Source organism: Gymnodraco acuticeps, unplaced genomic scaffold, assembly GCF_902827175.1.
Source record: "Gymnodraco acuticeps unplaced genomic scaffold, fGymAcu1.1, whole genome shotgun sequence".
Lineage (NCBI taxonomy): Eukaryota > Metazoa > Chordata > Actinopteri > Perciformes > Bathydraconidae > Gymnodraco > Gymnodraco acuticeps.
Window position 1 is genome coordinate 5703846 of NW_022990023.1, and position 140926 is coordinate 5844771.

The window sequence follows — 140926 nt, forward strand, 5'->3', positions numbered from 1 at the left end:
TACTCTCCAGGGAAGGCATTGGTAGTGTAGCTGATGAGCAGGCATGTTTTCCCCACAGCCCTGAGATTAGAAAAGATCAAAAGAGAAAACACAAAGATGAGAACTAAAACATGTAGAGTATATTCTTAAATGGACTTTAGGCAAACGCAAGGCAGTTTCTTAGTATGTGTATTGTATGTTTAACCTGTCTTGCCTGACAGGTTAAACAGTCAGGGAGGTCTAACCTGTGTTGCCCCACTTGAGTGCAGTTTCTCCCCATGGGATGATAGTTTCATATCATCCATTTTTTGTATTCATGTGCAATATCAATATTTGTGCAAACCTATCCTCATACGTGGAAAGTTTCATTTGTTGTAATTGTAGTTCTTCCTCCTGTTGTTGCACTGTCCATTCGCTGCACAAATCACCCTGGTACTTCCCTGGTTGTGGGACTCATAAAAGGTCATCTTGTTTTATGCCTACACTTCAGATTACATCATCAGGTTATACATCAAAGGCTGCTTTAAAGCTTTATTGTAGTTGGGTTTTCCAAAACAATATAATGAGTTGGAAAAATAAGTTAAGGCCTTAAGTGACTTTGGTTAAGGACAAACGTACAAAGTGTGTGAAATGTCTCAATAGTGAAAAATGCAATTAGTTGTATACAATGTTGAAAAGTAACTTAGTACAATACTTAAGAACAATTTTGAGATTCTTGTAGGTGGATATTTTTATTTCATGCTACCTCATTATACTACTCAAATACTGTACATTTTACATTTATGAAACAGCTTCAGTTGAGAGTGGCAGGTTCATTGTATTAATGTGACAACTAATGATTTATGATGTACTATTATGGACTTACTGTAAGTATAACAAGTCATTAAAGGGTAGCTCCACCTTTGCTACCAGCAGCTAATTAGAAATGAAGTAATGGATTACTGATTACCATCCAGTGATATCATTATATAATATTGCGAAAGCGGCCATTCTGCAAAGGGATAGTAAAGTGCATTTACTCAAGTACTATAACAGTACATTTGAGAGACTAGTACTTTACTTGATCATTTACTTCACTAGATTTATTTAATAGTAATACCTTTAGTTACTTTTGCAGACTTTAGTTACACCTTGATTAACATTCACAAGCTGCAGTATACAACTTAATTAAAGTTAGCTGTACCTTTAACATCTATAAATCAAAACCCATAATACATATTCATCTAAATTACAGCCAATCAGCATGATGAGTACTTTTGGCGCTTTAAGTCTATTTTGATGCTAATACTTTTGTACTTTAACTTGAGTAACATTTGCAATGCAGGACTTTTACTTGTAAAAGAGTGTTCTTACACTCTGGTAGCCTACTTCTACTTTTACTTATGTACACGATCTGAGTGCTTCTTCCACCACTGCTTCTTCATGGGTCGGGTTATAAAGCAGCTCGGTTAGCTGTCGACATGGCGGCCTGCGTCATGTCTAATAAATGACATGCTGTGACCCATCTAGTCACACCTAACCGGAGCATGTAGATAAATCTGTCTGACCCAGCTGGGCTGCAGAGCAGGCACAACAACAGCTGTCGCTCAACTTAGCATGTTATCTGGAGCTTCATAGCGGGTAGACAACTGTGTGAAAAGGGGGTCAAAGACCTATGTTATAAACATGAGTCCATTTTGGGCGTTTTGTGGGTGGTTAAAATAAGGTTGAAAGGGTGGTTTTACGTCACGTTTCCTACTGCCTTAGCATGTTATCTGGAGCTTCATAGCAGTTAGACAAGTGTATGAAAAGGGGGTCATCGACAACAAACAATGTTAGCTGTTGAACCGCTTTCATATAAGCCAGTTTTGGGCGTTTTATGGGTTAAAATAAGGTTGCAAATATGTTTTTTACGTGACCGTCCTCCACTATCTTTGTTTTCTAGAGCATGTTAGCCGTTAGACAACTTTTGGTAACCGGGTCAGCAAAAACTAACTATTTTAGCTTTTAACTGCTTTAATATGAGTTTAATTAGGATAGTTTAACTGTTTAAGGTTACAAATATAGTTAGACTTACCCGTCCCCCACCACCACACACTTAATGGCCTGCATTGGTCTCCTCTCTCGCTAGCAACCCAGCCAACGGTAGGTTGTTTCAGTTAGCTTAGCAGAGGCTAACGGCGGCTAAAATAAAACCAGCCGGTGTCGCTTGGCAACGTAACCAAAGTGCCTTCGACTGCGCTCCAAAAGTTAATATAATGTCGTCGTTTAAGAAATGTATCCAGATTGTGTGTCCTTCTCAGCAACACCCGGTGAAACTCCAAAGTTGTAATCCGAACAGGCAACACCCAAAAAAGAAAAAACTCAGGAGGCAAGATAGGGGAAAAAAACGCCCACAGATGAGAGCTGGAGCTCGGAGATCCCTGACGGTCACATCCGGTGAAAGCAGGTCGGAGAAACACTGCCATCTACCGGTGACTACAGGAAACACACCAGGTGACAAGGCAACTCAGGTAGATCTATTTTGGTAAATAGAGTGATGGGAGAAATATGAACATACTTTTCCCAAATGAAAAATATGGAAGCCCATTTACGCCATTAAAAAAATAACATGAAAAGCTAGGCTTGTGAGGAAGAATTTGAAAATCAAGTAAGTCATTTTTTATACCAAGTTATTTTTTCGATATCATGTCATTATTGTGCAAACTAAGTCAATATTTAGAGATACTAAGTCATTTTTCTGTGATACTAAGGGTACATACAAATACTAAATGTGTTGAATAAATTAAAGTTGGCATTTGAACATGGGGTCAATATTTAAAAGCAGGACTTACTTTACTGTACATGCAGTATTGCAAAATCATTCACTGCAGTTTCACATGTGACCACAAGAGAGCAGCGTTTTACTGTCTAACTAGTTTATGATAGTATCCAAATGTTACACACCTCTCCGTATCCATAACAGTTTGTTGAATGTAGAAAGTCTCAGGCATAATCTTTGTAATGGTTTTATTTCTCCATCAAATACTCACGAGTCCATGGCAATCAGTGTAGCAAATAGTGGAGACAGACAGACAGACAGACAGACAGACAGACAGACAGACAGACAGAACAGACAGACAGACAGACAGACAGACAGACAGACAGACAGACAGACAGACAGACAGACAGACACACACACACACACACACACACACACACACACACACACACACACACACACACACACACACACACACACACATACACACACACTCTCACATACATTAGTAACCTTGACTCTGGACAATGTTATTGGGGGATTTTCCAGCAAACAACACATTAATAGGATAAACATCAGCATTAAGTTGGTGGTAAAAGCAGAGGAGAGAGATTAATGAAGGATAAACCGGCCTGTCGTCGGCACATCAGGGAGTCTGTAAAACACTGTGGGACCTCAGGATGTCAAACTGAGAAAATACATTAAAGAGGGTATCTGCTCCGAGGCAGTGTTCACGCATCTTCAGAAAGAAATAACATATTATAAAATTGTAATATGTATTGAATGAGTTTCATAGACACATTTCTGAGTTGTTAGTATTACATTAAGTGCCTCCTTTCAGTGCAATACATCTTTGTTTGGCATTTATCGTCATTATTTTCCAGGCTGAAATATTAATTTATTTAGCAATTTCATTTTTGCTTTTTGGACTGGAGCTCTGTTGATTGTGTTTGGAAAGGTTTTTCTGCTAGTCCACTATTAAAGTTAAGTTTGGGTTATTAAAGAGACACAAATAAACAAATACTTTCTTTCTTCTTATCTATGTATCAAGATTGGTTTAATGTAAATGGCCGAGTATAAGAGATGTCTGCCTTTTCTCTCATGTAAGGAAACTAGACAGCACTCTGCTTGTAGTGCTCTGAGCACCAAAAAGATTAATTTAAAACTCAACAGTAATGTATCTGTCAAGATTGAGAAATCATGACCTATATACACAAAACCCTTCAGAGACCTTGTTGAAAGCATTTCATGTAGGAACTATTTTCTTTCTACTGAATTACACCCACCAATCATATCATCATAAAGAATGAAGCATCTACGTTGGTTTAGCATCAAGAAAATAAGGTTAATTCTAGCCTGTCCTTGGAAGGATTGGTACAAGAACTTCCTATAAGGTGATTCAGAAAGCGTTGCTATTGTTAAAGTGAACTTTGTTGGCGAGGCTTTTATTATGCACTGTCACGCTCAGCTCTCCACCTGCCTCCCCGCCGCCCTCACCTCCCTCTCACACTGCCTTTCTGAGAGTCATTGTATCGCATCATTATGTTTAACCGTTAGCTCTCTAAATAATCACAGAGGTTTAATGACCCCTGTCATGGTGCTCTCATTTGCATAGGAGTCCGATTGACTGTCTGCAGGCAATCAACACTTAAATGGCAGAATGTGCTCTGTAATGGTATAGCACTCACAACAGAGGCCACGGGAGGCCTGCCATCACACAATGTGGAGTAAATAACATTTTAATGAAGTGAAAGCTAAAGGATGAGAGTATCCTCAAGTTATCGTCATCATTTCAGCTGAACATAAAGCAGATGTTGAAGCAGAGGTTGTGTGTTACTGCTACTTCTAGTTCTCTCATGTGATCAATGTAAGCCCCATATATCCTGCAGTAATAAGATCCTATAGATATCTAGCACTGCTATGAATCATTCAGCAGCTCGAGCCGTGACATCTGATAGATTTTTTAGAGAATTCATCTCTGGAGGCAAGTCTGATTAAATAAGCATATCTGATAAAGATAGAACATTGATAGATAATGTGTCACAGCTGCATCAAAGAACCACTTTGTACCTCATGTATCCCTTCTCACTACGCATATACGGTCATAAATGCATAAAATGCACCATACTCTTCTGCTAAATGTAGCTGCAGATGGATTACTGAACCATGCACCGGCCGAGGGATGCATAATGCCTGGTTTTCTCCTGCAAAATGTCCCTTCAAGAGACACAAATTGACCAAAAAATAAATAAAATTACCTGAATGAGGCACAAAACAAGTGCAAAAAGATGCAAAACAATCCTAAATGAAAACAAAGAGACCATAACAGTTTCATAATATGACCAAAAAAGATTTTAAATGACTATGAAGAGGCACAACATGACCAAAATAAACACAATAAACACAATGAGGCACAAAACAAGTGCAAAACAGGGCAAATAACCACAAAGATACACGAAACAACCACAAAGAGATGCAAAAAAACAACAAGGAACACAACAAATGGCATAAAAGTACTAAAGGGAACAAAATGTCCCCGATGTAACACAATATTGCCAAAAGATGCATATAAATAAGATAGAGATAGGAAAAAAGCCACAATACAGTCTGTAAATCTTGCTTTTGTGGACTTTAACATGTCTGTGCCCAGTGGCCTATTGTCTCATGATCCCCCAATGGCTGCACAATACAACAAATCCCATTTAAAAATGTCTCAGCGAAGGAAATTGATTATTTGTTATTGTGTGGAAGCTGTAAAATTAAACGTGATGCTCCCCGCAAGCCTCTAACGTTCGACTGCGTGTTGATCTGTAGCGAAGGATGTTCAGATTGCAGCTTTAAAGACTGGCAGCAGACGTTAAATGTCGCTAAAAATACACTTTTGAAGCAGTCCTCCTCACTCTTCATGGGAAATGACACGCAGCAATTGCAGAGCTTTAGTCATCAGGTGGAAGTGGAGCTTCTGAGTGATCACTTATGTCCAGTCCCATCTGTTTGAAACGCTATTTCTTTCTGATGACAACCACTTATGAGTCATTTCTGCATTCACATTCGATCAGATCTGTTCATGCTGTGAGGAGAGTCACATGCTGCTGCAGTGGATGTGATGGGAAGTTTCCCTTTGCTCCCAGCTGGAAAGATGTCCCACGCGTTTCCCTTTGTCCTCCCTCTCCTTTTCTGTGTGTGTGTGTATGTGTGTGTGTGTTTCTTCAATTTATTTTCCGTTCTTTACCAGTATGGCCAGCTTCACTCTCTCAGCCATTGTGAGAAAGGAAGTGTGACACGTTTCTGTGTGTTTGTGTTAGCAGGAATGTGTGTGAGACTGTTGCAGATGGTTTTCAGAGGATTCAAGAATTCCTCAGAAACACACCAGACTTTTTAAGGTCCGGCTTTGAGTATTTATTTACACAACACACTATATTTTCATAGGAACCCACAAAGTGACCCTTTACTGGTAGTAGACTGTCCTCAGTGACATTACAGATACATAGAGCATGTTTTTCTATAGTTTAAACACCAATATTTCTGTGCATAAAAGAGCTTGGTAGACATTACATTATCAGCATGTCTCAATAAAAACGAATCAGACTCAAATACAGAGGACTGAAGCTGCATGGCTCAACATCTCATTATTATGGTATGGGTCATGAGGCAGGTTATACGTGCTGCACTGCCAACAACATGAGCCAAGAGATTCTCTGGATGAATCCGGTCCCACGCAGCACAGGGTCACTTCCCCATGAGTGTGACAAAAGTTCACGGCATTGCATTTTGGATGAGCCTGTTGCATATTATATATAGCAGCTCTTTTCTTCAAGATTCCAGTTTGGATAACTTGTCTTCATTTTATTTTTCTCTATCAAGGTTTTTGTTTCCCCATATTTCCCAGAAAACCTCTACAATCTTAGAGAGTAGAACTTATTATGTGATATTGATTTGGGCTTTAAAGGGGCCCATTTATGCTGATTTTTCTGTTCATATTTCTATTTTTTACCTTGATGTTCGTCTTTATTTTCCTCATACTGCCTGTGCTGCAGCTCCTCTTTTCACCCTCTGTCTGAAACCAGAGCCCAGTCTGCTCTGATTGGTTAGCTGGCCGGCTCTGTTGTGATTGGTCAACCGCTTAGATGTACCGCCCCGTAGCCTATCACGTACAATGTGTTGGAGCACTAGCCAATAGAAGCGCGAGTGTTACGTATACAGTGATGTCACTTTGTTACAGAAGTAAACAAAGAAGTCCAATGGAGGCGTTTCAGAAACTCCCTCTGGAGTTTACGTCAGGGATCACCAACTACATTTGACCAAGGGCCAAAATGATTCCTAGAGACACTTTCGGGGGCCAGCGATTATTTGTTATAGCCCTGAATTTTGAAGTTGTTGACCCGGGGGGTGCTAGTGGAGCACGCTCATGTAGGCTACTGTCAAGTCGCCGGAGCCTCGTAGAGGCGGCTACTGCGGAGCGCATACAGCAGACTCTTCACGCTAACGAAGGATCACTTCTTCTTTAGGGCAAGGAAGGCTACGCAGTACGCAGGCTACTGTCCCGCAGCTGCTGCCTCTCTGTTGGACTCCGGTACTGCACATTACTCACGAGACGTTGTAAAAATAAATTGAGTGGGGGGCGAACACACTAACCCAGTGGTTCTCAAACTTTTTCTGTCAGGCCCCCCCTTTGGAGAAAAAAAAAAGTCGGGCCCCCCCAACACAAATAGTCAGGCTCAGTGGCGGCGCCAGAGATTTCTTTTGGGACTGTTACAATGAAGGCTCGATATCAGCTCACGGCATATAGGTGTAAGCAGGGGTAAAATGCTATTTTTATGGGGTGTGGACCTCAAGCTCCCCCGGGAAGATTTCTAAATATTGAAGTTAAAAGCATCAATCTGGTGCACTTTGAGAGCAAAATATCAATCAAACAGACTCTTACAACTGCGTCATTTCCAAATCCTGATAAACACTGAGCATTGCAGATGAATTCACTCCAGACTTTTATTGATTAAACTAATTTGATTGTAGCACAGAGAAAGCTCTTGCTGGTCTCCACCCTTTTTTTAGTTTACTCTGGATACGGAGCCACTTCCTGTGTTGCTCCGGACATCGGCACTGATCGGCACTCAACGCGGGATTTTTCCCAAAAGTGACAGCCTTCACTTCCCTCACATTTCTCTCTTTGCGAGCGTTTCAGGGAACCACAGCAGCAGAAATATTACAGAGAAAGAGAGAGGGTTATGAAGATGAAATCATCAAGTTTCTCTGTAAAGATGAAACCCACTGCAGGCGGGCCTCTCAGGAGGAGGAATTTATGGGGGAATGCCGCAAATTAATTGTAAGCTATGGAGTCAGTATTTGTTTATGCCTGGAGCTTTTGAGGGAAAAAACATGTGAGACCATTTATTTTCTATTTTAGGAAAGAGAAACTTTTGTATATAGAGAATTAGGATGAGTAACATGTGATCAAATCGTAAGACTGATGCTCTTTTTTCGAGCTAAAAAGACTGTAGACCAGATACAAGTCAACATGTTGTGGCATTAGGCTGCCCTTAAATGGATATTCTGGTCACATGGTTAAGGTTTAGACAAAGATTTGAACAATTAGTTTTTTAACAAGGCAATAAACTACCCTGACTGAACCACACCCAACCCGTGGCACAAAGGCCCCCAGACCAAGGATTTTTTGTCCTGGTTGCCTTAATCGTGGCCCAAAAATTGCACTTTTTAGGTTCTCAGTGTAGTAAAAAGTAGTAGGCTAGTTCCTCTGATTTGCGGTGGGAAAAGTATCATTAATCTGGAAATACTCAAATAAAGTACAGGTAAATCACAATAGACGTGAGTGAAACTCAACCATTGGTAGTACAGTGACACAGGTCAGATCAGATTTTTTTAAATGAGGGTGGAGGGCAGGGCCTACACATCACTTCCTTTTCCAAAACTTTCTTCCATTGTCCGCCTGCAGAGCGCTGCACAGTTCGTCTCAGCACAACTCCCTTCCTGCACTCTGGACCACACTCTGGCTCCGGCTCACATCCGTCCCCACAGAACATCCCTGCTGCCGGGATCTTCCCTGGAAAAGCGGGATGAGCTCACATGGGCCGGGACCAGGGGAAATGTTTGATCTGTTTTATTTTTTGAGGTGTCTACATGCCTGCGTCATCATTTAGCAAAGTAGGGTGGAGGTATGAGGTCAGAATCAATGAGTTGACGTGCATTTATGGAAGGCTTCTTGAATAGGTTTACCAAAACTGTGGATGAGAAATGAAGCAAATCATAACATTTGAAATACTCAAGTGTAAATGTATAATATTAAACAAAGTAATACAATTTAAAGTGATCATTTGCATTAGGGACTGTGGCAATTTCAATTCTTACGACAAGATTATCATGGCCAAAGGAATTCAAGATAACAATATTATCACACTATCTATACAAATAAATCAAACTCAAAAAGAGAGTGGATGGTGATAATCATATGTTGGTAAAAATGTAAAAAAAGCATATCAAAATGAATGAAAAATTAAAAGTCAACCAGATAAACTATAGCATAACAACAACATATCCACAAAGCAACATCTGCCATTAATAGAATGACGTAAAAATCACTTTTGGGGAGCAGTGCATGGACAGAGTTTGTGTGTGAGACCATCTCATATAATTAACATGAGATCAATATTTATTTTATTAAATATCAAAGTTTCATTTTATACTGTTGCAATATTATTAAGATAGATTAGAACAGTGGTTCTCAAACTTTTTCTGTCAGGCCCCCCCTTTGGAAAAAAAAAAAAGTCGGGCCCCCCCAACACAAATAGTCAGGCTCAGTGGCGGCGCCAGAGATTTATTTTGGGGGTGCTGTGGGGTAGCTTGACGTTTCATAGAGGGTGCTCAAACATTTAGGGTTTCCCATTAATGTACTGGGCGCTACAGTGGAATTTTCTACTGCAACACTCCCCACGCAAATACACAGTGTGACTGTTACAATGAAGGATCGATAATCAGCTCACAGCATATAGGTGTAAGCAGGGGTTAAGTGTTATTTTTACAGGTGGTGTGGTGTGGTGTGGTGTGGTGTGGTGTGTAGGGGGGTCCGGGGGCAAGCTCCCCCGGGAAGATTTTTAAATATTGAAGTTAAAAGCATCAATCTGGTGCACTTTGAGAGCAAAATGAAGAGATCTATGGATACATCTCCGCATATGAAACAGAACTGTAAACAGATTTACTTTTTCTTTATGGATATTTTTCAAATCACCCTTTTAAACGTTATTCTTTTTTTACTGTCATATAGTATTTCATACCTGTTTTTCATTTATTCTCTTATTTTTGTATAACTATAATGATCATATAAACGTGTGCCTCGGAAATAATTGTTTACATTAATGGTGACCAAAACATTTGAGACCCACTGAGATAACTTAGACTAAAGTTAACTATCTAAACACTGAGAGAGTCCTTTAGTTCACTGAGCCTCTCAGTCTGACAGGAGAGGACTCTCCTCCATTTTGTTGTTGAAAAAACTCCTTATATCCGTTAGCGTAGCTCCCTAGCACCAGAAGCTAACAACAACGATCTCCAGTACCGGTGCTCTCTCTCTCTCGCTCGCGCACACAAAATGGCTCGTTACACACGCACACACACACACACACACACACACACACACACACACACACACACACACACACACACACACACACACACACACACACACACACACACACACACACACACACACACACACACACACACACACACACACAGTCGAGCTGTAATGAAACACAGAGACCCAGACGTAATAGTGCTGTACTGCAAATTATGATTTTAAAAAAAAAATATTTTTAAAATTTGTTATAAACATTTTTCCTCCTGGTCTCTCGCGCCCCCCCCTGACATGCCTCTGCGCCCCCCACTTTGAGAACCACTGGATTAGAATGTATATTCATGGACTGAGTAGATGTATGAGGTGAATGAGTTAAATGCATCCCAAAGCGCCCTGACATGTTCCCTTATCCGTTTACCTTCACCTCATTGATTAAGGAGTTTAACCCCTCGCTGAACTGAAGGAGCCTGTCCTCTGACCTTAAACAGTCACCAAACACAAGAATCAGTGTTTTATAGTGTCTGAATAACAAACAGATCAACCCCAATAGTCTAACTAACAAGCCTCTTGACTAATAGATCAACTCCATTAGTCTAACTAACATCTATAGCCTCTTGACTACTGATTACGCTATTCTTTAAAATATTTACCTCACAATTCAGTTGCTGTTTATCATGCATGTACTGTATGTCATTTAAAGAGGCAAAGTATTGTATGCAAAGATTTAGAGCGATCCCAGCATACAAAAATCCTCCAAAAATGCAATAAAAAACTCAAATCCGTAGCCTATTATCTATTTATTTCAGATTATAACTTTTAGTATCTATTAAAAAAAAAATTATGTGATACTTTTTGTATAAAATATGGAATGCATGAATGTTTGTGCTCATAATTTGATATTGCTTCTCTTAAATACTTTCCCCACAACTATAGCCTAAGTGTTTTGTAATTTGTGTCTTTTTATAGCATTTTTGAGGGGATTTTATATTGTCCAATTATACATTCAAATTCATAGGCTACAGTATTTTTAGATGTCATATATTTTAATTGAACTGTTTTCATAGTGTGTGTGTGTGTGTGTGTGTGTGTGTGTGTGTGTGTGTGTGTTATATTAGCAGGGGGCGGGGCTTAGTGACGCCTCCCTGCTCTGTGTGTGCAGACGGTGCAGACTGGAGGATGGAGCACAGAGGGAGAAACGCCGCCGCTGCTGCTGTAGCCTCACATCGCGGTCAGACCCTCTGAAAACCCGCTCTACAATTAACCAGCTCCCTTTAATTTACACCCAGACTGCGGTTTTTATTTTTCTGCCTCTTTTCACATTCATTTCACCGCTGACATCTTGGCACCAGACCCCTTCATCTGTCTGTCAACACGCCGGCTTCGACTGTCTGTCAGCGGGGGGAAAGCAGAGAAAAATCCCGCTGTAAAAAAAAAATCAAAATACATTTTTTTCCAAAAGGTTTTCACCCGGACACACCTTCCTGACTGACTGCTCTGTCACTGCTGCCATCAACATGGATGAAGACAATCACGGTAAGGCTGTTTTTTGTTTTTCTGTCTCTTTATTGGGTCTATGGTTTCTTCCTGAGCCTGTATACGGTTCTGTAGCTGCATGAGACTCTCTCTCACTGAGAAATGCTCCAATACGGTTCTGTAGCTGCAGGAGACTCTCTCTCACTGAGAAATGCTCCAATAATGTCATGATTTGTTGTTTTTCTGGGCTGGTTTGCAGAAAAACATCCTGGTTGTTAATTCTCCACACACACCCTCCTGACTCACACACACACATCCATCCATGCCGTCCATCCATCCGTATCGAAATGCTGGAGTCATGGCAATAAAAAACCCAAAACACAGCATTTTTTTATCATGCATGCACCTTCTCCATCTGTTTGATGTCTTGCTGTAAGGCTTTGAAGTTGCTCTCACTATCTTGTTGCTCCGTTTGAAGCCTCTAAACTGGTGGGAAATGATAAGAGGGACTGGCAGCCTTCCATATGGAGGAGAGACCTTGCAGGAGCTACATCCTTTGATAAAAAACATACAAAATAGGTCCCTATTATGATATTTGATTCAGATAAAGCGTGTTAAGGTTACTTCAAAAGCTGCAGATTGTGCCAAATATATGTGTGCAATGATATGGTATATTATAAATGAAGCAAACATACATTTAAATGCCATTTTCAGTACAGAAAACAATGCATATTAACAGTTATTTTGACAAAAACATAAAAGAGGAAGTGGCTAGGACAATAAAGGAATACAAATATTGACTTGAAGCTAAAGGTTTATAAAGTCACATTGTGCTAAAATGATCCAAAGTAAATATTAAATGAAGCATAGAAAGTAAGAATCCAGCAGGTATATAATAAAGTATTTGGTGCCAGAGACCTGACTGTGTGATATCGTGATAAAGTGAATGAATTGAAGCCGTGCAGCTGCATGGTGCTTCAGGATTAGCGCTCGCAGCTCGGAGGCCCATATCAGTTATTATGTGTGTTCTGAAACACAGCGCAGGATGCTTATGAGCAGATAATCCAAACCGCCTTGTGCGCTGAAGGCCATGAAGGCAGTGTGTAAACAAACAGCTGATAACAGTTTGTCAGTTCAACTGTGAGAGATTAGCATGAGCCAGGAGAGACCCTCATCTGGACTTCCACTTTCCCCCCCTCACAGTATTCTCCTGTCTGAACTGTCTCAATGAACCGAATCATATTATGGTAGTGACTCAAGTTTGAGTTGAAGTTGAAATGCCTGATTTCATTGATGTTAAAGGGGCTCATTTTCAGGTTCATATTTGTATTTGTTGCCTCTACTGTGACATGTCTCCATGTTTTAATGCTCAAAAAGCGCTTTATTTTTCTCATACTGCCAAGAGGATGAGTCCAAGCTATATATTGGTGACCTCCTGATGTTCCTTTAGTGCCAACTTTGGTCACATTAGATCCAAAGACACATCAAAATTAAATGGGCAACCTGTCATAAAACTATTTGAGCATATTGAAGATCCAGGGAGAAGAGCCCTTCAAATGTTAGCTTTATTCTGGTATAAACTTTACACAAGCAATATGTAATTCATCTTGTGTGCAGATTTAAGTATGTCACCATCTCCAAATGTTGTTTGAGAATCTTGTTGAAAGTAATAATACTACTAAAATCACAGTGTAGAAATTGACATGTGTTCTCTTTGGGATTCAAACCATATCATAAACCATACACTTCCATTTTATAGGTTGATCTAATCACTTGTTCCACACGCCGTATAGCAGACCAGTGAAGACATACTGAATCATGTGACAGGACGTCAGGGAGCACAGAGCAGATCAAACGGGAAACATACGACACATCCCAGAGAGAGATTGTGTGCAGAGTTGTTGAAATAACTTACCATAAATGTTAAAGTAATTAAGAGCTCTCGTTCGCTCACTCACCCTCGCTGCGTCTCACTCTATTGCATGCATCACTTAACATTGTTCACATGCACACACCTTGTTCGGCTGGTATCACAGCACGGGCACTTAGAGCTAAATCGGTCTCACCTAGTCACTTACAGCTGCTGAAGTCAAAGTGACACCTTCATCAAGAGCTGTGCCAATTAAAACAGTGACTAATTTAACAGCAGAAGAAGATACAACTCATAAACCGACATATGATAATAGTTTTGAATCAGAACATGCAGAAATTGGACTAACATGTGTCAGATTTCGTACACAGCAATGGGTCAAATTCTTATAAAATCAACATTGAAATAAAATACAGATCAGGACATTTCAACAAAGAACATATGATGTCAACGTCATGTATTGGGGCTTTTCCGCTTAGTGGCTTTGAATACATCCATAGACAATCTGTGCTTTGTTGCTCTGGTGCTTTTTGCATGCCAACAATGGTTCACATTACCATCATGTGTGTGCATTAGGGACTATGGTATGTTCTCACGCTTGCATGTACAATGTGCCCAAGATATATTCAAAGTTGGGGCTATGATTTGTTCTGCACCAGTGGACTAAAGAGGGAACAGATGCCATGATACTCTTTAGGATTAATAAATACTATACAGCTAAGGGCGCTTTCACAAGCCAACATTAGTGCCTTATAATTGCAGGTCTGGTCCTTTTCCAAGTGAGCGCTTACGGTTTGATGATAGTGAAGACCTAAAACGACCCAATGCTGAAAGTTAACCACAAAGCAGGATTATTGGTATTTGTAAATGGTCTGTAAAGGGGCTAAAATCCCAAAGTTCCCTCCAGCATAAAGCATGTAATAATTTCACAGAGGCACCAGATACAAATATGAAATTAAAAAAGGGCATAATATGTCTTCTTTAACATGAATGGGAGAGTACTGACTTGGCCTTCTGCATACATCATACAGAACAAATCCACAGAATGGCAATGTTTATAAACTATTCCATGAAAAACTGGAGGAGAAAGGAATCTTTTTCATGTAGCGCTGGTTGATTTTTATGTTTACATTATCCACCGCCACGTTTCTGACGAATAACATAGATTTCTTTGGTTTGGTCCGCATTAAATTCTGCTCAAACCAGACTAAATAGAACGAACCAAGACTATTAATTTCACTCTGATTCGGACTAGCCAAACTGACAATGGCTTGTGAAAGTGCCCTGAGGCTCCCACAAGCCACCTCTCATGAGTCGGAAACAGTTAGCGGTGAGTAATCACAGTTACTGATTACACAGGGCCCCAAACTGAGGAAAGGATGGTGACGTTTCTGAACTGAGAGACCTTTTGTCAACCAATGGAAAACCTTCATTTGAGTATCATTGGTGGACTAACGGTGGAGTTGGACCAACCTGCACACTTTTCTGCATACAACAATACTGTGCATTATTTACAGTTATAGCATGGGATTCATTACTACATGTTTACTGTGCTTGCTAAGCAAAGAAGGCGCTTCTCTGCTCCGTTTACATGCCACAGAGCAGACAAGGGCCTGGCCTCAAAATGCTCAAAAATCAGCAACAGGCTTAAGTGTTTTTATTACTCACGCGTCTATTTTTAGCATTTTTGTATAGCTGGATGGAGAAGTGGAAAGAACACAGAAGCAGAAATTGGCTGGAAAGCTGTTCACTGAGTTGCTGGATGAAGGCCGTGAGTTTGAACACTTGGCATCCTTGTATTTTCTCTTCTTTATAGGAGCTTTGCAACGCTGTCGTCAGGGGATTAATATGGACTGGGCTCTTTGGGGATTTTTGGGTATTAAAACTCTTAAATTAATAGAATTCACCTGAATAAAGATGTCTGTGTCGACGAGGCTCTTAAACAAGCCGTGCAGACGCCCGAAAATATGCTGAAATGTTTGTTAATGGGGTTTCCTTCACCATATTTCCTGCGTGTGCCGTGATAACCCCGCTCTGTCAATCAACACTCTTCTGTCTATCTGAGCGTGGGAAAAGTTGAATGGGAAAGGCCTTTTCCTTCGATTCTTCTATTCTCTTTGGACTCAATGTGCGCTGAAATAACAAGTCGTATCTGACTGCAGCACTTACTGTTTTGTCTGTAGGCGCCTTTTTAATGGTGCACGCCTGGAAGTGTCTGTGTGCAGTGTCATGCCTTGGCTTTCTGATTGGAAATATCTCCCTAAGAAAGAAAAGAAACCTCTTTGTTTTCTGCTTTTTTTGTAAACATCTCCTTAAACTTACTAGACATTTGACTTAATGCAATTATTTCACATCACGATCACCCCAGCAGGCAGGAAACCCAAGCATGGGTGGCTTTTTTTTGTGAAAACCCGAATCAACACACTGTATGTGCTATTTCTTGGCGCCTAGTGCTCTAGTTCTGAGGGGGATTAGCTGGTAAGAAGGGGAAGTTGGTGTGATTAGGGTACAGCCTTTGTTGTGGCTTTAGGGTGAGTGTGTGGGAGGACATCAGACAGTCTTAAGGGGCGAGCTGCGGCTGCTCTCCAGATATACCTCACCCAGGGAGGCTGGCTTATTGTAAGTGGTCGGAGCAGAATGGCTAGATAGAAGCAGACAGCTGTGTCTTTCTGCATCTGGATGTCTTATGATCTACCTAACCTGCTGCTTGTGCAATAAGCTAGGTTAAATACATTAGAGGTTAAGTTATTAGAGCATTTGTGGATAGATCAAATCAACCTGCAGCTGTATTTTCACAAAATGACAAAGTACTAGTTCCTGCTCAGTCTCAAGTGTGAACATGTTTTGGTCTTACAAGTCAGCACGCTAAATATGAAGCTAAAGCCAAGTAGCCAATAGCTTAGCATAATAGCTGGAGACAGGCGAAACAGCTAGCATGGCTCTGTCCAAAGAAACAAAAGCACAACAAAAACAACAAAAAGTTTGTTTCATTAAAATGGGGATGTTATGTCACAGATTCTTTATAGGTTTGTTACCTTTTATACGAAAAGTGTCCCTGTTTCCAGTCTTTGTGCTAAGCTAAGTTTCCTTGAGGCTGGCCGTAGCTTAATTACCGTAACGACATGATAGTGGTATGGATCTTTTTATCTACATTTTGGCAAAAAAACGTATTTCCCAAAGTGTCGAATAATAGACCAGTGCGAGTACCACCACTGAGTATAACTTAAATTATAAATACCTTAAAAGCTTTTGGTTTTATGTGAGCCTCTTTCATACTTCACATCTGTTTTATTCACCTGGCTGCAGAAATAATTTCCTCTTGGATATCAAAACCCGGAGCTGGATTGAATCCACCACTTCCACATTTCCTGCAACAACCCAGTAGCCTGAAATGAATGAATGTCTGCAATGTTTTAGGCAAAACGCTTCTCAAATGTGTGTTGACACAACTGGTTGACACAGATGCCAAAATAATGTGCTGAAATGTGTTCTTTACAATCTCATCGGTTGACCCGACAGGCTGGCTGTGTTGTTTAAAGGCTTAAGGGGAGATTTTGAGAGAACAGGAATTAATTTTGACTGCCAAGATTATGGGTTTTTGTGGTGCAACATTAGAAGATTAAATATACAGTAGAGTCTACCACATGCAACGAGATAAATGCACAAACACAGACAGCCCTGTGCGGGGATTGAGCTCGTAACAAACTGCCTGACTTAAGTGGTGAGAAAGAGGACTACATATGGACCTGATTAGGAGAGAACTGGGGAGGCTTCCCAACATGTTCCCGTGTGTGTGTGTGTGTGTGTGTGTGTGTGTGTGTGTGTGTGTGTGTGTGTGTGTGTGTGTGTGTGTGTGTGTGTGTGTGTGTGTGTGTGTGTGTGTGTGTGTGTGTGTGTGTGTGTGTGTGTGTGTGTGTGTGTGTGTGTGATACAAGACATTGTAAGGCAACATCTCTGCTGTTGTGAATAGAGTTACGCTTTGCCTGGAGTTATTGCTCAGAGCTGACGAGAGGGGAAGCTCTTTAAGCGCGAGACACAGAGCAGATGGGAGACAAAAGGAACGGCAAATTAAATGAGCTGGAGTCGAGAAGGAACACAGACAGACATTGAAGGGCTGCAGAGATGTAGTGTGCTCGAGTAATCTACACTTCATGTCAGTGGAAGGAGGGTTAAAGAGAAAACAGGGTCCAGCTGACCATACACAGGGAGGGAGGGAGGGGTGTGCAGAGAGAGAGGCTGAAGGGCTGGCTTTTTGCTCAATACAATTAGAAAAATCACAGCTTGTTCTCACCTTAATAACATGTTCTTGCACGCCTTCATTTAATTTCCTGTTGCTTAAATGTTCAAGTTAGGGCTGGACGACATGAAGAAATCCTATTATGGTATTATTGATCAATTACCTTAAAGTCATGAAGATATTGCTTTTACAAAATATTTACTTAATAAGAATCTATTATACAGATTCTTTGATAAATCGAACAAAGGAAAATACTTCAAATGCTAAATCCATCTGGTAATTGCAGAAAATGACATGGTTTTACTCAATGGCTGTCTTTAAAACCAGGAAAAAGACAACTGTTAACGATATTCAAAATCTAAGAGATGATATCTAGTCTCATGTCATGATATCTAAACGTTGCCCGGACCTTGTTCAAGTATATTTTCTTCCTGTTCTGTTTCCAAGTTGACCTGCTGATCACTTTGATCCAGCAGGTAGCATGGGACAGGTTGATATTTAATCCGTCAATAGAAAACGTAGTGCGTGCGTGAATACCAGGAGAGCCCATTTATCTAAACATTGTGGGGTGGTTTCGATCAAACGTTGCTCTAGTGTCATTGTGGACGGGATCATGGTGGTCCGTCAGTGTTTTTGCAGGCAGGCGCACAAGCATCACAGGAACATCCTGAATCTGCACTCTGCAGGTTTGAAGTCAGAGCCAATCATGCAGTTTGACGCTCTCCCTGCTGGAGCCTGCATATCGTCATCTGAGATATGAAAACATATTTCCTCTCCTGCATTGTGTGCAGAAATGAAAAGAACCCGATTACAGATTTCAAAATTGCTTCCCGAGCTAGATATCCATCACAATAATGGAGGTGAGCGTGTTCATATCAGATAAAGCGTCATATTCATTCTGCTTCCTGTCAATCACCTGACACCTACAGGAGGCAGCAGCAGCAGCAGCAGCAGCGTCTGTCAGGAAATGATCCTTCAAATATATATGTCGCCCTTCAAAATGTATTGTCACATCCATGTCTTCCATCTTTTGTTTGTTGAGATAGGGAAAATCCTGATTTAGCTTTTAATTTGACAATATTAAAGAAATGAACGCTTTAAGTCCAGAAGCTATGTGACGTTCACATTGTACTTGGGCACAATGGTGCTTTAGATCTAAATGCTAAAGTCAGCCGGCTAGCAATGAGGTTTAGCAAGAAAAACGTTTGTCCATATTGTATATAAGAAGTCGTCGTAGACTCTGGGAAGTGAGCATGACACAAGACAAAAGTAAGACACAAACAACACACAAACCAAACACCATCGTGGTGGAGACCTGTCAATCTCAATGTAGCAGCGCCCAATAGCAGGCGCAGCTTTATCGTCTATTTGACTTTCAATGGGATCATCCTTTACAAAGTGACCATTTAGCTGTAATAAATAGGACTTTAGACTTGCGATCGAAACCATAAACTCATCAACAAAATGATTACTGTGTTACCAAATCAAGTGAGAAGTTGGCTACATTTCTCCTAGACTTCAATTAGGTTGAACTCCTTTTTTGCAACCAGTGGAGTTGCCCCCTGCTGGCCATTAGATAATTGCTGTTTTTTAAGTACCTGCACCTTAAGGCACCTCTGTACACTTTTGAGACCCAGAAAGTCTACTTTCCATTTTTTACCATCTTAGCATTGCATGTCAGTATGGTAACATTCAGGGAGTCGATACTAGCAGTGAGAATCTAACTCTGTGTGACACCTGTACTCTTTGTACCGCTACTTGTTGAATTTTGGACTTTTTAGCACCGTGAGAGATATAATGAAATATATTAACATAGACTTTATAGACTAAACTTGTAGTGCTCCCCTTTCAAACCTGGCCTCTCATCTGAGACCCTCTGCAGCGAGTGCACAGGAAGCCACTTGGACTGCACTGAGCCTGTAAAAGCCCCTTCATCCTGCCCCACCGCCAGGAGAAACAGCATCTATCTAACTCTTTCTCAGGCCGATCAAATCATCAGATTATGGTTACTTTGGCCGCCCCGGCATATGGCAGTGGAAGCCCCTTAGATTCCCTTCATCGAATCAAATATTGACATAGTGCTGATGCTGAGCAGATGTGTGATATAAGGAGGACATGGTGTGCAGACCACCTCCTATGCAACCACACAAATGCACTCACAGCAGGAGGTCCCTCCCCAAAAACCTGCAGATTAACCAGAATAATCAGCATGAGGGCTCTTCAGCTCCCCGAGCCCCAGATTCTCCTCGTGACCCCAGATGTATTTAAAAACTAGAGGCCATTTGAGCCCCCCAAATCTCTCCTCCCACACAGACTGTTGTTTCTGAATTATTACTGAACAGGCTACAGGACAGCTACTGCTGCTTAAAAGGACAAAAATAACTTTTTCATACAATTTCAAAGAAAGTCAGTGTGCTTACTAAGACAAAATGTGCTTCTTGTTAAGGAATAGTCTTTGATATTTTCACCGTACAATTTTTGCTGCTCCCCATACCTAATTAATTTGGCACATTGATGATTCAGCGTACACTCAGCTTCTATGTTTTCTGTTTTAATGGATTTCTGTATGGTATGTCTGTACTTTATCTTTCTCTCGACGTGGAGCTGAAACGACTTGACAGATAACTGATTATTTCTTCAGTGATTCGAATAAACACCAACAAAAATGGTCCTTATTTTGATAATCAATTAACCATTTAATACTTTTTTGAAACAAAAAAATGCCAAACATTCTCCAGTTCCTGCTTTTCAGTTTGGATTTGCTGCAATTCTGTATTGTATAATTGTAATTTTATAATGACAATCATCAGAATACATTGCCTTGAGCTTTCGGCAATTTGCCACAAATCTAATTTGCACCAAATAATCTGTTGCTTTATAAAAAATAAATGCTATCTTTGCTTTATAAGTCTTTGAAGTTCTTCTTTGTCCAGGTCATTAAATGCAACAAAAACAGACATATCAAATACACAACAATATAACACTGTTTTAATCCTATCCTTATCGAAACACATGGAGAGAACCAAGTGATTTAATTTCCAGAAAACAATGTTAATGGAATATTGAATGATGTTGTTTTTTGTATGTAGCCCTAAAATGTCAGCTTTACTTACATGCTTTTTGCACGTGCTCATAGTCTCATGTGTGCATGGCCCTTCACCGTCTGTAACGTGACCTCTTTAACATCCTCACATCGGCCTCACAGCCAAAGTGCCTCAGCAGACAGCCACTCAGACTATCTGCTTCTGCACATACCGTCACATCATTTCATCACTCAGGCAAAGTAGGTTAAAGGCAGGCAGCGGCTGGTGAACGCCAACATCTGCATGCTCTGTTATACATCACACTTCCGCTCTGACGGACTCGTATCGGGCTCACAGAGCGGCGGGGAGGGCGAGCGTGTGGGATTAGCGCCAGCTGGCCTTAGTGTGTGCTCATGTGCACATGTCTGTCTGTATGTGTGAACCAGGCTTTAAAGCAGAGCATGTCTTCAGCATTAGTTAGAGGGATTGGGGGCGGTGGGTTTTAGATTACAGTTTGGATCCAAGAGGAAGTTTCACTCGCCGTCCTGCTTCCTTCCATGCGTCCCATTGTGCTGCAGGGCCAGCAGGTTAACAGGGTTATCTTTCCTTTTTTCTTTTAAAGCTCATCCACTTTAAAGTCCGTTTGAGTCACTAGTTTAAAGCCAGTGTATCTGGATAAGTCCTCTCTCACACTCACACAAGTCAGTGAAAACTGGGGCTGCAGCCAGGGTTAAGTGAGCGTGGGATTTCCACTCTGATCTCCATGTGTTGAAGTGCCGTGCATCTGATATAAATACAGCCCTTGAAACATATCTCAATGCATCGAAATTAGTTTTTAACAAATGGCTTCAACATGAATTGATATGTAACCAAAAATAAACAAGAGAAAGTAATCAAAGTGACAGTTGTGCAGACGGGTGTGGGTTTGTGCACACGGCATTAGTCTAAATGCCACCAAAGCCTCTGGTTTCAGTGGGGGCCCGAGGACAGTTGTTAGTTTTGGGTGTGAAGAGCAGCAGGGGATTTATTCCTGAAAGTAGATTTTGAGGGATTTTGTTTTTCATGAGGGGGGAAATTAACAGAGCCGCTTGTTCTGTGGTGCACATGTTGGAGTTTAAACCCTCTCAACCCACCGCTTGATAACGTGGATTTCTGAGCTTCATATTTATTTTAGAAGTCACAGAGGTTCAAATGGGCTTGACGTCTATATTTTTGCACGCACATATTCAAATAAGCTCCTCATCAGCTACAGCTACCCCCACTACAGATGATCTGACCCTGACTAGGTTTACTACGAAGCAATGACTCATACCATAAAGGATTTTATTGGATTACAACTCAAGCGTGGCTGTGTTTGGTTTGAGGTAACAACCAGCCCCACGACGCCCTTGTTGCTTTCTAAAGACACTAAACTCATTTCCTAAATGAGTCGTAGAAGGTCAAAGGGGGAGGTGTGTTAATAATGGAATTGATGGACCACCTCTGTAGAAACCCCCCACCACTAAACAAGATTATCTTCTGGAGCAGAGACCTTAGCACTGGGTTCACTGTTATCACATGTGTGGTTTGAAAGACATATATTACAGTAATACAGTCAGATAGACCCAGATTGGAGGATAATGGCAATGCTTCTCCATTAATGGGGGTGTGCTGTCATTAAAGGAAGCATTCTCTGCTTTTCATTTGATTTGTAATGAATCAAGATTGCAATCCTGCACATTGTTGCAGCCACTGGAGATCTCCATTAGCTAATGCACAGCGGCCCTCAGGCTAATGGAAAACATGGAGCTTTCGGCCGTTCACTCATCATCTTCCTCTGAGCAACATGTTCGATAAGACAAAGGAGAATCCCGATGTTAGGGCTGTTAATATTGATTTATTCTCGTTCCATTGTTGATCAATCTGCTGATTATTATTGACTGGTTTGGTCTAGTGAACATATAAAAAGCCTTTCACAAATTAACATATTCATATTGCATGTTCTGCCAGGATATGAAATATTTTTACATTAATAGACAGGATTCAATGTACTTTCAATAGTCATGCACCAAGCAAGCCTACAAATACTGGTGTTTTGAGCTTAATGCTATGCTAATTAATTATAATTACAAAGCTAACATAGTGATGTTTAGCACTGTCTTAGTCCGTTAGCGTTCTAACATTTGCTAATTTGCACTCAACGTTAATTTTATGTGTAAAATGCTTATTTCTCAGTTTTCGTATTTGAACAATGAACAACTTTTTAGAAGTTTAATATGTTGACCTTTTAATTACAGTGTCTTCTTAGTCTTTATCTTTAAACCAGCAAACCAAAGTGATAAAATACATTAATTCTCCCAAGGCTTCGTCAAAATGTCAATCAATTTGACATTTAAATCTCAATGGCCTCATTAACCCGGTGCGTTTAAAGAAATAATTTGACATTTTGGGAAATGCCCTTATTCTCTTTCTTGCCAAGAGTCCCATGAGAAAATGGATTGCAATTACGTTGCTTAATCTAAAGCTACTGTCAGCGGACGGTTAGCTTAGCATAAAGACTGGAAGCAGAGAGAAATGGCTACCCTAGCTGCCTGAACTCAGATATTTTACTTGAGGAATACTGCATCTGTCAAACTAAATGTTTTACAAAATATATAACATGCTGAAAGTTAAGCTTTAGAGGTGCTGCTAGTATTTTTTAACCTGCAGTCAGATCCAGGCTAGCTATTTCCGCATTTTCAATCTCTTTGCTAAACTAACCTAAGCTAAAAGTCAGCTGGCTCTAGCCTTATACAGGGTTGCCAACTTTGGGTACCTGGCTGGAGTGAGATTTTGATATCATGGGTTTAATTACACATATGCGCACTAAATGACTGCTATCGTGTCAGCAGCGGGACCTTAGCATATATAGGATATATATACAATATATACAAATACACAATATTGGACACAGACTATAAAGGGCACAAAGTTTCATTCACTAATGAAAGTCAAACACACTGTTTTATTGTGTGCCTGTCGCGATAAGCAATTAATTGACTTATCGTACGATAAATAAAAATGAACTCGGTTAATTTACATTTACATGAGGATGTGACTAGCAGTTTGAAAGGATGTACTTGAATTATTATTATATATTATCATTATGTCAGTGGTCTAAAATGGTCATACAACGGTGCCGACAATATTTTCGTTTATCGCAATAATTTCCGGGAAAATGTATCCAACAAAATTAATTATCGTGAGAGGCCTATACATGAAACACACACACACACAAACAAATCTACAGGCTTACTCCAAACTGCCAAATATATTAATTAACACACTCTCACTCTCATATACTCTTTGACTCTATTTTGGCCTAGTAGAACAATAAGCAGCAGACTTTTACTTTTTATCATTTCTACTGGATCTTAGATCTGCGCATGCGCATTACGGGTCGGGGATTGACCAACCGGCTCCCACTGCTCTGCTGTCTGTTAACGTTGTTAAGAGTGGTGGGGGGTGGGGAGGGAGCGGATCAACAGCTTGAGCAGCTGTCAACTCAACATTGTAAATAACCAACCAAAAACGATCGCCGGTTCATCTTGTTTTTGGCGTGAGAATAGTTTGGGCAGCGTGAGATTGAGAGTGAAAGCGTGTGTCACACGCCAGATGCGTGAGAGTTGGCAACCCTGCCTTATATGAACTGGCCAAATATAAGAGTATTGTCTATCTTCTTCTATAATTCTTAGCAAGAACAGTAATAAAAGTATTTCCCACAATGTTGAACTGTTGCTTTGAGCGTTAAGAGCAACAATACATCTTTACCTCGAGCTTAAGAATCAAACGACCCTGTAGTACAGACGCTGTATTCCTCGAGCAGAAGAATCAAGAAACTTATTTTACAGTATTAATTAGCTTTAAAGTCAGATTCACAGCTCTCACAGTTGCATAATGTAAGTAGCTGGAGGTCAGCAATGCTAATGATCATCTTTATTTTCATAGTCTCAGCATTTAATTCCCCCCACTGGTGTATTAAAATCACATGAAGGAAATCCCTCTGCTGTTTCTCCTGCTGTTACCTGCCCCTCATCACGGTGCTTCAGGATTACATAGCAAGGTTAGGAAGTGCCTTTTGTCTCAGTTTCAATGTGAATATATATACTCCACTCCCTTGTATTCAACTATTGTACAAGATGTTAAAACTGGGTTGAATGCTTCCTCTTGAGCCCAGTGACCTTGTTTTACCGTAATTGCCGCTGCTCCCTCCGCCTGCGAGGGAGAATAACAAGTGTTGTTTTTTAAATCTGTATTTCTCTCCTTCGGCAACATGTAGGCACAAAGCTCAGACTGTGATATTAGATGTGCCATTTTCCCGTTGAGAGATTTGAGTTTTCTGCCTCTAAGCTGGCTTAATGAATCAAGATCGTACAGGAGAAATAATGTGTGCGTGGGGGGAGAATGAGAATAGGAGAGAGGAGTGGGATAAAAAGATTGAAAAAGAAGATTGAGACAGAAAGATGTGAGTGAAGAAGAGGAGGGAGGAACACCGAACATCCTCCCCTCTTTCTTTTTTTTATGCCTGCAGCTCGGAAAACCCTCAATGCCGGGGAATCGGGGTCGTAGGCCGTGTTAAATGAGCAAATTCACTTTTAATGAAAAAGCGCTTAATCTGGATTGGTTTTATTAATATAATATTCCCCCGGGGCCAAGTGGAGACGGAGGGGCAAAACACTTTCAAGTGGAATAATTAAGACCCTTCTCACTTCCTCTTGTTAATTAAGACGATCATGCAGGCTCTGGATATGATGCTGCAGCTGAACAGGCAGAAACAGGCAGCAGCAGCAGTAGTCACTCTACCGCACGAGGAGGATGAATCTTCTTACGATTTTCCATTCCTGGTTGTGAATTCTTCTGCTATTAGATCGGAATTTCCTCCAGTTTTCTCTCATCTGCAGGGCGCTGTGAGTGATGCAAGCTGTGTACAAAATGAGAGTTAAAGTGTGCTGTGTTTTATCCATCGTGTGTTTCAGTTCCTGAGGATCTGTCCCCGGAGGAGAGGGATGAGCTGTCAAACATCCGGCGCAGGAAGAGAGAGCTGCTCGATGATATTGAGGTGTGTGTTTGTGCACGTATGAGCACTATATACACAGGTTGCATTTCAGCTTCAGTTCATTAGTAGTGCACTGCAACTTTGGTTATTGTTAGTTAGTTATTTATGAACTTTGATGGCTCTCTACTGCTGCACGGAAGAAGTATTTGCATGCTCTATCTATGTAATGCAAATGAACTTGCAGTACATCATTGCACTCTCAATTTGATTACAGAAAGTAATGCACTTCGCTCTACTAACTGTACAGTGTATTTTCTGTCCTGTTCATGCCTTAATGCTTTTGTCTCTGTATTTTATCCGGTTTTTATTTAAATACTGTCTCACTCTTTTCTCTCAGAGGTTGAAGTTTGAGATAGCAGAAGTCATGACGGAGATCGAGCAGCTGACGTGTGTCGGAGAAAGGTGAGTAACTCAATGTGCATATGGGGTCGAATCTCTAAAATATCTCTATAACAGAGCAGGTATTTTCAAGCACATAGTGGCTATATGTATACTGAAGTTATTGAGAAATAAAACTGAACATCATAAGTGTAGTAGAAGAAAAATGCAGGCAGCAAAGATGTTGCCTCATCTACCTGTTTTTATGTATAGATTTGTATTTAACATTTAAACTCTTGTGTTCCAGTAAAACAACCCAGAGAAACAAACAGATTGCCATGGGCAGGAAGAAATTCAACATGGATCCAAAGAAGGTAATGCCTCATGTTTTCATCATCCTCCGAAGTCTCTGTAGCCTTGAAAAGGAATGACTTTCTTATAGTCTGAAGAGAGATCCATTTTCCATCGTCCGTCCTCAGTCGAGATGAACAGCCGTCCCGTTTTTTTCCTCTCCAGGGAATCCAGTTCCTGCTGGAGAACGACCTCCTCCAGCACACCCCCGAAGAAGTCTCCCAGTTCCTCTACAAAGGAGAAGGCCTCAACAAGACGGTCATCGGAGACTACCTGGGCGAACGGTGAGACAGAACATTAATCAGGCGGCAGGAGAACGTCCTCCTCACATGAGGGTTATTCACCCTTTGTGGTTAGAGAAGAAAACGATTACATTTGCTGTTGTGAACACACGCTTTTTAACATGAATCTGATTAATTCTGGTGATGTATTTAACAGCAGGACCTGTTTTGTAAGGATCCCTCAAAGTTTGTTTTTACTGGAGATCCTACAGAATAAGATCTGGGTAGTTAGAGTATTGATATCTGCTCTGCCTGAATAAAATATTTAGCAGAAAAAAGCGTCACAGGCTTGTCAAACTTTTTGATTGACAGATGATCTTTGAGAAGTGTAGAGAGAAAATGGCAGCGAGCAATTAACACCCAAAATGTCATAGAACAAAACAATTCTAATTTAAACATTTCCAAGGCAGGCCATTTCATTGTTTTATATTTGTGAGTAAAATATAATATATTTGACTTAGTTGTACCAAATGTTACAGTCTTTGTATAAAGGTCTTAGTGAGAGAGAAGATGGATTAACAATATACATAATTATTTTTGTAATTAATTATGAATTATATATATTAATAGAAACATTGAGAAAAACTCTTTTTAGGACAAAAAATGTAATTGAAGTCAGGTTTTTCTCTAAGTAGGTTTTCCCAGAGCCCTAGAGAGATAATCTCTCTAGGGCTCTGGGTTTTCCCATACAAGCTATGACTGATGCAATATACCTAAAGTAAATACAGTTATAGAAATTAAGATTCAAAGTTAAATCAAATGTAAAAAAAATATATAAACTATTGTAAATCCCCCAAAAATAAAAACCAACATTTAAAACATACAAAAAAGCAATAAAAAGATTAAATAAATATGTGCAGTTTAAACCGAATTTAACAGTGAAAGAGCTGTGAAGTATTTAAATCATCTTATGAAGAGGATTCTGTTTAAAGCAGCACAGTCTGAAGTCTTCATATGTAGGAATTAGGAAATCACATCAACTACAGTCTTAATTATCTTACATTAGCACAGAAACAAAGCACAATGTGAGTCAGTCGTCGGGGGCTCTGGGGACTCTTCATGTTGGCGGTGGGCTTTACTCACAGGGGATCATCAAAGAGCCCACCTACCCTGTGGAAATCACACTAAACACAGGCGGAGGGTTTACACGCAGTAATTATCACTAATTGAGCTTATGCAGGGAGCAGAACCTATCATTACATGCTGAGCAGAGAGGGGGAGGAAGAGGGGGGAGATGCAGAGAGCAAAGATAGGGGAGATGCAGGATAAGCAGGTGATTGGCTCCCAAATGACGCCACTAGATCTAATCATTACATGTCACTTGTTAGACACTTTTATCTTACATACTCAATACTGTGGGCAATCGCCACAGGAGCAATTTGGGGTGAAGTGTCTTGTCCAGGGACACAACGACATGCTGACTGCAGTGGGGTTTGAACCTGTGACCCTACTGATCCCAACACCAACGCACAACCCACTGCTCCACACGCCTCCATCTTATTGTTCCTGAAACTGAGACACGAATAAATGCAATTTCATTTTTGCAAATGACAAACCACATTCAGGTCTCTTTTTAATAAATGTACCTATAGAAATAAACCTACATGCAACCCTCATCGGACAGGATTCATTTTATCTGGCTGCAGATGACAGTGTAGGGTAGAAGAAATCCCCCCGAGTCATCGTAAGTAATCCAAGACTGTTATTGCGAAACATGTTTTTGTTTTGTTTCTCGTAAACCAACGCTGTTTTTGATGTCGCTCCACAAAAAGTCTAAAAATGTCCTGGCTTCATTTGTACAATAAACAACAGAAAGAGGATGCAGGCTCAGGATTATGGCCCCTAATGTACAACAAACACGATCAGAGAAGCTGTGACCGCAGCCCGAGAGCAGCTGTGGACTGAAGAAACCCTCCAAAAGCCAAACAAACCTCTGACAAAAGGAGCCTGTGTGGGTTTTGTGTTTTAGCTGTTTTTCATCAGTCAAACGCACCGTTTCCTCGCCTCAGGGGGGAGAAATACTCAGCATCAGCCAGCTGTTTAAATTGCTTCCAGACTCCACGCTCAGCGCCCGGTATGAATAAAAGCACAAACATGACAGGAATGCTGGGAAACGCGAATCCAGGTTGAGAAATGCTTTCATGGAGGAAATCTGGTTTTCCTCGCCCTTTCCTCTGGGCTCGCTTATTGTCTAGAGTTATGTTGCATCTTCTCTGGATGATATTTGAAAGAATGGCTATTGGAAATCAGATTTTTTCATCTGTATTTTCTCCTAACAGGGAGGACTTCAACCTCAAGGTGCTGTCGGCTTTTGTGGAGCTGCATGAGTTCGCAGACCTCAATCTGGTCCAAGCACTAAGGTCAGCACAACTCTAAAAACTATGAAAAGTTGTATGCACCCTAGCATCACAAATAAAATTCCCATTCTCTCCTCCATTTGTAGGCAGTTTCTGTGGAGTTTCCGTCTGCCAGGTGAAGCCCAGAAGATTGACCGTATGATGGAGGCGTTTGCAGCGCGGTACTGCCAGTGCAACCCGGGGGTCTTCCAGTCCACAGGTCAGAGTCAGAGTCTGTTGAGTAGATCATTGTTCACCAAACCTTTCATGTGAGACGATTTCCCCAAAGGCCCTTTGGATCAGCTCCAGAGCCCCCTTCACTAACATCAACTGTCTTTTCAATTGATCTTAAACAGGATGTTGTTAAACACTTTAATTATATACACATGCATATCATATTTATTGGAGGAAGTCAGTCTTGAGGTCGGCTTTTCACTTTTGCATTTGTAATATAATTTTTTTTTTTTTTAACCAACTGTTTATTTTACTATTTGAAGCATTTATTATATCACCTATTTGCTAACTCTTTTTTTTTTTTACTTTGTTGTGTTTTACAATCCATTTAAAAAAATTATTTAGCTTACTATTTTTAGGGCTGTACCCCGTCGTTGGCCCACTATTCGGTTTTCAATTTCGTTATTCGTTGTTTTTCCGTTTTTTTTGGCAGCCGCAGATGAAATCTCCAATATCAACGTAAGAGCTTGTGCCTCTTCGGGGGGTGCTAACACTTAACCATAAACTTTATCGTTTACTTTCTCCGTCTTTATATGTAAGATATTACTTTTCTCCGTCATATGACTGTCACGTTGTTACCATAGCAACAACAACTTCCTGTCAACAGCGCTAAGTTAACTCTCCTTCAAAATAAAAGCATGTCCATACAAAATAGGAAGCCAAGCTAAATTACACTTAAGACATATATACAACTGCAACGAAAGTAACGAACACAATATCCTTTTCAATCTCCAAGAACATAAATTGGGTTAATTACATTAACAAATAACTATAAAACAACAATACTGTAGAATAACAAAATTAATGCCTTGAATAAACCGAAACCCTGTTACAGTGAATATCCGAATAGTCGCTGCTGATTACTACCGAATATCCGGAGCCCGAAAAATGGTATACGGGACAGCCCTACTATTTATTAATCTTAGCTAACTATTTCAACCATTTCATCTATTACTCTCTGTTTAGACTTCTCTGCTTTCTTGCGACCTAGTTCTATTAACTCTTAATCCCAACAGTGTTGATGTTACAGCTGCATTTATTCTTTTTAAATCAAATTGCAAGCAGTTTAAAACAAGTTGGATTTAGTTAATTGTCTATGTTGTTGCAAAAGTTGCCCCTGGGACACAAAAGAGCAGAGTGTGAACTCCAATATGTTAGACAATGTCAATGCACTGAACATCAGTTTACCCTAATGTGCCAACAGAAGAATTGCCTGAGGGTCCAGGATACATTGAGCATTAGCCTTTAAAAAAAAAATGCATTTGATTCATTAAGCCTTGAGAGTTACTGTAACTAGAGCTCAATGAGGATCAACCAGATTACAGTAACTTCAGATCACATGATCACTGCAGCAGAAGAGTAAACAAGTAGCAACAAACAAGAGACATCCATTATCCATAGCGGCGCAATGTGGCTGAGTGATGCGTGTTCTTGTGATAAACAAAGAGTACAACTACAACAGGCTGTAAATAATTAAAGAAGTTTAAATCTTTTAAATCAAATGTAATATTGTACAAAGCTTTTTAGAGATATGTGATGTTCTCCAGAGAATAAACTGTATATGTGACCCGCTCTATCGAAAGCAGTCGGAAGTCGCAACGGCTCATTTCAAAATAAACGTGGATTTGCGTAAAAAAAATCGTTTTTCGGGGTTCGGGTGTTTTGTTTGATTTTAAATAATCAAAGTCTTGTCTTTCAGAATATGAAACTTTTATTTCCAAAATCACACGATAAATACATGTTTGAAGTTTGTAAAGGGAAAATGACAGCTCACTCGCCACTCTGCTCTTCCGCAGCGCCGCTCCCCCTCCCTCCGGCTGACATTATGAATGTACGCGTATAGTAATCATAGATAACACGGCCGGGTCCGTTACAGTTTGTTTTCATCTGATTTCAATTAAACAAAGTCTTGGCTTTCAGAATATTAAACTTGTTTCGGCAAATTCAGATGATAAATACAGCTTTGAAGCTTCGGTATAATTACAAGCGGAGAACGGAGTAACTTGACGTCACAGCAGGCAAAACAACAGCCGGTGTTTCGCGTGAGTGTTTTCCCCGGGAAACAAACACAATACACACAAACGCAAAAATACACAAACACACACATACACACAGACACACACTCATACTACTTTGATCATTTGCTCCGCTAATAATCAATCAGATCGATGGATTCCAGAGAAGAGGAAACTTTGAAGGCCTTCTTCTCAAAACGATGACTCGGTGAAAGTCATTATATAAAGTGACATATTTTGCTTAATATTTGGAGTACAACAACAATCCTGATATCATTAGAAAGCTAGGAATCTCCTCTTTCCAACAATACAACTCGAAATGTGTCTTCGGGTCAATGCGACTGATTTCGATAGAGCAAGTCACATATTATCCATCCATGCATCAGAATCTGAAATATTGTCTCTCCAGGGAGATATTGGATGTTTTCAAAATAAAATTAAAAAGAATACAATAAAATAGAAAAGTAAAAAATGAAATATATGTATAGCAATATAATGCATTATTAGTGTTATTATATTATTAATGATATAAATACTGAAAATGGTTTCAAACTATTTTCCGAAAATGGTAGAAGATAGTAGCACTGCATTATGTCATATGGGAATATCATATGTTTTATATGTAGAAAAGTAACTATCGTAGAGGAGCAGTAGATGTATACATTAGCCTTAAATAGAAAAACTACAATAATGTCAAAATATAACTTAGATAAGGTAATCGAGTGAATATGCTCAGTAGCATTCCACCACTGGTATTCAGTCATGTATGTGTGAAGCCATTTTAAATAAAATGATCTTTAATCACTGATGGAAAAGAGCAACCCGTCTCTCTCTCTCTTCCTCGTGCTCGTCTAGTTTCTGATTACGCTGACATTCCTCTCGCAGTTAGCAGCACCTCTTGCCCCGCATTACACACTGCGTGCAAAGCTCTTCTATTTTTTATAAAGAATGTGTTTGCAGGCAGACAATAGGCAGCGTGGGGCAAAGTGTGTCAGGGAGAGCAGACAGACAGAGGGGAATGAATGATTCATTTACAGGCAGCCAGTGGCCCGTGTGTGTCTGAACATTAACTCACAGACGAGAGACTCAAGCCCTGCCTGCCCCCCATTCCATCTCACTATACTGTTCTTCCCTCTAACACACACACACACACACACACACACACACACACACACACACACACACACACACACACACACACACACACACACACACACACACACCACACACACACACACACACACACACACACACACACACAAATAAAATAATTAACTAGTTTCCAGAGTCTAGCCAACAGACGTTGCTCTGTCTGTATCCGTCTTGTCCCTACCAGCAACTGAGGAAAATTCTTTCAAATTAATATCATAATATGTAAATGTATAATTAAGCGATATAAGAAACGGCTATATGTGTAAGAAGCTGAAGTGCAATACGCTTGGCCAATCAATTTGTTTTCCCCTAAGACCTTTCATTTGCAGTATACACAGTATTTGTAATTTGTTATTATTACATTTGACTATGAAATTATTACATTTCTCCCAAATCGCAACAATTTTAAGGTTGTTCCTCCAAGGCTTATCATTTTAGATTGCAGATGTCTTAAATTGCGAGCTTTAACCGGTGGCCAATACATCTGTGTATCGCTAGTAAAGAAATACATTAATACACAAAATAACACTGTATGCTGATGACATCCTGTTATATGTACTTGAACCTGAAAGTGTTACACCTCAGATAAAACAAAAATGGTGGACTTCCTAATGAAGAAGGTTAATATCCGCCAAAGAAAATGTGAAACGTGACTTTAATGATCTATAATGTGTTATTGATCAATTTGATTCCCTTTCTGTTGCTCTCAGATACCTGCTACGTACTGTCCTTTGCCATCATCATGCTGAACACCAGCCTCCACAACCCCAACGTCAGAGACAAGCCCCCCGTGGAGCGCTTCATCTCCATGAACAGAGGCATCAACGAGGGGGGGGGATCTGCCCGAGGAGCTTCTCAGGGTGAGGACTCGTCCGTAATGTGTGTGTTCCTCTGTGTGTGATGATTGACCTCTGTGATCTCTCTGTCACGCCTACTACAAACGAGCAAGGCACTTCTAACACTGTTCAGCCTTTTGATGAATAACTCCCTTCCCCTGTCTGCAGAACCTTTACGACAGCATCAAAAACGAGCCCTTCAAAATCCCAGAGGATGACGGGAACGATCTCACGCACACGTTCTTCAACCCCGACAGAGAGGGCTGGCTCTTAAAGCTTGGTATGTGCATTTTAAGTCATCTTAATGATGCGTTGATTTGATAAGCAGTGTCCTTCGTTTCTCTGGCGATGAGTGTTTGTGTTGTTGTGGGTTTATTGTTTATGTTGGGTTTTCCAGTGCACATGTTAGAGGTTGACAGTTTAGGCATAAATGGCTGAAAAAAGATGATTCCTACGATATCTCTTGACTTTTTCTGTGTCATTTCAGTAGAATGAGTTTCTGCTCAAGCTTCTGCTCTTGCCGCTAATTTTTGCCCGAAAAAAAGGAGCTTTCTTACGCAACTGCAAAGTGTTTTGTTTCTTTCCTCGTCCTTCATCTTGTGTCCTCTCCTCTTTGCTTTGTCTTCTCTCTCCTTCCTCTTCCTCACTCTTCAAGCATGCCTCTTTTTGTTGATTAAACTTCGTATCTCTGGCATTGTGTTACGTGGTTGTTGTGTCTTTCTGAAAAATCCTTTTATGTGTTTTTTTGTTCCTCCCTTTCTCTAACCTTTCCCACTTTCGTTCTGTTCTCTCATTATGTTCTGTGATGGATGTTCCTTCTTAAAAATCTGTATTAGGAGGTAGGTAACGCTCCTTCCTCCCTCCTTCGGATTCATCACAGGTTGCCCTCACACTGGCATTGGCTGCCATTATCTCCTTAGCACACAGAACATGCTACCCGCCTCATTTAATTGGCTTATTGAATCAGAGCTGTCATTGGGCAAACGAGGTGATGCGTTATCTCATTCAAAGGCAGGGCGAGTTGGAGGTCAGTGATCTCGCTCATTGTGCATGGGGATCGTTTGCATTCCTCTTGTAGCTCTGGAGGAGGCTGGATGACGCAGAGGGCTCGTCTCAGATGGTGCACACACAATATACGCACAATTCAAATCCTTTGCATAAAAGATAACTCTTGACCTCATCAAACCACAGTGCCACTCGCCACTTCCCCTTTATTGTCCTGCCGTTTTTCACAGAAAACATCAAATGTATAGATAATAAAGGAAACGCTAGATACAAAACATTGGTAATCATAAAATATTGGAACAAATACACATTAAATAAAGTTTGTACTTACTTTTGTACGCGGAAATTAAGGTGAACACATCTTTATTCTTCTCTAAACTCATGTATTTACGTTGCATGCAGTTTGATAATGCAGTGTATAACTTTAGGCTACTGGAAATGACTTTAACTCCCACTTTACTTCCATATTGGCCAAGACTTTAAAAGTCAGTGCTTAATCAGCTTTTGTTGAAAATTCAGAGAAAATTGGTAAACAACACAATAAAACACATATCTATGCAGTAATTATAAAGTTACTGCTAGCTTAGCTTAGCTAGCATTGGTCAGTCTTAATACGAATATCCACCTTTCTGCACCTCACTTACTAACTGTAAGTTACTAGCTGCTTCCCCATGTTTCCAGTATTTATGCTACGCTAAGCTAACCGTGCTGTTGGCTGTAATGCTAGCTTCATATTTCAACACAGTCTCACGGCATTTCATGTTATAGTCACGAAATTATTCTATTGATTTGCGTTCACCAACACGATTTCGCCATTTTTTTCCGTGTCACACAGAACGATTTTAAAAGCAATGTAAATAATAACAAATTAGAAGGAAAAACAGATTTTTAAAAAAAATACAGATTTCATTATTCTGACACACGATTTTAGAAGCAATGCATTTCTATTTGTAGTATGTTTCCTGCCTGCACCAAATAATAACAAATTAGAAGGGAAAAAAGATTTTTTTAAATACAGATTCAGTATTATATATATATATTTATTATTATTCAGTATTATAGTATTCAGTACAGTATTCTGAGGCTCTGAGCCCCATTTATTTTCCTTGCGGACGGCAAAAAAACTCCGACATTTACAGGGTAAGATATTGAGTAAGAAAACGTTTTTATGAACCACACAGCTTCTGGTATTCTAAGACCCGATGAACACGAATCAATAGATGACATTAATTTCGTGACTATAACACGAAATGCCGTGAGACTGGGTTGTATATTTAGCATACAGGCATGAGAGTGGTATCAAACTTCTATCTTTTGGCAAGAAAGTGAAATATTTTACCCAAAATGTTTTACTTTTCTTAATAGCTGTAAAGGTACAACATGTTACATTAGAACCTTTTAAGCATTAGCAAGTGATCCAAACAACTAAATTAAGTTATTTGTTTCAAACTTCTGCATGCTTTAGCAGCTTTTTCCAAGAAGCGCTAACATGCATTACTTCGACATAAAAGATGTTTGCTTCCTCCTATATTCAAGCAAACACCCAGCGCTCACTTCATCCTCTGTACCATTAGAGACAGCCCTGCGCGTCACACAGCTTCTGCTTAGCGAGCACACATGCTAAGCTTTAGTGAATGGGCCTCAGTTCACCCACGCTAATGCTGCTTCTCCTCTTTGTCTACAGACCCCTGTCTTTCTCATTTGCTCTCTATCCCACCAGCTGCACTAGCCACATCATTTTATCTTCAATTTCTTCCCACTAGCAGATCCCACGCTAATTTTACCTCCATCATAGGAGTCCCTGCTTAATAAGACGTTCCTTTTTTGTTGTTTGAATGAAGCTGGCCTGCTCTGATGTTTAATACAACATTTCTGCACTGCTAATATCAGGCTGTGAAGCTCCATAAGCGCTCATTACACTACATTACTAACCAGGACTGAGCCTGCTGCTTTGCCTGAATTCATCATCATCCAGTAGGAACAGCATGTCATAAAATACTGATATCTAAACATATATTTCACAAAGCCTGCTAGCTTAAACAGCACCTCTGTGGGTTAAAACTAGCCAAGTAATCTGGGACAAAATAAAGAGAAAAGCACGTTTTCATGTCCTCCTATCAAAGTCAAAGCATTTTAAATGGACAAAACTGTCAAAAATACCAATTATTAATATTAAGTTAAGATAAATGACTATTTTAGCTGTGTTCCATGCAAAAACTCCAGAAAATACAATTTTGACCAAATTACACTAGTTGGAATCTTTTTTATCCTGTTCATTAATACAGATAATGAAAATTGAGTCAATACTTTTAGCCCTCTTGCATTTGTGCACATTTATTTTTCACTCCCTTTTCAGTAGTCTCCCTGAGCAAACAAGCGAGTGATGAATCTAAATTAGAAGCATGCAAACATGGGAGGTCCTGCAGCAAACATCCATTATAAATGTCATGTTTTGAGGATTAAATTAAACATATGGCTAAATGGGATAAACGGCTCTAATGGTTGACTGTAGCAGAATCAAACTTTAATTGTATATTTACGGAACAAAAGTAGAGCATATTTCACATCCTCAATCCATTTCAGTGCGTAAAATGCAGCGGTATGCATCTCTAGTAAACATTGCTCATTAATAATGTACTATATATGTTGGATTTTTACTCCAGCTTGCCGTATAAAGTGGAAATCTGGGTCAAGTGAACATTACATATTGATTACATCAGTAACGGCTGCTTTGTGCTCACTCTGTGAAGTCAGCAAATTTGTTATTATTGTGCAGACTGAACATTGACATCAGGCACATTGTGTTTTCTTTGGATTACTTAGGTAAATGGCTTCACTGATGGTGTAATTACCAGACAATCCAGTAATCCCAATAATCTACTTTTATCTAAGGCAGATGGAGAGGATGTCAGTCCTACTCTCAGATGTTTTCACATGTTACAAATCCAAACACCCTCTCTGGAACAATCGTGCTTCTGTCTCTGCTTTTTATAGAATTAAAATATCAGGCTTTTCTCAAACCAAGCTCATCAAATCTGTCAGTCTGGTCAAACAAGTTGAATGCACTCCTGCCAAAGCTTTCACATGTATGTGGCGTGTACATGTCTTGGTTTTTTCTGTAAGGTAGCAGCGTGTTGAACAGTTTTCCCAGCCCTCAGGCATGCGTCCCTAGAGACGGGGAGGGGGTGCTGCAGGGAGTATCCAGCCTCCTGATTGAGTCTAATAATGCAGAGAGCTGATGATCAGAGCCAGATGTGGCGCGTGGAGCAGAGGTCTGCTGCAGGTTAGCCTCCACATGCACAAACACTGTCGCCCCTTCAGGTTAAACTAAAATAGTGTGTGTTTTTCTTTGCAGGCGGCAGGGTGAAGACGTGGAAGAGACGGTGGTTCATCCTGACCGACAACTGCCTCTATTACTTTGAGTACACAACAGTAAGTAGGCAGAATAATGTGGTTTAATGTGTGTCAGAATGTATGTGTAAGCACCAGTGGTATATGTTACACACTTCTCTACACAGCCAGTAATATTGTATGGTAACTTATTACTTCCAAATGAAAGTAATACCTATGTGAAAGGAAGATGCCCAACACTTGATACTATTTTGAAACTCCATCTGGGTTTTTCTGTTTATAACACCAATATTTATTAAATTACTTAAAATAATATAATAAACATATTTGATGAGAGTACATTTTAAAGGAATAATTCAACATCTTTGCCGAGAGTTATATTACATGCCACTCTACATATGACAAAAGACTGGAAACTGATGGAAAGAACTAGCTGCAAAGACTTGAGATTGGTATCAAACTTTGTGACTAACTCATAGCAAGAAAGCAATAGGTATATTTCCAAAAATGTCCTAAAATGTTCCTTAAAGGACGCTAGTAAAATCATTTTTTACATTTTTAAATATTTCATCCAATAATCGTGATAAGCAGCTAATGTGTAAATATTTTTGAGACAGATCAAATGCAACAGGACTTTAAGTAAGATTGACACCAAAAAGAGGACACACATGTTGTCCCTTACACATTTAAACCCTACACACACACACACACACACACACGCACACACACACACACATATACCATGTATACATCACTTCAGGGGACATTACATTGACTTACATGCATTTCCTGGAGACTTATCTTAACCTTAACCATAACCAACACATGCCTAACCCTTAACCTAACCAAGTCTTCACCCTAAAATTAATGATTGCCCTTATGGGGACCTCCAATTTGTCCCCATAAGGGAGGTGAGTCCCCACACGTGACTGTGTAAACAGATTTAGGTCCCCACAAGTATAGTAATGCCAGGCCACACACACACACACACACACACACACACACACACACACACACACACACACACACACACACACACACACACACACACACACACACACACACACACACACACACACAGTTAGTCAGGGGTCTTTGTCTTCCAGCTCCGCTCTTTAACAGATGCAGCCCCTTTGACCTAGATGAACTTCACCCCAGCAATTAACACGAGGCATCATGGGAAACATCTGCAAAGTCTACGGTGCACATCTGGCCCCGCTAAGCCCCGATCCAAGTGCCTCCCCCAACCCGCTGCCTGTCACCCCGATGCTTCAGCCCATCAGAACATACCCCCCAAACACACACACACACTCATCCAGCTGCCCGGCTTCCTCCCCCTGGTCCCCCCTCATTAGCAGGAAGATGACAGGCGGGACACGGGGCTGTTCCTCAAGGTCCCCCCCCCCCCTCACATCTGGCTCCGCAGACACACACACTCGCTGGAGGATGTGGGGGGCAGGGTTATGTCTCCCTCGGGTGCTGTACCCTACGTGACCAGGATGTATAAAAACTTCAAGCGTGCTTTTATCCCCACCTTGATTCTCACTTTGATGCTGTCAGGCTCAATGTAATGTAAATGTTCAAATACTTTTTTTTTCTTGTGATCACATTTTTATTGATATTAATACACAACATGTACAACCAAAATATATATATTTAAAATAAAATAACTAAAAGTACATAATAAAAATAAAAATTCGACAACAGCAATTACTTACAAAATATACAAAATGTAGAATCCATATGTAAGCTAAAAATAATAACAATGATACAGACAAAAAATGTTCAAATACTTAAAGGTGGGGTAGGTAATTCACTTCAGAAACACTTGTTGTTATATTCCATGGAATGCTCTTAACATCCCGATAGCAATGAATACATTAAAACATGTCATCTGTGGAAGCCGTGGCGCACTGGATGGCCTACCTGCCTGTCAGCCAACCATCTGGGCACAGACTTATCTCGTGCCCTCATTGGTCATGTGCGCGTTCGTGTGTGTTGGAGGAGGGGCTCTGTAAAGAAGTCTGAAGGAAGGGGCAGATTTTTTCCGATGGTGTACTTTCAAATTCTAGCGCACTCGAGCTGGTTTCTCCATTCTTACCCACCCTACCTTTAAGTTCAAAACATATTCACAATAATTAAATGCAATTTCTAGCTGTTGCAAACCGTTATTTATATGAGTTTCCTTTGAAGAATAAGATCCTCACTAGGGAAGCAGTCATCCTCCACTAACCTCACGTGGAGATAACACTGTAGGAATATTAGTTAAATATAAGCTTAATTATGTAGTAAAATGTGTCCTAAATGACAATAAAGAAACATATTCTGTTATATTTAGTTGTATGCATTTGATAACCAACAATCAAGATTACATGTTATGTTCGGCAGGTATTATGTTTACAGTTTATCATCTTAGTTTAGCGTGTTAGCATGCTCACATGTGAATTGACCGTGTGATGTTGTCTGGGCTTGACTTTCTGTGTCATTGCGCCCTCATTAATCACTGGTTGTGTCCTTTACTGTCATGTATGCACTTAATGAGTGATGTATTGATGCTTCTGTGTTTCCAGGATAAAGAGCCTCGTGGGATAATTCCTCTGGAGAACCTGAGTATCAGAGAGGTGGACGAGCCCAGGAAACCTGTGAGTAGAAACTCCAGACACTCTTTCTTTATCTCCTTTAAAGCAGAAATAAATCATTTGTATGCCCATGTGGTATAATTGTTATTGCAACCAACAACCCAGGACATATTGCATTTGTTTTGAAAAAAACGTCGCACAAAAAACGTCGCTAAAGTATTTTTTCTATCTGTTCCTTTTCATGCAAATAAGAATCTTTGATCGTTCATTTAATGTTAGCGACATGGCTACAGCTAGCAGCCTTTATACTGTATAAAGCAAGAAACAACTGCAAGAATATCAACCCTAGAAGAAACCCTAATCTCAGAGCTATTAAAAAGGCAGATTAAAACACCTCTTGTATTAATAACTAGGTAGATATTGTTACTTAGCGATGAAGTAGAAATACTTTTTTTATCACTTTCCCTCTTCCCCTTCTTTGCCTCCTCCTTCCATGAAGCTCATTTGCTCGATAAAGTTTCTACAGTTAACATTACTTTAGTTGTTTTGCTACCTAAAAAAGCTGCTCTGAGCTCATTTGTTAAATTGTAAGATATTTAAATGCGACTCAGTAACAGAGCGTATTGCAAAGTAAAAGCGAGGTTTACATGTAACTATAATAAACGCAGGGGGTGTCATTGTTCTGCAGCCGTTACATAGAGCAGTCAACATATATTAATAATGATAAGCAACAATAATCTACTGTCACTTTAACATCACACTTTTCTCTGACATGTTTTCTTGTTTTTCACCGTGCATATCTTTTCGTTGCCTCCCCAGAACTGCTTCGAGCTGTACAAGCCGAACCACAAAGGTCAGGTGATCAAGGCCTGTAAGACGGAGGCGGACGGGCGAGTCGTCGAGGGCAACCACGTGGTGTACAGGATATCTGCCCCGACGCCGGAGGAGAAGGAGGAGTGGATCAAATCCATCAAGTAAGAGACGCGGCGTTAGTGGGGGTCCATTTACACTGAGGGGGCACTTAGCCAACACTGAGGCTCCCAGGTGGTACTTTCTCACGTCTGACCTTGACTATGAGACACACACACACACACACGTGAGCTTTATCATATATGTGCAGCTAGTACACACACACTTAGACGCTAGTGACTGAATGCGACTCTGTTTCTCACACTTCCACACAGATAACACTCAGGGGTGATTTCTGCTCTGCTGGATAAGCTCACTTCCCTTTGTTTAGACACACACACACACACACACACACACACACACACACACACACACACACACACACACACACACACACACACACACACACACACCAGATTTGTCATATCCAAATTCAGCCTTGTAAGCAGGGAAGGAGTGGAGGTGAAGCTGTAAATTGGGTAATTGATCAGCTCGCTGCTTATAATCCACTCAGCTGCAACTTCACCGGCAAATATGATCAATAATATCACGGCAGAAATCATATTACACGTCGCTTCAGGGCTCTAATGATGTTATAAAACCTCTTAGCGTTAGAAAGAGTATCCAATAAATGAAAGGTGTGTTCTCTTTTAATAAGTGACTACAGATCCTGAGATGCTTCGTATACAGTTAAAGGGATTGGAAGGAAAAGAGAGGTGGTAATTCCTCTCAGTTGGAGATTGTTGTTTTGTTTTTATTGAACGAGGGGTATTTCCCATTGTGAAGCAGAGTCTCTTTGGGAATTCAGAGCAGAATTAAACAACAGCCTCCCAGTTAAACTGCCAGAAGATACAACAAACATCAAAATGACCAACTATGAATAACATAAAACAATGCAATGTTAGCGACTTGTCATCCTGGCTTGCAAACCACTATTGTTGGTGGCGTGGTGAAGCTGGCTCTCTGTATGTTAGACAATAAATGAGAAAAGTCAGAGCAATGTTGACGGAAAATATAAAAAAGGTCATTGTATTGTGAAAAGTATGTATGTCAAAAAGTATTTAAAATGTCTTCGTATAAACTGGTGAAAATATCATGAAAAAGTCATAGTATACAAAATGTGTATATTATGCTGAAAAAAGTCAAAATATACAATGTTGAAAATATCAAAAAATTAGTAATTGTATGTTTTGTTAAAATATCATTAAAAAAAGTGGTGTTATATTGTAGGCTGAATAATTCAAGTTGTCTACAAAAAGGGGCTTTTAACCATGACGGTAAAAGCCCCTTCTCCCAACAGTTGGAGGAGTGAAACGATTTGACCCTCTGAACACACACTCTCTGTTTCACACTCAGCATCAGAACGAGTAGGGTCCTCCGGTCACTGCTGGAACAACAGAGATCACAGATTGGACTCAAACTCACACACTCTCATTACACCCTCCTGTGGTCTGCAGACACAGAAAGACACACACCTGACTCATCTGCTTCCTGGAAACTGCTCTGTTCACACACACACACACACACACACACACACACACACACACACACACACACACACACACACACACGCACACACACACACAAATAACACTGGCCACCTCAGCATGTTGTGCTGCTGGGAAGGCTGCGGGTTATTCTGCGTGTTCCCATCCTGAGTGTGTGTCACGTACAAAGATTTAGGGTATGCAACGTTGATTTTTCCACAGGGAGCCGGAGCCAGTCTGAGATACTCTCCCCAAAACAAAAAGACAGGCTGAGTTAGCAACTAAAGAGTCCGACATTTCTGTCAGGAGAGGGTGGAGACCAAAATCGAGCTTCAAGGAGATATAAGAGTGATATCAAGTGGCCAGAAACACGATTTCAAGCTAATGTGTTTGTTGCTTCATGTCCTCTAGTAGTTTAAATAGTCAGCCCTTTGTACACACAGTAACTCGTCACAATTATTTAGCTAGCAACAAAGTGAGGACCTAGCCGGGGAACATAGGTGGACATTAAGCAGCTAAAGAGCCAGAGATATTTTGACTTGGCTGAGAGCGAAACAGAGCTACAAGGAGATACCGAAGTGACATTAAATGGCCAGAAACACGATCGCTCTAGCTTTCAAACGAATGCTAACGTTGCTTCCTGTCTGCTAGGAGTTGTCCAAATAGTCAAATCTTTGTATTGACAGTAACCGGTCACAGTTATTAAGCATTATTGCACTTAGCTATGGACATTTTGATTGACTGCTTACCTCCCTGAGACTGCTGTCAATTGCCTTGTTGACAATTAAGTTGAATAAAATACTCTGATGGTAAAGCTACCTATTTTGACATTGTATAGACAACCTCATGTTTAAGAAAAGAGCCAATCTTATTGTATGAATAGGCATACATTTTCTCTTGTGTGTTTGTCAACATGCTCAGATAAAAAAACTTCTGAGTGAGATATTTATAGAATGGGAAGGAGTGTTTGAGTGAAGATCAGGTGCAACGAATCACTGTAGATGTCAGGTTTTGGTGTTGATCTTGCAGAATCAAAGCAAAAGAGTTTCTTTCTAAATCCGTCAGAGAGCGGCGGAGACAAAAGACGAAGCTCCGACTGATAGATACAAGACAGATTAAGGTCAAAGAAATGACTGCCCCTCATCCTAAAAATACTTCACAAATACGTCACGGGTAACAATGCTATTCTTCTCTCTATAGTAACAGATTTGAGTGGTAACAAAAATCCAGTTTATTCATAATGTTGACATGTCTACCTTGCAAACTACTCTTATTTGGATGTACAGAAGCAGCTGTAAAGTGATGTGTTTCCTTCCTCTCCTTTTCTGCAGAGCGAGCATCAGCAAAGATCCTTTCTACGACATGCTGGCCACCAGGAAGAGGAGGATAGCCAATAAGAAGTGATGACCGTCACACCGTCAAACACACCTGAGTCCTCGTATGTGTGTGTGTGTGTGTGTGTGTGGTGAAGGCCTCATGTGTGTTCTTTCACGGCTGGAAGACAGCAGCAGGTGCTTGTCTTTGGGACTGAAATGGATCATTGGCGTGCACCTGTGTGTGAGGGACTCTGAACACTGATTAGGGGGACTGTATGGACAAAAAACTGGATTAAAACAAATGGACAAAAGGAACAGGACTACAGCCATGACTGGAATCATGGGAAATCTTTGCATAGTGTGCCCTCTGGTGGACGCATGAGGATGAGCTCATACGTGGCTTTTCCTTATTTGGCGTTGACTCCCAGATACCAGGAAAACATCTTATTATCTTCACCTCACATGTTCTTCTGCTACAGAAAGCCTCAAGCTTATTAAATCAGCTGGTCTGATTGTTAGTGACTGTATCTGTACATGCAAACACAGATTTATTCTAAAAAGCTCATATTTCATTTACAGTAGGGCTGCAACTAATTATGTATTGATTAATCTGATTAATTTTTTGGTTTATAAAAGGCCAGAAAATAGTGGAAAATGTCCATGACATAGGGCTGCTCGTGCTCGATTATGGCAAAAATCATAATCTCGATTATTTGGGTCAATAATTGATATGATTATTAAAAACGATTATCCATTTACTTTGAAAACATCAATTTATTGGAGAAAAAAAATTGGAAGTGTTTTTAACAGTTGATTACCCTGAACTTTAAGTATAATTCAACTGAAACAATATTTAATAACAAAAATAAATAATAACAAAATAATCGTTTTATTTCGATTACGTTGTTTTCGTAATCGTTGCCAGCCATAACCGTAATTGCGATTAAAATACGATTAATTGAGCAGCCCTACCATGACAGTTACCGAAGTCCAAGGGGATGGCTTGGTTTGTTCCAAAACCTAAAGATATTCCATTTATTATGATGTAAAACAGAGAAAATCATTGAAATCACGATATTTTATAGGCTAAAAAAAGCATTTTTGGAAATGTCTTCATAAATAAATGCCTTATTGATCTGTTATTATGGATTATACATAATTGTTGCAGCTCTTATATTTCAAGGCAAAGGAATTGGTGCAGGTTATGTATACTCTCAATATATATAAAGCCCCTTTAAAGTGTCCTCAAACACTAACACACATCCTATTTTCTGTCATTTTATGTATTGAAGATCCACCTGTGTTCATTTATTTTGTATTTATTTTCTTAATTTGGTTAACAAAAGAGGCAGCCCCCCCCCCCGTCATTTACATTATGCATGTGTAGAATATATTGTACATACTGTTCCTTTGTTTCTTCCTCTGTTGTGTTTATGTAGCATGTAAATCATATCGGCCTGTACCCGTTCACCTGTTTTAGTTTGAACCGCTGAGTTTACAGAAGTGGAGGAGCAGCGACTCCTCCGCCTCACGATCAGTTATTACTGAAGATCAGAGAATACATGAAGTTATACGAAGAAAACTCACTGAGCTGGAAAATGGAGTAAAGTGAGTTAAAAACACCCTGAAAGAAGCTAAATACTGGACATTTTAAAACTCGAATGATGTGAAATTGGAATCTGATTTTCCCAAACGGAGATCGAGACGACTTGCCGCCTTTTTTAACAGTATGTAATTTAAAGGTTAATTGATCTTAGTTTGGGGGAAATGCTCATGAATACTATGAATAAAAATATGCTGATCAGAAAACTGTTTTGTGTGCATGTGAATTCAGTGAAAAGAGCTTAAAGGTAGGGGAGGTAAGAATGGAGAAACCATCTCGAGTGAGCTAGAATTTGAAAGTACGCAGCGGAAAAAAATCTGTCCCTTCCTTCAGACTTCCTCACAGAGCCCCTCCCCCAACACACACGAGCGTGCACATGACCAATGAGGGCACGAGATCAGTTTGTGCCCAGATGGAAGGCTGACAGGCAGGTAGGCCATCCAGTTACTTTAGCCGGGCCGGCTCAGATCATTGGTCGTGCTTTTTACAGCGCTACGGCTTCCACAGATGACATTTTTTAATGTATTTATTATCAAAGCATTTCATGTATTCATTGCTATCGGGATGTTAAGAGCAATCCATGGTATATAACAAAAAGTGTTTCTGAAGTGAATTACCTACCCCACCTTTAACTTACCAGGTCTTTGGTTATTTATGAAGTATTTTAGGAATAATAGAGTGAGTTTGAGCTGGAAATGTGTATTTAACTTGTTGTGATTACAGGAGAGTGCTATCATCCACACTTAATGTATTTACATATTATAATGAAGGAACTTTGGATACAATCTAATCCTAGTATATAATACAAAGGCAGACTTTTTACCCGGCAACTGTCAATCAGTTTCCCATTCATTTCAATACAGCTTGTAAACGAGTCAAAAGACCAAGAAGAGATTACAATTTCTGACATTAACAAATGTATTTAAGGCTTTTACCTTATACAATGTATAAATTCGACATGCTAAACATAAAAGGTAGTAGCAATTTTCAACTTCTGTCTAAAGTTGAAAAAAATCAACATAAAACAAAAACATTCCCAACTTTTGAACAGAGAAAATGGTCGATATTAACAGGAGTTTTTCTAAAAACAAATCAACATCTACAGGTAACCCTGATACAGGATCTTTACATATAAAAATAACTGATAGTACAGTTCAAAATTAAATTCACAGTATTTTTGATGACGCTAGAAGACACAAAACTGTATTTTTCATTAAAAATCAAACACAAATGGTCCACAGGCATGATTAACAAAGATTAGATGGTTTCCTTTTCAAAAGAATCCAAAAGCAACGTGACAGGAGAGAAGAGGGAGGCGTGCCATACCTCCGTGTGTGGAAAGTTTAAAAATGACGGCGTGAATCTTAGGCTTCAGAGCAAAAACAAGCTGGGAAATGTCCTCAAGTCTGTCCAGGGTTTCATTCACGAGTTTCTCCCTCCTTTCCGCACCCAGTGGGATCAAAGAATAAACTCCAAAGCATTGTGGCTCCGGAGATACGGTGACGTCTAAAACCTGCAGCCGATGCCTTACAGTTCTCCTTTTCCCTTTATTTTGTCTGAATGTGACGCAGGTGGATATCCACGAGTTTCCATGTCCTGAGTTCCACTGAGCAGCAGCTGAGATGTTCAAGCTCCAGGCTTTGTTTGTGTTCATACAAGTATATATATATTAATATTTTATCATAAATGTCCATTGAGTGTCTTTTTTAAATCATAGTTAGGAGAATTACGGCATATAAATCGAGGCCTTTGAAAAAACAAAACATTTTTAAAACACTTTTCTCGCGGTAAAAATACAATATATTCCCAACGAAGAAGCACCACGTCAAGAAAAGATGTCATTCCTTTGCTGTTGTTGAAATGGTGATGTGGCTGAAAGGAGAGAGAAGAGGCCTGTTATAACATCTGATCAACGTTTGTTTTTTTATTAAACAAATGGTACAATCAATAACATCAAATGCAATACAGTACAAAACAAATCTAAAGAAAGAAACAACCCCCCCCCCCTCAAATATCGCCGAAACTGGCCACTGGCGGACATTCCCAGAACATATGTAGATAAGTACGTCACAGAGTGCAATTTGGATCAGCAATTATTTTCATTAAACAAAGCTTCCTAGGCGTAAGGTAAACTCTATGAGTGAAATTATAATGTATGTGCTGGTGGTCAGGATTCCTAGAAGCCATTAGTATATTGGACCAGACTTCATCCCAATCAAACTCTGGATCCAGATCTGGGATATCGGCCCTCCATATCGCCTCTAACGCAAGGGGTCTATAAGCGTGTTGTGAACAATTCTGATAAATGTTATATATTGTTTATAAGCAGTGTCTGTACTAGTGTTAATTTCGTTGACGAAATATGTTCGTCAACGACCTTTTTTTCCATGACGAAAACGAGACGATGACGAGACGGCACCGACGGCAGTAAACAATAACTGTAACGAAATCATCATGCAATATCGTTGACGAAAAGTGACGAGACGAAAATGTAGTTTACTAAATAAAAACGATGCCAAAATCTCTTTACTTTCGTTGACGAAAAATGAGGAGACGAAATATTATCAAAGATAACGTTACATCTCTGATAGTCAGTTTTTCTGCCAGCAGTTCCATTTCCGGTGCTGCGGCTGGTCAGCAGCTGTGTGTCTGTGGTGCGCGCGGCGGTACATTTGAATTACACCGGGCAGCGGCACACTGTGAACTGTCAGGAAGACTCGGGTCTAACTAACCTAACCAGAAAATGAAATGGCAACAGGGCTTGGGAGCAGTGGTCGCACTCGCGTTAACCGAATACCCCCCGTCAGCGCGAGTGAGTGATAAATTGTGTACTCGACGGGTAATAATGGATTATGACGGAAATGTTACGATCCTGTCCGTCAAAATGACTGACGAAAAAGTCTTAAGCCACCACTGCTTGGGAGAAAGAAACGACGTGATATTTGGGCCCATTTTCGCTACAATGAGGCGGAGAAAAAACACGAATGCATTGTTTCATCAGAAGGGAAGCAATGTGGCCATAACACAGCTGGTAAAAACACCACAAACCTGAGCAGATACTCTCTGCAAAGCTTCTTAATCATTCAACCTGTGTTTTTCATCAAATAAGGACAAGATATAATCTTATTTATTTATATTTGCTAAAATGACAAATTATTGGTTTTGGCTAGACTAGTTTGACTGAAATGTTCTATATAATCTGATGACTAAAAAAGACTCAACAGTTTTCATTGACAAAAAGTAGACTAAAATAATTAGTTTTCTTTGACTAAAATAAGACTAAAATGCTCAGACTTTTAGTCGACTAAAACTTGACTAAATAAAAACCGGATGAAGGTGACTAAAACTAAAAAGAAAATTTAACACAGGACTAAGACTAAATAAAAAAATAGCTGACGAAATTAACACTAGTCTGTACTGATGATGATGATGATGATGAAAGCCCACTCACAGTCAGTGTTTCCAGCCACTGGAGGATCCGTGGGAGTCGCCGTTCGTGTGGCTGTAACCATTTCCTGCAAAACAACATGGACACTTTAAATCTTCACCTCACACGTTCTGTTTCCCGTCACTACAGAGCGCCTCGAGCTGCTCCGATTGCATTTACACATCCAGTCACTACCAAACAGACGAATTCTAGAAAGTCATTTAATGGAAGGCAATCAGATGGGGAATTGGTTCATTGTTGGTTTACAAAATGCCTGTAAATCGTGAAAAAAAAGCCATTGAAGTTTCTCAAAAAGCGAGTGTTTTTTTGGTGCAAAACCCAAATATATTCCATTAGGATTTAAAACAGAAACAATCCTGGAACTAACCATATTTTAAAAGGCAAACAAAAAGCACATTTAGACATTAAAAATGTACTTTAAACAATTAATCATATTAATAACATTTTCGGTCCATCTGATGGATTAAGCAGGCTCTGATATGTCCTCATTGAAGGGCAGGCTCCACAGCAGCGTTTCTCTCATCTTTAAAAAGGTACATTTTTAGCAATAGAGAGATAATAATAAGAGGTGTAATTCGTGGCACAATTCAAACGGGATCGAAAGATACGTTTTCTCTCGCCATTGACTTCAATACATACTTTTTCCGAAATAAGGTCCCATGGTGGTCACCGGAAAGGGAGGGACTTCGCCTCTCTATATATTGAAGGTGTAAAAGCTGAAGTACCTTTGTATCCGTTGAGATGTTGATTTGAAGCGTCTGTTGGGGAGGTGGGGTTTGAGGGGGGGAGCTGCTCGCTGCTGCCGCTGCTGTGATCTGTGCGCCGCCGTTTTTCAGGAGAGTAACCGTTGTGTTGTTTAGCGTCCTTGCTGTCGTAGTATCGTCTCTTGCTGCTCTCCCTCTCCTCGCTGCTCTTGTTCCCGCGGACCCTCGACGGTCCCGGCTGCTCCGACTCGCTGCGCCTCCTCCGCTTCTTCTTCTTCTTTTTGGGGTCAGCGGCTCGGTCTGAATCCGCTTCGGAGCTCCTAGAGAAGAAGGAAAACTCACCAGGGTTACTAGAAATCCAAGACTAGATAGAAAGCTGAATGTCAATAGCTCAAGACATTCAGCTCCTCGTGATATTTAGGAGCTGGTTCAGTTGAACACATTTTAAGTGATTTTAAAATGAATTGGAAACACAGCAAAAGCAAACAGTCCTACAACCACAGACTCGGGCAGTTTCCTCCCACAGGCAATAAGACTGTTTAACACCTGAACTGTTGAAGCAACACCCCTAATATTCATCTGGCTGCTACTTCAAAATGATTTATCTTTATAAAACGGACAAGTGAAATCAAGCAATCTGATTGGTTCTTAGCCGTGATATAACGAGCGTATACCACGGGTAGAATTGTAGTTACTTTTCACAACAAGTCAGTATCCCTCCGCGTCTGAGAAAAAGCTACAACTGTTACAACTGTTACATTACGTCCGTTACGAAACTAACTAACTAACTAACTAGCTAACTAGCTAACTAACTAACTAGCTAACTAACTAACTAACTAGCTAACTAACTAACTAACTAACTAACTAACAAAGCTTAAGATGGAAACATGTCAGGGATAATGTGCAGCAAGGACTTATTGACCGTTGTTAAGGACGCTCACATCTGCAGAAAGAAGTCCGGTCGATTTAACTGTATACAGTTTGGCTGAAAACTGTATACAGTTCGCGTTGGGCCGAACCACGCCCCTTAACTGTGATATAATGGCCATATACCACGGCCTGTCGTGAGCTATTGCTTAAATATATCCTATTCCAATAACTTGCATATAGACTCTTATTGCACTATTTCACTTTTTGTATTACTATTTACTTGCACTATATTTTTTCTGTTTATCTGTGTTTTGTGTTGCTCTGTTGGAGAAGCCTGTGACACAAGATTTTCATCGGCATAACTACACTGCAGCTATGTTCGTATGACTAAATAAAGAACCTTGAACCTTGATTTGAGAGGCAGAAGTCTAAAAAAAAAGTATAAAATGATTTATCTAATATGTGGCAGATTGAGTGACTGATTGTTTGATCGAATCAACCCAAAAATAATCAAGCAATAAAGTTTAGAATCGAGCAGGGCTGTGCAATTAAATCGTATTTTAATCTCGATTACGGCTTACAACGATTACGAAAACAACGTAATCTAAATAAAACGATTATTATTTTGATTGGTTTTTCAGTTGAATTATACTTAAAGTTCAGGGTAATCAACTGTTAAAAACATACTGTTCACATTTCTTTGAAGTAAATGAATAATCGTTTTTAATAATCGTGATATCAATTATTGACCAAAATAATCGTGATTACGATTTTTGCCATAATCGAGCAGCCCTAGAATCGAGGATAGTACAATGCATGTGTTGTGTTCTACTGAATGAATGAGCAAGATGACTATCCAAAACAGCGCTATTCAAAACATAGTTCAATAAAGTAAATCTAATGTTTCCCTTCTCTGTCAGTTCAAGAAACCTCTTTAAGCCTCTGCAGGGTATGCAGGAATCCTGAAGTCAGATGTAAGACCTTTTAAGACCCTTTCCATACATTTTAAGACCTCATCGCCACTTGGAGTTCTAACCGGTTACCTTGGCGACACACTTTACCTCACATTGACTATATACAGTATTGATTGTCCTTCCTCCTTATCTTCCAACCATTTGGACGCAGACTTGCATTTCCCCATAACGATGTTGTTTAACAACCGGCGTAAACGGACCTTCGCGCTATCAAGCAGTGAGCGTGCGATGTCCTGTTCAGATGACGTCAAACCCAACGGGATGCCATAAATAAACTACACAGAATCACACTACACACCTACGCAATGATTACATTCAGGCAGACTGTAGAATACAACCTCTTTGGACCATTTATATACTTATTGAAAACAAGCTACAAAATGTAATACCTTGGAAAATGCCGTTTAATAGCCTTCATTTTCACTAAATTGATTTATCAACTTTTAATACTTTTTAAGACCCCGCGGACCCCCTGAACTGTTATGTACTCAAAGCAGAAAGCATTTAGACCAAATACTGAACATATATTTGAGTATATTTAGTAAAGTGACAGCCTCTCCATTACGTTTGTTGGGTAAACAATGTAATTTAAACAGAGGCATAACTCACCCGCTCTCTCGGTGTCTCTCTTTATCCTTTGACTTCTTCTTTTTGTGTTTTTTCGAGCACCGAGTCTCAGAGCTGTCCTCCCTCTCCTTGCTCGGAGGATCGGCGTTCCTCTTGTGATCCTCCTTGTTCGGAGGCGACTCATTTGCGTTTGGACGCTCCCGAGGGGGGGAACCCTTTGAGGTTTCTGTCTCTGTGTTTGGCGAGGAAGCCTCCCCTCTCGACGTATAATAATCCCTCTCCCTGCCGGTGCTCCTCTCCTTCATCGGCCGGGACTCTCTGCTCTCCGGCTGCCGACTCCTATCCTCTCGGTACGAGTGACCGTATCCCTTCCGCTCGTGACCCCAATCATCTCTGGAGTTGTAATTGTTCCGCTCCCGCTCCCTGGGTGTGAGGAAAGGCCGGTCCCTGCGACGATCAGGGTCCCGGTCCCTGTAGGACCGGTTGTACGGAACCAAGCGGTCCTTGTACGAGCGGTGTTGGTGGCGATCCCGAGAACGATCCCGAGAATCTCGTCTGTACCGATGTCTGTCTCCGTCTCTCTCGCGCACCGGGCTCCTGTCCCTGTAGTGTCTGTCCTTGTCTCTGCTCCAGTCTCTCTCTCTGTCCCGGGATGTTTGCCTTTCCCCTCCTCTAGAACTGGGCTTGGACTGGGGTTGCTCCTTAGAGTCGGTGCGTCCTTCAGTCCCTGCTGACGGATCACGAGTCCTCGGTAGATCCTTTGCCTCCTCTTCACCTCGGCTAATCCTCTGTGGAGCTGCAGACGTCTCGTTGGTGTTTTGGGAGTCGTCTGTCGGGGGGGGTAAGGCTGCAGGGATGCTGTGCGGCGGGGCAGGAGAAGAGGAAGAAGCAGGTTCTCTGGACGTGACGGGGTGAGTGTTTGTTGGAGTAGCTGAAGGTGGAGAGGAGGATGGTGCTTGCGGAGGCAGGGGTTCAGACACAGTTGTAGCCCTTATGTCAGGAGGGGGGACGCTCTGGGTTTCACTGGCAGCGGGATGGGGGCTCTGAGAGGAACTGGCCAGGGAGGAAGCAGCAATATGGGCCTCTTGGCTAGAAAAACAAAATAAAGAAGCATTTTAATTGTAACACTTTTGGGTGAAATGTCTGAGAAGTTTTAAAATAAAATATCGATGCAGCCAAGTAGATTTTGAAACCACATCTTTATACTCACTAATCAAATCAGATTTATTTAACTTCTTAATATATGGTTGAAAGCAATTACATTTCCCATTTTGAATCAGCTCATTTTAATGTTACATGCAAGTTTGACCAGGGGATCTTTTGTGTATATTTAAACAATCGTGCACCTGAATGGATCGTGTTTATTGGAGTGATATAGCGGTTAAATTCAGATACTATGCATCAGTGTTTCCGCCAGACCAGGGGTGTTTCTCAATGTCGAGTACGCTTGCTTGGTAGCACATGTCTTCCGAGTCACTTGCTTCAGAAGCGAGGCAAGAATACTTCCTGGCATTCGGAACACGAAGAGTGGAACAGGCGAGCAAGTGTGCGTCATATGAGAGGCCCCGTCTTACATTTTCCACCACAGATTTGGGGAAATTGGTCCGTGCGCAAAGCATTGTGGGGATTTTACGACCGCGGAGTCTACACATGTGCAGCCTCGAAATTTCTCGCTACGAAGTACGCCGGGCTCGGTAGAATTCCAAGTATGCTGGACATTGGAACAGTACTTCGGCGGCACTCGATGACGTAGTATGCTTGAAATAGTGGCTCTGGAGCAGCTTTACTCGACATTGAGAAACACCCCAGGGCCGAGAGGGCGTCCACCCCGAGAGCGGGAGGTGTAACGTCACGTGATTTTGAATTGAGCCGTCCCTTATAGATACCATATATTTACGTATTAGTGATGGGAATTCCGGCTCTTTTTAGTGAGCCGGATCATTTGGCTCGGCTCACTAACGGCTCTTCATGTTACCACAGTTTACCACGGAGCCTTAGTTTCGCCGCTGCGAGGCTCCGGCGCTCGCAGTTCACGCGCGTGCTCCACTAGCACCCCCCGCCAAGGCTCGCCGGCAGTACACTTTCCGTCACAGGAACACGCTTTGCTGGCGGCGAAAAGAATCCCACCAGACTCCTTCGCCCCTCCAACAGAGCGATGTCCTTGTCCTTTTTCGTCATTTCAAGCGATAAAAACTCTCGATCTTCTCTCAATTTTTTAATTCATTTTGTCAAATGACGGCAAGACGCCCCCCTGGCGGAAACGCTGCTATGCATCGATTTTGTATGTGATCAAGCCATGCAAATGAAATATGTTTTGCATTTGGTTTAAACAGCATTTCTTAGTTTCTTTCTCTCCTTTATTTGGCAGGGACATTGCAGATTAATGAACACTTAACACAATAAATATTTCAAGCGTAAATATGCCGGATTTAGCTTTGAGCTACTTTCCATCCGCATTCCCTCAATAGCGTGGTAATCTCACCTTGCTTGACTGTGATCACTGTCGTGTCCATTAGAAACAACCGTAGCCACAGAGGATGAAGTGTCATGATTAATGCCAGAGAGCTGAAAAACAAGACATCATTCATTCAGTATTTATCGATTTAAACCAAAAGCTCATTAGGTTTCATTATATGAAAGGAGACTTACCTTATTAGGGGTGTTGTGTCCATTCATTTTGTGGTGTCCGTTATGGTGGCCATTTTGACTGGATTTAGAGACGCCATTGGTGGGTCCGTTTAACCCGCTGTGATGCGCTCCCGAGTCTCCGTTTGTGGCTTGAGAGGAAGTCTCTCCCGCTCTCTTGTTTCCGTTGAGGAGAGACTTTGCTAATCCGCCGTTATCCAGAGAGCCAGAGTTCTCCTGGTCCGATTCCTCCGAGGACTCCTGGCCGTACGGCACCAAGAACGACGCTCCGTTTCCTCCCGCGTGGTGACCGCCGTTACTACGAGACGTGCCGTTAACGTGGTTTAGCTGACGCGGAACAAATCGAACGTCTGAGGTAGACTGCGAGGACGAGAGAGAGCTGGAGGAGGAAGAGGAGGAGGAGCAGCTGGCCGAGGAAGGCTGGCTGTAAGAGGAGGAAGAGGAGGAGGAGGAGGAGGACGGGCGGTTGGTTTTGCCTTGTCCGATGAAGAAAGAAAGCTTCTGCCGCTTGTCCTGGTCTGGGATCATGGTGGGCCGGCTGATAGAGTGGGAGATGGAAGAACAGGAGGAGGAGGAGGAGGAGGAAGAGGCCAGTCCATGGATAGATTTCCCCCCAACACTGCTGCTGGTGCTGGGCTTGGAGTTGGTGTGAAAGTCCCTCAGAGATCCGTTCCCGTTGACGTGAAGAGCGCGCTGAGGACAAACAAGATAGATTTTTTGTTAAACACTGGCTTTATATCTTCTCACATTCGAATATGTTTGATCAACATTGTTTAGATCAGTCGTTTTCAACCACTGTGCCGTAAGAGATCGTCAGGTGTGTCGTGGGAAATTGTCCAAATTCACTTAATCAGTCCAAATAATATTATTTAGTCATTGCATTTAAAATCCAACAGCGCCATAGTCCAAACTAAACACTTGTCACTTCAAAACAAGGAAACTGACAGTTTTGTTAGCATGCGTTAACAAACTGGTAACTTTTTAAAGTGCACCTATCACGCTATTATTAGGCAATAGCATAGGTCTCAGATATATAAAAAACATGTCTATGAAGTGTTTTGCTCAAAATACCAAACAGATCACCCATTCTAGCCATGCCTCATATCCCTCTATTTCACTTCCTGTTTCAAAAGTGCTGATTTTGGGTATAAAGCTTTATAAAAAAAAAAAAAAACTGATAAAAGAGGAGGGGTCTGAGCTCATGCGGGACCCGGCAGCTACTGTCTAAACTAAATGCTGCCGTGATGAAATGCCATATCATGGATTATCAAGGATTATTTCTGAAACAGTCTGGAGCTCAAAGGCTTTCTCTCTTGCCGGTTATACCACAAGGTGAGTTCCTTTTTATTTCCTGCTTCTTCACACACATGCTCTCCAGTACACGTTAGCTCCGAGTGTTAGCGATGCTAATGTAAACACAGACCATATTACGTCGGGCATTGTTTCTGATAGCAACGTTTCTGATAGTGCTGTGGGTCCACATTTCAGATATTACGTCATATCGGACGCAAACCTGGATGAGCTCCGTTGTTCCCCCGTTTTTAGAGATTTGGGTACGGAGGAAAAGAGAGAGGGTTTTATTTTCTGACGCTGCGTGAGTTCCCTGACACAACGGGGACACATATTTATGTATAAAATACATCAAAAAGTGCATTTTGCATGATAGGTCCTCTTTAATGTATAACCACAAAGAGAGAGCTCTCAAAGCTGGTTACTTAGGAGATAAACACGTAGCCAAATGGAGACACTTTATGAACGTTTATGCGGTATAAGTAACTTTTTTGGTTGTTGGTAAACTGTGGGACTTTTTTTTTTTTTAATGGAAAAAATGTGCACAAGAAAGGTTGAAAAGCCCTGGTTTAGATGTACCTTGGTCATGTGTGGTGGCAGCTGGGGACCAATGAAGCCGATGTTGTTGTTGTTGTTGTGGTGAATGCCGGAGTTGATGCGTGGGATCACCACCGGCCGCGGAGACGACTGACCTGCGCTGTGGCTCATGTGGCTGAAGTCCCCTGCTTTCTTCACCTCACTGGACCTAGGAACACAAACAAAACGGACATTAGCAATAGGACTCATTTTGTGATTTGTTTGCATGTGTTTTTGTTCTAAAATGACAGTTTACTTACTTAGAGTAGAAAAGGACGTAGGCCTGCTGGTTGAGAACAGAGCGGATGTCGCTGACAGACACAGAGGAGTCGTTCATCTGATACCACTGCCCGTTGCTCGCCTGGGAAACAGAAGAGTTGGCAGATTTTTGACATATTTGCTAAACTGAATCATCATTGTTACACAATCCTCCTCTCAGTTTCTAAATTGCTATTTTAAGCGTCAACATAATAAAGGTTTATTCTACAAAAATCATCCTATAAAGACGAAGATATACTTTTATTGATCCCAGTTTGGTACATTTGATTTAAAACGGTGATGAAAGTAAGAGATGCACAACGAGAAAAACCTTCCGAATGTTTGTCTGTCTGTCTGCCTGTATGTGTGTGTGTGTGTGTGTGTGTATGTGTGTATGTGTGTGTGTCTGTATGTGTGTGTGTGTATGTCTGTATGTGTGTCTGTATGTGTGTGTGTGTGTGTGTGTGTGTGTGTGTGTGTGTCTGTCTGTATGTGTGTGTGTCTGTCTGTATGTATGCGTGTCTGTATGTGTGTATGTCTGTGTATGTCTGTGTGTGTGTCTGTATGTGTGTGTGTCTGTATGTATGCGTGTCTGTATGTATGCGTGTCTGTATGTGTGTGCGTGTCTGTATGGGTGTGCGTGTCTGTATGTGTGTGTGTCTGTATGTGTGTGTGTGTCTGTATATGTGTATGTCTGTGTGTGTGTCTGTATGTGTGTGTGTCTGTATGTGTGTGTCTGTGTGTGTGTCTGTATGTGTGTGTGTGTGTGTGTGTGTGTCTGCATGTGTGTATGCGTGTGTCTGTGTGTGTGTATGTGTGTGTGTATGTGTGTGTGTGTGTATGTGTGTGTGTGTGTATGTGTATGTGTATGTGTATGTATGTGTATGTGTATGTGTATGTGTGTGTATGTGTGTGTGTGTGTGTATGCGTGTGTCTGTATGTCTGTCTGTATGTATTATACATATTTGAACAGCATAGTAACACAGTGTTAATGTACTCTTTGAGCTGGAGAGAAACGTTGTTCTAGGTCAAGACCTGGGTTTGTTAAGAGCAGCAGTTGTTGAAGGAACGCTGCGTCTAACTGTTGCTGAGAGGTGTTAATAGACTGCTGGAGAGACAAATGTGAGCATGTGTACTTGGCAACGGCAGATGATAGATTAGAACAGTGGTGTGATCAGTGCCAGTACCTTAACATAGCAGAAGTAGTGTCCGGCATGACAGCTGAACCCAGAGTGGACCAGCACAGCGAACAGAGCGTAGAGCTGCGGATCTCCTTGAGACTGAGACATGAAGGGCTGCAGGTCCAGATACTCCGGATATTTCACATCCTGGTGGGGAACAAACAGCTGATTAATATCAAACCGGTGCCGTCCTTTAGCTGGGACATGGCTCTGGATGTTAGAGTCACGGTACCTTTGTGAGTTTGCCTCCACTGAAGTTTGCAAAGCGTTTGAGCGACAGCGTGAGCACGTTGGAGCTGCGGTGGATGGTAAATCTCTTTGAGGCCGTGACCATTTTTTTGCACCTGAGCGGAATACATGTTGAGTTAGTTAGCAGGCGAATGCATAATAGCTACACACACAAATACAAAGCTGATTGTTTTTGAATGATTGTGTCTGTAAAACAACTCACTTTGTGCATTTGTAGGCGTTTTCTCCGTCCAGCTGTTCTGGCTTTACAAACTGCTCCAGAGCCTTTGAGACACTGGGAGCCGTCTGCATGGAGGGAACATGGATTTTAGCACAGTTCTTAAGATCTTTGCAAACATATGAATTTTCTTATGCAATTACAGTTCCATAAAAGGACTTTAAAAAAGTTCTGATTACCTTTATTTCCAGAGTTATATCCAAAAACGGGTCAAATGTATCGGATACCGCTTTGCAGTTTAAACATTTAACTGGAAAAGAAAAAAGGAGAGTTTTATATTAGTCTAGAAAAGCTGTAAAATCATAAATAAATAACCTAATGTAAAAGAAACAAATCAAGAATAAGAAGTCCAATACTTGTCCCATACCTCTGGACCTCAGGTACCCGCCAAACACTTGATGGATGAAAGTGGTTGCCTGCGTTTGCCTGTCCAATCTAAGGATGAAAAAGACAGTTAGAACAACGACGTAACTGATTGGTTGCCTTATTAATAAAGAAACGTGTTTTCTGGCTGTGCTGGAACAGTCCTTTCACAGGATTACACACAGAGAGTCACAACATATTACAGCTGAAAGACTAGGAGTGAGGAAAGGGAGGAATTAGAGCAGGAGTAATTAGTTGAGAGGCCTCCTGTTGCTGCTGAATGAAAATCGCCTCTATACTCGTGGTTCTTAAAATCCCTTTTATTCCCAGAGGACCCCAATGGTCAGCCCAGAGTGTCTATTAAAACATGCATGTGTCCTTCATAAGTGTACGTAACCTACTTGGCAAAAGCGTTAAAACGTTTTTAGACGTGCATACTTTAATGTATCTGCATTTGGCTTTATGCAAGATTTAGACTGGAAGGTATTTGCAGTAAGTTGAATACATCAGCATGTACAGTACAGTTCACTTTCTGACCCATTTAGCAACTTAAAGGGATATTTAATCAACTGGTATCCTTAACTGCGTAGGGTTATAAGTATAAAACGTACTTGGGTCCAGGTAAGCAGGACTTTTGCATAGCATCCACTGTGTACCGCAGGAACTCGTGCGCATCCTCCTGGCTGCCATAGCGGAAGTGCTTAGCAATCCCTGTGAGACGGGGAAAACACACACATAGTTAAATATGTCAGAAGCTGATGCCACACTTACTCGTAGATGTTAGGTTGAAGTCAAAAGCCTGTTGCAAACTACCACCAGAGAATTTCCCTCCAAATTTAAAAAAGGTAAACAGCCACACAGCGCCTCCTGTCATTCATTTCAGGTAAACATTTTGGAAAAAGTTAAATGACAAACACTTACTTTTGAGTTCATTGAGCACACCGATGGGCTTAATGACATTCCCAGAGTTGGCAAAGACTTGAATGATGTGGTTTTGCATGGTGCACATCATACAGAACCCCGGCTCGTGACCTGTGGCCGAAACAGAGGGGCAAAACATTGATGAGTTAGACTTGAAACAGACCAGAAAGCAGCTTATGGTCAAAAGTCAACTTTATTGTCAATCTTCAAGTTTGTGTGTACAGCAGAGTCCTGCATCGGGTCGGGTATCAGACCCGTGCAGGACTCTGGTGTACAGACAGAGAGATCCAAAAACTGTTTCCCACAATCCCGAATATAAAAACAAATGTATATACAAATATGTGTGAAAAACAATAGTATATATATACACATAGTCAAAGACACATGCACACATTGAGATCTAAATAAAAATCACCGACTGTGTGAACGTGAACATTAATAGAATATCACCTCCATCTTCAGAGCAATCTGACTATTATAACATTAGCGTTAAGAAAGCTTAATTAAATATTTGCCACAACATAAGTAACCGGATCAGAGTAACATTAAGTACAGTCCGCGGCATATCACTTCATAATGTATCATATATTTTCTTATCTGAGTCAGCTGAGCCGTATCTGGCCGTGCAACACTCACAGTGTCACATACTGTATGCAGAAGTATTATTTTAAGCAACTCATTAAGTTGAAGAAACACTCGAGACAAATGTAATTAAAGTGAAATCGTGTTTTAGGCGGGGCAGTGATATCATAAACCTGTTAATGTACGCATTCAAACACTTTTCTGTTCCCAGCTGTATTCACCTTGCAGGTGCAGCTCTGTGGCTTTTATCCTGGATAAAGTGTTTAAGTCATGGATGTTTAAAGTTTAACTTCTTCATATGTCTAATATTAAAGTTCACTTTTCATTCAGGAAGTATGACGCTGCGCTGTCAGTACGCTTCTCCGTGTTTCTGATTGGTCAAATGTTGCTAACCCCGCCCCTTTCATGTAAATAAAAACACAACAACCAAAAAGTACAAAATAACAGTCACTTCAAAATAGAACATGATGGGATAATAACTACATGACCGTAATGTTAGGCAGCACAATGAAACACTGACTTACATGTTTTAGAGTGCTCCCGAGTCAGCAAGTAGTTGGCGAACGGCGGGGTGTAGGTGAGACACTGCAGCGCTGAGTTGAGGAAGCAGGTGTTCCCCATGTTCTGCAGACCGGCACCAATGCGCTGAACCTGAGTCCACTTTAGGTTGAGCCGCTCTGGAGGGAAGAGGACCTTCTGGGGCGTGTCGATGCCATCTCCACTGCTTATCACTGTAAACACAGAGACAACAATATTAATAATAATAGATTTAGGTACAGGATATCAACAAGTATCTGTATAAATGCTGAAATAGATGTTAGAGCTGAACAATTCATCTGAATCTTATCAAAATTACAATATGGACAACAGTTATATCCAAATGGGTGGAGGGAATATATATTTTTAGAGACTAAATGTGTCATAATATTCTAAATTAAGTATTGTGTTTCTCAAGAGATTTCTCGGCTTAAAGATCCTCTCAAAAACAAAACACGATTATTTTTCTATATCTTCAATGAAAATGGAACCATGAGGCAGAAATTGTCTTTCCCTCCAAAATCACATTTGCAATATCAGTCCAATACCTACATTTCCAAATCCTTCAACCTTACTGCATATGTAAATACATATTGGTGTACATACAGCATCAAGTCAATAGCTTTCAGTCAAGAGTGATAATATCTCATCCTAACAACCGAGTAAGACTGGAAAACTATTTAAAAGAACAAGACAAGCAATATTTATTATTTTTGTTCCTGCTAAACAGGCGGCTGCTCTATATATAAAAAACCAGTTGCGTCACAGGCTCAGGATATTGATCTTGGCCTCACTTCATAACTGGACCGGTTATGTAACTTTGGATGAGAGTGGAATGGAAGCAGCAACAACAATACAAACCCACAAAACCAGTTGTGTCACACGATCGTACGACAGCAACCATCCTTTAGTTTCATTTGTGCTGCAGTCGGATAATCCAAAAATCAGCTCCTAAGTTCTAACCCTATCGTCTATTCCTTGACCTCTGAGTGAAACGTCACGGGGTTAAGGGATAGTGGATAGGAGAATTCAAAAGGACGTAGGAGAAGAGACTGCGGTACTTTAGAGAATCCGACAGCACTTTCACTATCCGACGTGTTTATGATGCTCCAGCGGACGTCATGAATGTGCGTCTGCTGCTGTGGGGAAACTATGGAAACTACAGTTTTCTATACAGCGGACTACAACATGGATGTATAATAAGAACGAGGGACTCATCTAGAGACTCTGCACCGTGCTCTGATGCTGTTGCTTTGCTTTATGAACGTGGACAACAGAGAAACATATTCTTCAGGACCAAAGTTGGAATTGAAATAAAAAAGGAAAGTGAAACTTATGCTCGTCACCCTCTCCCTCCGGTCCACATTAATACAAATGATCCCAATACGTATGATTGTATGAACTATGAAAAGATCTTAAAATCAATACAAATGTATTTATTATAAACGTTAGTCCTTAACATCTATCATTGTGTATATCACCATTCAAACATCTTTTAAAAGTTGAACAAACCACACAGCTCAGTAAAGACTGTTAAATGTTGACTTTATTTGATGATTTCAGTAAAAACTAACGTTCATATTTCTCTTTGATTATAATACTGATGAACGTTCAAAACAAAGCACTTTGGCAACTTACCACAGACGTTTTAAAATGCTTAATAAGCACCGTAACTTTCATGATATCATTTCTCGGTTGATTCCATGACGTGACGGCGGCTGCAAGGCATTGTGGGGCAGCATTGTCTCCTCTCCTTTTGGTGAGAAAACTTTTTTTACGCTGCTATAGACAATCTTGCAATAAAGATATTAATATTGTGACTGTTATTTTTGTATATATTGATTGTTGTGTTTTTTATCTTAATGTGTGCATATGTGTCTTTTGATTGTGCATATAGGATATACATATTTTTATATTGTATAATTGTATTTGGGATTGTTGGAAACGGTATTTCGATCTCTCTGTCTGTACACACAAACTGAAAGATTGACATTAAAATTGACTTTGAAAAAACCCAATAAACCAAAACCAAACCCAGCCCATAAAAGCCCTGGCTCCTACCTTGCTCCTTGGGCCGGTCCCCAGAGGAGGCGGTGCTGTTGTAGACGGCGGCTCCCGGCGTGGGGCCCAGGCAGCCTCCTGCAGCCTTCATCCTGGGAGAGTCGCTCGACATGGTGGGACCCATCGCCCAGCTGCTGGAACAGCTGCCATCCATCCCCGTGTCTCCACTGGTAAAGGGAGATCGCTTACACCCCACTGACTCGTGGTCAGAATGTTCTGAAGATCTGTCAACTATGGTCATTGTTCATTGCTGTATGAGGGGCAGAAACAGAAGAACACCGTTTTACGAGGTGCTGAAATGCAGATCATGTTCAAAGCTTTTCAGAACATCTATTGTGTGTGTTGCTATCATGAGTGTGACTGAAGTCTGAATTCATTGACAACATCAGAACTTTTTAGCTGTTATACATGAGTAAAACGCGCCAAATTACCATGTCACCCAGAATTCATTTGATTAGAGATAACTTAGATTACAACCACTTAATGCCATATCCAGAATATAATAACGTCTCACTGATCCTACTTTACGTGCAAGCAAATGAATAATTAATGTTTTATTGAGCAAAGTAACCAAACTCAGTAGGAGCTCAAACTATCAGCCTTGAGTTCCGGTTGCATGTACATTTTATTTTATTATTATCATAAAACAAGACAGAGGCTTAATGTGGGAGTAAAGTCCTGTCTGACAGATTAAACTGATCAAAGTCTCAATAACAAAAGCTTTGAAAACATAATAGCAGGGAGTGTATCGTGAATGATGTTCTCATTCTAACTGTATCTAAAAGCTAAATGAACTTGGCTCTCTGTGCTAGAAATCAGAATCACAAACAGGTGTGTTGCTAAGTAGGTTTACACATACGAGGAATTTACCTTAAGTATAAGGTAGACGTAGACGTAGCTAATTGCCCACGGGTTCACAGTTAAAGAAGATAAAAAGTAAGAAAAACAACCAAATAAATAATAAAAACTTTTGTACGTTAAGATATATAACTGATTTTTAACTGAAATGAATCTGGATATACCAAAAAACAACATACAGTAAACTATGGCAAAGTACTCAGAATAATAAAATCAAATATGTGCAGTATTGTTATGGAAAGTGGAAAGCTGTGTTGATGCCGAGAGCTTGTGTACAAATGTGCAACTCAAGGACACTTCCATTCAAAAGGAAACGCCAGAAAACAGTGGTAATACATTAACTTGTGTTAACCCCGACAAACTTCATACAAAGTCACCAAGTAAACATTTCTAGTTCAAAAACCCCGACAGAGGAAATGTGCTGGTCGGAAGCACGTTTACAACAACAGCTGTTCCCTCCCACCTGCTTTGGCTCACGTTGGCTAACAGACGGCTGCTAGGCCTTTACACGCAGCGTCTCTAAACCGCACCACAACTCGCTTTAAACCCCTCTTTTACTCATTGTTAGAGACAGGAAAGCGATTAAAAACTCACCATTCACACCAAAAGCAGGAACAGAATGACTGATTAGCAGCAAGAGGCTATCGAAGCTACGAACACCATGGAAACAGCGACCGTTACACATAGCTAGCAACGGAGCTAGCTACCACTACGTGCGGTAGTATCGATGCTAACCAAGGAATGCGACAGCCGTTGAAGCCAATTTTGTGAATGGCTGTAGTGGCCAAACGGTTTTACTACAACTCCCGTGACGTCATTTTGGCTCAAAAAGACTTTCCCCCCCCATTGACAAATACACTTTGCAATTCCTGCAGATTGATTGTCACAATAATATCCTAACTGGGGATACATTGAGTATCTATCTATTTCTCTATTAATGTCACTTAGCCCAGCGCGGGAGATCGGATGCAGGGCTTAAGGGGAAACCTCAACTGCGCATGCTCAGTGGGCAAAAGGCCCCGGATGATCCTGGTTCTTTCTACAGCTACAGTCGCTTCATTTTGTGCTTCAATGCGCCACTGAGCAACTACCATAGGAATGAACTGAGATCCGCCTCCAACGCTGTTTCCAGTCGTCTTTATACAGCCATGATGCTAACGCTGCTAGCTAGTTCGTCACCGTGAAAGCTGAACAACGGCGGGAAATAACGGCGGGAAATAACGTAAATAAATACTATAAACGCATAATAGCAGTTTTTTGTTTACAACGCGTTGACCGGGGTAACTGGAGGTCTAAGTAGCCTAAAAAGGAGGGGCTCGACACCGGTGGTTGTGGTGCTTCTCTCTCCGACATGACAGAGAACCGGTCTAAGACTACTACAACTAATCAGAGCCACTCAGGTGTACAGAAATAACACAGCTGCAAGGTTAAAGTAGCACTGAATCGTAAAATCAACAAACCACTCACCTGGAATCTGTTATGAATACGTTAGTAGCGGTTGTAAATCCATTCCTTATTTCCAGCGGGTGTCCGGCGGTGAACAATGACGTAGCTAATTGCCCACGGGTACATCCGGGTACCTGAAATGAAACGAGGTCTCCCATTGGTCCAATCGGCCGTTCCTCTGAGAAGGAACGTCTTTTGGGAAGATCCGTCGCATGTACATCATAAAGCATCTTTTTGTACACTCCTATGACCTTTGTGTAGTATAATGTATAATAAATGTGCACTTTATATCCATTAAAATGTAAAATAAGTGGTTTTAGAATAACTACGTTGCCATAAGCAGCAGAAAGTGACAGCAGAATTTAATTTATCCATGCTGAAATGCCCATTTTAAGGAATGTTTATGCAGTACCCAATGTAGGCCACAATATTTATACTTTTAAAAGTTGTCAACATAAAACTGAGCATTCCCATGGTCCAAAAACTCAACCTTTTAACCACCATAAACCACATGTACAGGTCACAGAACAAAGACATGTGTCTGAACATTGAAATAAATGTGCCCTGTCACCATGAAAAATAAAAATGGAAAGGTTTAACGTGTTTTAATTTTCTGACAATGTGCAGAATCTTCTTCAGGATCAAGAAGCTGCACAAAATCATAACGCACATTGTCAATTCTGCTTATAGGTCACTTTTTCAATTTGTTATAAGTGTACCCCTTCCAAAGCAACATCTCAAATGATCAGAAATAACATACTTCTTCCCAGACATCCCGCATGATACAGTAGTTTGTATTGAACAGCTACATTAAAAAAAATAATTGCACCATTAGATTCAGGTGTACAAGACACACACACACACACACACACACACACACACACACACACACACACACACACACACACACACACACACACACACACACACACACACACACACACACACACACACACACACACACACACACCACACACACACACACACACACACACACACACACACACACACACACACACACACACACACACACTCACTCTCTCTCTCTCTCTCTCTCTCTGCCACTTGTACCAAGCGAGCAAAACATGGTACAGCAGTGGGTGAATAAATCCAGTTTTGATAGTGTTTGAGGCAATTACTCTTTAAGCATTAGGACTTGACCGACTCAGAGGAGTCTGAGCTCTGAAGCCGACTGATCTGTCTCCTCAGCTGCATGATCTCCTCCTCCTGCTCTTCAACCCTTCTCTGCAGACCATGAATCACCTGAAGAGGAAAAATAAAAGTTTGTGTTGTAGTTATTATTAGGATTATTGCATTTTGGAAGCACAATAAGTTACCAGAAGGTTAATATGTTTCAAAATATCCCAACATACTATGTCTTTACTGCAGAAGAGTTCACTCTGTAGAAGCTCGGTGGCTGTGGGCCGAACAGCTGGCTCTTTACTCGTCAGCTTCATGATGTTTTTACTCAGATCCGGCCATCTCTGGCAGAAGGAGTCTGGGATTTTCCCCTCTCTCAGGTCCCCGAGGGTCCCGACGCGCTCCATCTCGGTCCCAAAGGGCTGGAAAAGCTCCAGAGCCAGGACTCCGATGCTGTACATGTCTGACTGAGGGAGCAACAGCACAATAACATTTAAATGTACAGCTGTACAAAAATGACATTAGAATTAAAAATGATAATTAAATGAAGCTCAGCGTAAATTCTTTCAGGAAGACTGGGATACATTCACACTAAATCTATCCTTTATCATTTCAGAAATGTCTTGTAAAGTGGGCTGAAACCATGTCCTATACTTTACAAACTTCATCCCCTTTTATTTCAATCAGGAGAGACTTCGTTTTGTTTAAAGAACATTTATTGACACATGTCATATGATAAATGTTATAATCAGCTTATCACAAGCTTTCATTCACCTCAATCTCAGCAGCCAATCACTGTGCTGCAGCCAAACTTTTAAATGGTTCTCCTCTCTCCTGCAGTCAGCTGTGATTTCAGGCGTTCATGCTGCCGACCACCTCCTCCCCATCCACCTCCTTTCATCATATCCAGTGCCAGGAGAGCTAATCCAAAGACCTCATCACATCCCCTCTTCATCCCATCTCCTCATCAAATCCAGATCTTCAGCATCATCACGTGTCTAGACCCCGGGGGGTTCCCTATATGCTCACGGCTGCATTTCCCCCTTTAGATATACGATTTCAGGATCGGGGTCTAATCGCCAAAGACTTAACATTTATCATATGACATGTGTCAATAAATGTTCTTTAAACAAAATGAAGTCTCTCCTGATTGAAATAAAAGGGGATGAAGTTTGTAAAGTATAGGACATGGTTTCAGCCACTTTACAAGACATTTCTGAAATGATAAAGGATATCTATTTAGTAGAGAAATGTACCTTTTCTTAAAGGCAATAATCAAGCAGATTTTCTTATTATTTAAAAAGGTGTAAAAAATGTTAATTAGTATGTGTTACTTAAATGTTAATTCATCACTTTCTTTGGCCTAAAAATGTGCAATATCCATACATGAGTTATAATAAGAAATTACTTAAGCTTGTTTTGTTTGTATTTAATTCTGTGGCTTTTTATTTGATTGTATGTGTTTCGGTTGCATTGCATCTCAATGCTTTAAATGCTTTATTTAATTATTTTATCAAGCGCTTTGCCTTGTGTTTAATGTGCTATATAAATAAACTTGTCCTGCCTTGCTCAAGAAAGTCCTTTGGTAGTAAAACAGATTTTTTTTTTTTAAATACACTTAATTAAAAATAACAGTGGCTAAATATTATAGCACGTAAGTATGTGACATTTTACACGAATAAAGTATTCATCATACGTTTTTTAGTATGAATATGTTTACCTTTGAATCATAATGGGAGCCCCTCAGTTGTTCTGGTGCAGCATACACAAAGGTACCGACACCTGTGGTATGTGAGGAATCTGCTAAAATAAATCAGAAAGTGTGACTTTAAAGCATAGAGCGCCATCTAGTGGTGATACTGTGAAGTACTGTGTTGTGAAACAAAAAAAACAATTTTATAAAAGGTGAATTATTACCAGTGGTGGGAGAGGTGGAGCTCTTATGGCCGTCCATGAGGATGTCCTTACAGGCCAGGCCAAAGTCCCCAATACGAACATGGCGGTCACGACCATGGAGGAAAATGTTTCTCGGCTGCGGACAAGAGACATTAGAATAAGTTACCTTAGTAAACGGGTACAAAAAACAATGGTGGAATAAGTACTCAGATGTGTTATTAAAGGTGGGGTTGGTCATTTTGGAGAAACCGGCTCGAGTGCGCTAGAATTTGAAAATACACAGCCGGAAAAAATCTGCCACTTCCTTACAGAGCCCCTCCTCCAACACACACGAACGCGCACATGACCAATGAGGGCACGAGATAAATTTGTCCAGATGGAAGGCTGACAGGCAGGTAGGCCATCCAGTTACTTTAGCCGGGCCGGCTAAAATGATTGGTCTTGCTTTTTACAGCGCTACGGCTTCCACAGATGACATTTTTTAATGGATTTTTTGTCAAAGCACTTAACCTGTTAAGCCCCAAGGACCCCCTCGGCGGGTCCTTTTTTTTTCTCACGACACTGTGTCTCAGGGGATCTTAATATTTAAGAACCTATTAATGTGTTATACCAGATTACCGGGAATAATCTGAGCTAACTGACGATACAAACCATTTGTTTTGTTTTCAGGGTTTTACCATTGCTATCGGGATGTTAAGAGCATTCCATGGAATATAACAAAAAGTGTATCTCGAGCCGGTTTCTCAAACGTACCTACCCCACCTTTAAGTAATAGTAGCAATACTACATTTTAAAGTACTTTGTTAAAAGTAAAAGTCCTGCATTCAAAATCTTACTTCAGTAAAAGAACAGAAGTTTCAGCATCAAAATATACTTAAAGTACCAAAAGTGAAAGTACTCCTTATGCGTGATGGCCCGTTTCAGAATCGTATATATATATTGAGTTACTTTTGATTATTCATGTGTTTTCATCACAACTAAATGTAGAGCTAATTGTAATAACTTATATTATACTGCTGCTGGATATTTTAACCTACCAATATGTGTCATGTTGATTTAATAATTAATTAAGCTGATCAAATAAACCTAAAAAGTAAATAGTAACAAAAGCTGTAAGATAAATGTAGTATAGTAAAAAGTTAAATATTGGCTTCTTAAATGTAGAAGCCAATAGAAGTAAAGTTTTTTTTACTTACTAAAGTAAAGTAAGTAAAAAATAAAGTAGCATAAACTGAGAATACTCAGTACAAGTACCCTCAAAAGTACAGTACCCGAGTAAATGTACTTTGTTACTATGCACCACTGACAAAACTAACTTTATCTGTTTTTGCATGTGAGATCTTTTATACAACATATTACACGCAGAAATAAAAAATGTCAGGGTTTCAGAGGGAGAACTGACTCAGAAACTAGTTACTCTATTAAAATTCGGACAAATTGTACTTAGTTTTCTGCATTTTAAAGACAGACTGAAGAGCGTGTACACATTTGCATTGCTAAAAGGAACAAGAACGAACTGTAAATAACTCAGAAGGGTGTCACCAGTCCCCACAATTGGCCCTGCACGCATCAAGAAGTTATCAGTAGTGACAGGAAGGCCTCACACCAAACTTATTAACACTCAAACCGACATGATGAAATCGAAACACAGGAAACAGAAGTAGCTTTTACATTTCCTCTACAGAGAGAGCATAATTAACTGACAAAATAGAAAATGAATGGCTGCACCGACGAACAAGAATAACCAGCCTTTAAAGACAACACACCTCCTGAAGCACTGAACACACACAGAAGCTGTAGTGCCTGGTCATGTTGGAGGAGAGGGAGAAACATGAGGAAAGGAGCAGTCAAGTTTCCCAACAATAAATTCTAAACGGCAATTCTGGATGAAGATTGAGGACGTATAGAGGACATGTCGGATAAATATTGGGGACGCTTTCTCACAACGATAGGCGACACACCTGGAGAAGATCTCTGGAAGGTAAATGCAACCATTTTCCCAACATTTTTGAAGCAAGTAAATATAAGTTTCAAACTATCACGTGTACAGAAAAGAGCGTAACATATATCTAACAATATCTCCAAATCGTTTACAAATAACAACACGCATAAAGACAGCGATAACCATAAGAAACGTAATGATTTCTAACAGTTGGCACGTCTTAAAGCTCCAATTTGATCATTACTTTGTACAGAAAATGTAAAAAAGGAAGAAATTCTTGCACATATTTGTAATTTCCAGTGTTCTTGTCTTGTCTCGTCTTGCCTCAGGGCCTCTCTACTCTTCCCCTTCACCTGGCTGCAACTTACAGGAGAGCAGCGAGCCTGCAGAGCCTGCTGACAGCAGGAGAAGACCCTGAAATAAGGTCTGCACAAACACACAGCTAGCCAAGTACTTCAAGTATTATAGGACTGGTTCTTTCACAAAATGTTTAAACTGTGACATTTTTGATAAATGATCATGAGTTATATCCTCGAATAGTCTGGTCGGTTCAGAAAAGGATATCACTTTAGTGTTATGACGCTTTGCATGCTTAGTTTAAAACACTATTGGGACATTATGATACCAGAAATCTAAAATGCTAGTCTCATACCCCGATATATTGATATTGATATAATATTGATATACTGCCCAGCCCCTACACACTAACACAAAACAACACACCCACATACACTAAAGAGTAACATTAGGTTGCCTCTTATAATAAATCATAACTTAACTGGAGTTTCATTTTTTGCGACTTCCTGTTACAGATGATTGACACCTATCAAAGACACCCATGTCACTGGTTCCTTATATTGTTATTTAAAAAAGCACCAGCTTTACTCTCTCTTCCTCTGCAGGGACCAGCTCGGTCGGACTACTCTGCATTTAGTGATCGCCAGTTGGCCGAGCATCAGCCCAAAACCAGGCTCCAGGTTCCAGGCGGCTGTGAGCGGAGAGAGGAGAAGGGCAGAAGCCTGTCTGCGGCTCCTCTGTGAACACGGGGTTAACCTCAATGCAGAGGTGATACATGTTCACAAAACAGATCAATGTTCTACATCTTTTTGTAGAAATCTAAAGGGATATAATGGAAGTTTTGAAGTTGGGTAGGTACCTTTCAATAGTTATTGTAGTACCTGCACTAGATCAGAATCAGAAACAGGTTTATTACCAGGTAGGTGTACACGTACGAGGAATTTGACTTGGTGTCATGGTGCATAAAAACAAGAATACAAAACACAGATAGAGAATTAGAAAAATATAAAAAATAATAAAAAATATAGTAAAATATAATATAACAGTATTTACATTACATTGCAATGGAATGAGTGGAGGATGCCGTCTAGTTTGGAAAAACAGGCAAGACGACAGGCATGGAGGAAAAATAAATGTACTGCTGTGGACGGGACCAATTATATAATTAAATATCAGTTCAAGTGAATGTGTTACGATCCATATTAGTTTTCCCCGTTTTATTTTGTCCCGTAAACATCTGTCTCTGGTTTCCTGTTTTATTTTGAAAAGTGTTGAAGGAGTTTGATTCAACCAACGGGTTACTGCATTTGGGTCCTACACACCTTGCCTTAACCATGCTGTCTGACAGACCTTTCTGATAGGGAACTGAATCCATTATATGTTATATTATTATACTGGTCTAAGCTTTCTTTAAAATGTGCTGCCCACGCTGTGTCTCTTGTGGCTCCCTGTAGGTGGAGGGGAGTCAGCAGACAGCTCTCCACCTGTCTGTCCGCTACACGGCTCTGTCTGCGGTCCACATCCTGTCCTGCTGTGGAGCGGATGTGAACGCTGTGGACAGCAGTGGGATGACGGCCCTACATATGGCTGCTGGGGTCCTCCATAAGGACATTATGGTCAGCTTGATCAAGGAGGGAGCAGATTTGAGCATGGTGCGTATATACGATTTTTTAAATAAATGCTGCATTCATTTGACATTTTACTGCTGTTGATATGAAAGGTTTTGCTAATGTTAACTTCTTTATATACTGTTCGGTAGTTTATTCAGTAGCAATGCATCATGTTCTATCATCTACTTTAGATCATCATGTGTTTGTTGTTTTGTCGTAGTCCTGGGAGAACCAAATATCTCTCTTCTTAAAAAAACATCCCGGTTTTCAGCTTTTGCTGCATTTTCCATCTCATCCCAGAAACAATGTATTTAGATTGTGAAGTATAATACTTTTCTCTACACATAAAGCATCACTTCATTCTTCAGTTAATCATAACTTATCTGGAAATACATGGTTTTTAACTGGGCGGGAAAACTGTCATCTGAAAAGTAACTAAAACCAAAATAAAAAAATGCGTATGGAATGGGAGATTGTACTTAAGATCTTGAGTTACTTGAGTACTTATTCCACTTTTGCTCCTACATCAAATTGACTACTTTCAGGGGCTGAAGCCCTCTGGGAACACTCCTCTGCACCTGGCTGTTGTAGCGATGGCTCTGAAAGCCTTTAAAACCCAGCAGGACGACACCAGCTGCATCTCTGAGCTGCTGGAGCGGGGGGCCGAGGTCAACGCGGTGAACAACGCTGGGATGACACCATTGCACGAGGCGTGCAGCATGGGAAACACAGAGCTGGTGGAGCTGCTGCTCAGGTACGGAGCTAACATCAACCAGCTGAGCGGAGCCGGGGAGAGCTGTCTGTTCCTGTTCCTGAACCACAGGCCGAATGTAAGGAAGAACTCTCTACTCATTAAACTCCTCAGCCTGACCTCCCCGCTCACTGTCTACAACCACAACAACAGCCTTCCCCTCACCTTGACGCTACCATGCTTCTTCAAACAAAGAGACCAGCTGCTAAAACTCACTCAGCAGCCAAGGAGTCTTCAAGACATTTGCAAGAGGGACATTTATCTAAAACATGTCCAAGGCACGAGAGAAGAGTTGGGGAAAATCCTGCCAGAGAAACTATATGACTTTGTTTTCAACTACTGGGAGGATTTACACATTTCCTTTGTGACAGACGGCGACCAGGACTCTTTTAATGACTTGTTACACATTGCTTCAAGTTGACACCTGTGCAAATTACTGCCACAGATATACCTCAAACATATGCTGAAATAAAATCTATCAAAGCACCTTACCTTCAGGTCTCTGTGCATGATTCCTCTGGAGTGAATGTACTCCACTCCTTCAAGTATCTTCCTCAACAGGCTGAGTGTGTGTTCTGTGTCAACACATCCATAAGGACCTGGAAATACAAAGAGCGATTTATTGTATTTGTAATAATCTGTAATGTATAATGACACCATTTCTCTATGTACAATATGTGTTTACATCTTGAGGTTTGTTCTTCTTTGGGCTTGGTGTTCCTCTCGGAGATCCAGTCCTTCAGAGAGCGCTCACACAGCTGCATCTGGATGTAGAGCATCAGGTGGAACTGGACCTGCAGACATAAATATTACAGAAAAACTTAACATCGCTTTTCAGTTTTTTTTTCTAAAGGATGAAGAAAAAAATTAATATTTTTTACTACAATAATTGCATTTTCTTATCCTTCCAACCTTTGCAGCTCCTTCAGTGACAGGTAGCTTCACCCCACTACTAATGTGCAATATACACTTCACTTTTTTACAATATATTCGTTAACGACTCTTTAAATACCTTTATATTAGGGCTGCACGATATATCGTGTTATTATATTTTTTAGGACGTGCAATATTAAGTAGACAAATTAACTCAAACACGTCATGTTACAATTATTTTGCTGCTTGCTACAAAAGGAAAACTCGCGCGGCTCTCATGTCAGGGGTACTTCAGTGAGCACAGCAAACCACCAATCACAATCAAATCTCCAAAGCAAACGGACCCCGTTGAATAAAGTAGTTTCATGTGTTTCTCCAGGGCAGTTCGGCGCTGCTAACCGAGCTAGCTCAGCTTGTTGCTCTGATAACTTAAGATCCAGACGTCCGTGACTAAAATCCTTCATCCGGTTAAATATAGTTAGAAAAATACCAATTGTATCATTAAAGTTCAAGAAAGGATGGTTTGCGGTCTTTTCTTCAATTCCTGTATTTTTTCATATCGCAGGTCCGTTTTTTCCAATATCGTGCAGCCCTACTTTATATGCTCACTTACTTGTTAACATAATGCTACTTTATTTGTCACCATGGTGTACTTATTGTTTATATTCTTAATAATGTGTGCCTATTTCTTTATTTAATTTGCAGTCCATTCTTCTTCCTTTTGCATTTTTTTATCTGAACTGTGTGACACCAGTCACCTCTGTGGAAACATTGGTAACTGCCTTTTTTTATTTATATTTGAGTGTTGTATGTCTTTTAAAAAATGGACCTTGAGTCTCTTCAATTAAGCTAATGATGACGATGTACATTGCTGCTGAGTTTCCCCACTGAGGGACAACAAAATCCTTTCTGATTATCATATCTCTGATAGCTATAAGCCTCATAAAGCACAGACCTCTTTAGGAGGCTTGGTGGTGCACAGGTCGGCCCACTGCTGGAACTCCTGGTCGTAGCAGGAGTTGTCGTTCAGCTCGATGCTGCTCCTGCTGGACCCGTCCTCCAACAGAGCCGAGCTGCTCATGGCGGGACATTTGGAGCTCTTCGGGGTTGCTCGCTGTCCCAGGAACACACAGGGGACGTAGTTATTGGGAACCCGCCGCATCGTCTTGGGACAAACCACCTGACCTGTCTCTGGTGTCGCGACTAACGCTGTGAAGGGATTGGTCTCTCTTGGCGGTTCTTTGGCATCTGAGTCTGTAGATGCTTGACTCCGGCTCTGGAAAATGATTGATGAGGAAACGCTGCTGCTGTAAGAACTCTGATCAGAGCTGTGCAGGAAAGAGCAAAGATAGATTTAGTGTTATTGGACCAAATAAAAGATGATAAAGGATCTCCATGACCTGAGAAAAATAGTGTTTTTTCTTTGGATTTAGTTGTTCATTCAAAATATCGCCTGCCAAGGTCATTTCTGCCAATAAGGGTATTTCATGCTATTTCTTTAAAGGAATAATCAAAACGTTTTTTAAAGGAATAATTCACCCCTAAAATTATTGTTTGTAAATAAATTTCTAACAACTTGTTAAGTTAGTATTTTTAAATAAAATAACTCGAGCAGTATAAACAAGGTCTCATGAACTAGTACTATAATATCCGTCCGAGTACTGTCAATGCAAGTTAAAACTGCAAATTAAAATAGCACAAACTCATCAATAAACCTAATTGATGTTTTAAGGCAACAATTTATCATCGGTCTGATTATTTATTCCATCAGGCTTAAAAAATGACAGGAAATGGTAATTCATGTAAGATCAGTTAATATTTTAGACCTGTCGTTTTGTTCAGGTGACTCCAGTGCAGGCAGCAGGGACGCAGGATCTGCAACAGAAATGTTTGTTACGATAAAGCTTCTGTTATGATAAGAACTGTAATTCTTTACTCAGTGAATATTAACTCTCAGACAAACAGGACAGCAGTAAATACTCACATGCTGCGGGCTGCACATGTTCCATCCACGCAGTGTGATAGCCGACAACATTCACATGCAGCAGGCTGGACAACATCTTGACTTCTCTGAGGACCTAGAGCCAACAACAAATAACCAAATGATTACTCTATGATATAACTGGGAGTAAAATGGCTTGACTGATAAGACACTGATGGCCCACCTTCATGCAGTCATCCTTTGAGACTTTTTTGATGAGGATTTTCTTCACAGCATAATATTGTCCATCCAGTTTGTTCATAACCTACAAGATTAAATCAAAGAAAGCATTGTATCAAGTCATGTTCTGCTTCAAAGGGATGGGATACAAGTAGTATGGATTAGAATAAAGTGGAATACCTTAAAAACATTTCCATATGATCCCTTTCCGAGCCGAAGCATTTCTTCAAATTCACTAAGATACCGGGATGTCTGCGCTTGGAACAGTCCCTCCTTAGGTCTGTGGGAAAGGAAAAGGAAAATATCTTATGCAATACTTTTTAATCTTGCAACTCAAAATTCAAGACTACTACAAGTACAACTTACCTTACAGCAGGATTGTGCGTGTTTGACCCGAGACCTTGTTGGCCCTGCAGAAAGACATAAAAAGAGTAACCACACTGAGGATAATGATGAGAATGAACACTGCAAGAACATCTATAACATTATCCCTATTCCTTCACTATGTATCAATACAAAGCAGTATGCAACGTTATGGGATGTACATTTGTTGGAAAAAGTGTGATAGCAGAACGTTTTGTGTGGTTCATATGCTGTAGGATAATATAGAAGAGACAGTCCTTTTCTTTTACTATATCATGTCCTAGTGTTCTGACAGTCAAAGAACCCTATTTCTAAATAGTATCAACATGTAGCTAATGATTTTCTACACTAAATATTTAAATTACAAGTGTATTTCTGAGTCGTTTGTTCTCTATTTTCTTAAATATTCATCCACTTGGTTTTGAGTTAATGGACAATTTCCTACCAAGTACAAATAACGACTCTAGGTAACTGTAAAGTCCAACATTATTACAGAGTGACAACATACTATAATATCCCTATGGATGTGTCCAGTTACCTGAGGATACAGCGAGGAGCTGGCAGCGTGCAGCAGCTCGGTGAAGGCCCGGTTGTGCTGCAGTCTGACGGTGCTGAACTCATCACTGATGGCTAAAGGTGAGAGGAGGTTCAGGGCAGCTAAACGCTGGCCTATAACTGTGAGAGGAAACAAAGAAATGACATCATTAGGAATATTAACAAAAATCTGAAGATCCGTCACACAGCCTGATGAAGTGACAGGATGGTAAACATGTATTTTAAACACACTGTTTAAATGTTAAATGCACTGCACTTATATATCCAGTCTTTACGACCCCTCAGAGCAAGTCATCTTTCACCAATCACACCTCAACATACAGAGCAATGTGCCATTTTTGCTTAAGGAATCTAACATTCACACACATTCATACACCGTTGGCCATGCCATCCGGAGCAACACTTATTTTATTTACTCATTTATTCAACAGGGACAGTGCACATTAATCAACATTTCTGTAAATGTGCCAGAGTTAGCCAAGAGGCTTTTTTTTCATCTGTAGTCCCCGGACAGATTTTGTAAGTCAACCTAAAGACGAATTTAATTTGAAACAAGTAAATACATTCAAACGTGTATAATATAAGCATGTTTACTCCAGTACAACATGTCAGTACATACCTTTAAACAGCGTACGTGAGCGCGCTGGGTTAGTCTCATAGACGAAGCACAGGTGCTCCAGGAGAGAGCCCAGCAGGAGGTGGTTGGGGATCGCAGAGGCAAACTCTTGGACCGACGGGTAATGTCTTCCAGCCATCAAGACCTCTCGGTTATTGTCTGTGTCGGAAGCTGAGCATAAAAAACAAAAGATGATGCGACAGGCGAAGAGGAAAGAGGAAGAATCATTTGCTGTGTTTGGAGCATTCAGTTCTTTTTTTGTGGCACAAAACAACTTTTTGAAGTCACACTAGAATCAAATACTTCTATACCCGCAATGTTTTTTCTCGGTAGTCTTACCTTCTTCGATAAATTTAGCTATCATTTCAACAAGGTCTCTGTCTTCTAGGTCCATTTTTTCTGTATGAAAACTCCAATATTAAGCCCTTAAAGATGTACTCGTGATTATCCTGTTCACTTCCAAGGCATGAAATGAGCTGATCTTGTGTATACATAAGGGGGGTGTGCACGGCAGTACTGCTTATCTGTGTGGTCCAGGCATTAGCTTCCTCCACCTACTGTACTCACACACTGACTGTCAACACATGACGAAGCTGAGACACTTGGTCACCGTGCCAGAATGAGGAGGAGGGGTCCTTTGGAACTGACACTTTCATTATTCTCACTTCAGCAGACTGCCCTAGGTGTGGAGGGGCAAGTCCTGACTTGTTCTGAAGCAGGAACTACTTGTTTAACTCAAATTCGTCTTGATCTTACATCCTAACAGTGTCACTAGACCATGGGCGTCGCAGCCATTATATGAGGGTGGGACAAGTCCCCCCCACTTTTTGAAATTATTAGTTTAGACCCCCCCACTTTTACCAAGTGGAAAGTCCGTGAATCGGTCTAACCACTCACCGCACTTTGTAGAGCGCTGTGTCAGTGCTTCACTATCAAATCCATTCCACTTGCTTATTGAAAGAATGCCCAAATCAATTAAACTCTGTACCATAGTTGGACAGCTCAGATCTGTTGTATGAAGCGATGCCGGTAGCGGAGGTAAGGCACACACACCAAGTGTTCAGGAAATGGTTAATACAGCGAAAATCAAAGCTGACGATCTCTTGGTTTGATATGTTTTCTCCCCCAGACAACGAGACAGAGACATTTTTTTTCAAAGAAGAGGAAAGTAAGTCTTCAGCTGGCAGCAGTTAATCAGTTAGCAGTGATGGCGGCGGCGGCAAAAGCGTCTCACTTCTGGAGAGGAGTTTTCGTCTTTATGTCATGATAGAGAGATACAAATACTGAATAGTTTAGATGAGAAAAAGAATCGAAATTCCAGGTTACTAGTATTTATCATGTAAACAGGGAACATGAATAACCGATCTCTCTGTGCTCATGTAAACACCATGATGTCCATGTAGAGTCGCAGTCAGTGTGTTTTACTGGAGCCTCAGTTCGATAAGAGATTATTTTCTGAGTTCTTTAATTTAGGTACTCTCTCTCAAAATGGTAATGTGCATTATGTTTTAATTATACTTCTTATCATTCAGAAGCTTTTTGTGTGTGTTTATGTTTTACTGAGTGCTTAGGCAATTTCCATCCCAGTATTCAGTTAACTATTTATTTTCTGTGCACATTACATAGACTAGCTAATATTCTACCTACTGCTTGGGACTTTGAGTCTTCAAAATGTCCAATATCACAGACTGGGACTTACTTTAGAGTCAGTTGTATTTATATTCAGTATGACTTGTTATGATTCAATGTGAAAGAGTATACTGCTCAATAAATAATTATCACTTCACCACCTCTCTTGACATCTAGGCGCTTGAGAGTGAGTCAGAGGCAGAACACAGGGACAGTGGAGAGAGGTCTGTTGCTGAGGTGAGTGATGAAAGGGAAATGACAGTTTAGAGTCAATTATTGTGATGTGGACTCTCATCCCAGAATTTTAAGGAAATCAGTGGGGATATTGAACAGGAAGCATTTCAGTCAAGGGGCATCATATGACCAATATAGACGGAAGAGCAACATTTATTTGAACATTTAAGTCAATGATACCATTCCTAGGTGAACTTAACATCTGTATGGAATCAGATCAGTCTCAACATTAATAAATGCTCACAGAAGGATTCACAAATGTATTTTGCGATTTATATATAAATGACTCTCCACAACAATATCTCTCAATGCACTCATAAATATTTATTGTTGTATATAAATGTACAAAAAATGGGCATTTAAACTGCTTTTTATTAATTCAAAGACGGCTCTGAATTAATAATCAAATATGTTTCCTTTCTTTACTACTGGATGAAATTACAAAATGTACCCATCATTTTCCTCATGCTAGTATAGCCACATAAAAGTATCAACCAAATGCACCAGAATACAGGAAATCAATTTTTTTTCGTGGTGGGGGACCCCCACACCCCCCCGTTAAAAATGTCCCCCCCACATTCAGGATGCTTCCTACGCCCATGCACTAGACCCATGCAAATGTATTTGACAAATGCGAGTTTGTATAAGTTTATGGGTAAAGGGGCATTCGGCCACATTTTTACAAAAAGGTCAATTCATATGTTTTGTAGTGTATGAAAATAGCTGTATTAAGTCTTCTGTGGCTATTTTTTCGTTTTTTAAAGACTAGGATATAACCATACTTTGGTTTAAGGCTTTTCATACATTATTATATATATTTGTTGTCCAATACTTTTACCAATTTGGTGGTTTTTAATCATATGACACTAGATCTTACATTTTATTTTGAAATTAAAGGTTGTATTGTCCTGTTATTAAAGGTTGCATTACGATATAATAATGTACCTTTTGATAAATCTCACACTGTTCTAGCTGTTGTATTATTTGCCTTTACATGCTTAATCATTAATTACACACTAATGATAATTATTTATTTATTTAATTGTAAATATGTTATGATATCGTCAATGGTTAAATCATTCAAAAATATATCATGAATAAGAGAAGGGGGCTCATAGTCATTGTAATCACGTGCCCTTTAATACTATAAATACGCCCCTGTATGCTCTTTAAAACTAACTTGTACACTACTCAGAATTTGACATGTTATCCTGGTGTCATTGTGTCAGGTAATGTGGGTTGACCATGCCAAGCCATCAAGGATCAGTAAACATTGCATAACATAGGACACATTAAGTAACAGGAGGAAACGCTGCTTACTGTCAAACTGGACTTCATCGTCCTCCTCGCTTGCCAGATTTAACAGACTAACGTTGCTGTCCACCTCATGTCTCTGCAGGATCCAGGAGTTACTGCTTCTTCCAGAACAATCCTCAGACCTCAGGAGTCCTTCGAATGACGAACTGTACATTATTGTGTGTCAAAAAAATGGTGACCTGTCAAAATAAAGTACTAATTTTAAAACGCTGCTTCAAGTTAATTCAACTACTTTATATCTACAGTAGGCGACGTTAAAATACTTGATTAATTCCGTGTTTAAATCGTCTGAATGTTACATAAAATACAGTAAAAGATTTCCCAAACGGTCTTCATGTCCATAGACGGCCATGATTCAACAGCCACTAAGGGACCATCTGACAATGTACGTGATTTAGGTATAACAATAATAACTAATATTACAAAGTTAGCCCCAAAATTAAATCACATACTTGTTTTTTGTATTTCTTAAAATATAATATGAATAATTCGGCTTCAAACTGGGGAAGAGGACCCTGCAACAAAAATAAATGTGTTCGTTTTTTACTATATGAGGTAAATGTACAGGCTCCCTAACATTGGTCAGATTCCGGTAGATTTGATGATGAAATGCTAAAAAGTCTGAGGCAATGGTTTGAATAACTTATTTATATGCAGCGATATCATTTTTTACACCGTTTTTACTACTATAATTTGTGTTCGTTATGAGAGTTTAATGTTTTGCACACTCAACATGTTATATTACTTTTAAAATTCACCCTGCGCTGTTTTGCGCACGGCTAAAGCTCGCGAGACAGTCTGCGCAGTGCGCGCGATACAACTTTTTGTGTTTACAACATTTGAAGCGGTTGCACTTACAGGTTTATCACTAAAAGATCATGCAAAACAAACTCCTTTTATTTGCATGGATTTTAGTTGGGTTCTCTTCCTTCTCTGTTTCAGTTGAAGTCATATTTCATTTGAATTGAATGAGTTCCTCCTGGTGCCTGTCAGTCCTTGAAGATGTCTGATGCTTGGTAAGTTAGCTACCAAATAATTGTTTTACTTTATGCTGCAGATATGTATTTACATCGTGCAAATATCAATTTAAGGCTCTTGTTACAATGTAGGCACAGCCGTTCCGTTTTCATGTAGGTTTACTTGAACCTGTACCAAACTTCACTGAAAAATCTGTCAATTTATTTCTATTTGTGTGTCTATTTACATGTAATAAAACAAATGGGCAAATAAATGCATATGCATGAATAAAACGCATATACTGCACAATTCGGCATTGCAGCAAACTGTAGAACTAGTCTACAATGCAGTTAAACTGTATATTTTATAGTAAGTTCACTTGAAAGTCCCACATTCCCAATGTATTCACCAGAGATAACAGAACACATGGGCTAAGCAGCTTTTAACATGCTTGATTGTCTTTTTTTGAACATGCATCAGTTACTGCAGTATGCATTTAGTTACATCATTGTCACTGTGTGATTGTTTTCTTCTCAGCACCTCTGAACCTGCAGGAGCCATCAAGGCCATTGACAAGCAGTCAGTGCATCAGATCTGCTCAGGACAGGTGGTTCTGACTTTGGCCACTGCTGTCAAAGAGCTGGTGGAAAACAGCATCGATGCAGGGGCCACCAATGTTGGTAAGAATTGATGCACATTCTTTTACATGTCTTTTCTTAAAAAGCTGACACAATTCTGGGGTGGTCCTTTTTGTTGTGCTGTTTAAGAGAGCTAATGTTGTTAATACTGACAAGTTAATGGTTCTTTGTCAAAATGACAAGGTATCACATATATTTAGCAAAAATATAAACAAAAAATCAATCCAATCTCCATTGCATGTTCTAGATGTCAGGCTGAAGGAGTGTGGAGCTGAACTAGTGGAAGTGTCAGACAATGGCAAAGGAGTAGATGAGGCAAACTTTGAAGGACTGAGTAAGTGTCAGCTTTGTTTATCTCCACCCTGTGAGTCAAAGCCTATGTTTGCTCAAGTGCAACCTCTCCCATCTGTTCCGCAGCATTAAAACATCACACGTCTAAGCTGAGGGATTTCTCCGATCTCATCCATGTGGAAACATTTGGCTTCAGAGGTGAAGCCCTCAGCTCTTTATGTGCTCTGAGGTAACACTGCAACATTCATTCGGCACATACACCCGTTTCACCATCTCTCCATCATATAAACTTTCCTCCGACCCCCTGCTCTAGCGGCCTGAGTGTGGTGACGTGCCATGAATCCACTCAGGTGGGCACCAAGCTGGTGTTTGACCACAAAGGCCACCTGGTGCAGCAGTCCCCTCAACCCCGACAGCAAGGCACCACCGTCAGCCTGCAGCAGCTCTTCAACACCCTGCCTGTTCGCTACAAGGAGTTCCAACGCAACATTAAGAAGGTCAGTCATCAGAAGAGAGGCCTTATATGTCTGCATCTTTATATCTACTATGTCACTACAAATCACATTCATTTTATGAAAGTCCTTGTCATTTGTCTAAGCAACAGTTGTCCCTACATCATAGGCAGCTGTTGTTTTCCATAAATGTTATATACAATTATTTTGCAATTACTTTATATTGGGATAAGTTATCTATAACAGGGTTACGGAAACGTGTGACGCAGTGGGTGTGCGTCGGTGTTCGGATCAGTACAGGTTCGAGTCCCACTGCAGTCAGCATGTCGTTGTGTCCCTGAGACACTTCACCCCAAATTGCTCCTGTGGGGATTGTCCACTGTATTGAGTATGTAAGTCGCTTTGGATAAAAGCGACTAACAAGTGACATGTAATAACAGTAACAAAATACAATTCTGTTTAATCAATAACTGAAAAAGTGCATTCCTTATTTGGTGGAAAGTCATCTGGTTAACATTTCCAGCATCTTTCTTAAAGGTTATTTGACAAGGATAATAAAGGTGGTACATGCAGCTCTGTACTTTGTGACTGTAAATGTAAAAGACATCAGCAAGCCCTGGAGCATCTTACCAGCACCACCTTGAAGACTATTTGAATTGCAATTCATACTTTTTAAATGATTATACCACATTTCTAATACAATAGAAACACTACACAGTGCGTGGCTTTAAAACAAGTTTCTAGTCCTTGGGAAACATGGCATGGAATCCACAACAAACATGGACCTAAATAGAGAACAGGTGGATACAAAATAATTTAAAGAATGAAAATGGTTGTCAGAAATGTAACACTGTAAAAACTGAAACCCGGAGAGAACATAATACAACATGGAATCATAATTTTCTTATTTTTCTTATATGTCTTTAACTTTATTTGTTTTGAGCTATCATCAGGTGATTCAATTCCCATTGTCATTATCTATATCACCAATATGTCCTTGTTTTGTATTTTCAGGAGTATGCCAAAATGATACACATCCTGCAGTCCTACTGTATCATCTCTACAGGAGTGCGGATCACCTGCTCCAACCAGAACGGGCAGGCGAAGCGCAGCACCGTCCTCAGCACCAGTGGCTCCCAGAGCATGAGAGACAACATAGGGGCCATATTCGGACCAAAACAGGTGCGAACACTGCCCTAAATCAAGATAATTAACATATCTTTCCAGCTTTTTGTGGAGCTGTGCAATTGAAGTATAGTTTTGTGGAATTGGCCTTATTTGTTTTGCTAAATCGTTTCATGTTTCCCTGTGTGTAGCTACAGAGTATTCTGCCTTTTCAGCAAGTGTCTCCAGCAGAAAATGTGATTGAAGAATATGGACTGACTGTTGCAGATCTACCCAAACAGCTGTTTACGTGAGTGATACCATTGCATGCAAGTCCTGTGCATGCCTTATCTGCAAACAAAGTAGTTTATGTATCTTTCTGTTATACTTTGTTTTGGCAGCATGACAGGGTTTGTGACCCGAGCAGACCATGGTGCTGGGAGGAGTTCAACAGACAGGCAGTTCTTTTATGTTAACAACCGGCCGTGTGATCCTGTTAAGGTAATTCAAGTTTAAGTCCCCCTATTTAGCATTTATAAGCAGTATTCAAATATGCCATAATGAATTAAAATGGTGATGCACATTATATATTTCAGGTCCTAAAATTATATTATTATGTATTATTTTTATAATGACTAAAGAGCTGATAGTGTAGACCGTTTCAGAGAAGTAAAACATGATTGCAATTTGCATAAAGGTTACTAACTTATTTTTAGATAACAAATGTTTAATTATTAGCTATCTTATTCTTTGCTGTAACATCTACGAGAAGCAAGCAAGTCTGTTATCTGTATTGGCTGATAGTGCATCCCTAGTTTCGAACATATCATAATATAGTTGTGAGCAGATATTAGGCCATTTAAATGTTTATTGATGTACAATATTTGTCAGAAAAGTATAACTTTTCCAATAATGATATACTTTTTGTTACTACAAATGTGCATTTTAGCCTCACCTATAACCTTTTGTTTTTCTTGCAGGTGACCAAACTTGTAAATGAAGTGTATCACATGTACAACAGACATCAATATCCCTTTGTTGCCCTGAACATAGCTGTTGCCTCAGGTTGGTCAGCTGAATAGTTATATCTGAATCCCACTGGCTACTATCTGTTCTAAATTTGTTTTTGTGGTTTTATTTCAGAGTGTGTGGACGTGAACGTAACCCCAGACAAACGACAGATTTTCCTTCAGGAGGAGAAACTCTTGCTGGCTATTCTCAAGACCTCTCTCATCAACATGTATGAGTCGGGAGTCAATAAGATCAGCCTGAACTACACGCTGAAACCAAGCATGAGTAAGAACACACATTTAGCCTGCATAATAAAACATAATATTGATATAATAGTTAAGTTGTGTCGCAACGAGAGATTTTCCAGTGCTTTTATTGACTGCGTTTCTGTTTCTAGATACAAAGTCTGCGTCTGGAATCAGTCAGGTTGTCAACTCTAATGGGAAAATGCAACAATCTGCAGAAAAAAAGGATCATGTGACACGCTGCCCAAAGTCATCTGTAAACTTAGCCGCTCTAAAAGCTGCTTTTTCAAGTGGTCACAACTCAAGCGTGGCAAAAGCAGCCAACAGTGGCCCGACACAAAAAACACTGCAGACGTTTTTCAAGGACACCGTCAAATCTCCTCCGTGCAACTCCAGTGTAAGATCTCCTTTGAAAGCCACAAGAGATTTAGCTGAATACTCTCCTGTGGGAAAGTCAGTGCTCGATGGGTTCAGGTACGGAAAAACGTCATGCAGTAACGCCAATGCTAAAAAAGACAGCGCTGTCACTGTGCCATCACCAGATATTGAGGTTTCTGGACTGGAGTTCAGATCTTCGGAGCCAGACACTGACTGTGTTAAAGAAGAAGAAGAGTCAGATAATACTCAAACTGTTCCTGAGCCACACACTTCCAATGAGGACTGTCCTGTGAGCCCCAATGCTAAGAGAGCCAGGAAAGAGAAACCACATTCACCAACAAAACATGAATCCAACACTTCTTCGAAATCTTCCTCGACGGTGGATGCTCCAGTGCGCCTACAGAAGAGGACGGTGAACCTCCAGTTTTCTTTACAAGATCTGGCAGGGAAGGTGAAGAGGATACAGGATCTGCAGAGACAGAAGGATGATGATGAGCTGCTCTATCGACGCTTCAGGGCCAAGATCAACCCCGGAGAAAACAACAGTGCAGAGGAAGAGCTGAAGAAAGAGATCAGGTGGGATTTTACTCCAATAGGTTTTGCAGATTTCCAATATTAAAGCGTGATTGCTTCAACTTGACACTTTTTCTTTCCTCTCTTCAGTAAAGACATGTTTAAGGAAATGGAGATCATCGGCCAGTTCAACCTGGGCTTCATTATCGCCAAGCTGAACTCGGACATCTTCATGATTGACCAGCATGCATCAGATGAGAAATACAACTTTGAGATGCTGCAGCAACACAATGTTCTCCAAGGACAGAAACTCATAGTGTAAGAATCTTACTCTATTGATGACTTCTGCCTTGTGTTGTTTTTTTAAATCAAGTTTTTACTAATCTATATTTGTGTTTCATTTATGTTTGCAGACCTCAGAAGCTTCACCTAACTGCTATCAGTGAAAATGTGCTCATGGAGAACATAGAGATTTTCAGGAAGAATGGCTTTGAGTTTTTTGTGGATGAGGAAGGTAAGAACATTTACCTTCAAATAAAAGGGTTTACACATTTATCTCAGGTTCACAACTATTAAGTATCATTACAAATACTAAACCAGCATGTTTCTATTGTGTGTGCAGCTCAGGTCATGGAGAGGGTAAAGCTGGTATCTCTGCCCACCAGTAAAAACTGGACTTTTGGCCCCCCCGACATTGAAGAGCTGATCTTCATGCTGAGTGACAGCCCGGGGGTTATGTGTCGACCGTCCCGCGTCAGGCAGATGTTTGCCTCCCGAGCTTGTCGGAAATCTGTATGTTCATACTAATAATAAACAGATATTTTTAAGTATTTACAGATATTTACACAAACCAGGTTTTGGTTTTGGATTAGGGTCAACAGTCATCCCTTACAACCAACTTTTTCTTCCTATCACTTTAGAAAGGATAACATGTTTTTGCCTTTTTTCTGTTTCCAGTAGCCATTCCTTGTACTATTAAAAAGTGATAAAGAAACTAAAACGGAAATAATTTTTCAGAGGCGCTGGATTACTTACACATTATCCTATGTATTATTAACATGATATAAATAGTTCATTTTTAAAATGTCAATATCACAACACCCATAAAGTGTACATATTTCTAGAAACTTTTGAACATCTCCAAGGTGTTTGATATACAGAAAATGGTGCATGAAAAATCTAATAGTATAAAACCTATACATCTATCTAGAATACGACTTGTTAGTCAGTTCTGATAATTGAATAACAGTTTTATTTTCCTGACCCATTGTCTATTGTTTTGTTTGTGTCTATATTCAGGTGATGATCGGCACTGCTCTGAGTGTCAGTGAGATGAAGAAGCTCCTGGTTCACATGGGGGAGATCGAGCAACCCTGGAACTGTCCTCACGGCAGGCCCACCATGAGACACCTCGCCAACCTGGACATGATCTCACAAGACTGACCAAGACTGTCCAGGAATCAACAGTGACTTAAAATAACTAGATACAGATCATTTATGTTAAACATCACCCCTGCACCTATTCACACAAGTGCAAACCATAGATACTGTATTCTTGTATGGTTAACCTTTTTGCTGTTTAGTGTTTAGTTTTTTTTATACCTGTTGTGTTCTGATTTTATTTGTATTAACACCCAATTCATGGGGTAAATAAACAAGATATGTCTCTTATGTTCAGTGGTGTAAAGTAACTAAGTAGATGTACCGTACTTAAGTACCATTTTGAGGGATATTATACTTCATTTATTATAATTTATTTGAGTATCGAAATGTTTTGCTTTTCTGAACTTCTACCCCTTACTTGTAAGAGAGTATTCTTATACTCTGGTACTTCTACTTTTACTCAAGTACAATATTTAAGTACTTCTTCCACATCTACTTATGTAATTTGCTTTGTTTAATTGCCGGTTGTACCAGATTTTGCCTTTTTGACTGAAATCGGTTTCCGTAGTTGTGAGCGTTCGTTGCCGTTGCCATGGTGAGGATCCTAGCTTTCGCGACAGACAGGTAAATACACAGCGCAAAATGAAACAAGGGAAAGAAAATACAACTAAACCTACGTTAAAAAACAAAACGGAGAAAACGTGCGGAAACTCAGACCTACCTCATACAGCGGAAGAGACACATATAAGGAAAGTAGTGAGCTGTCCTCCTGTTTTAACCGTGAATTCAGCGGATGTGGACCTCCAAGATAATGATTTGGATGAACTTCCCACCTTTTTTAACTTAACTGTACACGGGTAAATCATCTCTTATACCAGTCATTACATTATTACTATTTAGTGCACGTATTGCGCTTATCATTTGTTGTCTAAATCCAGGTAGGAATTCATTTCTAGCATGTTGTTATTGACAGATATGAAGGGGAAACCTGTGAAGGCCAGTTTCATGGAGAAGGGGTTGCCTGTTTTGAAGGAGGCCACGTGTACAAGGTACTGTTTCAAAGGACATCACATTTATTCATTTTCAATTCAGTGTATTTCAGAGAAAGGGACAGTGCAAATAATCAATTACATTTGGTAAACAAAGCTTCCTAAAGTATATTAAAGCAAAAGCAGTGCAAGTAATACTGTTACAGCACAGTCAATGTATGCTTCGGCCTATTGTTAAACATGCATGGGTTGTCCATCAAAAATGTTAACTATTAAAACCACTGCAAATATATTTATATGAGTAACATGAAAATTGTTGTTTTTAGTTTTAGTCTATATAGTCTATTTATCTATATTTATGAAAATGTATTGTAATGTCCTATGCTCCAATTTCCACAAGTTAATATAACAACTATTATAATTAACAAAGTATTTTTTTTCTACTAAAGGGGATGTTTTCCAAGGGATTTATGGATGGACCTGGTGTCTTTACACAGGCAGGTGGATTAAAATATGAGGTAGGTAAGGTTGAACAAATATATAATAACTGTAATGACCTTTTATTTCTTGAGCGATTCATATGCAATGATCATACCAAATTAATTGAAAGTGAGTATGGGAGCACACAATATAATGTGATAAAAATAAGGGGTTTGACAGGGGATAATCAATTTTTTTCATCGATATTTAAAATCCAAAAGGGAGAATTTGTCTGCAACATGCTGATGGGACTGGGCACCTTGACCTGGCCGGATGCCAGCTCCTATGAGGGGGAAGTACTCAATGCTATACGACATGGCACTGGAACCTACCGATGTGCAAACAATGGTGTGTTGTACACCGGGCAGTGGGATCAGGGCAAGAGGCACAGAAAGGTATGATCCACTTACTCAAATCAGATATAGTCTCTTAAGATTTCTCCTCTGTGATTGGTTCTCTTTTTGTTAGGGTGTGGTGTATTTTAAACAGGATAAGAAGACATCTTGGTACAAAGGAGATTGGGTGAAGAACAACAGAGAGGGATGGGGAACAAGATGGTATGTATGCAGAACAGGGTTTCATATTTACCACAGTCGCATGTAAACTTCGAAAAGATAATATCTGTGTTTTTACAGCTACCCCTCTGGTAACACTTACTCTGGGGAGTGGACGAACAACCTGAGACATGGAGAGGGCTCCATGAGGTGGCTCAAACTGGGACAGCAGTATGTTGGGATGTGGCAGAATGGAGTCCAGGTATGACAGCACACCACAATAACAAATCCACATTGCACACATTTCAGTACAATGCCTTTTTTTTCACTTCCTAAAAAAGTAATCCTGCTAATGTGTTTGTAGCATGGGAATGGCACGCATGTCTGGATCCTGAGGCGAGCGGATGGGTCTCAGTATTCCCAGAGAAATCAGTACACAGGAGATTTCGTTCAGGGTCAGAGGCACGGGCAGGGAACCTTTTACTACGCTGGGGGTGCGATCTACGAAGGAGAATGGAGGAATAATAAGAAACATGGGAGGGTAAATACATGATACAGAATTGCCTCTCACAGTGGATATGGATATATGGATATGTCTCCGAAATACATTTTTTTTAAAACAACAACAAAAAACACATTTTTATTTAATGCTTTACAAGTTCTTTCAAAATAGATAAAATATGTGATCTAGCATCCATTTTACCCTCACAGGCACTTATGGTACACATCAATGTATATATTTTGAACAGTGACTGTATGCTTCATAGGGAAAATTCACTTTTGAGGACGGACATGTTTTTGAAGGAGAGTTTGTCCACGATGAGATGACGACAAACAACCTGAACGGAAACAAAGCTCCCACTTCTCGGCCTGGTAAAACAGCAGAGTACTGTGCTATGCCATCAAGGAAATAATTATTGGTGTTACACTCTTAAATCCTCCCCTACAAGAGCTGACATTATTGTATCTTCTCCCAGGCTCATCTATCTTAGGACCCGACATGGCTCTAAACATTGAATGTCTTCTGGAGAAAATCCCTGAGAGAAATCGAGACACCGAGCGCAAAGAGGTCAGGAGCCGCTGCACACATCAACACTTTCAACATCTCCACACGTCCTCGTGGTTTACCCTGATATGTGGATCGTGTGTAACAGGTGGAGTGTGTGGTGCTGAGGAAGGCCAGAGAGCTGAGGTCCTTCTATAGTTTCTACAGCCGACTGGGCCATGCCCCCTCCCCAGATAACAGCTTCCTGATGTCCCGCCTGCAGCTGTGGCGCCTGCTCAAAGACTGCAACGTCCACCATCACAGCATCACTCTCACACAGATAGACAATTTCATCAGAGGTAACATCTCACAGTGACTAGCATTGGTACCTTTACAATTACAGTCGTTTTTTGTGTTTAACTTTTTTTACTCTGTGTCTCAGGCGATGAGACATCCGCAGAGATCCACTCTCCTTTCACTCCCATGCTTCTGCGCAGGACCCTCAGCTGTCTAGTGGTTGTGGCGTATCACATCTACCATAAGGACGTGGTGTAAGGAAGGACTTCTAACAGATTGTCTTCAATAGATGAAATTATTTCTTTATTAATAACTTTTTATCTAAAAACACTGTCAGCTTTAGCAGCAGCACATTTACTTAATGCATGTGAGAGACTCTTGCAACATTTAGAAGTATCTGAATTCAGAAAAAAATCTCTCAGCATTCTGAAATAATCATGTTAGCAACTATTTATTATAACATACTCGTCTAAGTTGGTGAACATGGTAAACGTTTGACCTGCTAAACATTAACAGCTTTGTTTTGTAAGCCTTTTGTAACCCTAACTATAACTTAGCTCAATGATGTTAGAGTTGCTAACACAAATTAGACCAAACTACAACAAAGAGACAACGAATAACTACCACAGCAAGGAGTAACCCAAGGACACATTTAAATACAAACTTTTTTTTCCTTTAACTAATGTTGAGTTTTAGAGATGAGAATCAGTTCTGCTTCATCTTTTCACAGGTCACAAAACCACCTTCTGGCAGACTGCTTTTCCAAACTGATGACAGACAACATCATTCCTAATGCTAGTCATGTAAAAGGTGAAACCAATATCATATTGAAGGCTCATGTACACACGTATCAGATGGTAGAAGGACCACCAGGCAAAATGATTTATCACAACATTAGAACAGTTTTTTGTCTATCTGGTTACTATCAGTCTTCAAGTTCCCAATTCAAGACTTTCAGAAACTGATTGAACACCTTTGCTTGGCTCTATATTATGCAGTAATGTCTGTCCTTATTAACTCTAGCTGTGTTGATCCAGGCTTCATGTTTAGGCACCCAGACTGTGCAGAGGTGGCTGTGAGTTACTTAGAGAAGTGCTGGGAAGTCTATCAGGATTACTGCAGAGTCATTGCAGCGCCCAGAGAGGACTGGACCATGACCTGCCGACACCTGCTGTGGATGTTCAAGGTGCAACACACTGCAACACAAAAACTACCATACAAATGTACCTGTTCTTGTTATTTACTTTTCATTTTCTAACTTTATGAGGGAAACTTCAGGTGAACAGAATGGGTGACAATTATCTTTTGTGTTACAAGCTTTAACAAAAGACATGTTTATTTTGCTTCAGGTCAACAGTTAAATCTACATCACATGAATAGAAAACGTTCTTTTTTAACCAGCATCATTGTTAAAGACATTGTGTTGATTTATTTGATTTATTGTAAACCCCTGGTAGGATCTCCATCTGCTGGACAGTAACCTGAGCACAGCCAGATTGCTGCAGATCATCACAGCAGAGAGTCAGGACCCCAGCAACACGTCCTCCTGTCTGGATCTGGAGGTCTGCCTGGGAACACCTGTGGACTCATTCATGATTTCTCTGCTCATTGCCACTGTTAATTCTTCCCCTCTCTCCTTATCGTTTTTCTTATCCCCACTCCTTGTTTTTCAGATTACATTCCTGGAGTTTTTTGAGGTACTTCTGGGCTCTGCTGAAGTGAAGTGTCAGCAGGTTTCGCCATCCAGCGCTGAAGCCAAAGCCAGGAGCGATCTACCTGAGGTGGAGCTTTTCAGAATTCTTCGATATACTTTACTATGTTGTTTTACTTCAGATTTTTTTTTAAATAGAGAGGCGAAGTCCCGCCCATCTACTTCCGACCCATGGGACCTTATTTCGGAAAAATTATGTATTGAAGTCAATGGAGAGAGAAAGATTATCTTTTGTTCCCGTTTGAATTGTGCCACGAATTACACATATGATGTTTGTCAATCTTAACAAATAATTTCCATGTCAAAAAAGTCACAGTTTGTCGTAAAACTGTTGAAATATAAGACTATGAAAAATACGCAACTAGAAAGACTACAAATCCCAGAGTCCCGGTTCCGCATGCTGGCTCTTACGGAACCGACTCACTCCCCTTGTGTGTACAGCTCTCAATATGACTGACTTGGAGTGATTTTCACCTCTTTTAATACTTTCCGCCTCATTCTGAAAGAAAGGTGAGATGTGCCAAGTTGCCAACGTGACGGCCATCTTGGTGTTGGTGCGAGACGGGAGATGTAGTTCATTGAGCGGTTTCACACAAAAAAAAAGTGTTACTTTAGTTAGTGCACATTTTTTTGACTTGCAAAATTATCTTTTAAATTGACAAACATCATGTGTGTAATTCGTGGCACAATTCAAACGGGATCAAAAGATAATCTTTCTCTCCCCATTGACTTCAATACATACCTTTTCCGAAATAAGGTCCCATGGAGCTCCCCGGAAAGGGAGGGACTTCGCCTCTCTACTATGTTATGACTTTTTTTGTACATTCATGAGCCACCTTGATGTGAAAAGTAAAAGCAATTCAAATATTCACTATTAATTTCAGTATTGCAGCACCCCTACTGTTAATAGAAATGGCATGTGCTGCTGTGAGCCTGGCTGTGACTTTGCTGAAATCTTTAATAACAAATAATTGCATTTACTTCTGATCAAAGAAAAGTGACAAGGCAGAAACATCCAATGCTCAAGACATGGAGAGTCAACAACAGGTCAGAGAGAGACCTGAGTCTGCAGGTAGGTTTGCCTAGTTTCTAATTCTTTGAAATAATGTTTGATATGTTTGTACTTATACAGACTTTACATACATTACCTCTAGGGCAAAGAGATGGAGGAAAGGTTGTTCAAACCAGAGGGGTGAGAGCCCAAGACCATGAGGTGGAGATCTGGAATCAGACGATCCATCAATTCTTCAACCACTCCTTCTTCCCGGCTTTTGAACATTACCAGTTAGTGTCCAGAAACATGAAGGAGGAGAAGCTCCGGCAGGACTCCCAGACACATCGCTGAGGCCCGACAGAGAGCCAGGTAGTTCACTGCTAGTGGTTCACATCTGACAATAGTTTGGTGTTGTTGCACCAGTTAAGAGTATTATGTAGTAGATATCTAAATGTATTGGTTTATATGTCACCAGTGATTTTGTTCCTACCAAAGGACAATGTTCTCATCTGCATGGACCAGTTTTGGATTTCTTTACCCTCAAAATAGTTGTAGAAATTGTCTTGAGTGGAAAATACAATAGAACAGATAAAAAATGCTTTGATCCCCATAGGGAAATTTAGGAGTCAGAGCAGCGACAGCAATAAGAGAGAAGAAAACACACGCTAGGAAGGTAAGTGTGGGGGAAACTTCTGAAGCAATAGGAGTCAGGACTCAAAGAGAGACACGAGGAGAGCTGGAGCTTTGATGGCAAACACTGACGGTTTATCTGGAGTTTCGGCCGGAGAATTCACAAGACATGTCACGGGCCACGGTTTGGTTGAGATGCCACAATCAATTCTGAAGAACTCTTCTGTCGCTCCAGGTTTTAACTAGTTCGGAGTGTAATAATCAACATTCTTCATCAGTGAGACTAAACAAATATGGACCCTGAATCTAACTAGAGCTGTCGTCCATAGGAAAGAATGTGCGCGAGGGAACCTACGTCCCTAAAAAGAAGGGCTTCTAGATGTCCCTGAACAATAAACTATCTCATGTCAGCTTGTGCTCGGTCCTAAGCTGGCAACAATGCGCCCAAGCTGCCTCTCCTTAAGAGGGACAGCAGCAACACCCAAGGCCGTAGTAGACCTATGCCATGGGAAAGGAGACAGCAGAGAGAAAATGATGAACTGTGTCAAAGGTTGCATACCTAAGCAACAGTAAGAGTACACAGAGATAATATAAAATAATATATAACATCTATGTATGATATCAGAGTATATGCAGGAATCCTGAAGTGTATGTTGCAAATGTATTATCTTTTCAATTTACACACGGCATCTATTGCACGTCTGTCCGTCCTGGGAGAGGGATCCCTCCTCTGTTGCTCTCTCTGAGGTTTCCCTTTAAACTGTGGGTTTTCTCCAGAAGTGTTTCCTTGTACGATGTGAGGGTCTAAGGACAGAGGGTGTTGTATTGTCATACTGATATTCTGCACAAACTGTGAAGTCCACTGAGACAAATGTAACATTTGTGATATTGGGCTATATAAATAAACATTGATTGATTGAAGTCAAATGTAATCCCTTTTAAGACCCTTTCCACACATTTTAAGACCTCATCGCCACTTGGAGTTTTAACCGGTTACCTTGGCGACACACTTTACCTCACATTGACTATATACAGTATTGATTGTCCTTCCTCCTTATCTTCCAACTTTTTGGACGCAGACTTGCATTTCCCCATAACGATGTTGTTTAACAACCGGCGTAAACGGACCTTCGCGCTATCAAGCAGTGAGCGTGCGATGTCCTGTTCAGATGACGTCAAACCCAACGGGATGCCATCAATAAACTACACAGAATCACACTACACACCTACGCCATGATTACATTCAGGCAGACTGTAGAATACAACCTCTTTGGACCATTTATATACTTATTGAAAACAAGCTACAAAATGTAATACCTTTAAAAATGCCCTTTAATACTTTTTAATAGCCTTAAATTGATTTATCAACTTTTAATACTTTTTAAGACCCCGCGGACACCCTGGTTTTCGTACTCAGTTGTGTTCTCTATTGTTACAGGTAGAGGAAGCTGGAGCTGCAGCAGAGAAACCTGAAGACAGCAGCATTAAACTCACTGTTCTGTACCGGCACCATCCACAGGCAATTCATAAAAAAATCATTGAGCCATTTCCTGGTTGTAACTGAAGATTTATTTATAAAAGACAAAACTTTTTTCTGGGGGAAAAAACACGAACCAGAATCTCTTCGGTGATTTCTTCCAAACAGAGTAGAAGTAGAAGTTAAAATATGTAACAAATAAAAATGTAAAGGAAATCTCTGCTACACATTAGAGGGAGGGGTGAAGACCATGAGGTCACTCGGACAGACGGACTGTCGTATCCGCTCCTTCATGTCGGGGGTGAAGAGGAGCATGTCATACTCGGCTTTCTGCATCTGTGGAAAAGGAACAAAAAATACAGTATGAATATTCAGCAACGACAAGGCTGGAATAAAAAGAGTAAAGTTAAGAGTTTTGGAAGTAAAGAAATCAAAAAAGGTGAAAATTGACCTGTGGTGACTGAAGAAATAACATTGAAGACACCTCTGGACCCGCTGTGGTGAAAATAAAACATGTGAGAATAAGTGGGAGTGAAGACAGCAAAATGTGCAGTTAAACAAAACCATATCCCAGAAGAAAGACTGTGGTAACCCATCATATCACAATAGCATTCTCTCTAAAAGCTGCAGCATTTAGTGGGATATTTCAGAAAAATCACGTCATTATTTTATATTTTTAGTGTCCAAAACAATGATATTATCTTGCTTATAGAAAATATAACTATAGAAAATAAAAAATAGTGCTATCAAACGCATCTTCAATGTTTATTGTGTATCTTTTGGGGAAATCAAGTAAGGTGGAGAGTGTCACCATAACTGTACAAAAAAAGAACCAATAAATTAAAGGATGTTGAGATATAAGGTGTTGGACTTTTTACAAAATAATAGGCGCTTTCACGCCGGAGTACTGTTCCCTTTTAGTTCCGATAGTTCCTGGGATTTTGCGTTCACACCAAAAAGCGAAATTAGTTCATGGAGAACTTTTACCCCCTTTTCAGTCCCGGCTAGAGAGCAGGTACTTTCCTGGGGAGAAAAAAGGTTCCTATTTCTGATGGGCTGGGCGAATTGCAAACCACGCCCCGTAAAACTCGGAACAGTTTTGTGAAGCCGCCATTGTATTTGCTGGCATTAGCATTATTAGCATTAGCCCCGTGCACCAAAGAGGGGGGGAGAATAACTTATGGCAACAAAAAAAAAAACATGGGAGCGGTGGAGATGAGGAGGTGTCGACGTTCTGGCGATTTACTCGGAAGGCTTCAGTAGAAGCTGCTGGGAGTCCCAGCAGCTTCTACTGACACCAGTCCCCAACTCCGGGGACTTCCGGTGGCAGTATACGCCGTGAAGTTGTTTGCGGCCTGCCAGTAAACCCAAAGCAGAAGAAGAAGAAGTGACGTCAGCTGCTTCATTTGCCTAACCCTCCCTCAGGGACTTATTCCGGTGTGAACGCGATCTGCATTTTAGTTCCATGGGGGAACTAAATGCTGGGAACTAAGTACTTGGTGTGAAAGCGGCTATTACTTTACAAGAGAACCAATAAACTAATGGTTGAGATACAAGGTGTGCATTAAATCAATTTACTTTAATATAAACTCTAGTTCTGCTCATTTTAAATAAATGTCAACATAGAAGTCCCGCCTGCTGCAGCTTTAGTTTCCGTTGGTGCTGTTAGGGAATACAACTCAGGTGCTTGAGTGCATGCATAGTACCTGTGGGCATCAATCATACCTGGTTCCCTTTGAGAGGGCAGGTCCTCTGATGGACCTCCGGGACTCTCCATCTCCATATCCACCGCCATGGGGGACAGTGTCTCCACGGCAACTGTAGCCTGCGGCGACAGGCTGCATCTCAGTGAAGGCTGGAGGTAACGCTCAAAGTCCATCCCGGGAATCTCCTGAAATTAAAAAAGAATAACTAGGAAAGGGAAAAACGTTTCTATCACATCTTATGTGGGATTTTCTTTAATAGGATATATTCTGCTCATGTTCAGGTGTATATCAGTATGTCGTGTCTCTACTGTGACTACTGTGCTTTAATGTTCAAAAAGCTCTTTATTTCTCATACTGCCGCTTAGAGATGTCCCGCCCCTTAACCTATCATGTCAAATGTGTTGGAGCTTTTAGCCAATAGATGCCAAGTGATACATAGGGATGTCACTATGATACTAAAGTAAACAAAAAGGAGTCCAATGTAGGTGTTTCGGGCAGGGTGGGAGTGTGTGGGAGAGAAACTTCCTCTGGAGGGGTTTTAGCCTTTGCAGACCATGCACAGAAACCTATGTAACACAATACAGGAAAGGAAACTCCCCAAAAGCATAATAGGGCCCCTTTAATACAAGAAGGGAAATGTGTTTACCTCAACAACTGAGGCGTCAGGTGTTTGGCACACAGACTCTGACGCCTCCACAGCGGGAGGGGGGGAGACGGGAGGCTGGCTGGGAGTCACACAGGGTGACAACATGAAACTGAGAGATGGTGAGGGCTCAGGGGCATGGGAGACAGGAAGAGGAGTTTTACAAGGAGAGGGGGAGAGCCTTGAAGAGAGAGGGAGGTCCACATTGACGGCCTCGGAGGGTTCCTCCTGCTCCATGACGACAGAAATGGACGGAAGTGAGCGTACAGGTGTTGGAGTGTTCAGTTCAGGAACAGCAGCAGTGTTCTCCTGCATGGAGACTGCTGGGTGCGCAGGGCTCTTTTCTGGCCGAGTGTCGTCTGAACGCACTTCCTTGGCAGGTGAGAAACAGAGGGAGACGTTGAGGGAGACGTTGCGAGGAGTGCCGCACTGAGACTTGGGTGTTTGAGCTGGGGTTTCTCTGAGGGTGAGACGGAGGAGGGCGGGAGTTTGGAGAGTGTGAGAGGGAGAGGCAGCGGTGGAGACGGGGGTCTGTGAGAGAGCGAGGGACCCCCGGGTGAATCTTCTGGGGGTGAGGTAGTTGGAGGAGGGGGAGGCCTGAGGGGCGGCACTCAGGCGGCTGGATCCCCTCACTGAACCTAGACACAAAAAGACATTGTTATTCATCCGGGTAAACTGTTGAAATATTGTGCAATAAACCTGGAACTTGTACTGTAACAATGCACATTTCCCCGCCGTAGGACTAATACAGGAATTCTGATTCTGAAAATACATAAAACGCTGACAGATGATATCACAATCAAGTTGTTTTCTCTCACCTCCTGACGGTCTGGCTGGGCTCTCCACCTGGAAGAACCCTCCGTCGAACACCACCTGAGCAGCGGGTTGCGGCTCTGCTTCAGGCTTTGGTCCCTGAGAGTCTAAGCTGGGGTTTTCCTCATCGTTCCCAGCATCCTTTGCTGCTTTCTCCGCCTCGGCTGCCTGCTGTTTGGCTTTCATGGCCGCCTTCACAGCAGCCAGACGAGACTTTGCTCCTGCTGCTTTCGTTCCTGCGGGTTTGGCAGGTGCAGCTGATGGCTTCTGTCAAAAACACATGAAGGGTTTAATGTCTTTACATCGAAACAAGACACCGTACCTATTTAAACAAACATATTTAATATATATATGCACTGCAAAGAGTCCTTACCTTCACTGCTTTCCTCTGTCGCGGTGGTGGCTTGTGCTCCTCCACCCAGCTTTGGCTCTCTGCTACTTTCAGAGCCTCAAACTTCTTGTACACATCCTCTACCTAAAATGGCACAAGTAAGGCACGGCATGTTTATTTATACAGCGCCTTTCAACACAGCGCTTTACAAAAATGTAAAACATTAAGAGCGTTCAGATATAGTGCAGCAGAATAACATGTAAAAAAAGCAAAGAGAACAAACTAAAAGTAGAATAAAAGGTACAAAATACAGTGCATTGTAAGACCTCAACATATATAATGATGCGTCTCTTTATCATTTGGTACCTGAACCCACCTGGTAGTACACCATGTCCCAGAACCCCTGCAGGTCGGTGCAGGTGGTGATCTTCTCGCCTCGGCTCAGATCGCAGTCGTCCACCAGACTGCCGAACTGCTTGAAACGCTCCTTCATCAGCAGCCTGGCCTGGCCTACAACTGTACGTATACTGTCTCTCACTGGACAGAGAGGACAGACAGAATTAGGACTGCTTTTCGAGGGAACAAGTCTCCATTAGAAAACCCAGACTTTAAGCAATATTTCCGTCGTCACACTCACTCTCTTCCGGGATTGACTCGTCTTCCACTTTAGGCTCCCAGGCGACACACAGAGCTGACAGTGCGCCCGTCTCTTTGGACATTTCCGATCTGGATAATACACAAAAAACAAGTGATTTAAAAAACTTTGAATCACCTTAAAAATGTTTAGGATAAACATTTATATTCAAAAATGCTACCTGAAGTATGAGACGTCATGCTTTGTTTCCAGGAGGCTGCCTGGAGTCGGAGGGGCCATTGTAGGAGAGGTATGAGGGGGAGAGGGTCCGCTTAGCTCAGCTTCAGGCTCCACGTTGAAGGCGAAGACCTCGAAGCTGGGGCTGGGAAGAAAAAGTGACAACATGGCATTTAGACAGGACAAAATAATATCCGGTACCATGATGTTTAATATTTACTGCCATGGGCGTATATGTAACAATGCAAACATGTTTAAGCTTATCGAGTGTTTAACCAACAGAGAAGAGGGGATCAGGCTGACCTTGGAGTGAGGAAAACGTCTGCAGAGCGAGGAGTGAGAGGATCGAACTTGAAGGATGGTAAGCCGGTAGGAGCCTTGAAAATGAAATCCGTCGGAGCAAAAGAAGACAATGAGGGTGGCGCATCGACGGGACCCTCAGCAGGGATGGAGTCGGCTGGAGCTGGGTCCACCACCATGTCTTCCTCTGGCTCCTGCATCTCAGGCACCTATATGAAACAAAAAAACTAATGTATCAACCATAGTGGTAAAAATCTCAACTTTATGAATGAAGCTTCAAACCATAAAAAGGCACCAACTTATTTTACAACCGTAAAACTCAAATAAAAGCTCACCTTGAACACCGCAGGCTCCACAGTGTTGTCAGTTTCTGTAAATTAAAAGCAGAAATACATAAAGTTATATAAAGTTTAGAGGATAACATAAAACTAAGCAACAGTCTGCGTTATATATATCGTGTTGTGACGATAATCGTGCAATGCGCATGGGCGATATTCACCTCGCAGGACGTGCGTTTTTTTTAGGACGTGCGATATTAAGTAGGCAAATTAACTACACGTCATGTTACAATTCTTTTGCTGCTTGCTACAAAAGGAAAACTCGCGCAGCTCTCATGTCAGGGGTTCTTGAGTGAGTGACATGCCGGCTCTGCATGCACAGCAAACCACCAATCACAACCATTCTTGATCAGACCACAGCAGGCTAACCGAGCTAGCTCAGCTTGTTGCTCTGATAACTTAAAGAGCCTGTGACACGAGTTTCCCCCATCATCCAAACCCATCAATTTGAGTAAATATTCTCTCCTTGAAAACCGTTACTGAACTGATTTTGGATATTTGTACTTTCATAACCATTAATCTGCCCTTCAATGTTGACCATTTTCTGGATCTTCTCTGGGATTCTTCAAGTCCCGCCAAATTATGTGTGACGTCATTGCGGGCACAGCGCTCCAGCCGCACCGTTCAGGATCCCAGCATCCGCATGTGAACGCACGATGGCGCACACAGCAGCAAGCTCAGACAGCGATGACAGTTTAATTTTGAACGTGTCTGAGAGCTCATATGAGGCTGAAGGATCGGTTTATGTTGTATCTGTTAGAAGTTTAGGAATTAGGTGCGTCAATATGGGCGATCATACGGTCATGTAGCCAGTGGTGGAATGGGACTAAAAATCATCCCGGGACTCTCGACCGGCCCACTTCGGTACCGCTTGTAAATTGTCAACGGGGGGAGTGGGGGATGTCAGGGGCGGCGGGTGCTGTAGATAGTAAATGTAAATATGTAAATATTTGTGTCACTGCATCCTCGTAAAATACAAATATAATGCAATGTCTGTGTCTTTGACATTAGCGCTGCTAGTCACCTGTGCCCTGTAGGCTACTACGAAGTAAAAAAAGTTATTTAGCCTTCCCAAACCTGAGCCTCACGCGCCGCCTATGGGGGATGTGCTAGCGACTTATCCGACCGGCCCACTTCGGTACCGGCCCATCGGGATTCGTCCCGATGGCCAGTCCGCCACTGCACCCAGCCCACGTAAACTGTCAACGGGGGGAGCCTCGCTGCGGGGAAACGGTGGACCTAGTGTCCCGATCGGAGTGGGAATAATAATAATAATAATCCGTGCATTTTATCCATTAATTTCCCCAACATTGTGGTAAAAAAAACACACGTTTAATCCATGTTGGTGTACTACAACTACAAAAAGCATCGGTTTGTTTTCTCATCAGGAAATGCAGACCGGCTCAAACAAACGATTTGTAATCATCATTCTCACGATCATTTAATGTATCATATGTTCGCCGAATTGACATGAAAGCACTAATACATGTAGTTTCATCCACTTGAGTTTACAACTACAAAAATAATCGATTTGTTTTTATATCACATCCTACGGGAGGAAATTCAGTAGCTCTCACTACCGATTTGTAATCCTAATGTAATCATCATCTTCACCACGATCATTTATGTTTATGTTCGCCGAATTGACATGAAGCACTGACAAATATGAATATACTGTAGTCAACTTCATTACAACGTTATTGACGTGCCTAAACTCAGTAATTCACCATTTCTACGCATGACAACACACTTTGTCCGTGTTTGGCTCTCTCGCCGCTAGATACCCTGCCGTTAAAAACGTTACGATTCCTCCGTTTCATTAGTATCGGTACTTTAAGAATGACGGGGGAAAGTACTCCGGTGAGAAAGCGCTGTTTTAATAAAGAGCCGTGTGTGTTCAGCGCTCTGCTTCCACTCCCTGCAGCCGTGCCTGCAGTCCCTCCCCTCTCAAGCACGCTCTAAGTCCCTCCCCTCTCTCGTGCACTCGGCCACGCGCTAGCTGCCAGAGCATGTGAGAAAACGAGAAGCATGGCTGCAAGTGGGAGTGCAACTGCCGCTGCGCCTCGGCTTGTTGACAAAAAAGACGCCAGAAGCGAAATTTGGAAGTATTTGAGCTATATCTCTGACAGTGAGGGCAAGCCTACGGACACCACGAGGCCTGTCTGTAAGACATGTATTCATTTGATTTAATACGAATTATTGTAATTTATTGTTCTCATTGTTTAAAAGTTTGTGTTCTGGTTCTGGTGTGAAATAAAGCACAATAATTACATTTAAGACTGTTTCCCTTTTTTTAAGAAAAGTATCGAAAAATAATCGGAATCGCAATTCTTGACTTGGTATCGAAACCAAAATGTTGGCATCGTGACAACACTACTCGCCGCACAGTGAAGCGTTCCCGCATTGACGTCACTTCCGGCTTCCCCCAAAACTTCAAAATGAGTCGAAGGAATTTCCCCGCGATGTTCGAAATTATTGTTATTTAACGGAACGGTATCGCTTTTTCTTTTTTAAACTTACGGTTCGAGATTACTAGTAGCCCAATATTTCATTGCACAACAGTTGCTGGGATGCTGTCACAGACTCTTTAAGATCCAGAAGTCCGTGACTAAAATCCTTCATCGGTTAAATATAGTTTAACTATATAAGAAAGGATGGTCTTTTCTTCAATTCCTGTATTTTTTCATATATATATATATAAAACAATATCGCAATGTCAGTCTTTTCCAATATGGTGCAGCCCTAGTATGCATAATTGGATGGCTCTTTATCAACATGTAAGGATACCTTTACAGTTCTGTTCTTGGTCAGAAGGGGGGGCCACATGGTCGACAAACACTCTGCTCCTTGTGGTTCTTGCATCTAAATGGGAGAAGAATACAAAATAGTGGGTTTACCAAACAAAGCATGCATCTCTGTTTGCGTTGATGGTCACATTTCAAGTGCTTTTAACAGTTTTTATGCAATAAAAATGCCTAAACTGTGGCCATGGTTCAGTGTTTACCTGCAGGCTTGCCCTTAGGTTTGCCTTTCACGTCAGGAGCTGTAACCGGAGGCCTGTTGGCTGATCGGGCCGACGCAGCTCGTACGACCGGCTCCACTACAGTAGGATTTACAGAGACACAGAATGCAAATAAGGGAACACAATAGGGTGAAACCAATCTGAAAGCTGGTCTCAAGGTCGCGCTATGGGCTCCTTTATTGTATTTCTTACCGGCACAAACTTTGATCTTGGTAGCAGCCGGTGCCGGCTTGACGGGAGCGACCCAGCTCCTGGTGGATCTTTCCACAGCAGGTTGAGCTAAAGGAGGCGAGAGAGGTCAGATCTATAAGACGCCAGGTTACAGAAAACAATATGCTTCATATAAAACATTGAGAGACTCCATTTACCTTTCTTTGTTGCAGTATTCAGATTCTGTGTCTTTAGAGGCTGTGGAAAATGTGGTGGAAGAAAAGCACAACAAAGTTTATATCAGCTTTTGGTTTTCTGGACGTTAATATGTGAGCATATGAGAAAAATATCGTATTACCTTTTGCACTTGCTGCTGCTGTTGTTTCATTGATCGAGTGACTCTGACACTCTGGGATGCAGTTGTGTTCAAAGGCTGAAATAAAAATAACAAATTAGACAGTTTGTCTTTGAGCACCTGTAAAAGCGCTAACAAAATAAATCTATTATTATTAGATTGCATGTGTGTTGTTTACAGTGTAAACTAGTGTTTTGATGATCCGCCCCTCACCCCCTTAGATCTAGTTGAGCCAGCTGGGACTGTGGGCAGGGGGGCGATGGAAAGATCGTCCTTTGGATGATACAGGCCCGTCTTAAAAACACCTTTACGCTCCTTTTCTCTCATTTCCTTCTCCTTTTCAAGAGTCTTACGCTCTTTCCAGCGCTGGAGCTGCTTCAACCTCTCTTCTCCAGCCATATCTGTGAGGAAAATAAAGGGTTATGTTGGGAGTGCCTTATTGTGAACAAGTTATTAAACTCAAAGCTCTGGTGGTAAATAACGCCATACTTTTAGCAGATTTGGCATTGTTCAGTGTCTTCTCCTGAATAACTGACATGTTGGCCATCGCAGTGGAGGCGTCCAGGGAAGACATCTCCATCTCTGGGAGTGGGTCCAGCTGTCTGCGTGTGTTCATGGCCCGCTGTCTGTTCTCCTTCTGAGACTGAGACCTCCTGCGGGACATCTTCACCCTCAGCATCGACACGCTGGCGTCCCGCTGGCGCAGGTGAGCAAATCGTGAATCCATGTTCACGTATCTGGAGTAAAGAGGATCAGAATACAAGGTGTTATGACAGGTATTCAAGTAAATCACATTGGAAGTGGTAGAGGTTTTGCCAACTTCTACAAAAAGATGAATGTTTAGGGTCTAAATAAAAGTGATAGGATTTAAAACCTAAAAAAGTATTAGCATCAGTTTTTGAACTGTGGTCAGCTATAATTACGCAACTGGTATAATAACATATGATTTACTTTATTGATCCTAATTTGGGAATTGCTTTCGTCACCACAGCATGTAAACATGGCATTGCACATAACGTGGAAATGAAAAATAGTAAAAAAATAAAAACAGATAAAATAGGTAAGTGATTGGAAATAGACACAAAATGCATTGCTTTAACTGACTGTTGATGTCACATCACATTCATTTCCTGTATTACTTTTTAGTCAACAAAAGTCATTACCTATGACGTCAATTGACCATCAGGATTCAACTGAAACTAGCAGCCCCTTCTCAAAAATAACATGAACACGTAATCATATATCGAACTTACAAATGATTGTTTTTAATCCTCTTAACGTTAACGCTAAATACACCTCAGTGTTTAGCTGTCTAACAGATAACGGTGAGCTGACCTTAAAACCTACATTTAACTGTACATTAACTTAAAAAACGTAAAGACGAAACACAAAGGGAAAAAAAAACACGTTGTAACGTTAATGTATGATGAAACACTTTCCATGGACAAATTACACAACAGTAACCTATTCAAAACCAGTGGTCCAAAATCCAACGCAAAGTTAAGTTGATCAAACTTTAACTAATGTTTATCAAACACCGTATGATTAACGTTACAAATCCCGTTCCTATTACTGTAACAGTTAACGTAGAATAAGTTAGTTTGTACGATAAAGACGAGCCAAATGTAGCTAATGTTAGCACAGTTAGTTAAGGAATCTAAACAGACGTTAAGCGTTAGTACAGCTCATCACCAAGAGGGAATGTTCCGTTAGCAACCAACTATAGAACTGCCTTTTAACGAATTATATAATAACACATTCATTTTACCTTGCTCTTCTTAAAAACACGGATAAAAATCAAACTCCGTTTTCTAACCGTGCAGTAAAAACACCTACTGCTCAACGAACGGACAGGTAGTTCAGCCTGAAATACACAACAACCATGGCGGTTGACTTTTTGAATTTCATCAAGGTTGACGCTGATTGGCTGAAAATGGGACAACGAGCGCTGATTGGTCCTTTTTGTTCCTCTTCTCTGGTTTTGTAGTGATGAGTGTAGGATGTTATGCCACCTATTGGTGTGGAGTGGGAAGTGTACATTTAACAGTTTAAAAAACAAATTAGTTCTCGGATGGAGACGCTATTATATAAACATCACAACTCAGTAGCCCGTGTTATCAGAGTTTAAATGTGCTCCTTAACTTATTGAATTGATTAAAGATTATGAAAACATCCATAGGATTAGAATAGTACTGTATCTGGGCCTTGACACAGCAATTATGTATGATCCCTCGCATGTTAGAAGGCCTCTAATTTAAATTAATTGAGGCCAATCCTTCAATTATTTATTTTTGCTGTTCACCTATATTTTAGATGCATTAATTATTTCAAAAAAGAACAACAAAAAGGCATAATTGCTTAGAAAAGACAAAATAAAGCAAAACAAACTGCAAAGAAACAATATACCAACTTTCTTACTGTTTTATAAAGGGCAACACAAACACAACCACAACAGAGGTAATGTCAAACTTTATTCTCATCTGAAAATGTGTCCAATAAATAAACATAATCTCTGATGTTGCTACTTAATCCTTACCTAAACAAAAACATTTCTTACACCGAGTAAAATGACTTCTTCATTTATTTAAAGTTAGCGCAGTTGTTTACAAACCACAATACTTTTGACATGAAGACATCGTATTTAAAATAATCACTGATGATCAAAGAAACCTGGGCGTAAAGTGTGCACGTCAGTTTTTTAATTAATTTGAGACATTTTCATGATGTGAACAAATTGTTTCTAAAGAAATCCCAATGAACAGTTAACAAAATCCTTTAAGTATGTACAAAGAAAATTAAAGTACAGTAAAAATCTGGATTTACATTTAATTACAAGAGAAAATAAAAAAAATGTTTAAAGGTTAAATAAAATAAAAACTTGGTGAGAAAGCTTTTAATTGTTTTTATTTTACAATGCAATTATTGCATTACGCTGATGCTGTCATGATACCCTGCAACTCTGACAGTGTTAGTGTGGGGGAACAGTCTCCGTCTCATCAGCTCCATCAGTCCAAGAAGAAGATGTTGTTGAACTGCGTCGCGCAGAGCCTCTTTACCTCCTCTGTGGTGGAGCAAAGACAAAAAGGACATTAAGGAAGAGATGAAAGAAGTGTGTTTATTGTGTAATGACGCAGGTTTGCTCGTCACCAGGTGGTGGAGACATACCGTTCACTTCGATCAGGTTGGCGTTCTTCTGGTTCAGGATCACATACAGCTCTCTCTGGTCTGACTTCTTGCCGACTACCCAGTAGTCTGTCATCGCTTTTACGATGATTTCCTCGTCCTCATCAACCCTGAGAGGGGGGTAAAAGAGCAAAGCACCATCACATAAAGGCAACTACCACATTTAAAGTGTTATAAGTCATAACATTTGATTTGTTATGGTTTGGCTCAGAAACAACGTACAGGTTCTTTTTTTGAGATACTAAAATCTTGAATTTCATAATAAAATGACCTACATGTAATTACACAAACTGCACTGTATGTATGTTTGTGTGCTGACAAATTAAAAAGACCAGCAGCATCTGCACAACATCTGCACTCAAAGAGGAACCGATAGTGATACTGGGATAAATACGGTCAATACCACACAACGTGCCACAGGCTGAAAATGGGACTCACATGACTGCAGGCTCATGACTGCTCAAAAGGGAGTGAGTGAAACAGTAGAAGGAGCTTCACACTTATGTGTAAACAGACACAGCTGTGGTGATATCCATGAAAAAAATAAAGTTTTACTCAGTTTTTCATTATTTAGTTTCCACTGTTTGTGAAATGTGCTTTCCTCACTAACACTAAAACAAGTATTTCTATTCTGTGGTTTCCATTGGATGCTTTCAAGCTGATTTGTGGCCAGTCACTATAACAATTAGGGATGTGTTATGCCGTGTTATGCATGCCCACCGAGATATGCATGCACCTCACGGGAACGCGCACAGCGTAAAGCAAAAAGTCCCAGACATTTCAATGATCTGTACGGCAAAGTACGGTTTGGAAACTATATCATTTCTTTTTGGAGGGCATGCATAACACGGCAAACACCAGAGCCTCGCTGCGGGGAAACGTTGGCGCTGTTCCGAGTTTGTTCTAATCTGTCAAAATCACAAACTGCTTTCACATTTTTCCGTCATGGTTAAAAAGAATATTCGGTTAACGCGACCACTGCTGTCCCAGCAACATCAGTACCAAGCGAGAGACCTTTGTCCACAGCAGGGGATATTGTAAACGCCCAAACATCCCAGCTTCTACCTGGAAATGTGGACATGCTCATATTCCTAAAGAACAACCTGTCTGATGCTGAGTGAGTGAGTGAGTTTGAGTTGAGTTACTTGAAAAACTAAAGTGGCACAAAGAAAATGCCTACTTTGTTTGGTAGTATAGTAAAAACCACTGGTTGGTTCCAGTCTGTTACTGTCACTTTGTTTTTGACACTTTAAAATACTACTATTCTACTAAAATGCTGTACAAATCAGATTTATTATTTATAAAAGAACATAAATAAATAAATAAATGTTCAAGTAAAACATGTTTTTTTCCCTTAATTTTTCAATATAGCGATAAATATCGTACCGTGAGTTTTTGGTATCGTTACATCCCTAATAACAATAGATCAGTGGAGGCCCATAGGGTGAATATAAACACAGCTAAAGTGTGACAGTTTTCTGCTGTACCTGGCAAAGTCACAGTTGATGTCTCCCAGGATCTTCATGAGGTCGGGGTGGACCGAGGTGAGACACACGCTGGCCGTCTTCCTCATGTGGATCGTGCTCTTCTCCGCCAGGTTCATGTGGTTGAAGTAGATGAACTTAAACTGGGGTTCTTTCTCCGGCCTGAACACAAAATCAAAGAACATAGACATTTACAAATAATTAAAAACAAAGCAAAAATAAGCAACCGTCTGCTTTTGTCCCTTTTGGGTTTACATACTCCTATACATTTTGCTCAACCTGTGATCTCTGGGGCCAAACATCCTGTAAACACACTTTATTAATACATGATACAGTAAGCCAAATCACTTTAGATGATAACATCCAACAAAAGGCAAGCTGTGCATTTTAATTAAGCCTTCTCCATCGTCCACCCACGTTAAGGTGAGCCGAGGACACAGGACCACAGTACTGTCATTTCTAGAAGAGTGTATACAGGCTATACAGCTGATTCTTATTCTAATAATTTACAAAATCAGGACACGGACCTAAATGCCAGCGGAGGAATTTGGGACGGCTTTATTTATTCAGTGGATTCTTCACTAGGGTTGTTAAAAAAGCAGCCCATCAAATCGCCCCGGGTCAGAGAGTCGTCTTGGATTACAGACGGGACGGATCTGAATCTAACGGACGGCGAGAGGATGCAGTCTTTAATGCGGCGCTGCTTGAGTTACCCCTAAGCAGAGCCCCGACCATATCAAATGGTATTATAGGCTCCGCTGTTGCTGCCAGAGTTAATACAAAAGGCACACTGAAGACTGAAGACTGACAACATGGCTGCTGTGACGAATTGAAGCAGTACACTTCTGACCAAGGCAATAAAACGTATCGTAAAAGATAATAATGTTTGGAAACAGTAATGAATCACTGACTTTTCTCCTGCTACTGCCTGTTCATGATGTAGCACTAAAAGGACTTGATTGTTTAAATTAATTGAATAACTGATACCCAAGTAGGGCTGAACGATTAATCGATTTCGTGATTTGAAATGATGCAATTATCAAATCGCAAAGCCTGCAATTTTTTTTGTTCTTCTTGTGCGTCAGTCATCCCACACCAATCAGAAGTGCTGTGCTCCACATGTACCAGCCATTGTTAATCAATCAGAAGTGGCCCATGATAGAAGGTGATAGACAGATTGATCCAATCACCTGCCAAGTGTTTTTGAAAGTGCCTGCCCTTTCCAAATGGCTTCCAATGGAGCTTTCCTAGATGCTTTGGTGAAACCATCTGAGTCAGGTTAGTAATGCTCCATCACATGTTTCTATGACAGGGTGAATCTTAAACTGAAGCTTGACTTTAAAGCAACCCAACGGAAGTTTCATGTAAGTTTAGTTCTTTCACTCGTAGCTCGGGCAGCGGGGGTGCTAGAGACGGGAGCACGTTGATGCGACCTTCCTAGCCGGAGATATGGCCGCATTTTACAATAAACTTCTGTTGGGTCGCTTAAAAACAAATATCGCAAATCGAATCGCAATATCTGTCAGAAAAATCGTAATTATATTATTTCCCCAAATCGTGCAGCCCTAAACCCAAGTACTCTAAAAAGTTATAAAAAACAAGGGAACTCAAAATCCTAAAAACAACTAGTCCACTTACATCTAAGACAAAATATATAGTTATTCGAGCTGAAATCCTTACAACTGAAAGGCTAGGAAATATTTGGCATTGTTACCTTAAAAGAAATACGGTACAATGTTTATTTTTAGTCAATTTACAGAATCATTTGATTGATAATCAGAACATCTCTCAAGTTATTTGAAACCTAAACATTGCTTTTTCTATTTTCTCAAATGTGATTTTTTTTTTTACACTAAATTGAATTAGTGAAGGGAGAAATCATTGCTAATGAGATTCATCATTAGTGTCAGCCATGATTACAAAGTCAGCTCTGAAAATGGTGAGGAAGTGGGTCAACTTGAGATGTTAACATTATCCCTTATACTGCAAGGTCATCACAATGCTCCATTAATACGGAGCATTCAAGCTTTAAAATCTGTTCCGTTGGCAAACTTGACTATTAAAACAAAATCATATCTTCAACCGAAGAACATTTTTGTAAAATTTGACCAGTTAGTCTTCATGTAAAATAAATACTTTTCACACAGTGTGGTGAGTTGTTGATTGTGAAAGTGGTGGATAATTAACTGACCCTGATATCCTGCGGTTTACTGTGAACTGTTCACATATGTCAGAGGCCAGCAGAGTGAGCTGAGGGCCCACCAAGGCGTCCAGCTGCTCGCAGAAATCCCTCGTCAGCTCCACAGAGGCTGGGAAGAGACAGGGGAGAGAAGCAAGTGAGCCATAATGGGAAATCAGCTGAAGAAAAAGTCATATTTTAGCATTAAAATAGCCAAATAATATAAGATCTTCTGTGAAAATAACCAGGAGAAGGGGAGTGGAAGTTATCTGTATTTTTTAAAGTCAGTGTAATAGAGTGCCACAGTCCTAAAACCCGGAAGTAAGTTAGCATGTTACCACTTCCGGTTCCTTCGCCAAAAAGCAACGGGATCTCTCCGTAGGGTTTTGGAAAATATCTGGAAATCAGGTCTGTGGTTGAAACACGTTGAAGAGACGGATCACGTTTTGCTCTACGACATTAAACACATCAGCAGTGACCCCGCTGGTGATTTCTGAAGAGTTGACGTGTCTGAAAAACGATGGTTGTTACCAAGTGGCTGAATAGGACTACAGAAGTTGTCGAGGCCGTTGTACGTCATTACGCCGAACACGTAAACACTCCTCTAAGTTTGTTTGCCCTGTTCTGCTTGAAAGCAAGTCCTCCTGCAGACTGTGAAAACAAACACTTCAACTTGTACCATTTACCATCTGTATGTTTGAATACGGATCTTAAGTTGGCGTGACGTTGAAGCAGCGACCCTGCTGTAGTTCCTTTATAGCATAACGTTAGCATTTTGCTTCTGGCGACTAGATTTCTGATTTGAAAATGATGAAAGTAGGGTAGACATGTGGAGATTATCCGGCTGAACGAAACGTGATCCATCTCTTAAATGTGTTTCAACCACAGACCTTATTCCCAGCTATTTTCCAAAATCCTACGGAGAGATTGAATTGGTTTTTGTCGAAGGAACCGGAAGGAGTTTACTTCCGGGTTTTAGGACGCGTCACTGTGGCACTCTATGGGTGCACACTCACCACTGATCATAAAGCAAGCTGCCGCGCTCATCGCCTGGAAAAGAGCAGCTCAGGTTAAATGCAGAGTCAAGGTCACACAGGTTAGAAATAACATCAATGTGATGATGAGACACACTTCATCATTTGAAAACTCAGCAGTCTAATCCAAAAAAGAGCAGTGGAATTAAATTGACAGATTATGAAAATCATTCTAAAAAACGAATCACCGTTTTAATACATTTCAATAAAGCCTGTGACAAAACAGCAGATCATATTTTGCTCCACCTTACCTTATAAACGATCAGGTGCAGCTCCTCATAGCCGTCCTCTGTGCTGACAAATATTTTAGGGAACCTGAATTTTGCCTCAGGATCTTTGAGATTTGTAGGTCCCGTCAGAAACCTGGAGAGGACCGAAGAGAGTGAGAATGAGTGAGAGTCAGAGACTAACAATAAATAAATATTAAAGGTCCCATGTCATGGCCATTTCTACTGATCATAATTCCATTGTTGAGGTCGACTAGAATAGATTTATATTGTGCAATTTTCCAAAATCTCATTGGTTTCTCATTTAGCATCTCTGTATAGTATGTGTATTTACTCTCTGTCCTACACGGCTTGTTGGAGCTCCTGTGAGCCCAGTGGCCGTCTGCGAGACACAGCGAAACCCAGCCCGAACACACACACACCAACTCACAGCCTCGCCGCGTCCCGCCGTCTCAGGGAGGAGAAATCGGCAGAGCTGAGAAAAGATTGTGTGTGTGTGAGGAAGTCTTAACGCAGTGTGCGAAAAAGTACACGTCCCACCGTCCGGGACGTGTTATTTACAATATCGGACAAGTAGATCTTTCAATTGACTTGTGACGGTTTTCGCCCAGATTTATTGACAAATTATTGATACATTCAGTTTACAAAAGGCAGAAGTCATTCGCAAATTGTACGTGTCCGCCATTGTTCGTTTAGACATTTTTGTTTCGGTTCCGCTTGTCGATTCCTAAGGAAATGCATCTCGCCGCTTTCTGTACAGTTAGGCGGGGCGGGAAGTGTAGCACAGTGGCAGGGTTGGGAAGCAAAACTCGGTTCCAAGTAGGAACAAATAACAATTGTCCGGTACCGGGATTAATAAGAGTTGTGAGGACAGGAGGCGAGGCCGAGCCCCGCGGACTGCAGCTCTCTCTATGCTCCGTATCAGCTGATCACTGCACGGTGCAGCTCAGTGTCTCTCTCTCTCTCTCTCTTTCTACACACAGCGGATCCGCTGCCCGTTTAACAGCCTCATCTTTGTCACACTTTCTTCTGTTCTTTCTCTAACAAGTAATGAAGGTTATTAAGCGTTTTAACTCCTGTGTTGTTAATATTGACCGCCATTTCCTTTATGAAGTAAAGCAGCCTCCCTGTCTGTCCTCGCGCTGTCCTCACATCCCCGGACCCCCAGACACGGAGGAGCACAGGGATGTCAGTATTGTTTATGAAGCAGGGTATAGAAAGTACATTATTGAAATGAAAATACTATTTATTTACTTTTACAAACAGTGAGCAGCTGCAGCATGTGTATTGCAGGACATGTGGAAGCGTGCAAGCGTCTTTGAGTTGTAGAAAAGCGCTAGGCCTATAGGCTATAAATATAATGTATTATTATTATTATTATTAGGTTATGTCCTATGTGTTGGACATGTGTGGTTGGACTCCGTCTCACAGACAGGTTGCAGTGTAACATCAATTGTACATTCTCAAACTGCACCACTTAGAACTAACTAAACAATGCAGAGATTATTTCTATATAATTGTATTCAATAACCGTAAGAAATTCAACAGTATGAAGTGATTTGTAAATAGGAATACAGATTTGACTTAATGTTTTCATAAATATATTTTTCTCCCAGTTTGTCATGGGACTTATTATTAACCTCTCAAAGAACCGGAATCGAGAACCGAAAATAACCGGAATCGAAAAGCAGAACCGGAATCGTTAAAATCCAAACGATACCCAACCCTATGTGTGATGCAGTAAAATCTTACCGCTCACTTACGTTAGCGGTGTCGTAAAAACCGTGGGAAAATGTAAAATACGATGACGAAGAAGAAGATTCCAGTGGCCCCAATTTTTGTCCATTCTGGACAAGTGAAAAATGTATTCGGACAAGTAAATTGCCAAACTCACTTGTCCATGAACAAGTACTCTCTAAAAACTTTTTCTCACACTGTAACGTAACGGCTCCATTTGGACCAATCAACGGAGGGGTCGTCGTTACGTCACTTGGTTCCCGGAAGAAAAATGTTGAAAAAGAGAAATGTCCAACGAGGCGTTCTGGGGCAGCACAGACAGGTCTTTTCTGTGTTAGAGTTGTACTCGCTACAGGGTGTACTTTGAGGGTTTGTGACTCTGCAGACCGTTTACATGCAGAAAAACCTTCATAACACACAAGGGGACGGGTAATAACCGGGAGAGGATGACATGGGACCTTTAAGTTTCATGTGCAGTTGGTGTTGGAGAACAAGCCATCAGGTGGTTGAGATTTTACTCAGTACATTTCATATGAATCCAAAGTGTTATAAAGATATCCTGTAGAAACAGTTGGCCTAATTCAAGAACAATTGCATGGGGTGGTAACTATGCCACAAATGTGGAGTACTTAAAGACTCTACGTCCACCATACCAACAAATAATGGATGGATTTTTAATGTTTTTATGACTTGCATATAAGTGTTGCTGACGTTGGATGATTTTGCCTCATGGTGGCACGAGTGGAACGGTAAGAGAGGTTGGCAAAATGGGTACGAATAATGACCTGGGAACCATGAATATTCATATTACACGGCAAAAGGGCCAGTAGTGTGTCAATATCTGGGACCAAGGTGTGATCTGGACTGAAACAGAGCTGATCAAGCTACATTTCTTTTTTCTAAAAAAGGGACCAGAACCCTTTGACCCTAAATTCCTCCATGACTGAGCGACTAACTGAACAAGGGGTTTGTTGTTTTACACTGGATTCCAAGGATGCCACTAAATATGAACTGGAACCATTGTAACATGTGACTCTGGTGTAGCTTTCCCTGCATGGACCTTTTATTCTTAAATATTATACTTTACCCCAAATGTGACTCTTTTTCTGGCCTTCAAATATAAATGTAATCCAGTTAGAGCTTTAAAACTTTATTTAATCTCGTGATATGTCACCAGGAGTCAGTCTTCTGCAGCAGCTCTACTTCACTCTCAGAAACTTCAAATATCCTGCAGATAAAAGTTGTCAGACAACAAACATCTCAAACAAGGAACCTCCTTAAATATCGTGGTTGACTGCTCATTAATATCAATGGGTTGAAAGCACATGTTGCTGGCACACACGAGTCTGCTTTTGTGCATAATAACATTATTCCACTGAAGTGTGTATCAGATACATGAGACCTGGGACTCACCTCCCATAATGCAACAGGTTCCCTGCCACCTCGGGCCTCAGGGGAGAGTCCCTGCCAGCCAGCTGAAGATGACAGAGACGAGAAGGATGATTAGTGGAAGTGAAAATGAGTGGTATAGCTTTAAAGGGAACATTCACAGCTCATGTTCAGGCCAGTAGTCATGTACGTTCTGTCTGGATCATTAATATTAAGAACTGTGTGAAGATCACATTACATTTTGATACCGTCCATCATCACACTATTGTTCTCTGTACTTTCTATAGATATTCATTTTGGCTGTGTACCAAATCAGTCGCTACTAGTTGTGCAACACTGCTCTGCTCTAGGGCTGCTCAATTAATCGTATTTTAATCGCAATTACGATTATGGCTTGCAACGATTACGAAAACAACGTAGTCGAAATAAAACGATTTTTTAAAAATTGGTTTTTCAGTTGAGTTATATTTAAAGTTCAGGGTAATCAACTGTTAAAAACATACTGTTGACATTTTTCTTCTCAATAAATTGATGTTTTCAAAGTAAACATTTTCGTTTTTTAATAATCGTGAAATCAATTATTGACCCAAAGAATGGAGATTATGATTTTTGCCATAATCGAGCAGCCCTACTCTGCTCCAATTAAAACACGTTTCTTTTTAGCGACACAGTTCACATGGAGTTTCATAGAAAGAATTCACTTTTATGATCCCCATTTTTTTCCTTCAGCACAATGCTAGCGGGTGTATTGTGCTTGGTGTGTGACTATCAGTTGTAAACAAATGGATTGTCAAATACTTTGAGGCCACCATACAGAGTATAATAACTCTTACTACTGCCCACCCCTCACCTCTGGTTCAGAGTGCCTGGGGAACAGCGAGGTGGTCAGGTACTTGTACAGGATCCTCATGTCATCTTGTTCCAGTCCGCTCCTGCAGACCCAACAAGGAGAAAATGAAACACAGTATTACGCATCCTTGGCTAAATCATGCAAAAATCCTGGCTCTAATAACTGTTTAGAAAGGGTTGTAAACAGGCTTTAATGAAACCCATACAGCTTAAGTTAGGCACAATTCAATAGCTTTCCTCGATTCTCTGACAAAGCTCACTCTGTTCTAAAGTCATTTCATTACAAATCATGTAATCCCCCTGCGCTCACACAGAGCCAGGTGGCTGTCAGTGTTATTCAAATGGCCAGTGACACACCAGGGAGCACAAAGAGGATTACAGGCTGTGTTTAGAGCCACCTCTGCATGCCACAATGTGCTTGTAGATGTTGCGTTGGATACGTGTAAGGTTGCGGCCTGAATTAACCCACAGGTGGATTTAAAAAAAGTGAGCAGGAACAAAGTGTGTACCAGATAAGCTGGTCGTTATACAGGAAGGCCGTGTATTTGATCAGACTGAGGCTCTCCTCCACTCGGTTGACGAAGGACTGGATCTTCAGGTAGGTCATCTTGTCCAGCGGGAAGAAGCTGATGCCTCCGAAAACGTCCAGCAAATCGCAGGACTGCAAGTGGAGCGTCTGCAGATACTGGAAAACACAAAATATTGGGGGACAGCCAAGAGACGCAGGAGAAAGGGGTCAGTTTACCCGCCTAATAAGTGCTTGCTTACAAAGGCAGAGGTGTAAGAAACTCTCTGACTGACGCGCTTTGCATTATCCTGACATTCAACCTCTGCACACCACGGCCTCTCTCTTTCTCTGTCTTTGGGTTACATGGAGGGGAGGGAAGCCTGTGTTAAACTTAAGGAGGGTATTCCCTAATTAGAAATAAATGTTTTATACTCTTGCATAAGTGTAATGCAACGCTGCACCAAGGTGAAATGAGACCAGGCAGACAGAAATATCTCAGGAAATGAGGCAAGACTGCAAACATCTTCTCAGCAGCTTTACCCAAGAGAGTATTTACAAAAGAAACAATGTCAATATCTTCAGAGGTGACCAGCCCTTCAGAAAACATTTACGATCAGGCTTGACTGACTTTTTATACATAACTTTCTGTGCATCCATTTCAATGAATCAAGCTGTCAAAGAAAGGGCAAGTTACTGTATGCAAAGTAAACAAACGTAATGACTTGTTACCCGGTAGAAGAACTTTTCAAGCTTCTGGATGAGCAGCTCCGCTCCTCCGGCCTCCACTGCTCTGCCAAACGTACCATTGAAGAGCTACAAGAAAAAAAATCACTGTTAAGATGATATTCTTAATTGAAAATGTCTGAAAATTAAGTACTGTAGGGGTGTAGGTCTCTGTTGCAACATCCAAGGCACATCCAAAAAAGCATAATAGGGCCCCTTGGCAACATCCTGGAACTCACCTTGTACATACTGTAGCATTCTTTAACTACCGCACCGTAAACGGTGTCCTGCAAAGTCAAAAGAGCATGATGAGAAACAAATGATGTGACCGTATTCAATGACTTAAATACAGACGTTGATGAGTATCTCTCACAAGTATTTCCTCTTCCTGATATTCTTGCGTGGGAGGTTTGCCATCTTTGTTTGGTTTCTCGATCATTGGGTTTCGAACCACCTGAGGAATTAACAGTGGATACAAACGGATTAAATTCATACAATCCAACAAGTTCTAGACAAACGGACTGAATACTGTGCAAGTAATGTAACATTGGAGCCTTTAAGATACCATGACCATCCAGAAATTGTCCTCGGGCTCAAAGAAAAACTGCCGGTTCTTCTGTGTGTGCAGGGATTTAGCTGGCTTTGTTGGACAGAACGTCCTGGAAGATAGAAGAAATGACCGTGAAGACAAACATGATCAACCCTCCTATTTTGTGTTTTTACAGACAAAGTAGATAAGTATAAGTGTGTATCTGACCACTTATTGTGACATTTCCCTATTATGTTACAGTTCAGGTTCACAGAATGACTCGTTTATTTAGTTTTCTTTAACAGAGCTCGCCAAATTAAGCTATGCAATGATATTAGACACTTTTTAAATCCATGGCAAGTCTTAATATGACGCCAAAGGGATAAATACAACTTGAAGTGGTTACCTGTTACAAATACTTGGGTATCTGGCTTGATGACTGTCTCACTTTTAAACTTCATGTCAACAACCTGCTTAAAAAGCTGAGGGTTAGGCTAGGTTTCTTTTACAGAAATAAGTCCTGTTTCTCGCTTGAGGCCAGGAAAAGGCTCTGTGACCTTTTGACCTGTGCTGGACTATGGTGATTTGTTATATATGAGTGCACCTGCCAATTACCTGAGCAAGTTAGATGCTGCGTATCACAGTGCACTGAGATTTGTGACAAATTGTAAAGCACTCACGCATCACTGTACCCTGTATACCAAGGCAGTTATGCCATCACTAACTGTACGGAGGCTCAGTCACTGGTACTTTTTCATTTACAAAGCCATGTTGGATAAACTACCATCTTATATCTGCTCCCTGATCTCTCTGCGAATTGAAAGTACTTATTGCCTGAGATCGCATGCTGTGGTTTTATTAAATGTGCCAAGTGCTAGGACTGTCTTAGGGAAGAAAGCTTTTAGATGTGCAGCTCCACTAACATGGAACAGTCTGCAAAAAGAATGGAAAATTACCAAGCTAGTACCACTACATGTTTTTAAAGCTCGGTTGGATGCTACTCAATCAGATGCTGTTGGTACCTGTACTTGTGGTTAAATATGTAAATTGTAATCCCTGTACATTTTGCTGTATGATGTCCTTCTGTTGTTTATGTTTTGATGTCTTCTTGTGGAACCTACTGCTGCAGGTCTCCCTTGAAAAAGAGATCATTGATCTCAATGGGATTTTACCTGGATAAATAAAGGTTTTGAATTGAATTGAAATAAACACACCAGAAGGCACCCAGTCAGTATAATGTCATGGGAAATGCTGCTGAGGCTTTAAGGCTCTGCTTAGAGTACTGAACTCACCTTGTGAACTGTACGATGGCTTCACAAAGACCCACATTTCGGATCTTTTCGTTTTTCTCCACTTCACTCGGGTGGTAAAACAAGATCTTCTTCTCTTCCTTAAAAAGACAACAACCTTGAATTAACAGTTGGATTAAACAGATACAGGTGTAAAACATGTGCTTAGCATTTCTGTATCACCTCTCCTTCCCGTGGTCCAAATGTTGGGTTGTAAACGAAGAAGTTGAGCAGAGATGCCGTGAACTGTTTCTCTTGCATTCCTGAGGCCATCCTGGGACTGTAACGACACAGAGAGACAGCTGACAGACAGTGATACACAGATAAAGCCCTCTGTGTCAGCGTTGCATCATCACAATCACGCTTTACCTAATCATCAACATTAGTGGAACTTGTGTCTGGATTTCCTTTGCTCCAAAGGCTGTTTGGTTAGCATGCCGTGTGCCTGCAGAATGAAGAGAAATGACATCACATACTGTAACAGAACAGAGCTGGACGATAATAATAAACTACTACTAACAGGATTGTTTTTGGATTATAGGATTAAGATTATTACCCCCAAAAATCAGTTATCCAACTATTGTTCTGGATTTGGTACAGGCAGAGTTCCTGAAAAGGAGAATTGGTGTTTCCAGATCCATGCATAAGACAAAACTATAAATCATATTCGTCAGAGCATTTTGTGCACCTAGGGTCCTACGCAAAACTAAGGCAGTCTAAAATACTGTAAAGTGTTTCTGATAAAGTCTACATGCTCTTAATACGATTGATAATTGTCAGTATAGGGCAAAACAATAAATCTGCGTCACAATATGGCCTCAAAGATTGATTTGATGAGGGTGCGCAAATATGATCACATCACCCCCATCCTTATTGCGAATTCAAGGTCTCCCTCCTCACCCACCAGTGTATCCATGGAACTGCCCCTCCCTACCTCAAGGAACTCCTCACCCCCCATACCTCCTTGCGGACCACCCGCTCCAGCAACTCCAACCTCCTCAGACCCCCCAGGACCAAGCTCCATACTATGGGAGACCGGGCCTTCTGCTCGGCTGCTCCCAGTCTGTGGAATGCTCTCCCCGACCAAATGAGAGCACCACAGACCGTGGAGGCTTTTAAAAAAGGCCTCAAAACCCATCTCTTCAACAGAGCCTTTCCCTAGACCTTTTATCTATAACCACCCTTTTATTTTATTGTTTGTTTTTTATTACTTTTTATTCATTCTACCGTGTTGTGTACTGTTTTTATACTTGTAGCACTTCGGGATTTGAAGTGCTTTATAAATGAAACCCATTATTATTATTATTCAAAGGAAGACGTAAAGTTGAATGTAAAACAAAAACTATGCATACGCTTCATGTAAGAAGGAGCTATTATTGCAGGGCTGTTGTAATAGACTGCATTAGCTGTAGGTTAAATCAACTGTAAATGTAATGCAATTTTTTTAAGTAAAATGCACCAAGGCTGCCTTAAAAATGCATTTCTACCTGGGAAATATTTGTAATGTTTTGCTGATCCAATGCAAATAAACCACAGCATCAGGTACCCTAACTACAAGAAGTTATTAAGGGTTTGAATATATTTTATTGTTAAAAGTTTAACTTGTAAGTAAGCTAGCAGCCATAAGATACATTTAGAGAAGGAAAAGCTTACGTATGTGTATCTTCCCTTTGGTACAGTATCTGAATAACCACAATTCAATACGTTGTACCTGTGCTGTGTATCAAATACATGTTTTAGTCTAATAGCCGTTTTATATGCTGCCATTGCTGTTGTTTACACTCATTGCAGCACCGTGAAATTACGACTTTAATAAGTTAAGTGATGTTATGTTAAATGTTTGTTTTCCTTGTATCGTGTCTTATTATTTGTCCTTCCTTGTCTGATGGTGCTGCTGTGATGCAGGTAACAAATTACTGTATTTCTTTGCTTTTACAAAAACACAGCGTTGTTTCTGTATGTTAACAAGTACAACCAGTTAACAGTAACCGTTAAAAAGCCAGTTAACGACAGTTGTTATGGCAATTTGACCGTTGAGCAGCTAGTTAGCCGCTTAGCTTCAATGCTAACATTGAGTTGTGTTTTCCGTTGGGGGAAAACTGAGTGACAGAAAGAACACGAAGGTAGCACTCACCTCACAGAGCCAAGACCCAACACCTGCATATCCTTGTGTTTAGAGATTGTGTTAATTATAATAAATAATGAGTAAATTAGATCAATGAGAGGAGATGCCGCATTATACTTTACATTCTTAACTTCCTGCTTTTTGACAGCGCGGTGTCACATATTGTACTGTCCGTGTACCAAATAAAGACGAATAAATGTTCCTACTTCATATCAGTGAATTCATAATTTTGTTTTGAGTCTATAGGGAGAAAGTCAAATTAATTATGTGTTATCTATTTCGCCAAAATCATTTAGCTTGATATAAAAAAATCCTATAACATTTGTTGTGATTGGTCTAAACTAAAGTATTGTACTCTATGGACATACTTTGGGAATGTATCCAACAGTATGACGTTTGATATTTTCACATCACAACAAAGGTCACTGTTTTATAACCTTACATTTTTATAATAAAACAGTAGTCAAGGATGTGGTTTCATACAGTAATGTTTGGTTTAAGCTGAAGCCTTCTTAGTATTGGGAGTTGTTCATGCTCTTGTTTGCAAAGAGGTTAAAGTACGCACGTTAAACTCTAGATTACAGTGACGCTATTAAACCCTACTCAATCGTAACCAAGCTAAACATTTGCTTTGTCTCAATAAAACTTAACCCTGGGCCTTCTCTTGTTTGATCTTGCATTTGATTACATCCTCGTACAACTCCTCTATTGTGCGCTGTGCTGTTTGGTTGGATTAGTTAACAAATCAAGAATATTATACTTTTGGAAGGACCTGGTCATTTTTTTGTATTTCCTTGTTTCAAATTATACCACAACGTACCTATTTTGCAGCATCTTGCACTGAAGCATTTTCTTTGATATGTGTTATTTAGAAATGCAACACTATTGAAAACTCCTATGATGCTTTTATTCCCTGCTCTCACTTTTATGGATTATGCTTTTGAGGAATCAGCTACTATTTAAGTACATTCATGCATTCTTTTTGCACGTTAATGGCGTATTATATGAGTGAGGTTTTAATAATGTTAACCTGTTTAACCAAGAAGAAGTGAACACAAAGAAGTGATCTGTGTTTCCACACGTTTATTCATCTCATTCATTGACAGAGGTGGGGTATGCACAGTGTTTTCCAAGTGGAAAAAGACACATTGACAGTCTGTTGTCTTTAACTGGACACAGTGTCTGGAAAAACAATTAGGCCACACATAATTTAGTAGAAAACAAAATAAATCACTGGGAGTGGAAGCTGGGATCTTTAGACTCCAGAGGTGAGGAGAGGGCTGCAGACCTGAAGGCTTGAGCTGTTTTCATGGGAAAGACTCAGGACTGCACCATGGTCAGGAACTCTACAGGAAGAAAGGCATGTTAAAACGGACCTTAATGTTAATCACATGCACAAATAATCACTGAATGCAATGGGCCACATTTTTGGATTGTCCAAATCCTTTATCCTATTATGTAAGACAGCTAAACTCAGATTTTGTTGGTAACTGTAGGATTGGAAAAAACATTTGAAGTACTCACTGTTGGTAACAAACGTTAAAGAAAGAAATAAGAGCTGTATCTCTGAGCTCCAAAGTAACAATGCTTCAGTACAAACAACAGTATGTCTATAAACCTATAGTTTAAAAGTCTAACACATCTTATAATGAAGATTTAATCAGATCACAAACACTAGCTGCTATTACGGATGCGCACGTACTTAAACTGATCATGATAAGCAATGCTAATGCAGACAAGTTATGCCTGTTATTCTTGGTCAGTCTTACTGTTAGGAAACAGTACACAGTGTTAACATTCAATCCAAAAAATTGTTTGCATCAGGAATGATTCAAGATGTCCAAAGTCTCATTGTATTTTATCTAACAAAAGACTAGCTATACTAAGTTTATATGCATGTTTTATGTTCCCCCAAAACACACAGTTTTCCTACATTTGAACCCAGGTGCCGCAGTAAAGTGACGCCTTAAATGTTGTCTTTATTTTTTAAACGCATGTAAATTCTCACCCAATTTTATTACAAGAGTTCAAAGTAAAGAGTCAAATTAATGCAATGTTTTCTAGCATGTTTCGTCAATGTGAATAAAGTAAATCATAACATTTAGACAGATGTATCTCAGAATGTCCAGGTAACAAGTGCTCTAAGCTGCATTCAAAAAAGCTGTCTCTGTTTGACTTAAACAAAGAATTCCAACCAATGAGATAACTCCTGCCTGCATCATGAGTTTCTGTGAATGCAATCTGAGAAATCAGACACCGACCCTCTGCTCCAATTCTGCCGTCACTGTCATCATCAGCTGCTGAGATTAAGGTCTTGGTTTCTGCCTCACTCAGTGTCCGTGCCCCAGGGACAAACCGCTGCAGGAAGAACCTACACACACACATACACACACACACACATACACACAACACACACACACACACACACACACACACACACACACACACACACACCACACACACACACACACACACACACACACATTTTGAGTAAGTTGAAAGAAAGTATTAGTAGCCAATATACTTTTTCTGGTGTGCCTCTCTGTTCAGTTAACATTGTTGGATAAAAGATGGTTTGAAATAACTTTTATTTTATCTATTTTTTGAAGAAAAACAATTTGTGCTATTTTATCAGCATCGTCATTTTAGCAAACGATATCCTTATCATTACCCATATCCCATATTTTCCTCTTATCATGCCACCTTATTCCTAAATGCACGGCTTGTGTCGACCTTTAAGGTTGAATAACATAACACTAAGGCAATAACATGGTTTGCTCATTGTGGACAGCTTAATGGTGCCCAATCATACCACTGTGACGTCATGTACTAAATCCTTCTTTCTGTCAGACACACACACACACACACACACACACACACACACACACACACACACACACACACACACACACACACACACACACACACACACACACACACACACACACACACATACACACACACACACACATTTCCTGAGGAAGTAGGGTCTAGGTCAGGAACTCAGTGTCAATTATTGAATCTAAAAATGATGTTAGTTGAAGAAACCTTTTGGATAGAGGAAGATAAATTATTCTTTCCAGTGCATTTTTGTGAATTAAGGCACTAATACATTACATAATCAGAAGGTAATCAATGGTTAGTGTATTACATCATCATCATACATCCCGAATCTATGTTTCACACACTTGAGCTCAGACTCCTCGATGAAGCCGCTGTTGTCCTCGTCGAGGATCTGGAAGACATCTTTGACTTCCTGGGGCATCTTTGAGGACAGGCCACACAGCTTGAAGAACTTTTTGTAGCAGAATGAATCCGGAGCTGCAAAACACAAAGTCAAACACAACCCTAGACTTAAAAAAAAAAATAGCTGACCCATGAGGTTCAGCAGGGTGGAAGCTGATATGGAGATTAAACACATGGCTGCAGTCCAGGTGGGAGATTTTCAACCTGTGTTTTTATCTTTTAAATCCAGGAGACAGGAGATTGAAAACCCTTGGAAATGCAGTCTAAGCTTTCTATGGCTTTAGTGGAGAAGATAATGTACAATATGAGAACAATACAGCCAAGATAATAATATCGGAGAGTGTTTCTAAGATCTCACTCTTGACTCCGATTAGAAGTAGGTTGATTAATCATTTGTGGTTGGGAATTATTGTGCATTTTATTATAATTAAGTTTGGCTTTAGTAAGTTAAAGATAAAGCTATTATCTTAATTCTGAAGTTGTGGATTCAGCATAATTTGCTTGCGCATGGCACATCTATGAATAATAAGTGGCTTAAAAAATGGGGCTGTGTGTGTGTGTGTGTGTGTGTGTGTGTGTGTGTGTGTGTGTGTGTGTGTGTGTGTGTGTGTGTGTGTGTCTGTGTGTGTGTGTGTGTGAGAGAGAGAGAGAGAGGAGATGCTACCTTGACAGTCCTTGACAGCGTTTTCAATGGCCTCAGCTGAAAGAATGGAGGTGAGCGACATGTTGGTCCTGAAGGGTCAAAGAAAAGCTCTGTAAATTATTCACACACTCACACACACACACACACAGACCTAGGTTAATATCATAATCCTTTCAACTGCAGTCATGGTGGTTTTGCCAAAAATGCTGAAGTTTCCAGGAAAAGGAGAACGGAATAAAGTGAAAATACAGCTTGCATGTTTAAAGAATATACTCTTTGCTACCAGTGTGTTTTCCTTTTTATAAAGTCATAACAATTACGTTATGTGCTATGTGTGATTTATTAGGCTTCCTGGTTGGATTTCCCCTGGCGCCTCATAATTACTGATGTTATTTGCTGCGCTTAATTGGATTTGCAAGGCTGTGCAGGATAATTGGCACTTGGGGACTGTATGAAAATGATTTGGGTGGGAAGGTGGGGGTGAGCTTAGATTCTATTATATGGAAACAAATGCAAAACCCTTGACAGTGTCATTATCATTTGGTCCCTTCTCATAACATATGTTTGCCCTAGTACAATATTTACAAATAAATACATATAGAATCAGAGAGTGTTGAAACATCCTCTCCTGCTCTTCAAACAATTATACACTGCTCTTTCTTGAACAAAAAGTAAAACTGTACAACATTCATCTGCTTGTAATTATTTATCTATTTCTCTAATATATCATTCCAACTTGCATATAGACTCTTATTGCAATATTTCACTTTTTTAAACTATTTTTCTTTTTGTATTTACTATTTACTTGCACTATATTTATCTGTTTATCTGTTTTATTTTGTTGCACTGTTGGAGAAGCCTGTGACCTAAGATTTTCATCGGCATTACTACACTGTAGGTTCGTATGACAAAATAAAAAACCTTGAGCCTTGAAATGTCATGCAACCGATCTGCAAACTCTGTAATCATTAAGAGTTCAAAGATATGGTGGCTAAAAAGATAAAACGTAGTAATTCAAAAAGTGTTCAAAACGAGGGAAATTATCGAAATAATGAGTTATTATCTCAAATAATGACGCAGTATCGCAAAACAATAAGTAACTTTTCACGAAATAACATATATTATTTGAAATATTAAGCTGTTATTTTGAGAAAGTTTCTCATTATATTAATAATATGCTTTTTCCCCATCACATTAGCTTAAATTGAGGAAGTATAATCTAGTCTGTTTATCATTTTACAGGAATGTCTTATAGAAATAAAGGATTAGTGAGCTGAGAACAAATCCTAATATTGACCAAAAAGCATTAAAAACACTTTTTTATCAATTCAATAATCCATCCCTTTGTCCCTTAGCTTGGTAATTTAGTTGCAACCATTCCGTTTTTAGCTTACAAAGAAGTTCAGACAATCATAAGCATGCATAAAACTTGCAAAAATAACAAATAAAGGAATGAAAGTCAATGCCTCCTCAGCAGGTAGCACACCTGGACTCACCGCTGTATGCAGAGCGTTGCTAAGCGTCCAGACAGAGCAGCAGCAGCAGCAGCAGATGGAGAGATAAGGCTTTGTGGAGCCGCTGACAGCTGCCTCTCTCTTATATACTCAGGGGTGGATGCACTGAAGGATGCTTGAGTTTCCAACCTGTGTACGTATCAAATGTTCCCCCAGCCGCAGCCTCCTTCTCGAGTTCCTCACCTGCCCAATTAACCTTCACTGCCTCTCCGCTGCACACTGCTCTCTGTGTCCCTCTCTGATGTCATAAAACTCTGCTTTCTGTCAGCAGGTGCATGTGTGGAAGATTAACCACATCTCAAATTTAATCAGACCTCCTTTCTCTCTTTGGTTTTATTCTGAATAATCTCCTAAATTCAGATGCCCAGAGCAGCGGGTCATAAATCTTCTTAGGGCTCACCAGAGACATTTTGTATCACACTGATATCACCAGCTTTGTCGGGGAAAGATAAAGGACTCCAAACCTCACTGTTTTTGGGAACATATGGTTACATTTGACCTGAAAACCCGTTCAAACCTGTTCAAACACAAACAATGTAGGATCCTATTCCAGAGGAAGATGAAAAACAGGAAATTTATTAAGAGCAGAACCGTCTAAAAGAACTTCCACATAAATCTACTTCATATTAGTGACAATACAGGTTAATACAACAAATGTACATGTTTCACTTACAGATGTGTGTTCAGGTTTAAAGTACATGATTTGTTCTTATGGCAATCCAGTTTAGAAGAGAAAATTAAAAAAATATTTAGAGAAATAAACTTAAAAAAATACAAAATAATAAAAATAATAGTACAAAATAATTATAATAATATTACAAATAAAGAAATAATAACAGTATTTTTATTTTTTTTATCATTGTTATTATTAATGTTTCTGTTTTCCCTGATTACAAAAATGTCAAAGAAGTATTTGCATTTAAAAAAAAAATGCAATTATATAAGCTCAAACCATTCTTAATTCACTTATGAGTGTTAGATACTTGATCAATTTCCTGTATTATGACTTCTTCTTCATCTACACACACATGCACACACACCTGAGCTACTATACGTTGAGGGGTTGAGTTTTTTTATTGTTGATGTTTTCAAGGTTTGCATCTGATCTCCATGAGAACTGTCCACTCTGAGTTTGTTGTCTGCAAAGAGGAATCATTCAAACAATCAGCACAACATCACTAATGTCATTATCACAGAGGGGAGGCCTTTTTGTAATGAGAACCAGGGGAATACATCTCATTATTCTCAAAAGTAGTACCATGCACTGAAGCTGACTTAACACTTTGTGAGCGACGGCACTTTTATTTGTCCAAAGCCCCTTGTTGTACTAGAAACTACTGGACTCAAGTGGAGCTAAGAAAACACATTCAAAGCTGGCAATGTAAACCCTTAAAATAACTGAGAGCCTTCCTTGTGACTTGATGACGGATCAGAGGCGCCATCGTGTGGCTGCTGCACTTCAATGCAGAGACATCCTCACTTAGGACATCCCAAGAAGAATTAAATAAAACAATCACCCCACATTGAAAGAGAGGAGAGCTGGAGGGCAGCTGTCAGATGGGTACGAGACGGACAGGGTCTAGAATGTGGACATTTTCTGAATGTACTTGTAGCCTACTTATTTGCACTTAAACAGAAATATTGTCGTTATGTAGGGCCTGTGGGTTATTATGCTATGATTTCACTGGTCCGGCCCACTTGAGATCAAAGTGGGCAGTATGTGGCCCCTTAACTGAAATGAGTTTGCCACCCCTGGTCTAGATTAAGAGGTTATATCTGTGTTTTTTTATTTACTATCACCACAGCTGGTGACAAAGACCTTCTTCATGTTGATAGTGTGTGACTTTTATAAAGAAGTAGCATCACTTTCTTACTCTCGCCCAATCAATTTGCTGCTACTAACCATACCTGGTGTTACACTAGTAAACAGTGGCAATTGTGTAAGCTAATGTTAGCATGTTTAAAGGGGAACAGCACCTCCAATTAAGAATTTCAATTAAGAATTGTGGACATTCTCTCTGAGGAATAAGTGTCAACTAGTTTTAAGTCTGGTGCTTCTCAATGACTGATTTTTAGGAACAACCATATGCTTTGTTTGCTTTTCCTTTACTCAAATATGCTCAAAGAGGAAATATTATTCCCATTGTTTAGTGTTCGGCTTTGCTGTTGCTTGTAGCCAAAGTGGTTTCCATTTGCTTTGTGGCGTTTTCATGAAAAAAGCTTTTGAGATTTCCTTTGAAGGAACTGATCTCTTGCTGAGATTAAGGTTTATTTTTCCTGTTTTTGTTGCAAAAAAAGTGTTGCATTTTTAGATTTTCTAATTCAGAACCATATTGAAGACCAGTCAGACTTTATTGAAAAAGAATCTTTATTATGATCTCATCATTCGTCCGTTTTCCATTAAAGTGCATCATCGCTGATTTCACAATAAGCAAAACTCACAAATTAAAATGAGGACAGCAGTGAGAGAGAGAGTGAAAGACACAAGTCAACCTAGCTATACACTTCGAAAGGTACATTCATCGTGGACAGAGAGAGAGAGAGAAGGCTTGTTTTTTCGGACAGGGGGGTGAGAGGTCAATTGTATAAAACTGGTGTAGTGAGTGGGAGAGAGAGAGTGAAAGGGAAAAGAGAGGACTATGTCTTGGCTCAAGTTGTTCCTTAATTAAGAGAAGGGATGTAGGATGTTGTCTGATTTTCCATTTAAGCCTTGACCATGGTGGCGAACTCTGCAGGAAGACAAAGAAAGAAAGAGGTTATTTCAAGATCTTTTTAGATATATTTAAAGCTTCTTAATTTGGTTTTATTTCCAGATAAGATTCCCATTTTTTTTCTCACCATCGATTCCAATCATGCCATCACCATCGATGTCACCGGCCTTCAGGAAAGCCTTGGTCTCAGCAACAGTCAGAGCTCTGGCACTGGCAGAGAAGTTCTGCAGGAACAGCCTGGAGAGGAAGAGAGACACTCAGTAAATAATGCATACAGATATAGATGGAAAAGATATTTAAATATTTATTCTGCATGATCATGATTGGTTTTGAGAGTTTGTAGATGTCAGAAAATCTCATTCAATTATTCTCATTGTATTTCTTTCAGGATAAGTTAAGTAAGTTAACTATAAAGTAGAGTTGAGATAGTAGTAAGTTAACTATAAGGTAGAGTTGAGATAGTAGTAAGTTAACTATAAGGTAGAGTTGAGATAGTAGCAAGTTAACTATAAGGTAGAGTTGAGATAGTAGCAAGTTAACTATAAGGTAGAGTTGAGATAGTAGTAAGTTAACTATAAGGTAGAGTTGAGATAGTAGTAAGTTAACTATAAAGTAGAGTTGAGATAGTAGTAAGTTAACTATAAGGTAGAGTTGAGATAGTAGTAAGTTAACTATAAGGTAGAGTTGAGATAGTAGCAAGTTAACTATAAGGTAGAGTTGAGATAGTAGTAAGTTAACTATAAGGTAGAGTTGAGATAGTAGTAAGTTAACTATAAAGTAGAGTTGAGATAGTAGTAAGTTAAGTATGAGGTAGAGTTGAGATAGTAGTAAGTTAACTATAAGGTAGAGTTGAGATAGTAGCAAGTTAACTATAAGGTAGAGTTGAGATAGTAGCAAGTTAACTATAAGGTAGAGTTGAGATAGTAGTAAGTTAAGTATGAGGTAGAGTTGAGATAGTAGTAAGTTAACTATAAGGTAGAGTTGAGATAGTAGCAAGTTAACTATAAGGTAGAGTTGAGATAGTAGCAAGTTAACTATAAGGTAGAGTTGAGATAGTAGTAAGTTAACTATAAGGTAGAGTTGAGATAGTAGTAAGTTAACTATAAGGTAGAGTTGAGATAGTAGTAAGTTAAGTATGAGGTAGAGTTGAGATAGTAGTAAGTTAACTATAAGGTAGAGTTGAGATAGTAGCAAGTTAAGTATGAGGTAGAGTTGAGATAGTAGTAAGTTAACTATAAGGTAGAGTTGAGATAGTAGCAAGTTAACTATAAGGTAGAGTTGAGATAGTAGCAAGTTAACTATAAGGTAGAGTTGAGATAGTGGTAAGTTAACTATAAGGTAGAGTTGAGATAGTAGTAAGTTAAGTATGAGGTAGAGTTGAGATAGTAGCAAGTTAACTATGAGGTAGAGTTGAGATAGTAGTAAGTTAACTATAAGGTAGAGTTGAGATAGTAGCAAGTTAACTATAAGGTAGAGTTGAGATAGTAGCAAGTTAACTATAAGGTAGAGTTGAGATAGTAGTAAGTTAAGTATGAGGTAGAGTTGAGATAGTAGCAAGTTAAACTATGAGGTAGAGTTGAGATAGTAGCAAGTTAAACTATAGGTAGAGGTTGAGATAGTAGCAAGTTAACTATGAGGTAGAGTTGAGATAGTAGCAAGTTAACTATAAGGTAGAGTTGAGATAGTAGTAAGTTAACTATAAGGTAGAGTTGAGATAGTAGTAAGTTAACTATGAGGTAGAGTTGAGATAGTAGCAAGTTAACTATAAGGTAGAGTTGAGATAGTAGCAAGTTAACTATGAGGTAGAGTTGAGATAGTAGCAAGTTAACTATAAGGTAGAGTTGAGATAGTAGTAAGTTAACTATAAGGTAGAGTTGAGATAGTAGTAAGTTAACTATAAGGTAGAGTTGAGATAGTAGTAAGTTAACTATAAGGTAGAGTTGAGATAGTGGTAAGTTAACTATAAGGTAGAGTTGAGATAGTGGTAAGTTAACTATAAGGTAGAGTTGAGATAGTAGCAAGTTAACTATGAGGTAGAGTTGAGATAGTGGTAAGTTAACTATAAGGTAGAGTTGAGATAGTGGTAAGTTAACTATAAGGTAGAGTTGAGATAGTAGCAAGTTAACTATAAGGTAGAGTTGAGATAGTAGTAAGTTAACTATAAGGTAGAGTTGAGATAGTAGCAAGTTAACTATAAGGTAGAGTTGAGATAGTAGCAAGTTAACTATGAGGTAGAGTTGAGATAGTAGCAAGTTAACTATAAGGTAGAGTTGAGATAGTAGCAAGTTAACTATAAGGTAGAGTTGAGATAGTAGTAAGTTAACTATAAGGTAGAGTTGAGATAGTAGTAAGTTAACTATAAGGTAGAGTTGAGATAGTAGTAAGTTAACTATAAGGTAGAGTTGAGATAGTAGTAAGTTAACTATAAGGTAGAGTTGGGATAGTAGTAAGTTAACTATAAGGTAGAGTTGAGATAGTAGTAAGTTAACTATAAGGTAGCGTTGAGATAGTAGTAAGTTAACTATAAGAGGTAGAGTTGAGATAGTAGTAAGTTAACTATAGGTAGAGTTGAGATAGTAGTAAGTTAACTATAAGGTAGAGTTGAGATAGTAGTAAGTTAACTATAAGGTAGAGTTGAGATAGTGGCTAAGTAACTATAAGGTAGTAAGGTAGAGTTGAGATAGTGGTAAGTTAACTATAAGGTAGAGTTGAGATAGTAGTAAGTTAACTATAGGTAGAGTTGAGATAGTAGTAAGTTAACTATAAGGTAGAGTTGAGGATAGTGGTAAGTTAACATAAGGTAAGGGTGAGATAGTAGTAAGTGGGTAACTATAAGGTAGAGTGAGTAGGAGTAAGTTCACTATAAGGTAGAGTTGAGATAGTAGTAAGTTAACTATAAGGTAGAGTTGAGGATAAGTAGTAAGTTAACTATAAGGTAGAGTTTGAGATAGTAGTAAGTTAACTATAAGGTAGAGTTGAGATAGTAGTAAGGTTAACATAAGGTAGAGTGAGATAGTAGAAGTAACTATAAGGTAGAGTGGTAGTAGACAGTTAACTATCAGGTAGAGCTTGAGATAGTAGGTACAGTGTAACTATAAGGTAGAGTTGAGATAGTAGTACGTTAACTATAAGGTAGAGTTGAGATAGTAGTAAGTTAACTATAAGGTAGAGTTGACGATAGTAGTAAGTTAACTATAAGGTAGAGTTGAGATAGTAGTAAAGTTACTATAAGGTAGAGTTGAGATAGTAGCTAAGTTAACTATAAGGTAGAGTGAGATAGTAGCAAGTTACTATAAGGTAGAGTTGAGATAGTAGTAAGTTAAGTATAAGGTAGAGTTGAGATAGTAGTAAGTTAAGTATGAGGTAGAGTTGAGATAGTAGTAAGTTAACTATAAGGTAGAGTTGAGATAGTAGTAAGTTAACTATAAGGTAGAGTTGAGATAGTAGTAAGTTAACTATAAGGTAGAGTTGATGATAGTAGTAAGTACTATAAGGTAGAGTTGAGATAGTAAGCAAGTTAACTATAAGGTAGAGGTTGAGCTAGTGGCTAAGTTAAGTATGAGGTAGAGTTGAGATAGTAGCAAGTTAACTATAAGGTAGAGTTGAGATAGTAGTAAGTTACTATAAGGTAGAGTTGAGATAGTTAGTAAGTTAACTATAAGGTAGAGTTGAGATAGTAGCAAGTAACTATAAGGTAGAGTGAGATTAGTAGCAAGTTAACTATAAGGTAGAGTTGAGATAGTAGTAAGTTAACTATAAGGTAGAGTGAGATAGTAGCAAGTTAACTATAAGGTAGAGTTGAGATAGTAGTAAGTTAACTATAAGGTAGAGTTGGAGATAGTAGCAAGTTAACTATAAGGTAGAGTTGAGATAGTGGTAAGTTAAGTATGAGGTAGAGTTGAGATAGTAGCAAGTTAACTATAAGGTAGAGTTGAGATAGTAGTAAGTTAACTATAAGGTAGAGTTGAGATAGTAGCAAGTTAACTATAAGGTAGAGTTGAGATAGTAGTAAGTTAAGTATGAGGTAGAGTTGAGATAGTGGTAAGTTAACTATAAGGTAGAGTTGAGATAGTGGTAAGTTAACTATGAGGTAGAGTTGAGATAGTAGTAAGTTAACTATAAGGTAGAGTTGAGATAGTAGCAAGTTAACTATAAGGTAGAGTTGAGATAGTAGTAAGTTAACTATAAGGTAGAGTTGAGATAGTAGCAAGTTAACTATAAGGTAGAGTTGAGATAGTGGTAAGTTAACTATGAGGTAGAGTTGAGATAGTAGTAAGTTAACTATAAGGTAGAGTTGAGATAGTAGCAAGTTAACTATAAGGTAGAGTTGAGATAGTAGTAAGTTAACTATAAGGTAGAGTTGAGATAGTAGCAAGTTAACTATAAGGTAGAGTTGAGATAGTGGTAAGTTAAGTATGAGGTAGAGTTGAGATAGTAGCAAGTTAACTATAAGGTAGAGTTGAGATAGTAGTAAGTTAAGTATGAGGTAGAGTTGAGATAGTAGCAAGTTAACTATAAGGTAGAGTTGAGATAGTAGTAAGTTAAGTATGAGGTAGAGTTGAGATAGTGGTAAGTTAACTATAAGGTAGAGTTGAGATAGTAGCAAGTTAACTATAAGGTAGAGTTGAGATAGTGGTAAGTTAACTATAAGGTAGAGTTGAGATAGTAGCAAGTTAACTATAAGGTAGAGTTGAGATAGTAGCAAGTTAACTATAAGGTAGAGTTGAGATAGTAGCAAGTTAACTATAAGGTAGAGTTGAGATAGTGGTAAGTTAACTATAAGGTAGAGTTGAGATAGTAGTAAGTTAAGTATGAGGTAGAGTTGAGATAGTAGTAAGTTAACTATAAGGTAGAGTTGAGATAGTGGTAAGTTAACTATAAGGTAGAGTTGAGATAGTAGCAAGTTAACTATAAGGTAGAGTTGAGATAGTGGTAAGTTAAGTATGAGGTAGAGTTGAGATAGTGGTAAGTTAACTATAAGGTAGAGTTGAGATAGTAGTAAGTTAAGTATGAGGTAGAGTTGAGATAGTGGTAAGTTAACTATAAGGTAGAGTTGAGATAGTAGCAAGTTAACTATAAGGTAGAGTTGAGATAGTGGTAAGTTAACTATAAGGTAGAGTTGAGATAGTAGTAAGTTAACTATAAGGTAGAGTTGAGATAGTAGCAAGTTAACTATAAGGTAGAGTTGAGATAGTAGCAAGTTAACTATAAGGTAGAGTTGAGATAGTAGTAAGTTAACTATAAGGTAGAGTTGAGATAGTGGTAAGTTAACTATAAGGTAGAGTTGAGATAGTGGTAAGTTAACTATAAGGTAGAGTTGAGATAGTAGCAAGTTAACTATAAGGTAGAGTTGAGATAGTAGTAAGTTAACTATAAGGTAGAGTTGAGATAGTAGTAAGTTAACTATAAGGTAGAGTTGAGATAGTAGCAAGTTAACTATAAGGTAGAGATGAGATAGTGGTAAGTTAACTATGAGGTAGAGTTGAGATAGTAGCAAGTTACCTATAAGGTAGAGATGAGATAGTGGTAAGTTAACTATAAGGTAGAGTTGAGATAGTAGCAAGTTAACTATGAGGTAGAGTTGAGATAGTAGCAAGTTAACTATAAGGTAGAGTTGAGATAGTAGTAAGTTAACTATGAGGTAGAGTTGAGATAGTAGCAAGTTAACTATAAGGTAGAGATGAGATAGTGGTAAGTTAACTATAAGGTAGAGTTGAGATAGTAGCAAGTTAACTATAAGGTAGAGTTGAGATAGTAGCAAGTTAACTATAAGGTAGAGTTGAGATAGTAGCAAGTTAAGTATGAGGTAGAGTTGAGATAGTAGCAAGTTAACTATAAGGTAGAGTTGAGATAGTAGCAAGTTAACTATAAGGTAGAGTTGAGATAGTAGTAAGTTAACTATAAGGTAGAGATGAGATAGTAGCAAGTTAACTATAAGGTAGAGATGAGATAGTAGCAAGTTAACTATAAGGTAGAGTTGAGATAGTAGTAAGTTAACTATAAGGTAGAGTTGAGATAGTAGCAAGTTAACTATAAGGTAGAGTTGAGATAGTAGCAAGTTAAGTATGAGGTAGAGTTGAGATAGTAGCAAGTTAAGTATAAGGTAGAGTTGAGATAGTGGTAAGTTAACTATAAGGTAGAGTTGAGATAGTAGCAAGTTAAGTATGAGGTAGAGTTGAGATAGTAGCAAGTTAACTATAAGGTAGAGTTGAGATAGTGGTAAGTTAACTATAAGGTAGAGTTGAGATAGTAGCAAGTTAACTATAAGGTAGAGTTGAGATAGTAGTAAGTTAACTATAAGGTAGAGTTGAGATAGTAGTAAGTTAACTATAAGGTAGAGTTGAGATAGTAGCAAGTTAACTATAAGGTAGAGTTGAGATAGTAGTAAGTTAACTATAAGGTAGAGTTGAGATAGTAGCAAGTTAACTATAAGGTAGAGTTGAGATAGTAGCAAGTTAACTATAAGGTAGAGTTGAGATAGTAGTAAGTTAACTATAAGGTAGAGTTGAGATAGTAGTAAGTTAACTATAAGGTAGAGTTGCGATAGTAGTAAGTTAACTATAAGGTAGAGTTGAGATAGTAGTAAGTTAACTATAAGGTAGAGTTGAGCTAGTAGTAAGTTAACTATAAAGTAGAGTTGAGATAGTAGTAAGTTAACTATAAGGTAGAGTTGAGATAGTAGCAAGTTAACTATAAGGTAGAGTTGAGATAGTGGTAAGTTAAGTATGAGGTAGAGTTGAGATAGTAGCAAGTTAACTATAAGGTAGAGTTGAGATAGTAGCAAGTTAACTATAAGGTAGAGTTGAGATAGTAGCAAGTTAACTATAAGGTAGAGTTGAGATAGTAGTAAGTTAACTATAGGTAGAGTTGAGATAGTAGCAAGTTAACTATAAGGTAGAGTTGAGATAGTAGCAAGTTAACTATAAGGTAGAGTTGAGATAGTAGTAAGTTAACTATAAGGTAGAGTTGAGATAGTAGTAAGTTAACTATAAGGTAGAGTTGAGATAGTAGCAAGTTAACTATAAGGTAGAGTTGAGATAGTAGCAAGTTAACTATAAGGTAGAGTTGAGATAGTGGTAAGTTAACTATAAGGTAGAGTTGAGATAGTAGTAAGTTAACTATAAGGTAGAGTTGAGATAGTAGCAAGTTAACTATAAGGTAGAGTTGAGATAGTAGTAAGTTAACTATAAGGTAGAGTTGAGATAGTAGCAAGTTAACTATAAGGTAGAGTTGAGATAGTAGTAAGTTAACTATAAGGTAGAGTTGAGATAGTGGTAAGTTAACTATAAGGTAGAGTTGAGATAGTAGTAAGTTAACTATAAGGTAGAGTTGAGATAGTAGTAAGTTAACTATAAGGTAGAGTTGAGATAGTGGTAAGTTAACTATAAGGTAGAGTTGAGATAGTAGTAAGTTAAGTATGAGGTAGAGTTGAGATAGTAGTAAGTTAACTATGAGGTAGAGTTGAGATAGTAGTAAGTTAAGTATGAGGTAGAGTTGAGATAGTAGTAAGTTAAGTATGAGGTAGAGTTGAGATAGTAGTAAGTTAAGTATGAGGTAGAAATTAGATAGTTTAGAGTTTCTTAAGTGAGGGTCTAAGAGGTGTTCTTACTTCAGCTCCTCCTCCTCAATGAAGCCACTCTGGTCCTGGTCAATGACCCCGAAAGCTTTCTTGATGTCATCAGCGCTCTTGGCGGACAGGCCGACCTTAGCGAAGAATTCCTTGTGCTTGAAAGACTCAGCAGCTGTGAGGAGAAGATATGAGATCAGATGTTTTAGGAATTTCACACAGAAACTGAAGTACTGGTATCGTTTACAAGGTCTGGTGGTTTGTTCCTATTCTTCCCAAACCTCTGCCCTGATTGTCATTCAGCGTTTAAGAGGTTTTTCTGTACTGATACATGTTCAAATAAATGGTTGTATATGTTAAGAGTTCATTGGGTAAAGTAATTCGATAGTTCACTCAAAATTACCACTATTTATGAGTGTTAAAAATCCTATATCTCAATGAAATGTCCTGCATTCGACTCTTACTTAAGTCAGGCACAACAATATTAGCATCAAAAAGCCCATTTGAGAGTGATATACAATATATAAAATTGGATTGTATACATTATATTAGATTTAATTGTGTATACTATTGCATGTTGCATCTGTAAAAGTCCTTTAGCTGAGTATCTTAAGCTGTTATAATTCAGAAGGTGATATATATTTGTTATCTATGATCGAAATCTGAGAGTAACTCAAGTCATCAAAAATGTAAAGGAGTACAAAAATGCAGTTAATGTAGTAAAGTATAAGTAGTAAGTGCTTAAGTAAAGTTGAAGCACTTTAAAAATGTACTTAGTTACATTTCAAAGCTGCAAAAATTGCTTTTAAAGTCCCATTTGCTGTAATCTGGTGTGATTCTGTGTTAGAAATGGTATTCTGCTGCAGGAAAGTCGGCATTAAATGAGTAAGAATACTGAAATATGACGAGTTGCCTGTTTTTGTGCACGAGTCGCTATCTGTCCTGAACAATGCTGTGTCATTTTCATGTGGTTTACCTTTGCAAGCTGCGAGGGCTGCAGTGATGTCAGCCTCCTTCAGAGTTCCTGCAAGTGCCATTTTTGTTTTTTACTGAGGGAGGAGAGCAGAGGACAAGTCATCAGTTGAGCTGCAGCGAATCAGACAGTGTTAAGCACTTTGAATCTTAGCATGTTAAGCCCCCTCACTTCTACATTACAGTGGTCAAAGTTAAAAAGCTACATGTAAACTTATTTAATGGCATGCAGTATATCTTTTCTTTGTTGCTTTCTGTGAGTATTCCTCTCTGGCAGCCCCAAAATGATCAGAAAAAGGTAGTCCAATTTTCTCAAAATCAAAGCCCTCCAAGGCAAAATATCCTTTGGCTGCAATAGATTTTTTTTTTCTCCATTTGGTTCCTCAGTTAGTCCAAACTCTGAGCTTCTGATTCTGGCCCTTTCCTCGATTTTTAAATCCCATTGCTTGGAGTTGAAGCCCCTGAAGCTCTCTTTGCTTTCAGGCAGTAGATTTTTAAAGGTTTGCTGCTCCTCTTTGAAACTCACCTTGGGGTTTATCTAGAGACCAGAGTGGATTCGTTCAGTTGAATGAGATCACTGCAGTGAACCCTTCAGCCTCTCCTGCGAGCTTATATACCTTCACTCGCCCGAAATATGATGCATAGGCTATGAAATTGACACTGTGTGCAAAGCAGTCAAAGCAGTCGGTCGAAAAAATGTGTCCAGTAGACAGAGTTGATCTATTTATATGCACATAAATGAAGATGCTTAAATGGTAGGCTAAGTGTATGCCTATGCAAAAGTGCTTGATATTGCATAGGGCTATGAATATACGCTGCTGATTTGGGTGAAACGTACTCTGTGGCCATGTAGTTTTGATCCGTTTAACTGGCAGTATGGAGTGAAACATTTTGTAAACTTCTTATAATAAATGATCCGACAGTTAAAGCAGGTTTTTATAGCATGAGTCAACTTATCAGATATGTTTAAAAATGACACTATTTTCACTTTTTTATCAGTATTTTAAGACACTTCTCATTATTATTCAAAGGCTTTTTATGAAACTCCAATGTGACTTTTACATTTAAAAATTAAACGGTGTGTATGGCCCTTTAAATGGCAGTTTAAAGGTTCGCTTCGCCATTTCAGCCAAAAAAGGCTTCTTAGTGGTTCCTTGATAAATAAAAAGGACTTTTAAAATACAATGTAGTTATTTCTGATTATTTAGCTAATAAAAAATCTCAAGTCATCCCATCATAATCACCTGGACAGTTTTGGTGAAAATGAGCCTGTGCGTAATTGGCATGCGTAAAATGTCTGCAATGGCTTCGCTGGCATGCCAGTGCCAAAACTGTCTGGTTGTTGTGATTTCTTGTCGCAGGCAAATGTATATGTGGTGACATAGGGGGGGGGAATGATATTTGTTTTAATTTGTTTTGGGTTTTTACGTTTTTTGTAGATCCAATGACTCTCTTTGCTCTGACGTGTTTGGCTCAACGTAATATATGAAGCTGCAGGAAATTAGGGTACACAGTTTAGCGTTTCAGTCACAATAAGGAGACTTATGCAAAGTCTAATGAATGTTTACTAGTGTAAACTCTGTATTTGCCAGAGGGTGTATATGGAGACCCCAGGGGAGGGGCTGTGATTGGATAGCAGGTCATTGAATTGATTCGCACATATAATCATAATCTGTTTACATGCGGCTGAGCAGCGACAGCCAAGTTTTATTTTAGGAGCTCTTACAGCCATTCAGTCCATTTCTCATTATGGTGATGAAACTATTTGTGATGCTATTTTGGGAAACATCAACAACTGATATCGTGGGCATCATCATCATCATCATCTCATTGCGTCACAGGGCGGTTGCGTAATCACCACACAATTCAAATGAAAGTGTGCAGACGGTCTTTCCATGCCCATATTTGATCTCATGACGGATGCAGGCTGTTGTTTGTCTATTAAACATGAGGTGGCAGTGTTGAGATGTGACCACTTATAGAGATGATATTAAAATATAAGCAGATTTTAGTTTTTTTGTATCAAACCTGTACTATAAACGTTTAAAACCAGGGGTGTCCAAACTACGGCCCGGGGGCCAAATGCGGCCCGCGGACCATTTTTAATCGGCCCTCAGCAAATTCTGAAAGTATAATGGAATATGGCCCGCAAATTAAACTTGTACTTGTCTTGTATTGTACTTCTTAAATATCAGTGACGTGCGGTGAGGTTCATGGCTTTCAGAGTCAGATTTACAAATATTATATTTTGACCTTAATCGAAATGTTCGGTTATTTTCAAAAGCTTTTTTAGTCTGATGCTTCGATTCATTTTAAACAGACTGTTCAACAAAAGGATACCCAAAATCTAAATATTGGATTGTTCTTTCTTAGTAAGATCCCATGTTCATTACAATTGTGGTCTTACCTTGACTTGAAGATGAAGTCCATGCTCTCCTTCTGGACAACAATCTCCATTACATTTTTGTAAAAGTCCTCCTTATCTTCCTCTAGTTTCAAAAGTCTAGTTTGTTGTTCGCGTCTACCGGGTCTACCGTCTCTGCGTAGAATAACAGTAGCAACAAGAACCTGTGGGCTCACGTGCGCCCCCTTCAGTGCGGCAGAGGTTATGGCTGCCTCTCCTGGTGCTTTTT

General features: G+C 40.1%; 11 protein-coding genes across 22 annotated transcripts in view; 4 read left to right on the forward strand and 7 right to left on the reverse strand.

The window, feature by feature from the left end:
- rac1a (Rac family small GTPase 1a) overlaps positions 1-2349 on the reverse strand; it is a 7715-nt gene extending 5366 nt beyond the window's left edge. The window contains exons 1-2 of one of the 2 annotated variants that reach the window (XM_034214416.1): positions 2036-2349; positions 1-60 (exon numbers count right to left, since the gene is read on the reverse strand). The exon at positions 1-60 is cut by the window's left edge and continues 12 nt beyond it. In XM_034214416.1, the coding sequence (XP_034070307.1) occupies positions 1-60; positions 2036-2070 (95 nt within the window). In that variant the 5' untranslated portion in view covers positions 2071-2349. Of the gene's footprint in view, positions 61-322; positions 364-2035 lie in introns of those variants that run through there. The other variant, XM_034214417.1, reaches the window with a different exon arrangement.
- A 9128-nt stretch (positions 2350-11477) lies between these two features.
- LOC117545133 (cytohesin-3-like) lies at positions 11478-45960 on the forward strand. The gene is given in 14 exon segments (XM_034214815.1): positions 11478-11837; positions 25902-25984; positions 26319-26383; positions 26607-26673; positions 26816-26934; positions 29211-29291; positions 29375-29487; positions 33379-33497; positions 33499-33528; positions 33673-33784; positions 37865-37941; positions 40431-40502; positions 41259-41413; positions 44167-45960. Coding segments are annotated over 14 exon segments (1185 nt in total). The 5' UTR covers positions 11478-11818; the 3' UTR covers positions 44240-45960.
- A 477-nt stretch (positions 45961-46437) lies between these two features.
- Positions 46438-65659, reverse strand: usp42 (ubiquitin specific peptidase 42). Of its 2 annotated transcripts, none has more exons than XM_034214809.1 (18): positions 65524-65659; positions 63199-63448; positions 61125-61331; positions 60019-60129; positions 59709-59808; positions 59102-59169; positions 58914-58984; positions 58720-58802; positions 58501-58612; positions 58275-58415; positions 57090-57190; positions 56833-56998; positions 54967-55656; positions 54800-54882; positions 52360-53406; positions 49928-50226; positions 49206-49269; positions 46438-47626 (listed from the first exon to the last, which is right to left on the reverse strand). In XM_034214809.1, exons 2-17 carry the CDS (start codon positions 63437-63439, stop codon positions 49208-49210), a joined length of 3582 nt encoding a protein of 1193 aa, XP_034070700.1. In that variant the 5' UTR covers positions 63440-63448; positions 65524-65659; the 3' UTR covers positions 46438-47626; positions 49206-49207. The 2 variants fall into 2 exon arrangements, with proteins under 2 accessions (XP_034070700.1, XP_034070701.1); XM_034214810.1 differs by lacking the exon at positions 65524-65659 and adding an exon at positions 64651-65289.
- A 433-nt stretch (positions 65660-66092) lies between these two features.
- On the reverse strand, positions 66093-81261 carry eif2ak1 (eukaryotic translation initiation factor 2-alpha kinase 1). 6 transcript variants are annotated; one of them, XR_004568770.1, is made up of 16 exons: positions 80890-81261; positions 77710-77877; positions 77074-77210; positions 76539-76582; positions 76353-76452; positions 76177-76257; positions 75996-76089; positions 75838-75886; positions 74967-75339; positions 73824-73932; positions 73631-73737; positions 68560-68674; positions 68363-68445; positions 66876-67109; positions 66544-66765; positions 66093-66366 (listed from the first exon to the last, which is right to left on the reverse strand). XR_004568770.1 is itself a non-coding variant. In XM_034214812.1 (15 exons), exons 1-15 carry the CDS (start codon positions 81038-81040, stop codon positions 66652-66654), a joined length of 1956 nt encoding a protein of 651 aa, XP_034070703.1. In that variant the 5' UTR covers positions 81041-81261; the 3' UTR covers positions 66476-66651. The 6 variants fall into 6 exon arrangements, 3 of the variants coding, with proteins under 3 accessions (XP_034070703.1, XP_034070704.1, XP_034070702.1); XR_004568771.1 differs by having other exon boundaries at positions 66536-66765; XR_004568769.1 differs by having other exon boundaries at positions 66093-66378; positions 66536-66765.
- LOC117545131 (ankyrin repeat domain-containing protein 61-like) lies at positions 70040-73629 on the forward strand. The gene is given in 5 exon segments (XM_034214814.1): positions 70040-70519; positions 70810-70904; positions 71383-71545; positions 72232-72429; positions 72933-73629. Coding segments are annotated over 5 exon segments (1233 nt in total). The 5' UTR covers positions 70040-70369; the 3' UTR covers positions 73560-73629.
- A 442-nt stretch (positions 81262-81703) lies between the features above and the next one.
- On the forward strand, positions 81704-88136 carry pms2 (PMS1 homolog 2, mismatch repair system component). The gene is made up of 15 exons (XM_034214487.1): positions 81704-81902; positions 82381-82523; positions 82729-82815; positions 82899-83001; positions 83086-83269; positions 84239-84406; positions 84541-84638; positions 84730-84829; positions 85309-85393; positions 85472-85624; positions 85737-86538; positions 86626-86793; positions 86889-86989; positions 87098-87267; positions 87775-88136. Exons 1-15 carry the CDS (start codon positions 81889-81891, stop codon positions 87916-87918), a joined length of 2520 nt encoding a protein of 839 aa, XP_034070378.1. The 5' UTR covers positions 81704-81888; the 3' UTR covers positions 87919-88136.
- A 330-nt stretch (positions 88137-88466) lies between these two features.
- rsph10b (radial spoke head 10 homolog B) lies at positions 88467-95990 on the forward strand. Its single transcript, XM_034214833.1, has 19 exons — positions 88467-88715; positions 88832-88907; positions 89297-89365; positions 89549-89722; positions 89796-89884; positions 89963-90083; positions 90186-90362; positions 90589-90694; positions 90799-90890; positions 90976-91165; positions 91249-91357; positions 91834-91913; positions 92141-92289; positions 92561-92665; positions 92777-92884; positions 93808-93886; positions 93969-94177; positions 94422-94481; positions 95877-95990. Exons 1-17 carry the CDS (start codon positions 88501-88503, stop codon positions 94157-94159), a joined length of 2130 nt encoding a protein of 709 aa, XP_034070724.1. The 5' UTR covers positions 88467-88500; the 3' UTR covers positions 94160-94177; positions 94422-94481; positions 95877-95990.
- On the reverse strand, positions 95985-106273 carry dlgap5 (discs, large (Drosophila) homolog-associated protein 5). 3 transcript variants are annotated; one of them, XM_034214831.1, is made up of 19 exons: positions 106153-106273; positions 104874-105121; positions 104598-104785; positions 104388-104462; positions 104248-104287; positions 104072-104158; positions 103862-103957; positions 103645-103719; positions 100855-100889; positions 100523-100728; positions 100224-100364; positions 100046-100134; positions 99785-99945; positions 99451-99552; positions 99083-99344; positions 98268-98902; positions 97641-97803; positions 96367-96410; positions 95985-96251 (listed from the first exon to the last, which is right to left on the reverse strand). In XM_034214831.1, the coding sequence occupies exons 2-19, from the start codon at positions 105109-105111 to the stop codon at positions 96138-96140; spliced, it is 2751 nt and encodes a 916-aa protein (XP_034070722.1). In that variant the 5' UTR covers positions 105112-105121; positions 106153-106273; the 3' UTR covers positions 95985-96137. The 3 variants fall into 3 exon arrangements, with proteins under 3 accessions (XP_034070722.1, XP_034070721.1, XP_034070723.1); XM_034214830.1 differs by having other exon boundaries at positions 97641-97806; XM_034214832.1 differs by lacking the exon at positions 96367-96410 and having other exon boundaries at positions 97641-97806.
- Positions 106274-106841: 568 nt separating this feature from the next.
- ccz1 (CCZ1 homolog, vacuolar protein trafficking and biogenesis associated) lies at positions 106842-121808 on the reverse strand. 3 transcript variants are annotated; one of them, XM_034214829.1, is made up of 18 exons: positions 121650-121746; positions 120072-120124; positions 119885-119960; positions 119699-119795; positions 119519-119616; positions 118263-118356; positions 118071-118151; positions 117937-117984; positions 117704-117787; positions 116976-117151; positions 116468-116549; positions 115642-115703; positions 112516-112627; positions 112247-112280; positions 111243-111360; positions 109055-109213; positions 107550-107677; positions 106842-107445 (listed from the first exon to the last, which is right to left on the reverse strand). In XM_034214829.1, the coding sequence occupies exons 3-18, from the start codon at positions 119896-119898 to the stop codon at positions 107390-107392; spliced, it is 1443 nt and encodes a 480-aa protein (XP_034070720.1). In that variant the 5' UTR covers positions 119899-119960; positions 120072-120124; positions 121650-121746; the 3' UTR covers positions 106842-107389. The 3 variants fall into 3 exon arrangements, with proteins under 3 accessions (XP_034070720.1, XP_034070719.1, XP_034070718.1); XM_034214828.1 differs by lacking the exon at positions 120072-120124 and having other exon boundaries at positions 121650-121808; XM_034214827.1 differs by lacking the exons at positions 119885-119960; positions 120072-120124 and having other exon boundaries at positions 121650-121806.
- Positions 121809-122708: 900 nt separating this feature from the next.
- On the reverse strand, positions 122709-127130 carry pvalb9 (parvalbumin 9). Its single transcript, XM_034214507.1, has 5 exons — positions 127026-127130; positions 125551-125618; positions 124829-124961; positions 123902-124011; positions 122709-122986 (listed from the first exon to the last, which is right to left on the reverse strand). Exons 2-5 carry the CDS (start codon positions 125609-125611, stop codon positions 122961-122963), a joined length of 330 nt encoding a protein of 109 aa, XP_034070398.1. The 5' UTR covers positions 125612-125618; positions 127026-127130; the 3' UTR covers positions 122709-122960.
- A 2262-nt stretch (positions 127131-129392) lies between these two features.
- On the reverse strand, positions 129393-138920 carry pvalb3 (parvalbumin 3). Its single transcript, XM_034214506.1, has 5 exons — positions 138820-138920; positions 138298-138370; positions 137364-137496; positions 129882-129991; positions 129393-129772 (listed from the first exon to the last, which is right to left on the reverse strand). The coding sequence occupies exons 2-5, from the start codon at positions 138356-138358 to the stop codon at positions 129747-129749; spliced, it is 330 nt and encodes a 109-aa protein (XP_034070397.1). The 5' UTR covers positions 138359-138370; positions 138820-138920; the 3' UTR covers positions 129393-129746.
- Positions 138921-140926: the final 2006 nt, after the last annotated feature.

What these genes read in the sequence shown, in the direction of transcription:
- eif2ak1 (XM_034214811.1), bottom strand. Translation starts at nt 81,040, where the DNA reads ATGTACAGTTCGTCATTCGAAGGACTCCTGAGGTCTGAGGATTGTTCT. An exon ending in TCACCTGAACAAAACGACAG is followed by an intron (nt 75,340 to 75,837) that starts GTCTAAAATATT and finishes TTTCCTGCACAG; the next exon opens with CTCTGATCAGAGTTCTTACA. An exon ending in GCTCCCATTATGATTCAAAG is followed by an intron (nt 67,110 to 68,362) that starts GTAAACATATTC and finishes TTGCTCCCTCAG; the next exon opens with TCAGACATGTACAGCATCGG.
- rsph10b (XM_034214833.1), top strand. Translation starts at nt 88,501, where the DNA reads ATGAAACAAGGGAAAGAAAATACAACTAAACCTACGTTAAAAAACAAA. An exon ending in AGCTCCCACTTCTCGGCCTG is followed by an intron (nt 90,695 to 90,798) that starts GTAAAACAGCAG and finishes ATCTTCTCCCAG; the next exon opens with GCTCATCTATCTTAGGACCC. An exon ending in CCAGGAGCGATCTACCTGAG is followed by an intron (nt 92,885 to 93,807) that starts GTGGAGCTTTTC and finishes TTCTGATCAAAG; the next exon opens with AAAAGTGACAAGGCAGAAAC.
- pvalb9 (XM_034214507.1), bottom strand. Translation starts at nt 125,611, where the DNA reads ATGTCGCTCACCTCCATTCTTTCAGCTGAGGCCATTGAAAACGCTGTC. An exon ending in ATCGAGGAGTCTGAGCTCAA is followed by an intron (nt 124,012 to 124,828) that starts GTGTGTGAAACA and finishes GTGTGTGTGTAG; the next exon opens with GTTCTTCCTGCAGCGGTTTG. An exon ending in CGGCAGAATTGGAGCAGAGG is followed by an intron (nt 122,987 to 123,901) that starts GTCGGTGTCTGA and finishes TTCTTCCTGTAG; the next exon opens with AGTTCCTGACCATGGTGCAG.
- pvalb3 (XM_034214506.1), bottom strand. Translation starts at nt 138,358, where the DNA reads ATGGCACTTGCAGGAACTCTGAAGGAGGCTGACATCACTGCAGCCCTC. An exon ending in AGCCCTCGCAGCTTGCAAAG is followed by an intron (nt 137,497 to 138,297) that starts GTAAACCACATG and finishes TTCTCCTCACAG; the next exon opens with CTGCTGAGTCTTTCAAGCAC. An exon ending in TGGCATGATTGGAATCGATG is followed by an intron (nt 129,773 to 129,881) that starts GTGAGAAAAAAA and finishes GTCTTCCTGCAG; the next exon opens with AGTTCGCCACCATGGTCAAG.
- ccz1 (XM_034214827.1), bottom strand. Translation starts at nt 121,678, where the DNA reads ATGCAGGTGTTGGGTCTTGGCTCTGTGAG. An exon ending in AACCTGTTGCATTATGGGAG is followed by an intron (nt 112,628 to 115,641) that starts GTGAGTCCCAGG and finishes GGTCCTCTCCAG; the next exon opens with GTTTCTGACGGGACCTACAA. An exon ending in ATCAACTGTGACTTTGCCAG is followed by an intron (nt 107,678 to 109,054) that starts GTACAGCAGAAA and finishes CCCCCCTCTCAG; the next exon opens with GGTTGATGAGGACGAGGAAA.
- pms2 (XM_034214487.1), top strand. An exon ending in AGCTCTTTATGTGCTCTGAG is followed by an intron (nt 83,002 to 83,085) that starts GTAACACTGCAA and finishes CCCCTGCTCTAG; the next exon opens with CGGCCTGAGTGTGGTGACGT. An exon ending in CCCGAGCTTGTCGGAAATCT is followed by an intron (nt 87,268 to 87,774) that starts GTATGTTCATAC and finishes GTCTATATTCAG; the next exon opens with GTGATGATCGGCACTGCTCT.
- usp42 (XM_034214809.1), bottom strand. Translation starts at nt 63,439, where the DNA reads ATGACCATAGTTGACAGATCTTCAGAACATTCTGACCACGAGTCAGTG. An exon ending in TACGTCCTTTTCTACTCTAA is followed by an intron (nt 56,999 to 57,089) that starts GTAAGTAAACTG and finishes TTGTGTTCCTAG; the next exon opens with GTCCAGTGAGGTGAAGAAAG. An exon ending in GAGAGACACCGAGAGAGCGG is followed by an intron (nt 50,227 to 52,359) that starts GTGAGTTATGCC and finishes CTTCTTCTCTAG; the next exon opens with GAGCTCCGAAGCGGATTCAG.
- dlgap5 (XM_034214830.1), bottom strand. Translation starts at nt 105,111, where the DNA reads ATGGATTCACGATTTGCTCACCTGCGCCAGCGGGACGCCAGCGTGTCG. An exon ending in CCAAGAACAGAACTGTAAAG is followed by an intron (nt 100,890 to 103,644) that starts GTATCCTTACAT and finishes TTTAATTTACAG; the next exon opens with AAACTGACAACACTGTGGAG. An exon ending in TATTTCTTCAGTCACCACAG is followed by an intron (nt 96,252 to 96,366) that starts GTCAATTTTCAC and finishes CCTTTTCCACAG; the next exon opens with ATGCAGAAAGCCGAGTATGA.